General features: G+C 35.9%; 4 protein-coding genes and 1 pseudogene across 4 annotated transcripts; 4 read left to right on the forward strand and 1 right to left on the reverse strand.

The window, feature by feature from the left end:
• The first annotated feature begins 26,200 nt into the window (after nt 1–26,200).
• On the forward strand, nt 26,201–29,497 carry LOC143552624 (histone acetyltransferase of the MYST family 1-like). Its single transcript, XM_077042794.1, has 8 exons — nt 26,201–26,243; nt 26,443–26,531; nt 26,620–26,679; nt 26,763–26,972; nt 27,588–27,749; nt 27,828–27,921; nt 29,062–29,204; nt 29,294–29,497. Exons 1-8 carry the CDS (start codon nt 26,201–26,203, stop codon nt 29,495–29,497), a joined length of 1,005 nt encoding a protein of 334 aa, XP_076898909.1.
• Nucleotides 29,498–34,758: 5,261 nt separating this feature from the next.
• LOC143552633 (phosphatidylinositol-3-phosphatase SAC1-like) lies at nt 34,759–43,886 on the forward strand. The gene is made up of 13 exons (XM_077042802.1): nt 34,759–35,427; nt 35,806–35,882; nt 36,498–36,685; nt 36,817–36,914; nt 37,479–37,612; nt 37,684–37,818; nt 38,260–38,620; nt 38,699–38,820; nt 39,276–39,386; nt 39,501–39,701; nt 43,117–43,308; nt 43,440–43,551; nt 43,636–43,886. The coding sequence occupies exons 1-13, from the start codon at nt 34,759–34,761 to the stop codon at nt 43,870–43,872; spliced, it is 2,637 nt and encodes an 878-aa protein (XP_076898917.1). The 3' UTR covers nt 43,873–43,886.
• A 124-nt stretch (nt 43,887–44,010) lies between these two features.
• On the forward strand, nt 44,011–47,669 carry LOC143552630 (uncharacterized). The gene is made up of 4 exons (XM_077042799.1): nt 44,011–44,148; nt 45,896–45,955; nt 47,237–47,283; nt 47,419–47,669. The coding sequence occupies exons 1-4, from the start codon at nt 44,047–44,049 to the stop codon at nt 47,504–47,506; spliced, it is 297 nt and encodes a 98-aa protein (XP_076898914.1). The 5' UTR covers nt 44,011–44,046; the 3' UTR covers nt 47,507–47,669.
• A 159-nt stretch (nt 47,670–47,828) lies between these two features.
• Nucleotides 47,829–49,465, reverse strand: LOC143552631 (transmembrane emp24 domain-containing protein p24delta3-like; annotated as a pseudogene).
• Nucleotides 49,466–51,755: 2,290 nt separating this feature from the next.
• Nucleotides 51,756–56,647, forward strand: LOC143552625 (kinesin-like protein KIN-10B). The gene is made up of 11 exons (XM_077042795.1): nt 51,756–51,934; nt 52,022–52,193; nt 54,672–55,047; nt 55,131–55,336; nt 55,419–55,659; nt 55,735–55,901; nt 55,984–56,030; nt 56,116–56,137; nt 56,217–56,279; nt 56,420–56,458; nt 56,540–56,647. The coding sequence occupies exons 1-11, from the start codon at nt 51,756–51,758 to the stop codon at nt 56,582–56,584; spliced, it is 1,557 nt and encodes a 518-aa protein (XP_076898910.1). The 3' UTR covers nt 56,585–56,647.
• The last annotated feature ends 87,532 nt before the right edge of the window (nt 56,648–144,179 follow it).

Genomic DNA, 144,179 nt, shown 5'->3' on the forward strand with positions numbered 1-144,179 from the left:
CGAAAGGATGAATTTCGGAAGAAATACCCCCACCTATTTCCTCAAAAGGAAGTAGTTGACGCATAAAATTTCGAGGACGAAATTTTTATAACGGGGGGAGAATGTAACGATTCCGGCAAATTCAGGTATACCCTAGCCGGAATATACTATTTACGTGTTATTTAATATTGATTATATGAGTTATAACACATTGATACGAATATATATGGTTCACAGTATGAATCATACTCAATTATATAGTGAATCGTATTGGGATTACAATTAATCATTAATCGGTTATTGAAACCCGAACGAATCGGGAATTACATTATAGACGATGTATATAATGTTTAGTGATATTTACGAAGTATTAATGCTTCGGGATAGGTGAATTATAGCACAGAAAAAGGATTTCGATTTAACGGTACGTCGGTACGCTAAACGAAACCTTTAACACCAAACCAAGCAAGAGACGAACAATCAAGTCGAAAAAGATGCGTAATTATTAATAATATAATGTTTTAATGTCATGGGTTAAGTTTTTAAAGTTTTAAATCAGTTGTATATAAATTTTATTTTAACCCGAAAAACAACCATTTTAGGCTCGTTTCAAGCCGAATTACGAGTTTAAACGAGAAACGAACTGAACCAGATTATCCACAACATTATCCGGATTGCGTAATCCGAATATGTGGCTTAGAATGGATTTGTGGGGGCCACCCCCATCCACCCTAATAGGACCGATCGGTCCATATTATTATTATTATCATTCCATTTTTTCTTTTTCTAACAACAAATTCTCTCAAACTCTCTCAAATCTTCCAACATCCATCCATCCCCTTGATCTTTAAACCAAGAATTGAAGGTATAAACATGGTTTTTTATGCTTAAATCTTGTTTTTAATTTCATAATTCTTGAGAAAAGGAGGTTTTCATGTGAAAAATGGGTGAAAACCCGAGATGAAACCGATTCTCGTGTGATCAAGGGATGTATACATGTTATACAAAGGATCTTGATCCAAGTAAGTAGTTAAAAGTGTTTAGAATGAATTTTTACGGTTGAAATCTTGTCAAATGAGTTTTCCATGTGAAAGACGGGTGAAAACCCGAGATGAAACCGAATCTTGCATGAACAAGAGATGTATACATGTTATACAAAGGATCTTGGTCCAAGAAATGAGTAAAAAGAGTCGAGAACGGATTTTTACGGTCAAAATCGTTGTTTTGAAGTTTTAACCGACACTAGGAAAGAAATGGCTTGATTGTGGGTATAACTTGCTTGGTGTGGTGTTGATGTGCTTGTAAGTGTTGTATCTAGCGGCTAGCAAAGGCTAGAAACCGAGATCCTTGCGATCTAAAGCTAGAAAACACAAAATAGTCGGTTTTCGTGTGTTATGAAAAAATGGACAGATTTATGTGTGCTTAGAGTCGGGTCACGAAATTTCACAGAGATGATCTACACATGAAAATATGAGATCTGTGAATTTTTGGTAATTTTTGGATAAAAGATGAATATTTGGTGAATTTAATGCTCGGTTTTGGCCAAAAATAGTGAAAAATAGCAAAACATGATGAAAAATTCCGGAAAATTTAAGATAAGCTTTTTATAACATATAAAAGTCACCCACAAAATTTGAGCTCAGTTGGAAAAGTCTAAGTAGGCTTTTCGGTGAAACGTGTTCTAGGGCTTCCTAGCTCGGTTTTGGGTGAAAATGGCTTGAAAAATAAGTTTTAAATTCTGGAAAAATTCCAGGGAGTTATGAGGATGATAAAGATCATCCCAGAAAAATTTGGGAATTTTCTAAAGTGTTTTGGTATTTTTGATATATTTAGTATTTTAATAAGATTTAAAAATAGATAAATAAATGTAAATATAAGAAAATAAATCTGGAAAATTTTTATAAAATTCCTTACTGTCAAATTAAGTTTTGTGCAAAATTTCAAGACCCGAGATTAATCGGGTAATTATTGGTGCTAAAAAGAACATAAAAACAAGTTTTTAAAGCTTAAAACGTGTAAACCGGCAAAGTTCGCATAAGCGAGCTGACTGGTACATGAAAACCCTAAAAATAGACTATTTCATAAATCTAAGTAAATTAAGTAAAAATAAATCATCCGAAAATAATTCGGATGATTTGGGTAATTTTACCCGATTTTACCGTTTCCGGCACCGAAATACCGGAAACGGGCCCCGCGGCCAAACGGGGTGTCAAACCGAGCTATAATTTCATCACCTTAACTAAATTGACTGTCAAACTCTAAGCAATGTCAATCTGAGTCCTTAGAAGTGTCACGGGGTTAACATTGTCCCCGAATCGAGTACAGTACTGGGTTAACAATGTTCCCAGATGTACCGATTGATATGTATTTAAGTTATGGGAATTATATAGTAACGACTAGATATTATATTACAGATCCAGGCACGTAGCTGTTCCTTATATTACTCACCAACTCACAACAAGGTGAGTTTTCACGAGCCCCTTTTAATGAATTGTTTTAATTATATTTTCCCGGGGCGGAAAACATGTCTTATTTAAAGTATTTAAGTACATACCGATCGTATGGAAATACTTGTACATTTATATATATATGGGCTGATGCATAGAATATATAAAATGTTTATAATGTGTTATTGTTCTGGGGTAACATAGTTCCCAGGGGTTATTATTGTTCTGGGGTAACATAGTTCCCAGGGGTTATTGTTGTTCTGGGGTAACATAGTTCCCAGGGGTTATTATTATTCTGGGGTAACATAGTTCCCAGGGGTTATTATTGTTCTGGGGTAACATAGTTCCCAGGGGTATTTATTGTTCTGGGGTAACATAGTTCCCAGGGGTTATTATTATTCTGGGGTAACATAGTTCCCAGGGGTTATTATTGTTCTGGGGTAACATAGTTCCCAGGGGTTATTGTTGTTCTGGGGTAACATAGTTCCCAGGGGTTATTATTATTCTGGGGTAACATAGTTCCCAGGGGTTGTTATTGTTCTGGGGTAACATAGTTCCCAGGGGTATTTATTGTTCTGGGGTAACATAGTTCCCAGAAAGTTATTGAAAATGTTCTGGGGTAACAAAGTTCCCAGCATGATTATATTGTTAATAAATGATTATTAAAATGATTTGTCAGTGTTTATTTAAATTAGTGAAACTCACCAACTATTCGTAGTTGACCCGTTTTCTTTACATGTTTTCTAGGTATGCCCAAGTTGGATTGATTGATGTTTGCTTAACTATCTGTGCTACCTGTTGGAAGCTTGCTGCTCTTTGTTTTGTAATGAATTTATTAATGTCTTATCGGTAAAATATGTGTGTAACACCTAGACAGTAATGAAACTCGCAACAATGTAATATGTTATAAATTAATGTAGTGGTATTTTCTTTATAAGCAATGCTGTTGATATCAGATGTGTCTGTTGCATCCCGTGTACGTTTCCGCTGCGGTTACGGGGTGTTACAATTATCGTCCCGTCCGGCTACATACGAGTAAGAGGTTTAGGGTTCAAGACGTACACACCTTAGGCCACAGCAAGCTCGTTAACTACTGGCTCAGTACGCCCACGGGAAGGAAAGAGGAAGTTACCCTTGGTTTGATTAAGGATGGGCGCCTGATACATCTCCAGAGGCATCCGGAACATTTTTCCAACAACCGTAGGAACAAGTACTTCAAAAATCGAGTTGCCCGCTGAAATGAAAACAAGTTTAGAAAATAATGCGTCTAATGAAAGAGGATAACATGATAAAAAAAATTGAAGAATTTACTGTCACCATCCCGGGAAAAATAGGGACGATCATTAGAGAAGGGCCAGAGGTGGCTCATCCCCACTTGCACCAAAGCAGACTTGGGAATCAAACCAACAGGGGTAGGAGTCTTCGTCAGCTTGGTATACCACTCCTCACCGTCCATGGGAGCAACCGGAAGGTTAAAGAACTTCTCAGTCAATGAATGACGGGTCATCTCCATCGGGATGACATCTGCGTTGATCCAAAAGAACTTGGTCTTCCACTCATGAGCACTCCACGGGGGCTCAGTCCCGATCAACTTCTTCTGGACTATAAAGCTGAACGAACTCACGCGGACTTGGATTTTATAGATAAAAAAAACCAATCTACAGTCGGCTCCACATCATGAGCTAGGCAACAGAACTCGAAGTGTCGGAGCCTCATGATACCGAACGGATGCATCTGGGATAGATGAACACCAGATAGATTGAAGAAATCGCCAAAAAATTTGGTGATCGGCAACCAGAAATTGCCTGTGGTGAAAGATTCACCATACAGCGCAATTTTTTCCGGTCGGCGGCTGGTCGGCCGTAGAGCCCGGAGAAGGAAGCTCCGGCTCCCATTCCGACGCCAACCCATAAAGGGTGAGGATATCCTAGAAATTGGAAGCTTTCCAGTTAACACAAATGTTCTCCACCAGCCCCTTTGATGAATCCTTCTTACTCTCACGACCCCTCTTCTTCTTACCACCGGCCATTTCGATTTGGAAATATGTATGAGAAAGAATGCAGAGAGAAAGAAGATGAAGATGAACAGACTCAAGAGAAAACTGTTGCAAGTAATCCGGAAAAGTAAAACATCCCTCCCTATATATATACATCGCAATTAATGCGAAGAGAGAGGGATACAGTTCATTTCCAGCAGGTAACCAACCAGGTGGTGACACGTTAGGCGGGAACAGTCAAAGACAAAATGATTTTAAGCCAGCCGCCTAAAACTGTGTGCAAACACCTCGAGCACCATCCCCTAACATGATTCAGACTAAGGACGTCACGTCCAAACCAATGATCAGTGCCCCTAGTTCAAAACGCAACAGGAATCTCGTGAACCAATAAATGCAACCTGCAAACAGCGGCTCAGAGCAGAAGTCCATAATTCCATCTGCGACATCGCTTCGTGAAAGCAAAAATGGACTGGGGGGACTTATTGAGGTAGGGTAGTAAAGCTACCCGCGGATCTGTGATCCGACCCGCGGACTACTAATAAGGCATCCGTGCAAGGAGCCCGTGGGCTGGCAAAGCCATCCACATCCCAAGACATGCTTCGCGGATCTCTAGCTATATCCCGCGGATTACCAACGAGCATCTGGGGGAGGAACCTACAAACAACACAAGGGACTCATCACACGTATCATCCCCACGTGATATGGAAGAGCAGTTGTAACAAATTATTTCTAGAAGATTCCCCTAATACCTCCTGATAGCGACATCGACCAATGGAAAGATGACACCTGGATACGTAATGGCCATCCCACGATGGGCATAGATAATGGCTGCCCCATAAACGGGTCCAGGCTGACACATCCAGTAAAGGCTCGACACGTGTCCATTCAGGTAGAGGCGGAATAAATTGATAGTGATAACTCCACCAATCACCTTCCCCCACCTTCAGCTATAAATAATAAGATCATCTCTTCAAGGTATTCATTCACACTCTTAAGCCTTACGCAATATACCGGTAGTCGTATTATTTCCGATCAAAATATTGTACTGATTCTCACGCCAGAGGGTGGTTAAGGAAATACCCCCCACTCTGTCCTTCCCGTAGCGAGACTCAACGGTGTTCTGTTTTGCAGGCACTAGCTTTGATCTGTTCTCATAGCGCTTCATTATACTCACATCTGTGGGACATTAGATTGGACTATCCAGTTCGATTTAGTGTATCTTCACCAACTTAAACTGAATCAAACAATTATGATGGTTCAATTAACCGGAAATTCGATTACAGTTACATTTTGGCTAAACAAATTTAATATGCAAATTCAACATGTTTTTACCTTTGCATTTGTATTATCAGCAGTAGCTGCACTTTTTGGATGGGCATCATATGCAAACAATGTGAAAAAAACCGTAAACAATTTTCGGAAATTACTCCGCAATTACTGCAGTACTGTTGTCGGCTACACATGCCATCTTAATCGGTTAGAAAATAATAATGTGAAAATTGAAATCAAACTGTAAAAAGAAGGAATCTTAATTTACATGTTATGATATTCCTATCAGAGAAGCAAGGAAGTTTTTGTTTCTAGCCGATGATTCAACTTCAAAGGGGTCTTGTCTTGGTGTTGAGACCAGTAGCCATGCGTGATTAACACCCAGCTTAGCACCTAGCCACCTATAGTAAGAAAAAGTGAAAAACCTCAAGTTATAAACATAAAAGAATTTAGAAATAAAAATGAATGAACTTTCTACAGGTTAAAGCTTAAAAGCTCACAGTATCATGTGAAGACCTAATTATTTCAATTTGTAAATATGAATACAGATTGTTTTGATTCATTTTTATAATTATTTCAATTTGTAGATATTGTTTCTTTTGATTCATTTTTTATAATTATTTCAATTTGTAGTGTAAGGAGGCAGTGGCTTTATTGGTTAAGCTATATCATGATGGCTTCATAAGCCTAAAAAAGTGCACCAATTTCTTTGTACTTTATAAAGACTTCCTCATGTTCCAATAAGCTCACTCATAAAGATGCACAAAACTTAAAAAACTATAGTTTTTCTTAGCATGTTAAATAATCAAACTACCTAACAGTATTCTGTTCGGGATATGCTATGGAGGTTATTGTTGTTACCTGAACTAATGGTGTTTGCAAATACGAATCAGGATCTGTAGCCGTTGAATTACGGATGTGGAGAAGATTAACCATCAAAACCTGAAATCAATCATACAATTTTATGAACCAGTAAGGTTACGCTAAAATTCCCAAAAATAACTATGTTTCTGCTAGTTTCCAAACTTCTAAAAAAAATCGAAGACCAACCAACTAACAACTATAACAGTGGCAAACTGAAATCAAAATTGTAAATTGTTTGTTCCCTCATGCCACTGCAAAGTTGACAAATTGTTTTCTTTTTGTTTCGGTTTTTTTGGTTTTCTTTCCATTTTAATGATAGTTTTTCCAGTTTTAGGTTTCATTCGGTTCGATTTTTTAGTTGTTGGTTCCGTTTGAACTATACTTAATTTGGTTTAGTTCAGTTAGGTTTTGTTTTCACCCAAATAAAATTCCAAACCAAATTACCTAAACAACATACTAAACGCCCCCCCCCCCCCCCCCAAAGACCATTCGTGCTACCCATGAGTGAATAGTGAGAACCAAAACTAAACAGTTTTTAAAACTTAAAAATGAAAAATTTAGTTTCGGGTTCGGTACTTCGGTTTGAGAATAAAATGGTTATTAGTATTAGTATTTCATTGCAAAATATTGCAAAATAGGTTAATGAACTATATTAAATTGTGGATAATGAAATTTTTAAAAACATACCATTTCCTAAAGCAGCAACAACTCAACCAACTCCTCTTATGGTTCGGGTTTTGCTCGTTGCAGTTCGTCTATTGCCAGCACACTATGAAGTGGCAATTACAGTATACTTATGAAAACTTCCGTGTATAGACATTGAACTTATTGGAACATGAGTCGTAAATCCCATGTTCGGTTCTAAATCCTCAGATAATTTACGGCTTGTGTTGGTATTCCTGTATTAAAACTGTAACAATAAAACAGAAGTAATAAACGTTAACGATGAACCGGGCTTGTGTTTAACACAAGTCCCTTAAAAAGATTCGCTGTCTGTTCCCAGGGTACACCAATTCGAAACAGCCGTAGTGTGCTACCAGACTTGACGACTTGCATAAAACGAAATCAAGAATAATGCTGCTGTAGAAGAGAAGAGAGAGCTGTGTGTTTTTGGTGTGTCTAGAACTGCTGCATATGTCTTGGTTTTATAGTGATAAAACCATAACTGTATTCAACTCAATAATGACCGTTAAGGTACAATAATGGTCATTAGTGCAGTATATGTAACTGAAGATAATAATAATGATAATAATAATAATAATCAGTACCAGACTAATTATTAATGACCATTAACAATTAGTAATTACCATTGACCAGCAGTTTGCGATTTCAAAATATGAAAAACAAATGCAAAAAATCGCCTCACGCGGGCCCGAGTTTTCGGAGCTGCATTCGTGTCCGCGGGACGTGCGGGCATGCACGAGTTAGATAAATTTATTCCAGACACCCAAATTTGCACCCCCCCCCTGCGCGCAGGTAGGAGTTGTAGTAAAGCACATCACAAATTTTCAAATGTGTAGTAAGAATGGCACCTTATAAACCATTCTCAAATTTGTTCCCCAACTGATGTGGGACAAAGTTTCACCACTTCATTTTTCTTAGACATTCATTCACACACACTTTGCTTAATCTTCCAACAATCCCCCACATGAATGGATGTCGAAACAACATTATTTCAATTAGATTTCAATAGTTGAATCTTGCATAAAATAGGTAGATGTTACTCTTTGAACCTTTGCTCATGAAGCGCACTTAGCCCACTGACTCTGAGTAGATAGCAATGTCTTTGAACTCATTTGTCGTTTGTGTAGATGACAATACACTTCACACAAGACTCCCCCTGACAAATTCAAGTCCTCATAGTTATGTTCGTTATGGTCATGAACATGAGCCTGGTTCTGCGAGAGCCATTAAGTATTGTGCCCCAACAATACCCTTCGAAGTGACTCCACTTCTCTCTCACATAGGTGATTCACCATGTATGGTTACCTTTGTCGAATCATTAAAATCCATAGGCTTAGCCTCACACTTGTCACTTTTAGGAATGGACAAGGAAGTTTACCAACCATGCAGTAAACTAACTTTTAAATACGTATGGTTATTCCCCCCCACAGTGACCTCATTAATTCATACAATTAGGTTTTCCTGTTGAACTCAATTCTTGGAACCTCCAATCTATTGAGTTAGCTTTCCTTCGTATAAATCTTTAATTTTTCAAGGGCTTTAGTCCCATTCCTATGGAAAACTTCTTAACTAACTCTCTACTTAGGCCTTTTGTTAACGGATCCGCAATATTATCCTTTGACTTCACGTAGTCAACAGTGATAATTCCTGTAGAGATTAGTTGTTGTACCGTATTATGTCTATGTCTAATATGTCTGTTCTTACCATTATACATGGTGCTATGAGCTATACCAATTTCCGATTGGCTATCACAATGTATACAAATGGCCGATGCCGGCTCAGGCCATCTTGGTATATCCTCGACAAATTGACGTAACCATTCTGCCTTCCCGCCCGCTTTATCTAGGGCAACGAATTCTGATTCCATCGTGGATCTAGCTATAACCGTTTGTTTAGACGATTTACACGATATATCGGCACCTCCAAGTGTGAATACATGCCCACTTATTGCTCTGGAATCATTCGTGTCAGATATCCAATTTGCATCATAGTGTCCTTCGATAACTGCCGAATATCTGTTATAATGCAATCCGTATTCCCGAGTGTATCTTAGGTACCAAAGCAACCGAATCACGCAGTTCCAATGAATTGAACTTCGGTTGCTCGTGTATCTACTTAGCTTGCTCACAGCATATGCTAAGTCTGGTCTAGTACAACTCATAAGATACATTAAGCTGCCGATAATTCTTGAGTATTCCAACCGATTAACGGGTTCACCTTTATTCTTAGCTAGATGTTGACTCGTGTCAATGGGAGTTCTAGCTACATTAGAGTCATTAGCATTAAACTTCTCAATAATTTTGTTCACGTAATGGGCTTGACTTAAAACAAGTCCACTTTGGGTTCGTGTGATTTTAACTCCCAAAATCACATCCGCAAAACCCATGTCTTTCATGTCAAATCTTGCCTTTAACATGTTCTTTATGGACATTATGATTTTGTCATCACTTACAACAATGAGCGTATCATCTACGTATAGACACAGAATGGCATATCCATCTGATGTGTCCTTCACATATACACATTTGTCACATTCATTGATTTTGAACCCGGCATCAAGCATGACATGATCAAACTTTTGATGCCATAGTTTTGGAGCTTGTTTCAATCAATACAAGGATTTTACAAGTTTTCAAACTTCCTTTTCTTCCCAATGGCTATGAAACCTTCAGGTTGTTCCATGTAAATCTCTTCCTCCAGATTTCCATTCAAGAAAGCTGTTTTCACATCCATTTGGTGAACTTCCAGATTTCTAATGGCAGCAATGGCAGGCACTAACCTGATAGAGGTTATTCGCGTAACTGACGAATATGTATCAAAGTAATCTAAACCTTCTCGTTGTTTATATCCTTTGATCATCAGCCTTGCCTTGTACTTATCGATGGTGCCATCTGGTTTCATCTTCTTCTTGAAAATCCATCGATATCCTAGTGGTTTACATCCTTGAGGAAGATCCACTAGTTTCCAAGTATGATTTTGTAAGATAGAATCTATCTCACCTTTGATGGCCTCCCTCCACTAAGGTCCTTCTGAGGAACTCACCGCTTGTTGGTATGTTTGAGGTCCCTCATCGACCATGTAGGTAAGGAAGTCAGAGCCGAAGGATTTTTCAGTCCTTTGCCGTTTACTCTTTCTAATTTCAACTTCCTCTATCTCAGATTGTTCTCGAGGTTCATCTCTTGCACCCTCGTTTTCTAGACAAATTTCCTCAACCGATCTAGAACAACTCGGTTTTCCTTTATCCAAGCATGGGAACATATGTTCAAACCATGATGCATCCTTTGATTCTAGTATGGTGCCTTTGTTTATCCAGGTTTCTTGGAATCATGCACAAGAAAACGAAATGCGTCACCAAGACGAGTATATCCTATAAATATACAATCCACTGTTTTTGGTCCTATTAGTAGCCGTTTCGGTGGTGTTACTACTACCTTGGCTAGGCACCCCATATTCGCAAGTATTTATATGTTGGTTTATTTCCCATCCATAATTCGTATGGAGTTACATATTTCTTCTTATTGGGTATCATGTTTAAGACATAATTCGCTGATAAGATTGCTTCCCCCCACATGTATTGGCTTACACCAGAACTTATCATCATGGCATTCATCATTTCTTTCAAAGTGTGTTTCTTCCGTTCAGCCATGCCATTTGATTGAGGGGAGTAAGGAGGTGTGAGTTCATTTATGATTCCATCTCTTTCACACAAATCAACAAAAGGTGAAACATATTCACCTCCTCGGTCACTCCTTACTCTTTTGATTTTCCAATTTAGTTGATTCTCAACTTCAGCTTTGAACAAGATAAACTTATCAATAGCCTCATCCTTACTCTTAAGTAAGTACACATAGCAATACCTTGTAGTATCATCAATAAACGTGATGAAGTACTTACTCCCACCATGAGTAGGAATTGCTTTTAGATCACACATATCGGTGTGGATCATCTCGAGGGGTTTCAGTGAATCGTTCAATCCTTTTAAATGATGATCTTGTTTGTTTTGCTTTTACACAAGTTTCACATTTATTATTTGAGTCAATATCGAATGTTGGTATACAATTAAGTTTAATCATACGTCGAATGGAATTAAAGTTAACATGACCTAGTCTACCATGCCAAACATTAGAAGACTCAAGCAAGTAGGCAGATTTAGTAGTGTTCTCATTCATTCCATTAAACACGGTTACATTTAGTTTAAACATACCATTAAGGGCATAGCCCTTACCAACAAACACACCATTTTTGGTCAACAAGACCTTATCCGATTCAATAACCATTTTGAAACCAAACTTGTTCAACTGCCACCCTGACACAAGGTTCTTACGAATTTCAGGAACATACAACACATTGAACAAAGTAAGTTCCTTTCCCGAAGTCATCTTCAAGATCACATTCCCCTCGCCTTTGACTTCGGCCGTGGCGGAGTTTCCCATAAAAACATTCTCTCCATTTGTCACCTCTTTGCTAAAGAGGCTTTTATCAAAGCACACATGGCGGGTAGCCCCCGTATCAACCCACCAGTCCATGTTATTTTGCCCAACCAAGTTAACTTCGGTGACCATAATCGAGAGGTCCGTGACCATAGCAACAAGGTTTTCAACCTCACAAACCATATTCACTTGTCGATCATTTTCTTTCTTTGGAAGCTTACACTCATTGGCCCTTTGGCTTGCTTTCCACAATTATAACAAGTTCCTTGGAACTTCTTCTTCTTCCCAATTCTCCCCTTAGGACCAAGGTTGGAGCCTTTCCCATGAATTTTCTTTCCACCATTTTTATTACCCTTTGAACATTGACCATGTTCAACAACATTGGCCTTTGCCATTCCATGACCATCAAGCCTTTTTGGAGCAACTTAGTTATCTTCTTCAATACGAAGACGAACGACAAGATCTTCAATGGTCATCTCTTTTCGCTTATTCTTGAGATAGTTCTTGAAATCAACCCAACTTGGTGGTAGCTTTTCAATCATAGCCACAACTTGGAATGTCTTGCAAAGCGACATTCCTTCCGCATGAACATCATGAAGAATAACTTGCAACGGACTTGGCTCATGACAGTTTTTGAGTCTATCATTTAAAGTCCAAAAACTTAGCCACCATGAATTTCTTAGCACCGGCATCTTCGGTTTTGTATTTCCGGTCCAAAGACTCCCATAATTTTTTGGCAGTCTTGGCCTTGAAATACACATTGTAAAGTGCATCCACCATACATTCAAAATATAATTCCGACACAAGAAATCCAAATGATTTCAAGCCTGAACCATGCTCACCGAATGAGCATCCATTTCCCCTTCATCAACATGGGGAACGGTTTCAGTCAAGAACCTCGCAAGGTTCAACGTGGTCAAATAAAAGAACTTCGTTTGCTGCCACGGTTTGAAATTCACACCGGTGAATTTTTCCGGTTTCTCAGCATGAGACGCAACTGCATTAGGCAGTGGCGCAACCAAATTGGTTGTGACAGCAATAGTAGAAGTGACGATGGCTGAAACGGCAGTGCTCATGGGCTGGGACATTCTAAAACGAAAAATACAAGAAGAATTAGTAATCTGCATTCGTATATGTAACTGTATTCAACTCAATAATGACCATTAAGGTGCAATAATGGTCATTAGTGCAGTATATGTAACTGAAGATAATAATAATAATAATAATAATAATAATAATAATAATCAGTAACAGACTAATTATTAATGACCATTAATCTCAAAAACAAATGCAAAAAATCACCTCACTCGGGCCCGAGTTTTCGGAGCTGCATTCGTGTCAGCGGGACGTGCGGGCACACACGAGTTCGATAAATGTAACATCCGCATTTCTGTGAAAAATAAATAATAGAAAGTTTTTATTATTAACTGTGTTTCGTTAATTTAATTGTGTGTTAGTGTTTTGGATTATGATTAGGATTGGGCTTGAGAATGGGTTATGGGCCATAGGGCCCATGGACCCCATATAATAACCACAACCACTCCCAATCTCCCCATTTTCATTTCTTTCACAACACACACACACACTCAAGAACACACACTTTTTCTCTCAAGCACCCGGATCCAAATCGGAGCAAAAAAGGAAGGGTGAATCTCGTGTTCATCATCATCAAACAACAAGAAACACTTATAACCCGAGACCAAAAAGGTGAGCTTCGGCAAAAGGTTAAGTTTTAAGGTTGGATTCGACATGCAACCTGATATAACCACAGATCGGGCCGTAGGATGTAAGAAAAACATAAACTTGGTGAGTTATAACCTCACGGGTGTGTTATAGGACAAAGAGGTGATGTTCGGTCCTCATAAAACACGGGTATACAAAGTTGGTACAACCCAAAACCTATAAAAAGGGTAAAATCAGGTCCTAAGGAAGAGTCACGGAGGAAAATGGCTTTAAAATGGTAAAAAAACGAAGAAAAGGCATTCGGATCGCATGAAGGAGAATTCGCATCGCACAGCCATGCGAAGCGAATGGTTTTGCATGTGAATTCCACAAATCACATCGCAATGCCATGCGAAGCGAATTCTTTCATGCGAACGTGAATTCTTCCATGCGAAGCGAATGGTCCATGCGAAGCGAATGGCCATGCGAACGCGAATTCTTCCATGCGAAGCGAATGGTCCATGCGAAGCGAATGGTCCATGCGAAGCAAATGGCCATGTGAACGCGAATTCTTCCATGCGAATTCTTTCAACTGTAAAACACGACCCGATTCAATTTTCTGATGCATTTTTTATAAAGGACTATTAATGAAAATAAAATTTTTCCAAGCTAACCTGGTAGCTCGACCCAAGCCAAGGGCTCTGCCTCTTGGACCCTGCTAGGGGCTGCCACCCATAGACCCCGCTACCAAGGGCGCTGCCCCCGGACCCCCGTTAGTTGAGGGTTTCATTAACTTAGATGTAAGAAGTAGTAGTAATGGATAATTGATACTCGTAACTTGTTACACAGTTAGCCGAGCTCAGTTAAGGAAGGGAATTACGATAAACTCGGAGAGCAATCGTCTTCAGGTGAGTTCTAGCCCCATTTCTCTTTGAAATGTTTTCGGGGCTGTGTGCATACTTGTAAGACTAGAAGTATATATATATACATATATATGATGAAGATGAATACCTAAGGCAAGAATGAAAGAATGTGGTAAGAATTTGTATATGTTTTGTTTGATAACAAGATATGATTGTAAGAGTCAAATATATAATATAATGAAAGAGTCAGGGTGGTAGGCCCTCCTAATACCTGGGCCAGAATAGAGTGGCAGACTCTTATAATATTTGTGCAAGAGGTCGAGTTGCAGACCCTTATGATATCTATGCAAGAGGTTGGGTGGCAGACTCTTATAATATATGCGCAAGAATGTAAGAATAGTTGTATGCTAAGTGAGACAATGTAAGAATAATGTCAGAATAGTCCCAAATAATATTTGTACGTAAATAAAGGAACGTGTAAGAATAATCCTATAACTTGCTAAACTATGTCAGGACCATGAGTCGGGTGAAACCTTAGAAAAGGTTGACAAGAACACACCAACTCAATAACCCAAAGGCCATTGAATATCCCGGCGGAATCAGGATATCCAACAAGTAGGAACGAAGGAGTGAAAAATAACAAACACGAAACGATAAAAAGTAATCAATAAAAGCACATTCAAAGACAAAGATTCACTGTATTAAATGAGTCATTAATAAAACAGTGAAAGAAATGTCTAGGGTTTCTTGCGTGACGGCGGCGGCGGCAGTACGAAGAAACAAATAGAATATTCTTTTAAAATGTTTCTCATATTCTGTGCGTCCTTATCCGTGTCCGTCCCATGCCCTAAATGGAAACATAGGACCCTATTTATAAATCCTGACATTCCTTCTAGAAGTTCCTAATCTACATAATGAAATACAAAATAATACAAGTGTTGAGTCCTCGAGCAAGATAGTCGTCTTGCTCAAGCATACTCACTATGCTATGTATGCTCGATAATTGTCCTCGAGCATACTTTACTTAGAATATCTTCAGTGAAGATATTCTCATCCAGCAAGCTTCATTCTTCTTGACTAATTCATGCTTTGCTCGAACTATTTCATCGAGCAAGCTCGTTCTTCTTGATGTCTTCAGTCTTCTTATTCAATAATCTTTAGCATGCTCGGATGTAAATCTTACTCGGGGAACTGAACTGTACTCGAAGTCCTTGCTTTGATTACATTACATCTTCTTATTGCATCCATGCTTGTCCCCATGTGCTCGATCATCCTGTGCTCGTAACACTTGGTTAAAAATTGTATGATCAAGCTGTTTGCTCGATTGGCAATCCATGCTTGATAGAAGAACACTCTTGCTCGTGGAAGTGTAGTTTGCTCGAAGCCTTAACACTTTAGAAGAATTAACCATTTAAGGTTCTGAAGACCTTGCTCGAAGTAGTAAAACCATGCTCAATCGTCTAGGCTTGCTCGAAGTCCATACTTAGCCGTTTTCTGAGGAGGTTGAGAAGATTCCAATCTTCCTTATCAAAAATCCGACCCAACAAACTAGAACTCACTCAGCGTAGTTGACTTTTAGTAAGCACGCAGGTAAATAGATTGAAGGAGCTGGCTTGAGGATGGCACGTGGTAAGAACTGGAAGACTGGCATCTTGGGAAGAAATGTTATGAATTATTATGTTATGTTTTAAGACAAGATTCAACATTTTGTAATGTAATGCAAGAAGTTTTAATTATTCTGCAAAAGTTTTAATTAACTCTTATTTTAGAACTGTGTTTATGAGTAAATCCAACACCAATGTAGCGCTCCCGGGATAGGGGCCTTACAATAAATTTTAGTCCAGAAACCCAAATTTGAACCCCCACTGTTCGCGGGTAGGAGTTGTAGTATAAAATATCACAAATTTTCAAATGTGTAGTAAGAATAGCACCTTATAACCCATTCTCAAATTTATTCCCCAACCGATGTGGGACAAAGTTTCACCACTTCATTTTTTTTTTGAGACATTCATTCACACACAATTTGCTTAATTTTCCAACAGCTTGTACTCTACATTAAAAGCAAGTAGAGTTTCACGATAAGAAACGAATACACCAAAATGATGTTTACAACAATTTACAAAATATTATATGATCACTACACCTGAAAAACGTGACTCGACTTCTAAATTAGAATCATAATAAAAGCTACAATTTTTCTTCACATTTCCCTCGTTAATTAACTGCAAAAAGAACACAAACAATGAGAACATACACAAATTAATAAACAAAAGAGCGAGTTGTTTCTCATAATAATCGCCCTAGGCCTGTAAATGAACTAAACGATTAGTGAACAATTCGTGAACCGTCAGCAAGAAAATCATTTACGTTTGTTTAATTAATAAACAAAGTCCATCTAGTTAAAACAAACAAACAAACAAGAACACATGTCTCATCATGTTTGTGAATGTTCATTCGTTTTTCCACCGTCGGTCGGGGTGTTACATGATTTTTCATCATATAAACTATGTTCATCCTAGTGTAATTTTAAACACTTGGAACAATCGATTAACTCTTGTTTCAAATGTGTATGGTTTTTATTCTATTTACTCATGTAAAAAGTGTTTAAATCTAGAAAAAAATTAAAATAATTATTCAGTTTAAACTGAACGGAATTCTTATTCAGGTTTTGGTTTTCTTTGAACCATACTTAATTCAGTTCGGTTCAGTTTTTACTTTCACCCAAATAAAATTCCAAACTAAAATAACCCAAACAGAATACTAAATGGCCCCGAAGACCATTTGTGCTACCCACGAGTGAATAGTGAGAATTGAAACTAAACAATTTTTAAAACTCAAACAAAAAATTTGGTTTCGGGTTCAGTTTTTGAACCTCGCACTGAGCAACTGCAAATTGATTATTAAGAATAAAAAGTTATTAATTCTTAAAATGAATTAGTATGGGTAAATTTAGAGATTTACCTAATGCTTGAACCGCACAAGTCATTATTATTAAGATTAGGAACTGAATCAACTGATTTCTTCCTCAGCACCAAATGATTGCATTGATCAAACTCTTGTATTTGTTCTTTAATACCTCTCTGCTGAAAATCATGGTGCATGTTTTACATCATCATCTTCTGTGAGTCAAACCAACACAAGAGGTCATAGTCAAATTTAGGTGTGTTGTTATAATCACAATAATACTTAAGTTTTACCAAAATGCTTAACTAACATAAACACAATATGCCTTTGAGGTTGTCCTACTGAGATCATTGAATGTTCAGTTGACTATACCGAATAAGCATTGACCTGAAATTTCCCCAAAAAGCTTATGTTGAAGAAAGGCAAACAAACGCACATACACGAATTAAAAAAAATACTAAGAAAACAACAAATATAAATTAATGTAAATGAAGGCAGATAAACGAATTTTAATGAACCATCATTCACAAACACAAATGATCAAATGAGACATCAGTTCATAATTGTTCTTTTAACTAAAAGGAAAAACAATTGTTCATGTTCGTTCGTTTATTAAATAATGAATATACACCATCCCACATAACTGTTCACCAAATGTTTAGTTCAATCTATATGTATATAACCCGCATACAATCCGGATAAACCACGTGTTCGTCTTTGCATCACGAACATTTCTTCGGTATTGGGTCGTCCATACGACACCTCAAAACCCACATGCAACTACTTTTGAGAAACTATTTTCGTTCTAGAATCTGACCAGTAAACTACGAAGCTTATAACTTACTATCCAGACATTTGATCATCGATTACTTTTTGGGAGTCTAAGATCAATATGTTAGAAAGGTTGACCAAAAGTTTCAGCTCGATCCGACGGTCGGGTCTCCAAGAATCTTCATTTCTTTGTAGCTGCGTTTTCAAAATCTGCCCAGCGAACTGAACATGAAAATGGGTCTAGAAACCCAACCTAAACTACTCCTATCCTCATCTGCACCATTAAAAATGATTATTTATGGGTTATGAACGCTCTATATAAAAATCAAGATGATTGGATCGTTGGATCTTCCGTTATAGACCGATCTTTTTAGACATGCAAAACTAATACAATCTGTCCAGATTTTAAAACATGTTTTTAACGAACTTAAGCTCAAAATTATGACGATCGGAGCTTACCGTCGCATTTGTAACGTCAAAATTGGTTCCAAGTAGAAGACGGGCTTCGGCCGCCTCCGAGCCACCGCTCTGGACCACCATCGGCCGCCGTGCACCGTCACCGGACCACCGCCGGCCGCTACTCACCACCGTCAGACCACCGTCGGCCGCCACGCACCACCATCGGACCACCTCCAGCAACCACACACCACCACCGGAATTCTCTAGCCCCCCCCCTCTAAATTCTCAGCTGAATGAATATTATGAGAGAAAGTGAGGGTGGTTGGCCTTTTATATATACGGTTTTTAGTGCGTTTTGCGATCACGTTTCGGTCTTTCATTCCAACAAAAAGTGACGTTATATTTTTCAAATATATTTCGTCAAAATATATTTATTTTGTTCTCGACTTAAATTTGTCTCATTAACTTATTATTTCCACTAATAAATTTATTGTCAATCGTTACCCGATGTCGGTTCCATGTTACTCCAAACTTAATAAAATTAGTGTAGTTTTTTTCCCACAAAAACAACTCATCTAAACTTTTGGTGTCTATTCAATTTATTTATCCACATAATAAACCTCAAAATACGGTGACAGTATTAACTTTTGCAAACTTATCAGTACAGGTGATTTAACGACAGTGTTCGAAAATACAAATTTGCATTTTCCCGCTTCGTAATAACTCAGAATTGAGTCACGTTTTCGCCTTCGTTCTCATTTTTTAATCCTCTACAATATTAAACTAGATCCACCCATGGATATTTTCATGAATGTTGGGTTGAATATTCGCACGTTTAAAACGTTCGTTTCTTCTAACTTATCCCCAAAACCACATTACGGTCTAAAATATACATATTATTATATAAATATTTCCTATACTTTTAAGACTTTTGAGTCATGTTTTTATTGAATATTATTTTTAATTGGTTTATATGTGTGTTTTAAGAGACAATGAGCTAAAGTGAAGTATTTTAACCAATCTTGATGTCCGAATAATATTTGAATCGATTATATATATTGCAATTGCTATTATTATTGTTATTATAAATATATTATGTTTGTTCTAATTTTAGTAACAAGATCTTTTGTTTTAAATTCTAATCTACATTTATAATAAAGTAAAATAATTGTGGACAAATGTCACTTTGAGAATAGTTTCTAGCCAAAATTTCCCGCTCAAACTTTTCGTCTATTTTTAATGAGAACATATTTATGACAGTGGAATCAAAACATATCAATCAATTTTTTAATCAAATAACTAATTAAAAATATGCAAATATTTATGTCAATATATTCAAAATATTTATATATTTAATGAAATAAGATCTGTATTTTTTATTAAATCAATTTAAATACAGTTTTGAGTGTAAGAGATGAATGTTGTAAAAATTCAATAAATGATATTATAAGTTTAAGATAATAAAGACAAGAATAAATTATGAATGATGAATACAAAATTTATTCTAACGTATTCATTCAATCTCCATGATCCATGGGGTTGTCATCAATCTTTTTTGAAACTGTAATACAAAAAATATTTTATTCATGCTAATTTTTATTAATAGGGGTGTTCTTCGGGTTTGTTTTTCGGGTTTTCCAGGTCTGTTCTTCAGGTTTCAAAGTTTTAAATCTTTACCCAAAACTCGACCTAAATCTCTCATTGGTAAATTCGAGTTCAGGTTTTTCAGGTTGGGTTAATCAGGTTTCGAGTATCCTAGAAAACAAAAATTATTTTAAACACTGCGATGTTAAAATTGAAAACACATATTCTTCTTTGCTCATAACGCAAATGACCAAATAATAAAGCAATATAACTTGATAAAAAAATTCAAAAGAAGAGTAAAACAAACTCCAACCATAATCGTCTTCAGTCAATTGTGTTTTGGTTGTTCAATTACGATTACCATTAGTCATAAACGTAAATTATAAATTAATAATAAGCATTCGTTATATAATAGGTGGAATGACAATAGTCGATTAAGGCCAGATTTTGATAACTTTAGTGGCTAAGGCTTAGCCTATTATACCTAAAAATATTTTTAGCTTAAAATTTAAGTTTATTCGGGTTTTTAGGGTTGAGTGAAACCCATAAATCAGACCCAAGAAACAACCTAAATTACTTCGGTTGGGGTAGTCTTTTCTCGGGTTCGAGTTGGTTTGGGTTCGGTTACAGGTTTTCTCGGGCTGGGTTTCGGGTAAAACTGAGAACCCTAATTTTATATATGATGCTATTTTTTATGTCATTAATAATGAAATATTTTATCATTATTATTAGAATTCACTATGTCATTAAAAAAATATTGCAACTTATAAAATCACCATATGCATCTTTTTTGTTTTCATGATTATGAAGAAATTATGTAAGAATACACCACGTATTAATATGAATTGACCATTAGAAAATATAATTTCAACTTATAAAACCATTTAATTTGATAAATATAGGTTAAAAAAACAATTAGTCGTTTAATGTGTATATTTTAATTGTATTTCTTTTAAGCATCCCGTGAATTACACGGGTTCTAAAGCTAGTTAGATAATATATTAAAATAATGTGGTTTTCTTTGTTCCAGTTATGCATCAACATAATTTTATGGATTGTGAACTTAAGGCTTATACAAGAACTAGTATTTAGTACCCCCACGTTGCGCAGGTATGTGATAACGATAAAAATTCAGGTATGTGACAAACAGTAAAAATTCATGTAATCTGAGAACCTTGATCATTTTCACCTCATGAAACCAAATTTGAGAAAGCTTCGTGTTGTCCGTGAAACCAACTTTAAAACAAATTTTGTGAAGAAGATAGTGAGAGACGTACTTCACTGATCAACTATCCCACAATTGCCATAAGAAACACATAGCAAAAGAAACATATGCAAGATACAACTATTAACACTCACTGTAATAACATGATAAGCCATGAATAACATATAACCGGATTGAACTACATTTGTAACATTTTTCACTTTTAAAATGTGTTCTTAAGTTAAATGGAAGGGTCAGATCATTCATGGCTGCGGTTATTGTTGCTTGCTTCGAAGCACCAAATTTTGCCACGCCAAGAATCCGTCATCATCATCGCACCAAAAGGTGTAGCATAATCGTCCAAGCATTCCACGAAACACCTCATGTGCAATGAACCTAGGCTCAACAAACCATTACAGCCTTTCTAAAACCCAAACGGACAGAATGCATTTTATCAAACACCCTATGTGCACCGCATCTAAGGTCATAGTAGATGCAAGGCACCGCACATTGTAGGCCCGTCATCGCCATAGACAGCTAGAGCCGCCGGTAACGGCAGGGCAACACCTAGCTACAGCACTACAGACAGGCCGTCATTTCATCAAACACCTCATGTGCACCACATCTAACGTCACAATAAAGGCAAGACACTGCACTTTATAGGTCCGCACCACCATGGGCGGCCGGAGCCGCCGGCAATGGCGGAGCAACACCTCATTTTCCCTTGTTTCTCTCTAAAAAAACTAAAGAAATACATGCAAAGAACTTAGGTACAAAACCATCACGGTTTGAAATCAATTGCAAACAAAGAACTCAGGTACAAAACCATCACAGTTCAAAATCAATTGCAAACATATTCACCCAAAAGGGATATCATCAACGACCGGCCTCCAAACTGTGTGCTGCCAGTGATGGAAACCGACGCTCATGGTGAGGCAACGTGAGTCGCCGGAGGCCGGCGACGGTAAAAAATCTCAGAGAGAGAGAGAGAATGAAAGGTGAAATGAAAGAGATATGTTGCATATCTCATTGATATAATAAGGTGGGGTAAGAAGACAGTTCATCGATATAAGTGGTGGGGTGTGAACAGGACACGTGGATTAAATAATACGTGTGTTTCACTCATGCATGATGTTTAGAAGTACCATTATGAAAGCATATGGTATAATTTATTAAGCTTCAAATGCAATGAATAGTAAAAGTGTGAGTTAGATAAAAGTTCAAAAATAATATATATAATAATACTTGTGAAAATTTAATAAGGGCTACAAAAGCAAAGTAACGACCGCCAAATCTTGTAGCATAAACTTGGGCCAATTGTCATAATTAGAAGTGGGCCATCACCATAAAAGAAGATATAATGGGCTTTACATCGCCAAAGAAAAGTTAGGAAACTTCAAATAAAAGGGGAATCGGTCCCTGTTCAAAATTATTGGGAGAACCTTACGGCAGTCAGAGGGGGTCGCGCAAAAGGAGAAAACGAAAAAGAAAGAAGAAAAAAAGAGAAAGGAAGCATTGGTTCAAGTAGAGAGGGTTCGGGTTCAACACCTACTCATCCGAACATCATTAATATTCGGTTTGAATTTATTGTTTTCGTCATGAACTCATTATTTGAACCTATTTATTTTCTTTTGTTCTTGAGTATGGTTGTTGGCTAAACCCATAAACCACCTATGTTTATGATGAACTTTTGTTGAAAAAAAAATATAAACAAATAAATAAAATAAAAACTACTTAGACTCCTATGACTCAAATACAAAGACAAAATAGCACGTATATAACAAGCAAGTCTAATCAAAGTTAATGAACGCAATCGCCAAGAGTCCCCAGCAACGGCGTCAAAAACTTGATGTCCTAAAAGTAGTTATACAATTTATTAATAAAAATACACTAATTTAGACACTAAGTAATAATTCTAGACTCTTAACTTAACTAAAACTACTAACCGGCAAGTGAACCGGTCGACTCTAGTGCAGCTAAGTAAGTTCGGATATCGAACCCATAAGACTCTTTAAATTACGTAAACAAGCTAAATTAGACTTGATTACAAACATGACTATTTATTTATTATTATTGGGGATATTACTAAAAACTAATATTAAATTAATCACTAAGACTTAAAGACGACTTAAACCTAGACTTAATTCAAATGATAACAAGCAACCACCTAGGCTAGAATCCCTCATGTATCAATTATCAAATAGTTGAAAAATGCTTTTTTATGGAACCAGGATCATAAAATAGTCACTTAAAGAAAACCCGAACAGGACCCCTGACCCTTCTCAAGAAAACACCTATGGATTTCTATTAAGTTCTTAAAAACACCAGTTTAATTAAACTCGCTTACGATCGCTAATTATTTTATGATAAGTACCTCTATAAGAAATCCTACCTTACAGCGCGGAAATCAAATACAGTTTAATAAATTCATTCAACATTAATAGACAAAGTTGAAAAATCAAACCTAGAAGAACTCCTTATGAATAACTAAATCTAGCAATCTTAATCAACCAAGACCTATCAAATAACCTATCACCTTACAATTTTTTAGGTTAGCAGCATACTTAGATCTACTTGATTAATTATTATTCAAACAATATCTTATTAAAGAAAAGTTTAGATTACATCGAAACAGAAGGCAAGCAGGCAACAAGCTGCGCCGCTATCCCTTTATGAATCGACCATAAACTAATTATTATTGTTCCTATTGTTTTATTGCAAATCAACCATAAAATAATAAAAAACACACAGTAGATGACCTAACAAAATCCTATTATATGAAATAATCACCAAGGAAACTGTGAAACAATAAAATTTACCAAACAAACCTAAGCACACATATGCATCGAATGAAAAACAAGAACCTCTTACTTATCATAAACCATAACAAAAGCAAAGTCCAAAATAAAATCCAATATCAACAAAAGTTCATCATAAACTAGGTGGTTTAGGGGTTTAGCCAACAACCATACAAAAGAACAAACCAAATAAATAAGGTTCAAAACCGAATTCATAAATAAAACAATAAAATCAAACCGAATAATAATGATGTTTGGCTGAGTATGTGTTAAACCCAAATGCTCTATACTCGAACCAATGGTTTTCTCTCCTCTCCTTCTCTCCTTATGTTTGCCTCCTTCCAATAATTGTGTCAAACTCCTATTTTATAACCAAGCCCCTATCGTAAATTCTTATTTAATTTCCTGGGCTTAACCTTCGTCTTTATGGGCCTACGAAAACAAATGTGTGTATGTAAATAATCAAGAATTCAAGATAGTTTCCATAACATATTGATTTAAATCATACGATTGATTTATGATTTAGTTTACACTTATCGTTTTTTTCTCGTAACTCCAAAAGCTCTTTTAATAAGGAATAGTAAATTTGCATTACACATATGTAAACGTGAGTCGTCATCATCATCATCATCATTCCTTTGTTTGTTACAAGTTTAATATAAATGTTGTATATTAACTCATTATCTCCATAAATCTTAAAACCCACATATGAACCAATTAAGAATAATATTCAATAAAAACCTGGCTCAAAAGTATTTAAAAGTGTAGGAAATATTAAGATAATAATAGGTATATTTTAGAACATATAAGATATTTTCGCGAATGTTGGGTTGAATATTCGCACGTTTAAAACGTTCGTTTCTTCTAACTTATCCCCAAAATTTCTTTATTCGGTCTGACTTCTCGCGTGCTTTCCTTTATATATATATATATATATATATATATATATATATATATATATTACCTTTATTCTTAGAACAAAATAATATTTTTAACTTACAGTCTTAATTTATCACTTAACCCGGTCTAAACATGACTTAATCTCGATTATGAAATATAATAACACTTTTTATTTTATCGGGTGTCACAGTATGTATTTATGTACATATGTATGTATGTGTGAGAATAAGCCGTAACTCGTTTAAAATAGAACTCACTCAGCATAGTTGACTTTTAGTATGCATGCAGGCAAATAGAATGGGGCAACTAGCTTGAGGAGCACACCTAGCGTTGAAGAATTAAGACGGCATTGGAAGAAGGAAGATTCCGATTATGTTTTGAATTTAAGACAAGTTCTAATATTTGTCTGAAAGAGATTTGACCATTTTGTAATAATGAATGGATGAAGTTCTATTATTTCCCAAAAGATTTTAATTAACTCTGATTTTATAACTGTGTTTATGAGTAAATCCAACACCAAAGTGGGGCACCTGGGTCCGGGGCCTTACAGCTTGAAACTAAAAGCTTTAATTATCGATTTTTCCTCGAAAGTAGAAGATGTGGTACGTCAAAGAGGTGCTGCAGTCGTAGGAAGTCATTTGGCCAAATGATTGAACCGTCAGGAGTTAAACACGAGGATGTACTTGAGATGGTTCTTTGATGGAAAAGACCGTCTGGTTCGCTGGAAAAGATGATAGGAATGGGGTTGTCGGTAGGGCAGTGCTGTGTTGTTGTTGTTCTTATTATTATTATGAAGTAAATAATAAAAGAAATTATTATTATATAAATAATAGATGAAAATAAATAAGGTAAAAAGAAAAATTTACCATGAGTTAATGATTAAAATTAACGGAGTTAGCTATTGGACGTCATTGATAAGAAATAAGAAAGCTCAATGGTTCAAATGCACAAAAGAACTTTTTGGATGAAAGTCACATTTTATGCGACGAATTTGACACTTTACTCTTTGATTATTTATTAGAATAAGAGTTTTTATGTTTACGACTTTTATCCTTTTGAATTAGCTAAACGACGGAACGAGTCCTTTACGAAATGACTTTCATTCTTTAAACTTGTTTTTCAGTTTTTTGGTCTTGAAGGGCTATTTCTGTTAACATAATAAAAACTGTAACTTAAGTGAAAAAATGAGAAGGAGCATTCTTGCAATTTAATAAAAGAAATATATTGTTTGTTTGGGACTGAGAAACGAACCCTAGACATAGAATAAGATAAGCAATCCATAGATCGATCGATTGATTGATTGATTGATAGATACTCGTGTTCTGTGCCGTTGGAGGGACGGCAAGCATCATCCCGTCAAGGTCATTGAACGCCGCACTCATCCGATGAGGACGACTACGAGTACTATGTTCACTATACTGAATGTAAGATTACTATTATTATTCTATGTACGATGATTTAGGGCTTTCTGGCTTACCGATTGAACTTGGTCAATTGTTTAATACTTAATACCCAACTATTTCCTTTTTCTCTCATTTGGATTTTATTTTATCTCTTTTGTTATTATCATTATTGAGATGTAGTATGTATGCTGTTAATGTTTTGCAGCACTAGTGGTGTATTGCATGCCATGTCTTTTTCTGTTGTTGTACCTTTGGATACATCATTTGTTTCTTTTTGATGGCCAGTCAATAGGAGGCTTGATGAATGGGTTAGACTTGAACAACTTGACCTTGATTCTGTAGAAAATGATGTAGATGAAAAGGTCGAAGACAAGGTATTGATAATATCTGGTGTACTTTGTTATTCTTAATGCTATTATTTAGTATCTGATTTACTTCTCTTGGCTTATTGATGTGTTTTAGGTAACAGGTTTGAAAATGACACGTCATCAGAAACGCAAGATTGACGAAACTCATGTTGAGGTTTGTTTTTGTGTTACCATGCTATTTCTCGCCTCTGAAGTTATGGGAATTTTGTGTTTTTTTAAGTTGATTGGGCTTTATAGGGGCACGAAGAGCTTGATGCTGCGAGCTTACGTGAACATGAAGAGTTCACAAAAGTTAAAAATATTGCAACGATAGAACTTGGAAGGTATGAGATAGAGACGTGGTACTTTTCTCCCTTTCCACCAGAATACAACGACTGCCTCAATCTCTACTTTTGTGAGTTTTGTCTCACTTTTATGAAACGCAAGCAACAGCTTCAAAGACATATGGTACTCTCTTTCTTTTCATTTGTCAAGTTAGATTATAAATTGTTGTTTTTGTGACAAGAAAGAGCATTAAATAGCGACCGATCAACTTATGATGTCATTGTTTGAATGTTTGTTTTCTCTTGTTGAAGAAAAATGTGACCTCAAGCATCCTCCTGGTGATGAGATATATCGTAGCGGTACCTTGTCAATGTTTGAGGTATGTTTTTAACACTATGTTACCACTCGGTATGTATACAACATTGACTAGGACTGGCAAGCGGGTCGGGCCAGAACAGGCCACAGGTCAGAGCGGGTTAGGGTCGGAGCGGGTCAAATAGAAAACGGGTTGTTTTGGTACAGGTTGAACAGGTCCGGGTCTGAATGGGTTAGAACGGGTTTTGGGTCGAAATGGTTTGGTTTTTTTTCCTCATTATTAAAAACATGATTTCATCATTAATATTACTATTCAAAGGCTTAAACCTTGCTCGTCAAATCTATACATTTGGCAATATTATTCTCACAAGCACAGAAGACGCAACAACTTTATGGTGTACCGACGTCATAATACTACAAAGTACGATTAAAAAAATCATATGTAACAGTAACAAATTTCACATTGTGCGCTTGGACGGACAGGTTGACGGGAAAAAGAACAAGGTGTATGGGCAAAATCTTTGTTATCTGGCAAAACTGTTTCTTGATCACAAGACCCTCTACTATGACGTTGACTTGTTTTTATTTTATGTGCTCTGTGAGTGTGATGATCGCGGCTGCTACATGGTTGGCTATTTCTCCAAGGTAATTAAATCCTTTATTCTGTCAAGCGTTCCTGTTCCTCGTTGGATAATACTGAATCCTGATAATATAATATTGCAGGAGAAGCATTCAGAGGAGTCATATAATCTCGCTTGCATTCTAACCCTTCCTCCCTATCAGCGGAAAGGCTATGGAAAATTCCTAATTGCATTTTGTCAGATCTCCTCTTTCTATATTATATTTGTTACTGTAATGCTTTTTAACAAAAATTGGAAACTTACTTGATAAATTTGTATACTTGTCTGAACACTTGATAAGTATCTTTCTGTCATTTTAGCGAACCGAGCCGAGTCTGTGCCCATTTAGGATCGGGCTCGGCTTGTTTAAAAACTGTATTTCTAAATCTCAAGCTCGAGCTTGGCTCAGGCTCAACTCGTTTATTATAATTATTTTATTTATACATTTATAATTATTTACATATATATTTATCATTATAATTTTCGTATATTACTATAATATATTATATGTATTATTTGATTGTTGTCATATGTTTATACATAATAATAGTTATTATATAAATTTATTAAAAAATAAAAATTATATAAATAAAAAGCTCGTTTAGGGTCGCGAGCCGGCTTGAGCTCAACATGTGAGCTCAGGCTCGTTTATTAAATGAGCATTAATAAAAGCTCGAGCTCAAACTTTTAAGCTTGGCTCGATTCGAGATTTTAGCGAGCCGATTTCGACTAGCTCACAAGCAGCTCAACTCCTATCTTTTAACAGACAAGTTTATCCTAGTATTCTCAGTTGCCATGTAGATATGTAATCTGTGGATATGAACATAAGAACTATTCAAATGTGCTAACAAGTCACAGTGGTGTTTACCGAATGTTTAAAGTTCAGTTAATTTTTTAGGCCACTTTGCATTATCATGTTTTGTACTTTGATGTATGATAATTGTATGTATGACCAGTGTCATAAATATCTTTTTAAAATCCTAATTCTTTGGTATGGCTTGATTGGTCATTGACACGCAATTTGCAATTTGCAAACTATTTAAATTTATACGGTTTAGCTCACCGGTTATGGTTTGAGAAACCTTGATTAACGCTTTGGTACATTTTCTGTTTTCATTTAATGCAAACTAATGATTCTGTTTTATTAAACTGTTTTTGGCGGGCCCGACTGACTCAACCAACCCGGCTGGTTTTTTAAAGTTTTTCACAACAAAGTGAAGTTTTCTAAATTTTGACATATATATATGAATATAAATTTTGGTTTTATGTTTAATTTTTGACATATATCTGAATATATTTTGGTTTTATGTTAAACTTTTGGCATGCAAATGATGCAGCTTATGAACTTTCAAAGAAAGAAGGCAAAGTTGGGACACCTGAAAGACCTCTTTCTGACCTGGGATTGCTTGGCTACAGAGGATATTGGACTCGCGTTCTTTTAGACATTTTGAAAAAGCACAAAGGCAACATATCTATAAAGGTCAAACTGTTTTACAACTTTTCATTTATTATTATTTTTACTCCTTTAAGCCTTAAGAGATTGACTGCATTGGTGTTGCCAACGTGCAGGAGCTTAGTGACATGACGGCCATCAGGGCAGAAGATATATTGGCAACTTTACAGGCACTGGAACTGATACAATACAGAAAAGGGCAGCATGTGATTTGTGCAGATCCGAAGGTGTTGGATCGTCATCTAAAAGCTGCGGGTCGTGGGGGTCTTGAGGTCGATGTTAGCAAATTGATCTGGACTCCTTACAAAGAACAGGGTTAACTAATCGCAGTTGTGAGTTTAGGTTGCTTTGTATAAACCAGACAGATTTCGCTTTGATGCTTGCTTAAACTAAGTAGATGAGAATCGATGTTATTGTGTCTTCTGATGTTCTATTGTTAAAACATATGTACACAGTACACTAAAATAGATTTTATAACACTGTTAAAATGGGTCTCTGTTCTGAACAGAAAGTTACAAAACAGGCAATATATAAGAAGTTTTAATTCCCGTCTCTAATGCAATGGAACCGACTGCATTTCGTTAATAAAACCAAATGTTTATCCATTCACAAAGAAATGCATGATGAATAATAATAAATGCTTTGTTTTGTTTGCTTTTCTATCATTTTTGTTTACATCTTTTATATATTTTTATATGTGTAGGTTAGCTACCCGTGTAGAATACGGGTTAAAATAAATTTATCTAAATAATAACACAATGTGAAATATAAAAAATATGTTAAACATATATAACAATATAAGAATATAATATATGATTGAATAAATTACACATTACATAATATAGAGAAAATAAATATACAATGTGAAATATAAAAAATAAGTAATATAATATATTTATATAAAACAAAATAATATATTTATGTTTGTATTAATTTTTTAAATCAGAATATAATTATTAAAAAGAGAAAATAATAGGTTAAAAAGAAAAAAAGAATAAAATATAAAACTATTAAAAAGAAAAGGAAATATATATTAAATATGAGAGAGAAATAAGAAAATTTTGTAAGGATCATTTATGCGTGATGACATGTGACATTAAGACACTCATGTATAACACATTTGAATATGGTGGTGTTTATTTTTTAAGATAAAACTGTCTGCAATCTAAAAATATAATGTTGTTTGTTTTATAAAGTGGATATCGTTTGCATAAACTGATCCGTCCTCACCCATGCCCACCATTTCTTCCCCGATGAACCTCCACCGCCACCACCTTCACAGACCACTGCCATTACAACCACTACACACCACCACCCCCATGACCTATTCCACCACAACCCCGGCCCATTCCTACACATCGGCTTTCGTCGGAAAAACCTTCATCATTTTTTTCTCCGGCACCATCTTCGTCACCGGGCACCACGAGCACCAACAAATCCGTCACTGAGCACCTCGAGCACCACCATCACTATCGTAGACCACCAGCATTACCGCCACTACACACCACCAACCCATTACCTTTGCCACCACAACCCCTACCCATTCCCTACACATCGACTTTCGCTGGAAAACCCTCATCATTTTTATCATTGGCACAATCTTCGTCACCGAGCACTATGAGCATCACTAAATCTGTCACGGAGCACCACCAAATCCATCACTGAGCACCACCTCCTGCGCCTTCTTTATGTGGTTTAGGGTTTATGGGTTTGAGATTATGATTATTGATTGAAATTTGAAATGTGTATTGGAATTTTAGGATGTGGTGATTTGTACCAGGGGTGTGAAGTGGAAAGAAGATGGGTGAAGAAGTTAGATGTAAGCTTATTTTTTAAGACTATTAAAACATATTTCAGATCTTTTTTTTATATAAAAACAAACAGTCTTCAGAAATTTATGTTTGCGCGCCCGTAAGCATACGCCTCTTGTAGACCTTTTAATCAAAAACAAACATAACCTAAATAAATTTATTTAAATAAGACAAAATAGTAAAAGACTATAAACAATTATATTAAGAAACATATGCCTCTTGCAGACCTTTTAATCAGAAGTTTATGTTTGAACGTTTTTTCAATGGACATCCTTTAGCGACGGAAATGACAGAAAACATACGTGATGTTTCAAATCCCTTTCACGTTAAGTCCTTTAGCATTAATCCCGTTAACTTTTCTCATTAAATCCGATCATGTGCAAGACATATGAGGGTAGTTTTGTAATTTTTGCACCTATTTATTTATTTATTTATTAATTAAAACTAAAAGAAATATATATATATATATATATATATATATATGCCATTCTCTCTCTCTCTCTCTTCAAGGAACCACTACCCTCGTATTTTTCGGGTTAAGTCTTTTCTCGGGTTCGGAATTTTCGGGTTGGGTTAGTTCAGGTTCGGGTACGGGTTTTTTCGGGCTGGGTTTCGGGTAAAAGTGGCAGCCCTAAATCTTATAATGCATTTTTATGTTATTTGGGACATGTTTGGGATTGAGTTTGAAGAATACTTATTGGCTTATTGGTTTTTCAAAAAGCCATTTTGAAAAGTTAGGATTTGGGATTTTGAAAAACTGCTTTTTAACCCTTTAAAAAAGCCAAAACATAAAAGATTTTGTGATTGCCATACACATTTTAATTTATTGGCTTGTTGAAAACACCAATAAGCCAACAAGTATTTTTCAAACTCAATCCCAAACATGCTCTTGTTCTTCTACATTTCACATGACCTAATCAAACAAAAAAATCCTCCCAAAAACCTAACACCCTCACACACACACACCTACACACAACAAAAAAAAATGAATAAATAGAAATTAAAAAAAAAACTAACAGCCAAACTCGATAACCCAACCCTAATACTGTGTACTTGAGTCTCAATAATGGAGAGAAAGGAAAAGAAACAAAAGAGTTGGTGTGCTCCTTAGATTCTTTTAGGATAAAAAGGAAAAGAAAAATAAAAACGATGTGTTTCTAAGTTTTATTAAAAGAAAAAAAAAAGAAACAGAGAGAAATAAAGAAGAAAGTGAGGGAAAAATTTTCTTTTCAAAATAGAAAGAATTGGAAAGAAATAAAAAGGAAGAGAGAAAGGAGCTTTCATTTCCTTTATCTCGTTACACTCTAAATTTAAAATAAACCCTCTAAAGTTAACAGACATTTACTGGGGTTTTTTTCCTTATCAATGACAACTGAGGAAACATTTTATTTATTTTAGTTTTTTGATTTATATCATGAGTTATGATATTTTTTCGAGGAGTTTATATTTCAATAATCATTATGTATCAAATAACGACTAGATTTCTGGCTCTATTGTGTCTTTATAGTCTAAAACGAATATTAATCCATATATTTTAGATAATTGAATAAAGCATAAATAAATCTAATATAATCTACCTATTCTAATAAAGTAAAATAACTGGGACACATGTCACTTGAAGATTCATTCCTGGCCAAAATTTCCCGCTCGAAATATTTCTTATTTTTAATGAAAACCTATTTATGTCAATATAATCAAAACATATCAATCTATCATTTAATTCAATAATTAATTACCTAAATTATAGAGATTAAAGATATACGGGTATTTATGTCAGTATAATATAAATATCTATATTTTTAATAAAATCATATCTATCTTTTTTGTTAAATCAATTTATACACACTTTTCAGTGTAGAAGATGAATGTGATAGAAATTAATGTACGATATTTATAGATCTAAGAAGATAAAAACAAGAAAAAATTACGAATGAATAACAATTTTATTCTCACTTGTTCATTAAACCTCCATGGATCTATGGAGTTCTCATCGTCTCTTTCAAATCAGTAATACAAAAGCGTGTTTTAGTCATGCTAATTTTATATATGATGTTCTCTTTTAATGTCATTTAGAATTAAACATCTTATCATCTTTTGTTATAATTCACTATTCCATTAAAAATAATAAATACAACTTATAATCAATAGGTGCATCTTTTTCATGATTCTGAATTTAATAAATTGCGTGACAATGCACCACGTATTCATATGAATATTCCATTAGAAAATATAATTTGAACTTATTAAACTATTTAATTTGATAAAATATATGATTTTTTTTAATATAATTATTTAATATTTATAGTTTATCTGTATTTCTTTTGAGATTCCCGTTCATCACACATGTTCTAAAGCTAGTTATATTAATAAAAGAAAATAATGAGTATGATCTAACAATCTCACATTTATTTTTGGATTAATCTCTCGTTTTATTCATCATACCTATCCATGGGTTATGAGACAAAATCATTTTAACATATGAGTTATAATTTCCTTTATAATTCACTAATCTCTCATCTCATTCATCATGTCCATCCATGGGTCATGAGTCAAAATAATTTTTAACAAAATAGGTTATAATTTTTTTTTTCAAATTTATAAATTTAAGATTTGACTTATTATTATTTATACTATATATATATATATATATATATATATATATATATTTTTTTTTCAAAAAACAAACTTTACTTATTTTTATTATTTGACGGATCTGCGTGTTCAAAGGCTAGTTAAGAATAAAAACCTAAAATAAATAAATAAGTATTTAGTATAAAAATAGGTTAAAGATAAGAGCATTCTCATCCCACCCACTATCTTCAAACCAAAAATTACACTAAAACTCACTTTATTTTCTCTCTCAATTTCAATTAAATAATACTTTTTATACCTTTCATCGTTACATTTTCTCTTTCTTTTACTCACAACCACTTTCAAAATATATTAAAAAATTATAGGGGATGAACAGTAACTTTTCAAATATACAGAAAAATCACTACTTTTTCTAAAATATAAAAACTCTTCACTCACAACACCCTAAATCACTCTCTAAATTATAAAAACACCACTCACATATTATAATGGGTTGGATGAGAATGCTCTAAGAGCATTCTCATTCAGTTCCCTATCCCTATATATCATATAATTACACTAAAAAACATTACATTTATCTCTTCTGTTCAAAAGTAAAATGCACTAATTTTGACGTTATTTTACTAATCTCGTGAAAATAACGTTAAAAGTGATGGAAGGTTAATCAGGCATCATGTGGTGACGTTGATAGCCGAAAGACAAGGTACATGCGCATATAATGTATATATGTGTGAACCCTCGGGTGGGCAAAAGTGAAATTGCACTATTTTGACGTTATTTTACTAATCTCGTGAAAATAACGTTAAAAGTGACGGAAGGTTAATCAGGCATCATGTGGTGGCGTTGATAACCGAAAGACAAGGTACATGCACCAATTTATCAGTGTGCCGATGGTTGAGTGTTATGTCCAAGGCTTGATGCAAAACTACTTTCGAGCCGGGGGTCTCACTGGAAGCAGCCTCTCTATTCCTACGGGGTAGAGGTAAACGGGGTAGAGGTAAGGTTGTCTACGTCTTACCCTCCTCAGACCCTACCATAGCCTGCTATTGTTGGGATATATACTGAGTATGATGATGATGATACCTTTTTGGTTGGGAATGGTTTGGTTAAAGAAGGGTGAAAATGTGAAGAGCGAAAGACCTGACCGGAAGAGGGAACGCCCAACCCCCAAACCGGCGATGTCGACGACGGCTGATCCGGAAACCACCAGCTCTTACTCTTTAGAGAAATTCAAATTATACGAGACTCGTGCCCGGTACTACCTCATCGGCAGCGATCGTAAGAAGCAATTCTTCCGAGTCCTCAAAATCGACCGGATGGAGGCCTCCGATCTGAACATCAGCGAGGATCCGGTGGTGTACCCTCCCCAGGAGGTGAAGAGCCTGCTCAACCGCATTTCCGAAGGCAATCGAGCCACCGGTGGCTGCGGCTTCGTCACCAAGGTCCGTGGCATCGTCGGCTGCATTCGCTTCTTGGAGGCTTATTACTTGATACTCGTCACCAAGAGTAAGCAGATTGGCTCTATCTGTGGTCATGCCGTTTATTGCATTGAAGACAGTCACATGATTACCATTCCTCATATCTCTGTGCAATCGGATATTGCTCATTCCAAAACCGAGCAAAGGTATAGGAAGTTATTATCCAGTGTGGATTTGACTAAAGATTTCTACTATAGTTACACGTATCCTATCATGCGAAGCTTGCAAAAAAATGTTTTATCCAATGGTAATGAAGGAATGCCTTATGATGACATATTCGTGTGGAATGCTTTTCTAACACAACCAATTCGATCAAGATGCCGTAACACCATTTGGACGATTGCTCTCGTGCATGGAAATTTTAAACAGGTTTCTCACTTCTACACTTGCTTGTAGGGTTTCATTTTCTTCTGTTATGCGAAATTATTAATAATTCCTTTTCTTATAATTTTAATGCTACATACCCGAATAGAGGTTTTTAGGAGATAACCAAGTTTTTAAATCACATTGACATTTTTAACAAGAATACTGGCATATCCAATGGAAAAATAATTATCATTAATACATTATCAGGTAGAGGGTTTTGTCTTTTGATGTGATCAAATCCTAACACATTTAGGATTGAACAAAATATATTTCTTAGCATGAATCATCTGGTTCATTAAGAGTGTTCAAAGGTAAAAGTAGACTTATAGGTGTTATTTATTTAAAAAAGTCTCTTCACTATTGTTATATTTATAATTACAGGTAAGACTATCGGTTTTTGGAAGAGACTTTAGTATTGCACTCTTGTCTAAGAGATCACGTCACTTTGCTGGGACACGGTATGCTCTTCATGATGTTGGAATTACTTTAAGCTCATATTGTCTTCACATTTTGCTTTCACATAAGTTGCTATTTTGGATAAAAGTATATCTATGTTGTTAATGCGGAAAAATAGCAGGTATCGGTCAAGGACCGATATTTGAAATATCAGTTATCGCGGCGGGATAGCAGTACCTTTAATATCATGCGAAATCAAAAGTCAAAACCCAAAAGTATCAGTATTTTTAATTTGAAACATGATCTAATCGTAAGCCATGAAATCTTCCTTCGAGTCCACATCAACCAAGCCATCCAATTGTTCTTCAGATGCGATAGGGTTTAGGGTTAAATTTAATGGATATGGGCCCTGGGCCAAAAAAATTAACAGGTATGGACTTGGGGTAGTAAAACTGGTCATATATGGGCCAAAAACTTTTGAACCGATAAACTAGGCGATAAGACCGATATACGGGTAGTAAAATATCGGTAAATATCGCCGATATTAGCGGAACCAATATTTTCGACCAATATTTTGTTGGATGTCCGATAACCGCTATAGCACCGAAATTTATAGCATATTTATAAGATGAAATCCTTTGTCACGTATTCTTATTAGCTGTGTATTGGTTTCACAGTTACCTGAAAAGGGGAGTAAATGATAGGGGTAGGGTTGCAAATGATGTTGAGACGGAGCAAATTGTTCTTGATGAAGAAGCTGGATCATTCAAAGGGAAAATGAGTTCTGTTGTACAAATGAGGGGCTCAATTCCTCTCTTTTGGTCACAAGAAGCTTCACGGTTAAGTCCAAAGCCTGATATCATATGTAACAACAATCACCTTTATTCACATTATTATTATTATTATCATTATTATTATTACTACTACTATTATTATTATTCTTATTATTATTATTTGTTCTTGTTATCTTTGATGATTGTCTGATCCTGGTTGTAGTGCAAAGATATGATCCCACATATGAGGCAACCAAGCTTCATTTTGAAGATCTGGAAAAGAGATATGGCAATCCTCTTATTGTGCTTAATCTCATCAAGGTTTGTTTTTAGGCCTGTAAACGAACCGAACAAACATGAACAAGGGTATGTTCGTGTTCGTTCATTTAACTTTAAACGAACACGAACACTTAATCGAACAAATATTTGGTGTTCATGTTCGTTTTTTTTTAAAAAATGAGCATGTTCATGTTCGTGTTCGTTTATTTAAAATCTATACTAATAGTTCAAGGACATAAATGAACATAATTGAACAAAGATTAACAAACATGATTGAACACATATGAACATACCCAAACGAACACAAACAAATATAAATGAACACAAAGAAACATAAACGAACATATATGAACAAAGATAAACGAACATGAATAAACGAACGTATGCAAACGTTCACAGACATAAAAGAACGAATGAAACATGTGTTCATGTTCGATCATTTAATTAAGCGAACAGAAACTCTTTGTTCATGTTTGTTCGTTTATTAAATAAACGAACTTCCCCTGAACGGGTTCACTGAATGTTCGGTTTGCTTACAGGCCTATTTTTTCTCATATTAAATAGAAATTATTAGCAATTAATGTAATGTAATGGTTATTAATGCAGACCGTGGAGAAAAGGCCAAGAGAAATGATGTTACGGCGTGAGTTTGCGAATGCAGTGGGGTATCTAAACCAGATACTTCCAGAAGAAAGTCAGCTTAGGTTTATCCACTGGGATTTTCACAAGTTTGCAAAGAGGTAGTTTTATGTTGTCAAAAACAAATGATGAGCTGGCATTGACTTTGTGTTTTGTTTGTGATCTGTTGAAGCAAGTCGGCAAACATCTTGGGTGTTTTAGCTGGTGTTGCTGGTGAAGCATTGGATTTGACAGGCTTCTATTATAGTGGAAAGCCAGCTGTTGTTAAAAAGAAATCTATACCACTCAGTAGGACAAGTACTGCCAGGTATACTGCTCAATTCTTTTTTAAATCAGTACATTTCATTCTTGATTTTTTAACTCAAGTCACTTATTGCTGTAGTTATTACCATATTTTGAGAAATCCAGTGCTTTATATGTAAAATAGTTTAGTAGTAATCTTTTCTAAAGATATTACTCATTAAAAACTTCCTATATTGTATTTCTTGTATTTGTTATTTAAATTATATTATTTTTAAGCTTCTATATTATGCACTTTTTCCAAGATTATTTAGCATTCTATACACAACCAGCATTGCCTTCCTAATTCTGAGTATCATAACTGATTTCTATCAATAAATCATTCCTTGACTAACTTGCAATTATTAAGGATAATTGACTAACAAAAAACATATCGTGAATAACTTGTTTGCATGTTGACGATGTAAGATTCCCATAAAGTCTGTGTTTGTGGCTTTAATTGTCGCAGGGATTCTTCTCTTAAAGATCTGAGAAGTAGTTCAGGGGATCTGACTAATAATAACACGATGACGAAACAAGAGAGAGAGAGTGAAAAGAACACCATTAAGAAATACAATAACACCAACAATGGTCCACAGTTCCAAAGTGGAGTGTTAAGAACAAACTGCATCGATTGTCTAGACCGCACAAACGTTGCACAATATGCATACGGTTTGGCCGCCCTAGGCCGCCAACTCCATGCCATGGGATTAACAGATGATCCAAAACTGGATCAGGATAGTAGTATTGCTGCTGCTCTTATGGATATGTATTTAAGCATGGGTGATGCTCTTGCACACCAGTATGGTGGTTCTGCTGCTCACAACACTGTATGTCTAATTAATTAATATAATAACCTACTTAAGACCGTATGAGGGTGCTTAATTCAAGACCATAAATTGGTACAGGTATTCACAGAGAGGCAAGGAAAGTGGAAAGCTACAACACAATCTAGAGAGTTTTTGAAATCGATCAAACGCTACTACAGTAATGCTTATACAGATGGTGAAAAACAAGATGCTATTAATTTGTAATCTTCTGCGTTGCCTCATTTTTCTTTGCATTGGATTGAAAATTCGCGATGCACTCCAATGTGTTTTGATTCGAAAAACTGATGCATCATGCTTACGCGTCACTTATGCGAGGCGTTAGCTATTGAAAGAACACTTACAATTATTATTTATAGATAATATTTGTTAACTTTTAAACACTAAAAACAAATTTAAATAAAGCTATATACCACAAAAGATTTTTATGTATAAGTGTATAACCAGCATTCTACGTGTAAAAGTAGTCTGCATAGGGTAGAAGTAATCTATGCATAAACTCACTTTAATGCAGAAATGTGCGCATCATGCGATTTAGAGCGCACCGTCTTCGCATCAGGGATTCGCAGGGCATCATTCATTATGTGCATTTTAAAACCAAGCTTGTTGCTTATTTCATAATTCGATTTATACTCAATCTGTTTGTTTTTTTGAGCAGATTTTTGGGGTACTTCCAGCCACAGGATGGAAAACCAGCACTTTGGGAACTTGACTCTGATTATTATCTTCATGTATCTGGGATAGGTGATGACCTAGTTCCGGAGGGCTAGTAAGTTTCAATATCACTGAATGGTTAATATTAGGATTGAAATGTTTGTTATATTAGATTAACTGCACACATGATACAACAAACTAACTGTGAGTTTTACATTTTGGGCATCAGTTCGCTGAGTGATGCTGAACCGGTAGGCACAGGGGGGCGTCCTCTGACACCTGTTGCAGCATGCAAAGAGGACTTTTCAAAGATTAAATTGACATCATTTTCCAAACTGATAGAAAAAACGTGTGGTTCTATAAAGAATGTAAGGCTTTGTAGTGAACTAGGTCACAAGCCTGGAAATTCTGGAATGGCGCCTGATGCAGTGTAAGTATACTCTGTTGGACACACACACACACACACACACACACATACATAGGGTTAGGATAAAATAAAAACCCACTTGAGTTGAGAAAACTCTAGAAACCCATTCTCAACCACATGTTTTTAATTAAAGTTTGAATCTTGTGGTCCACAATTAAATGTTAAAAAAATGTAAAAGTAAAGTTACATTTTCTCTCTCCTGAAAAATATGTTTAAAAGTTAAAAAAAAAATATGAAACCAAAATTTTTTTCTCTCTCGATGTTTTGTATTAAATGTAACAACATATATTACATATGTAAAAAAACAACGATGTTACATAGGGTTTTCACGGGTTTTCTCAACTCAAATGGGTTTTCATTCTATATATTGCCTACATACATATATACATACTAGTAGGACTCCCGCGCGATGCAGCGGGATCAAAAAACGACAACACGTGTTATGCGGCAGGATCCGAAATAACTTGCTATATAAAAATGTGATTATAAGGACAACATATACATCCAATTACATATAAAATCTTTGGCATCGTATGAACTATGCATTTTAGTAATTACAAATTTAGATGATTTGCATCTCCAACTAATGGTCATACAACACCATGTTAGGAACAAAGGCCTTCATAACCCAACACACCATGTTGTCACCACTTGTACAATATAAAGAGAATCCAAGGCTTTTAATGAGGGGATAAGAGATTCTATATGCAAACACCGTGTAAAACATCATAAGTATATAGAATCTTTTTGGTCATATTAACTCTTCTTGAAATCTACAAGTTGGCCTGTGTTTATTAGCCATCAAATTCAGGGGACTACATAAAAGTTGGTAGTTTATTAAATCAAGAATCAATACTAATTTCGCTAAAACTTACCCTTTTTTTTTGTTCAATGCACACTCATTATAACACTTGCGCTAAAAAAATACAATAGATAAAAATAAATTAGTTTATCTAAAACAAATACAAGTTCAAATACAATAAGTCAACATTGGCCAGAAAAGTCAAAATAGTCCAACAAAAAGAATTGGCCCCAAAAAAGGCAAAATTACCAGCAGAACTTTTATTTCCATATTTCCAAAATACCCAAAATACGCCAGAGTGTATACTTCTTTTAGTTTCTCATTAAAAATCCCATTCACCTCCCATCCTCCCAAAGACTCAAGACAAAACGAAAGATTTTTTATAATTGAGGTTTTCCCACCAATAAAACAACAAAAGACCTGTATGACTTTTATAATTTTGCTCAACTCTCATGTGGTTTGATTTTTTTTTTAATTTCTAAAACCACTATTCTCAGTCCAACCCTATAATGCTTGGCTGATTGCTGATTTTGCATAAATTTGACTAATTTTCGTCTTTTTGATATGGGTATTGCAGATTTTTTTAAAATAAATTAGCAATCTTGCAACAATAATTTGTACTACCAACGTTATGAAGTACTACCGCTATTTTCAAAAAAGGTATAACTACGAACGTTATGAAGTACTACAAGTTCTATGAAGTGGGCCCATCAAAACAGGGTATTAGGGATGCAAATTGGTCTCTTTTGAGCTCAAAACCAGAAATTCTGTTTCTGAGTTTTTTGAAAACGTTGGGTTTAGGTGGGATCAGGTTGTGTTTCGGTCATCATCTGGGCTCAGAATTTTTGAGTCGTTAAAAACATATTGAACTAAAATAATAAACTTGGGCATAGAAAGCTTCAACCACAACAAGATTATGTATTAAGAAAAAGTAGACTAAACTAAACAATATAACAAAGCAGAAAAGAAAAGGGAAAAACCAGCAAGAGCGGGAATCCGTGACGCGTTAGATTATTTTATAGAAATGAGCTGAACTGGCCTCATTTTGTATCTAACAGTGAACAGGTCAAGTAGTTTAATCTAATATCTTTATGGTATTTGCCAATTCGCCAAATAATGAAGTGAACTGAAACATACCTGATTGATAGCTTGTTTAAGTTCGAACTTGAGCCCAAGCTCGCCCTGGTCCGGCTCAATTACCCACACAAACGTGTCTGCAGTTATTAATTAAACATACTAACACAAAAGATGTTAAGAGCAAGACAGACAGGGGCAATAGATATGCAAAAAGATTTATTGTTCATACTGCATTCTAGTTTGTTATCATAAATTATTAAAAAAACAAGATGCATATGAAAAAATGATTGTTATTATTCCATATGGTCCATGATATATTTCAACTGTTACCTCTTACTTGAAGTTCAGATCATAGGTCTTGTATTAAAAATTCAGATGCAGCAACATTCATGCCAATAACAACCTATAGAAATAACACAATAAGAACATTATTGTAGCAAAAAGTTGAAGCTTTTAAAAGATAGGTTTCAAGCAATTACCTTGTTTGTGTATCCAGCTTTAACCCAAGGCCGTCTTTCTTTACCTAAAGTTCAAAAAGACAGCCCACTCTTAAAAGACTAACAAAAGATAAACGGGTTGGGGTGTGCAAATAAACTGAAAACAAAACTATATCCATATTTGTAGAAAACTAAACTGAATAGTAAATTCATTTTTCGGTTCCAAAAATCTTGCTTATTCGGAAAACCGAACTGAATCAATCAAATAAACCGAATAAGAACTGATATAGCATTTTTAATCGAATGACTGAGCCGAACAAACCATATTTGAAATTCTGAAAGCATATTCAAATTGACCTCAATATTGTCATCAAACACATCTAAGGAGAAACGGGAACCTAATTTTAAATATCCTTTCACACAAAAACTACTTTCATATGTTATTTGCAAGTAAAACTCAAGCTATGATGCAAAATTCATTTCAAAACGTAGCAAAAACATACAATTTATGAACATTTATCTAGAGCAGGCCTGCGATTGATAACTCCTATGCTATCAAACCTCTATAAAAAAGTAACAGATGAAGACCTGAAAGCTGACAGGTGAACCTTTTCCGTCAACCCCATCCATCGGATTTTATCAATTTCAAAACATAGGCAAAACGAGCAGGTTTAGGCTCTCGCGAAGCCTTTTATCGCCACCGACAAACACAATGGCGAATCTCAATCTTCAGAATAGACATCTGACGGACGAATCGAATCGTCGCAGCTGTCACTTGTACACGCAAATCAACCGTAGCATCACCGGCGAGAGCCAATGCTACACTGATGAAAGTCGCCAGAGAGCGTCCATCACCATCAGCGTGCTCGGATCTGGGATGATTAGATCATCTTCGCTTAGGGTTTCTTGAGAGAGAGAGAGAGAGAGAGTATGCGAGGGTGATTTGGATTTCAAAATTTGAATCCTGTTTGTATGGATACGTACAGAATACTTATACTTATTGGAGTGGGTTTTGATTTTATGCTTTGGGATGCTGTACATTATGCCATTTTAATATTATATATATATATGTTTAGTGTGGTGACATAACTGAAATTTGCAGTGAAATACAACTGAGAAGCCCAAACTGGCTTTTTGGGCATAAGAAAATTGAAGAAAGTAGTTCTACAGTGAAAGTGGCATCCGATGAACTGGCCATGAGAGGGCGTGACGATGAGAAGAAATTTGATGACTTATGTGACCCCAATTGGATTTCTTCGGCTAATGACACTAATCAAGAGGATGTATTTCGAAGGTATTTCTCTTTCAATCTTTTGCATACAACATTTCTGATTTATCTTCTCTCCTATAGTGGACCTATTTGTATTTTAGATATCTTTAATCAAACAAATCATGTGGCGTGTTTGCTGTATGCAATTGTTGTAGATATCTTGCAATGACTTCAATAGATGAAGCGAGTGGATGGTACGGTGGTACACTGCTTGCTGAGCAAGATGAAACAAGTGAGGTTTATAGACACTATGCTCAGTTCTGTCAGGTAAAACATGATGTGTTTTATACCCTATGCATGCACGTAAGACGCTAATTAGTTATCGGATTTTTTTGCTTTTGCAACGAGCAGAGCCCTGCGATGGAACCATTCCAAAACGACAGCGAGAAAGAGAAGCATTATGAGGAGGTTCTTCATTCGGTGACAGTGATAGATGATGTGGAAAGTGAGATGGAAGCAGCAGTGATGGAATACGAGGTAATCGGGTCGGATCTTGGGATCTGCCCCAAGGCCTTCAATGCTTTGGCCATTGACCCAACCCACTTGACCAGGTGGATGATTGGTGAACACAGGCTTACCAAGGTCTAATATTTGGATTTGGATTATGTATGTACATGATGGATTTGTGTCGACTTTCATTGACCACATTTAGTAAGTAAGTTTCTAAGAATAAAATATGATAGTTTTGGATGGCTGATATGCTTTCAACCATGAGTTCGTTATCCACTTAAGCTTTAAAAGCTAGTGATTGCACATGCATTCATGGCTTCTCATATTCTCTCCAATCCCATTATTCTCAATCAAAGAGGAAGAAGCATTATCACAACTCAGGCTTCAAAATTCCCTGGGTTTTCACCTAAGTCGGTAAGTTTTCAATCTATTTTGACCAGCTAATATTAATGTAACTCTCTTATACTTTTGTAAATAGTGAAAAGATGCCGTTGCAAAGACAGTAAACATTATTATTATTATTATTATTAGTATTATTATAAAACCTTTTTCGAGATTCAACTAAAGCTTTAAGTTTAATGTATTTTTTTTTAGTTTGCTGGTTGTGTTTGGTGCTGATTTGACTCCTTTTCACCTGAAAATATAAAATAAAATGAAACAAAACAAATTAACTAGAAATAATAAATCATAGGTTGAGAGAAAGTCATGTCACGAGTTAACTTTTTGCGGCTTTTAAAATAAAGAACAACAATATTACATGTTTATTTTAATTCATTCGAGTTAAGTGTCATTTTAATACTTGTGGTTTATTCAATTACGCAACTTTAGTATCGTTTTTGAATTTATTACAAATGGCTACCTTACTTTTCTAAAACTTGCAATTTTAGTATTTTTTTCTAGTCTCGTCTATTTTGTCTGTTAAGTCAGTGGTAAATTAGTAATTTTGATTGTTTTATTTATTTTCTCTTTTGAGCTAGATGCCATTTTCATACATGTGGTGTGTTCAGTTATGCAACTTTAGTACATTTTTTATGAATTTATTGTATCTGGATACTTTGATTAGTTTTGGATAGATAGATAGACAAACAAAAATAGATGTTACATATTACAATTAAAATGCAACTAAAATACATGATAGAGATGAAAAACAACCATGAAATGTATAACATCTTTTAGCTTTTTGTTCTTGATTGCCAATTTACTTCTAGTAGCTCAAGATCCGAGTTCATCTTAGCCAATTTTCTTGCATTTTCTTTATGTGCATTGATTTTTTTTTCAAGCTCGGGTATGATAAACAGTAGCTCTTTAACAAATCGAGGATCAAGCCAAATAACAATCACACAACTTCACACTTCTTAGAATAAGTGCAACTTCGTACCTCTATATGACTATATCCAGAAACGGTTAAGAAATAGAGAAGTGCAATGTGTGCACTCTACTGTTAGGAAATGCAAAACGTTTAATACATTATTTGTGAAATTATTAAAAAAGATTATCCTGTACTTGTTATTGCATATATATGTTTACCGGTAAATAAAATGATATATTAAATAATTAGTTGTTCTTATTTGAGAGTGTGGCATATAATTAGTATAGGTTTGTTTGGATTTTAATAATTTTTTTTAAATGTTATTGGTTGATAATAATTTCAACCCAGTTTATTTTTACTGGTGGTTCTAAATTTAAAAAAGTTGGCCCCAATGGTCCCCCGTTAAAAATGACTTAACGATGTTACTTTTTTTCCCCGAATTTCAAACTAATATTTTAGGGTTTTTGATCGAAAAGAGGATACGAGTCGATTGATGCACAACTTAGTTTCGAAACGGTGCTCTAAAACGACAAAACAATGTTTCAATTTGGGTGTTTGAACTTCCAATTAACAAAAATCAAGCTGTTTGGGTTATCGTTTCGAGTTAAGTTATACACCAATCGACTTGTATCTTCCTTCCAATCAAAAACCCTAGAGCATTAGTTTGAAATTCAGAAAAAAATATAACGTTGTTAAATCCTTTTTAACGGGGGATCATTAAGGGCTAACTTTTTTAAATTTGGGACCCCTAGTGATGATAAACTGACTTAGAATTATTATCGGCAATACTATTAAATAAGGATTATTAAATTCAATAAACCTTATTATAATAAAATATAATTATACTTGCAGATTTTCAAGAAATGTGAAACTTGTGGAGGGTCAGGTGCCATCGACTGCGCTGGATGCAAGGTCTCGTTATTTCTTGCTAAATGTGATTATATTAGACCAAAATACTTATATTAATCATTATTTTTATCACCACCGTACACTTACTTAGGCTATGTGTATGTAGTAGAGGGCTACAAAATGGGCGGTGATTTTAGACACGTGACGTCATGTCAGCATAGGAGCGATTTTCATTTTAAAGACGTAGTGGCTTTGTAGCCCTATCACATCGTCACGTCATATTTTTAAAATTTTTTTATAATTAAATTAAACAAATAAAAACTCATAAAATTAAATAAATAAAAATTCATTACATTAAAATAAATAAGTAAACACATTAAAATAGAAAGAATACCCAAAAAAAAAAAGAAAACAGATAAAAAAAAGAAAGTACCAAATGTTTCCATCATCATCTTCCACCCATCAGCTTCAAACTTAAACCATGTTCACTTCTGCATTCTTCCACACCCACTTATTCAACCTCAACCTTCAAGAATCTCTTATCTCCTCACTCCCCACACAAAATCCAACTAAACCTACATTTATCCAAAACCCACGTTAAATTAATAAAATAATATTATTTTACAAACATCATCGGCGACAAATACATGTCGCCCGGACACCCCCTGTCGCTGGAGGGGGGGGGGGGGGGTTTCTCGCCAATTATCACCCCTTGTCGCCCATTATTGTCGCCCACTACACTTGGACTTAGCAGTTATTCGATTTTAATAATCCCAAGCTAAAGGCTATTAACCAATTATAATTCTAACTGAGTTTATCGTTATTGATGGCCTCAAGTTAAAAAAAAAGTGGCTCTCAGTGGTCCTCGTTAAATTTTTTTTTTTTTTTCTGAATTTCAAACTGATGTTTTAGGACTTTTGATAAGTAGGAGGATACGAGTTGATTGATGTAAAACTTAGTTCGAAAGGATGCTCCAAACGGCTTGATTAGTGGTTCAAATCGGGCGTTTGAACGTCCAATTAACAAAAACTAAGGCGTTTGTAGCATCATTTCGAGCTAAATTTTACATCAATCGGCTCGTATCATCATTTTAATCAAAAGTCCTAAAGAATCAGTTTGAAGTTCGAAAAAAAAATGCTTAGTTTTTTAACGGGTGACAATTGAGAGCCAACTTTTTAAAATTTGGAACCACCAGTGACGGTAAACTAAATTGAAATCATTATCGGCTAATAGCCTTTAGTTAGGATTATTAAAATCCAGTAAGCCTTACTTAGCTTAAACCATTTTGTAAATAACTAGCCGATTATTTAAGAGTTAATTAGTAAAAGCTGGTGTTTGATGCAGGGAACAGGAAAAAACAAGAAGAACGGGAATATATTCGAGCGTTGGAAGTGAGATCATTTCTCTAGCTCAACAATTTCTCTCGTCTTTATAAAATGAATGCCTTTTTTATATGCATGATATATAACACAATGAATTTTTTTATTTAACACATCTTATTCTTCTTCTCATAACTCATTATATAGATGCTACGATTGCCAAGGTTTCGGGTTAAGGAGTTGCCCAAGCTGTGGTAAGGGAGGTTTGACACCCGAACAAAGAGGAGAACGTTGATCATGGCTCATATCCAAAACTTTCCAATTTATATTTCACATATTATTATTATTATTATTATGATGATGTAATTTGTCACATTAATCTTACCCGTTTGACCTTTAGGAATAAAAACATATATAATCTTACATAAATTCATCCATAAATAAACCAATCAAATATATAGCTGATCTTTATTTGAAATCATTTCAGAGCAATTCTGTTATATGCATCATTTCTTTTATACCATTAACTTTACTTATACTCATTGGATATGAAAAATCAGAAAACAACTTAATTGTTTATTGTTTAATACAATCTAAAACCTAATACTGCATAATTTTTATATAAGTTTCATCTTACTAAAATATCTTCTCAAATACCACACCGGCAAAACCGAGGCTCCTATGCAGAGACCAAGAGAGATGATGCTAAATCGAGCCACCTTTGCATTCGTCTTTTCACTCACTACCCTTATCTCTGCTTCCCTATATGTATGTATGTAACAATTAAGTTAATGGCTTGCGCGTAGTATTACCATAATATGTCATTTAATTGTATATATACGATTCCTAAAAGAATCAATAATAATACTTTTAGAAGAAAAATAAAAACTTGCTCTTTAGAAGAATCAATAATAATCCTTTTAGAAGAAAAATAAAAACTTACTTGCTCTTTAGAAAAATATAATTTTCATGGAGTGCTTTCATAGCCTCTTCAAGTTTTCTCAATTCAAGTTCAACACCCTAAAGAGAAGGATCACATGCAAATTATTGATGGAAATATGAACCCTACTTATATATAAAAGAACATCTTTAGTAAGGTGCATGATATATACGTATTATCTATAAGGGAAACATGTCAGATAGATAGAAGGTTTATAAGTTAATTTAAATGCTTACAAACTCTTAAATCATTTTTATTTGAATGATTCGAATTATTATTTATTTAATATAAATATTATGTTGAGCATATTGAATAAATAATAATTTAAATGCACTTATGCCCTATTTAATATAAATAACTAATGTATTTATATTATGTTAATGTTTATTTTTAATTATCTTAATGTATATATATTTTTATTTAGTTTTATGCGGTTTGTTAATGTAATGTTTCTTTTAAATATATTTAATTTTAAGTAGGTTTAATTAATAATATGTTATTTAAATATACTAAATACTTAAAAAAGTTATTAGAAGTATCTTGATTTCTATTAAATAAATGTAAAAGTAGGTGATAATGTGAATGGTGAAGTGAAGGTATGGTGTTGTACGAAAAATGAAGATTTTTAAGTAAGGTTTAAAATATCATGTGGTATGCGGAGCTGGAGATTTATGGCGTTTAGCGTTGGAGACGTTTTAACATATTTAAATTGCATCAGAAAAAGAGAAAGATAGTAACCTGGATATTTTCTTTTCTCGCAACCGACTCCCAATCCTTTGTAGCAATACCAATTCGCCACTCGAGACTAACAGTTAGAGGATTATCAACAAAATCATTCCCTTGTACCCAAAAACATGCCGAGTAGTGGCCCGATTGGATAGTTGTAATTGTGCAAATTCACCATTAGTCATGTTCTTTTTGTATTTTAGAGTATCTCCCCACGGTGATGTTACCTTTAGAAATATAACATTTATCACAACATTAATGGTGCAATCATGATTAAAAGAACATGAAATATATTTCTGAAAGATAAATGATTCTTGAAAAAGCAATTCTAAACTTCAATTGAAACAACCAAGATTACCTTAACGGAAATTATGACACCGGATTTAAGATGGGCGTCCTCTTGAACATTGACGAGCACATAATCGAAAAGAACAAGAACGTTGCTATGAATCTCTTCAATGACACACTTCCTGATTTGGGTAAGTCTAAATAGATAGCTTTTGCTGTACCAGTGACGCACCACCAAATGAAAACCATAATTGCCATCACCCCCATTACTCTTATGGGATTTTGGGTGTGAAGAAGAAAAACAACTAGTAGCTACATGTCAAAAATATCACAACTATTGCACTCCCCTTTTTATCGGGACCATCTATTTGCTTTCTTATTAAAAAGCGGTAACATGCATTTCAAAAGGTAGGTGTTTTTAAATTAAACTTATATGTTTTTTTTTCCTTTTCTAGTTATATCCTCATAATCATTTTTTACCTTTTACTTTTCACCAACCTTTCTTTTTTCTAAAACTTAATCGTTAGAAGTTGTGATAAAGTTGTTACTAACAAAACCCTATCATCTACTCATCTCCGCGTCTTAAGAAAATACGGATTCGAATATTTGTTTTTTAAATGATAGCGGGTTCGTTCACTGAAAAGTTTGGGTTCATTCGTTAATACAACACTATAGGTTATATATAAAATCGAAAAAAGAACGGGTTCAGATGAACCTAGTCTCCTAGCTGTAGTGGCGGAGCCAGGTTTTATTTTTTATGGGTTCGGTGTTTTTCGGTCCCTGATTTGTTTAGGACTGCTGAGACTTCGGTGCCTCGAACGAGTACTAAAAATATAAGCCTTTATATATATATATATATATATATATATATATATATATTTTAATAAATCAACAAAAAGTTGTGATAACAATACATAAATACAAAGTTATTTTAGCAATAAACATATCAAGTTAAACAAGAAAGAAAACAAAGTTAACGAATAGTTAATGATGCCTATAGTCGAATGTTAACCGAACCGATTACTCTAAAAATAACAAAAAATCATCATATGAAACTTATCACAGTTATAGATTAACTAATAAAAAAAGATATAGCTTCATCGTAAAATTCTAAAAAATACCAGGAAACAATTTATAGAAAAAAAGGAATACTATAAAATTGCTATAAACTATTGAATTTAATTAGGTGTGTTGTCAATGTTCTCCAGGAGACCATAATCTTCTTCTAAACCTTTCTTTGTCTTTCTTTATTTAGAGCCAGAGTTAGTCCAATGACGTGAAAACTGAAAGACCTCTGACTATGTATCTTTAGTGTTCTCTTCCTTTCATTTTAAAATGATAATGGGTTCGATCACCGAAAAAGAATAGGTTCGGTTGTTAACACGATACTATACGTTCTATATAAAACCGAAATAGACCCGTAAAGGTAGCTCCACCACTGCCTAGCTGTACCTCCGCCACCGCATGCAGCCTCTCACATATCAGTCCAACGTTGATATATACGGCTGGTTTGTTCAACTAGTACACACATAACCATCCGGTTAAATTTTTGGAAGTGCTTGACCAGACCGGTCCGGGTTTGAAAACCTTTGTTTCGAAAGAAGTAAATTTAACACAACGAGTTGAGTTAGCTTTTAAAAAAGCAGCAGTTACTTTTTTATTATTATTACTAGGTTAAATACCCATGTCATACATGGGCTTGACAACTTAAATTCTGTAAGTGATAACTTTTGATAAATAAAGTTAAGTAATGCATTAATAAGTATGGAGTAAAATTACAACTACTATTCACAATCTTAAAAATAAATCACAAATCTCTAAATACTTCTTTCGATACAACAGTAGACGATACACTAAAAATATGGTAAAAACTAAAGTAAAATAGAATTATGAGAGCATAAACAGTACAATCGGAACAATATGAACCAGCCATCAGTAGAAGAAATCTTTCAGTCAGTCGAAATGTGTAGTAAAAGAAAATCAATAAGGTTTGGATTGACAATATATTGATAGAAATAAAGAGATTATGGTTTTAGGGGAAAAGAAGGCGGGCTGGGTTCAGTTAAAGACCCACACATTTTTAACAATAAACCCGCTAAGTAAGTTTTAGGAGTTAAAAATTTTCAAATGCATGTAAATGTTTTCTTACATATAAAAACGATATAATTTATATAAGACAAATTAAATAACGAAAATGTTCAGTTTATAAAAATGTTTTATAAGCAAACCTAACGTTTTTAAGAAATAAAATATGTTTTGTAAAAGCAATTAGAGAAATCATTAAACAAAAAATATATAAAAAGAACTTTAAAAATGTATAATTAATGTATAAATAACAGGAGAGAATGGTGAGAAAAAATAGTAAGAAACGCATAATGAAATGACATGTGGCATAAGAAAACTCTTATTTATTATAGATATAGATTATTATTATTATTGTTATATGAAAAAAGAAAAGTAAAAAATTTCATTTGAATACGGTTGTTAACGTTATCCTTTCCCCCCTCTTAAGATAGAAACAAGGGTTTTTCAAACATTTGAAACCCACCCCCCCAACCTAATAACTCAGTTTTCAATTCCTGCAATTCCAATGGCAACTGCTACTAATAATTCACATCTGTGCACTCCGACGCGTGATGGCTCGATCTCAATGGTCAGGGTAGTAGCCAGGGTTCGCCCCTTGTTGGCTGACACCATACCTTGTATTTCATCCCTCCATTCGCCTGCCGCCTCGGACGTTACGGTGCATCTCAAAGATCCATACTCCTGGTATGCAAATGCTTTTCTGTTCTGTCCTGTTTCCTTTAGAGTTAGGCAATCTAACAAAACGTACGTTGATTGATTTATTTATTGCAGTCGTAATGAAAATTACAAGCTAGATTCGTTTTACGGGCAAGACGATGATAAGAATGTGCGGGAGATCTTCGAAAAAGAGGTGATGCCTTTGATTCCTGCAGTTGTAAATGGATCCAATGCTACTGTCTTTGCTTATGGTGCTACTGGTACCGGTAAAACTTTTTTAATGCAGGTATCTCCACTTTGCCAATTACTCGCTCAACTGCTTTCTTTAAATTCAGATTTTTCAAACACAAAATAAAGATATTTGAGAAAAGATAAACAAGTAAATTAGCAACATTAGACATAGGGGTGTCAATCATGTCGGGCTGGCGGGTTGAAATGTGCAACCCGAACCCGACCCATATTATTATTCATGCAAAAGATTTCAATCCTAACCCGCACCCATAAAAATTCGGGACCATGCTTGACCCTACTATAAAAATTAAAAGATGTGTTTAAAATAAAATGGATATAACTTAAAGTCTGTAGAGAAAAATGAGTAATATGATCTTTTTTATTTTTAAAAGTAATTAAATCATGAAATTTTATAGTATATTGCAAGAGTATATTTGGAAAATAGGAAATGGAAAAAACAAAAGCAAAATTATAATTATAAAAGTGTAATTTTAATTACTTAAATGGGTTAAAGGGTCAACCCGTTTTTTTTATACGGGTGAACTCGAACCTGACCCTTTTTTTAAACGGGCTATGTTAGTCAACCCGACCCCAACCTGTTTTTTAAATGCGCTGTGTTAGTCAAGCCAAAACCTGCTTTTTTTCGTGTCGGCTTCGAGTCGTGTCAATAGTTGCCGTCCCTAATTAGATAGTCGATCGTTGATGTGGTTAAAGTAGTTTAATAATTATTAACTAAATTAACTAAAAATAAACACTAAGTAATACTCTAGACTCTCTAAAACTCGACTAAACTACTAACCGGCAAGTGAACCGGTCGACTCTAGTACAGCTAAGTAAGTCCGAATATTGAACCCATAGGACTCTTTAAATTACGTTAACTAGCTAAATTAAGACTTAACTACAGACACGACTATTTATTTATTAGTATTGGGGTGTTTTACTAAAAACTAATATTAAACTAATATTAAATTAATCACTAAGACTTAAAGACGACTTAAACCTAGACTTAATTCAAATGATGACAAGCAACCACCTAGGTTAGAATTCCTAATGTATCAGTTATCAAATAGTTGGAAAATGCTAAGTTATGGAACTGAGATATTAAATTATTCACTTAAAGAAAACCCAAACAGGACCCCTGACCCTTCTCAAGAAGACACCTATGGATTTCTATTAAGTTCTTAAAAAACACCAGTTTAATTAGACTCGCTTACGGTCGCTAATTTATTTTATGATAAGTACCTTTATAAGAAATCCTACTTTACAGCGCGGAAATCAAAGGTAGTTTAAAGTATTCACTCGACTAGATAAACAAGGCTGGAAAATCAAACCTAGATGGACTTCTTACAAAGAACTAAATCTAGCAATCTTAAACAACCAAGACTTATCATATAATCTATCACCTCTCAGTTATTTAGATTAGCAGCACACTTAGGTCTATTTGATTTATTAATATTGTTCCTATGACTTTATTGCAAATCAACCATAAACTAGTCAAAAACACACAGTAGATGACCTTACAGAATCCTATCATATGATAGACAATCACCAAGGAAACCATGAAACAATAAAACTTGTCAAACAATCCTAAGCACACATATGCATCGAATGAAAAACAAGAAACCTCCTACTTAAACATAAACCATAACAAAAGCAAAGTCCAAACTAAAATCCAACGTCAACAAAAGTTCATCATAAACCTAGGTGGTTTAGGGGTTTAGCCAACAACCATACTCAAGAACAAAACAAATAAATAAGGTTCAAATAATAAATTCATGACGAAAATAATAAATTCAAACCAAATAATAACGATGATTTGATGAATAGGTGTTGAACCCGGATGCTATCTGGTTGAACCAACGGCTTTTTCTCTTCTCCTTTTTGTGTTGCTAGAACTTTCGGCTGACCTTCTCTCTTTTCTTTTCTTTTTTTTTTTTACTTCTGTTCCGTCCCTTCCCGATTATTGTCAAAACTCTCTTTTTATGATGTCCCTTTTTCCACCGCCTTTGTTTCCTGAAACAAAGCCCAAGGCGAAAGAATTTTAATGTGGGCTTTATATTGTTATATAAACTTGATCATAATAACTAAATAAATATATTTGTCTTATCACCACACCTAAACACCTAAATGCAATTCAAGATTCTAACATATTATAGTTTTGTTGTTTTATGTAACATACATATAGTACTTGTTATTGTTATTATTATTAGATATTATTACATACGTTTTTTTTCTTTTTAAAATAACATTTAATAGTTAATAGTTAACTAGTAATATATAACATATGCTTGACCCTTCATTTGTCGGTCTCAAGTTTAGTAAAAGTATCAATTTTTAGCTCATTTTCTCTTAAAACCTTAAAACCCCATATTTGAACCAATTAATAATAACACTCAATAAAATCTGGCTCAAAAATACTTAAAAGTATAGGAAATATTATATTATAATATGTATATTTTGGACCACATCAATCTATTTTTCAATGGAACTATGGGATTTGAAATGATGAAGTGATTATTATGCTTGAATGCAGGGAAATGATGAGGTGGCAGGTCTTATGCTAATGGCTACATCAACTATTTTGTCTCTGTGTGAGAAGATGGGAGGGAAAACTGTAGAAATTTCATACTATGAGATTTACATGGAGAGATGTTATGATCTATTGGAAGTAAACGCCAAGGAAATCGCCATTTTGGATGATAAAGATGGGCGCCCTCATCCCATTGGACTTTCCAAAATCCCAATACATTCAATGCTTGATTTTCAAGAGACCTTCTCTTGTGGCTTGCAGAGGCGAAAAGTTGCACGCACGGGTCTTAATGATGTCTCTAGTCGAAGTCATGGGATTCTTGTCATTTCTGTTTCAAATGGTCACGTGTCCGGGAAACTAAACCTCATTGACTTAGCAGGTATTCTCTAACCTAAACTTGTTTCTCATCTATATATCTATTATGTATTGTTGTTTAGTGATATTAATATGCGTTCCCGCCAGGAAATGAAGACAATAAGAAGAGTGCTAATGATGGTGTTCGACTTCATGAGAGTACAAAGATTAATCAATCATTATTTGCACTATCACAAGTTATACACGCACTAAACAACAACACCTCTCGAATTCCGTACCGAGACAGCAAGTTGACCAGGATTCTGCAAGATTCTCTAGGAGGAACAAGTCATGCTGTCATGGTAGCTTGTCTGGTATGAACAACTATGTGACCTTTTGTCTGATTTTCTTTTGTTTATGTGATATATATGATTTTTGAGAATTGCCATTTGGCAGAATCCAGGAAAGTATGAACAGTCTGTTCGTACCGTTAGTTTGGCAGCAAGGTCAAGGCGTATCTCTAACTTTGTACAGTCGGCTTCAAAGCATAACAATAATACTCCAAATACTCAAGTTGACATGGAAGCAAGGCTTCGCACATGGCTTGAATCTAAAGGTAAGACAAAAAGACCGGATCCATCAACTCCTTGTTCTGTAAACAAGCTCAAAAAACCAATGAAAATTCACACATTGTCAGGTATTATTTCAATTTTTTTTTTTGAAATTCATAGAATATTAAAATTTTCAAATCTTAACATTGAGACTATATCAGAAAAACGGGTAAGGAAAGCTGAGATAGAGAGCACACCAATGTGCCTGAGGAAAGTTTTATATCCCATCAACGCCAATGTGAATGTTCATCCAATTTCTCCCTTGGTTGCAGCAGATGATAATGACACTCCGCTTAACAAATTGAAAACAATGAGTTGTACTCTAAAGGTACAATATTATATGATCTCAGTTTTAGTTTTTATATTCATGTTTTCCGTGTGAACCTACTTAAGATAGAATCATTATGCAGAGCACTCTTGCCCAAGGATATATCAACTTCTTGAACACAGCCGGCAAGTAAGTTGAATTTTGCATATGTGTGTGTGTTTGTATGTGTCATGTGCGCCGTGCTAAAGTGATATGTTTCTAATTTTCAAACCAGGGTGGAGCTGCTGGAACTGAAGGTAATTTCCATAGCAAACTATACAAGTAAGTTTGTTCATTTCTGTTTCAAGTAACTACTGATACTTTTTGTTGTTAAAGGGTATTGGAGAAAAGATGGCTGACTACATACTTGAGCTTAGAGATGAGAGCCCCTTGAAATCAGTAAGTCAAAATGGGTTTTGTCTATGATTATAACTTATATACATTTTTGAGAAAAAAGGAAAACTGTTTTTGACCATGCTAAAATGACTTGTGACTTGTGAGTAGCTAGTTATTAACAATAATTTGGTGTACTTGTGCAGCTTAATGATTTGGAGAAGATAGGCCTTTCATCCAAGCAGGTAAATGTAGTTTGATTTTTAATTCATCTTTTGGTTGGCATTATTAATTGAGAGCATGTATGAATACTAATTGTTGTACAGGTTGCTAACATGTTTGGAAGAACGGCCAAAGGGCTGTTTGACTGAGATGCTAAGGTGATTTGTGTTGTATTATAAATTTTAGTAACTTCAGGATTGTAACATGCTGTCTGCAGTATGTATGTTTCTCACCATAACTACAACTTTGAGTATCTGTTATCAATCTCAAATGCGCACCTTAGTTAATTATTCTTTTAATTGCTTTGTTAAGTTAACCTGAGTCGGTTAGTGAATGTTGATTGCATTTTTATTGCTCGATGGACAACTTATGCTTTCACATTGTTTCTACATTTTTCAAGAACATCGATTGCTTTCAAGTAAGATGAGGCTTGGACCTTTCTTTGACTAAAATGATCTAATTTCCATATGTATTACATAGCAGGTGAGCCTGCTCTTCCCGCTGGGTATGCTTTTTAAGCTAATATACTAATAAATTGATGTACAAGTTTACAATAACAACTTGCAATGAAAATTAGCTACAAAGTTCTTCGTAAATAAAAATTAAATGTAACAGGTCGGCTTAGAAGCAAAAAAAAAAATGGAAAAAAGGTGATTCACCATTACGATGTGTGTTATATTCATCAAATTAGTATTAGTGTAGCTGTCTACTGTTTAGGAGCTCTTCTAGTACAAAGAAACATTACTAAACTTAAAACTTTTATAGAAGATTGGATTTGAAGTCCAAATAAATAAGAAGCCAGAAATAATAGAAAGAATTACAGAAATTGTCCTTTATCTTTCATCCAAATTTCACTTGTGGTCTCTTATCTACAAAATTGATCTTTTTTGTTCTTTACGTTTCAAAATCCAACAGCGTTTATTCTTTTCGCCTAACCCAGTTAATTTTTCTAGTTAAGTCAAGTCATGTGCCTTGCACATGAGGCCAAATTTGTCATTTACCTATTAAATTAAAATAATATTTTAATAAATAAACAAAAACAATAAAAAAATTTAATATATAATTATACTCTCTCTCTCTCTCTCTTCTCCCTCTTCTTCTTCCTCCATAGCCAAGCTTTCAGGCAACCACCAAGCTCTCCGGCGGCCACCGCCGCCATCTTCTCCGACAAAATTGCCTCATCACCTCTCCGTCACCATCATCGTGTCTTCCGCCGGCCACCATCAGTTTTAATTGTTTATTTGTTTTAGATCTTACCAATTTTATTTCATGATTCTGTGGTGTATTTGAACTGTCACTTTTACTACCTACACCGATCATTCTGATCAATATCACGGTTCAATTTAACTTGTAATTTCATATATGAGGGCTTAGAAAACCCCCAAACTGAATCACAATCCAACACTTACCGATTTGGTCCAATTCGACAACGAGTGGCTGCACACCGAGTTTATTAAACAAGGATTTCACCTCAGCAGAATACCTGAAAATGAAACAATTCATTAATTAATTATTATTTTTTAAATTCATTAATCCCAAACCATGCTGCTAAAAACGAAGAAGCTTTGGGTCTTACGGGGCTACTTAATTACTTACGAACACCATGTTTTGGAGTAAACAACAACTGGGTTATCAGTGATTGTTTTCTTCACGGTGTCTTGTAAACGAGATTCGAAGGAAGCGGACATGGCGTGGATGTTATGTTTTCTGATGGTTAAGCCTTTGACGTCGGTGATGCGGACATAACCAACGGGTTCCTGTAGCCTCACCCTTGGCTTGGTACATGGTGGCCGTGGAGGTGGAGCCCTTGGGAGACGGGCTGATGGTGGCCGGCGGGAGACACAATGACAGTGACGGAGAGGCGATGAAGCAGTTTTGTTGGAGAAGACGGCGACGGTGGCCGCTTGAGAGATTGGTGGTGGCCGGAAAGCTTGGCTACGGAGGAAGAAGAAGAAGGAGAAGAGAGAGAAAGAGAGTATAATTATATATTAAATTTTTTATTGTTTTTGTTTATTTATTAAAATATTATTTTAATTTAATAGGTAAAATGACCAATCTGCCCTCATGTGTAAGGCACATGATCTGACTTAACTAGAAAAATTAACCGGGTTAGGCGAAAAGGACAAACGCTGTTGGATTTTGAAACGTAGAGGACAAAAAAGATTAATTTTGAAGATGAGAAACCACGAGTGAAATTTGGGTGAAAGATAAAAGGACAATTTATGTAATTCTGTCGAAATAATACTTGCAAACAAAGTCAACCATGACCAAAATTCCAATTTTGACCCGTATAAACTTAATTCTTATTGATTTACCATACGATTTATCTTTACTCCTCTAGTCCACATCAATATGGACTTTGGTTAAAAAGTCAAAACACTTCTGAATTTGCACAGCAACATCCTATGTTCCATCACATTTTTGCAAATTACTCTAATGCCCCTAGCACAATCAATCTGATTCAGCAAAATAAACTCACCGATTCCCAGATTACCTTTAATGAGCACTTCAAGAGGATTAGACCCTGATTTGGAATAGTGGATGTAAGACTATTTCTATAACCTTTTTTTTTTAAACAAATTCATACTACCATCTTACTACTACAAACCATACAAACAGGTATCATTTAAGAACCAATAACTAGTTTTATACCGGTCGGGTTGTTTAATGTCATAATCATTGTTTTAAAAACCGGTTCAAACCGACCGGTTGAACCGGTTAAACCGGATTTCGCACAACATTCCGGTATTTTGAGTCCGGTATTTTTGGCTGGTTTGCTAGAATATCGTACCGGCTGTTTTTTCTAAAATACCGGTTTTTACCGGCAAACCGGTTTTATGTCCAAGAAATTAATGATATTGCGGCCCATATATTATCAAAATTACTTTTAACCCAACAATTAATATTTAAACGTGTAAACTTCAGGACTCTTTTTTCTAAAATTGAGTGCTTTTGTATTATTTTTTAATAGGGATTAACTTATAGATTATTTTTTTTTTGTGAAATCGTTTAATTTTGGGTTATTTTCGGAGTTAAAGTTATATTTATAGAATTTTATAAGGTAAACTATTCAACCGGTTGAACCTCTCGGTATAACCCGGTTCAACCGGTTGTACCATTTTGTAGCCTAATCCGGTGGGAGTAAAAAACCGGTTTTTAAAACATTGGTCATAATGACAAAACAATCATTTTTTGCATTCTAAACGGAAATAGTCAACGTTTAAGATAAAAGTTTAACTCTTTTAACTTATGAGTTAAAAAACTGACATCGAGTTTATTAACTGATAAACTTTACGTAATTGTATTTTTAATGCATAAAACTCTTGCATACCAAGATTGATAATCCCCACTTTATTATCATCCATCATTTTAATTCACAAAATCAACAGCAAATGTAAGCAATAAGTTTAATTTCTTTCCAGCAATCCATCATTAAACATAGAAAAGGTACATGGACAAGTTCAGCAAGATGCTGCCATACAACCATTTACATACTTTCTTTAACATATAAGACGCCTAGGCCATGGTAATTGACCCAAAACAACTAAATACAGTAGAGATCAATTGCTTTCACAGCCCTGCAGCGGGCCTTCTTCGTTAACGGGCCAGAACTTGGGGTTTCTCTTTGTGGGGATAATAGTACCAACTTTCCTTATCTTCAATGTATTCCAGCTTGCTCCTAGTTTCTCCAACCTTTGAATATGTTTATTGCATTTTACATGATATTCCATTTTGCCCTTTGTCATTTTGTTGATGAACTAATTTCTTGGGGTTGATTTCTTAGATTCACTACATCCTAAGCACTCTTCCTAATTTTGCATATCATCATACCTTTGACTCTTCTATCCACCTTTTTGACATGCTGCTGATGTAACCTCTTTGTTCTCTCAATTTTCTCATTTTTTTTTATCCAGGGTGTTCTTTTTGATCCGCTTTATAGAACATGTCCCTGCAAATGTTTTACCATCCCCATGAAAAGAAACTCACACCACACAAAGGCAAAAGAACACGAAAGGAAGTGTTCTACCACAAAACAATTGAAGACACCCACAGCCACAATAAATTCCCTTAGTGATCCAAAACTCATGCACACACTCCCACCCCAGACTGTGGTACGATAGATGGCAAAACACACTCACACCAAATTACCTTCAAAATACAAAGACAAAAAAAATAAGTGAACAAACCTTCAAATGCAAAGCGCAAAATAAATAAAAAGAAAGAAAACGATAATCATCCAACCTTCAATGCATACCATCATTGATCATCTCCTTTATAATCATCCAACATGCTAATGCACAAAACTAACCACAAATAGAGGCAATAATTGGTGAAATTCATCTGGATTACCATTTCAAATGAAGGTTAGACATAATTATATGAAATATCAAACTCCACATCAAGTGTCAAAATCGTAATGAGGTTCACCTCCTAATTCGAAATCGCATCTCAATTTCAAGTAGAGCCTTCACATTTTCTTTCAACTAGTTGGATCAAGTAACATGATTGTAATATGATGGAGCACATACTCGAACAAATCAAACAACAAATACATATTTTTCTTTCAAATATGAATCTGAGAAGCTGATTGGCGTAACCTAAATGCAATATAAAGGGCGAGACAACAGTGATTTCTTAACTTAAAGATATGGCACAATCGTAATCGAGCAGAAACAGAATCAATAGTGTGTATGATTATTGAGCTATAGAACAGAGAGGAGGGTATCAAATAGAAAAGAGGTTTTTAGGGTGTTGAACAGATCATTTATGATGGCTTTCAATAGCTGCCACTTTATAAATCTCTTTTTCTGCAGCGGTTACCAGCTCCAGAGAGAACCAAACCGCTCTGAACTGCCCCTTCTAGAAGCTTTCAAAGGAGTTTATACGGCTAAGATTGAATGCTGAAGACTTTAAACGACTGTGATTTTTCCAAATGTTGGTTACAATTAGAGGGAACAATATAATACATAATAATAATATATCAATGACTCATTACAAGGTTATCAGGAATTTTGTATATGATCATTCTATAATCCATAATACCAATTACATATATGCTAAATATATCAAAATATGCTCACTTAGTGAAAGGAAGTACATAATGCTTAATGCTGGATTTTGAATATTATCATCTTTAATTCTACCCTCAAACCAACTATTGACGATGCCACAATATGGCCTTTCGGTCATCGTGCTTAGGGGCGGACCTACATAGTAGGTTTCGGGTTCACGAGAACCCACTAAGTTTCGAAATTTAAGTAGAACTCCTGTATAAAAAATAGGAGTGAACCCATAAATAATTTTAGAGTGAACCCATAAACAAATTGAACAATGGCTCTAATGGTTAATTCCTCGCTTTGTAACAGATGGTGCGCGGGTTCAATACTGGTTCCTTGCATTGTTTAAAACTTTTTCACAGGTTTCACTTTTATATCACACAAGTCACAAACCATTGCCCTGTTCCTGTCCTCCTAACTTCATAGCTTCCTGAGGAAGCCTGTTTTAGGATCTAGATCGATGATGACGACGTGATGTTCATGTTGTGAATACGATCAGGACGAAGTAGGTTACTGTGTGTTTGTGTGTGTAATTTGAAAGCAAATTGGCAGAGTAACAGTGCACTAGACAAATCTCAAAACTTCGTTACATTAATGATAATAAACAGAGTATATATAGACGATGACTTATTCGTTAAGTTATCCCTTAACGAATGGAGTCATTGGTTATACATTTACTAAACGAAAGGCCCCCACATTTGTATGTCACATTCGTTAATATAGGTTAACGAATGTGGCTTACATTATGACGAATGTGACTCATTCGTTATGGGTAACGAATGGTCTTACAATGAAGCGAATGGGTTATTTACCAAAATACCGCTTACATTAATAAAACATATAATAATATAATAAAGATCGAGACGCTTAAGTCATGTATCAACAAACTCCCCCTCGTCTCGATCTCTTTATTCTTCACTTCTGGAACATCTTTGTCTTCCAGTCAGTGCAACTGTGAATCTTGAATGCATAACAAACGCGGACAACACATTGAAATTGCATAGCAAAATCGTAGTCGCTTACGTTAGCAAATCGGATCTGATTGTGAAATAACACATCGTTATCAGACTCTGATAAGTTAACGAGCCACATCGGATCAATAACACGTATGAACCTCATGTTTGACCCGGTACCCAATACTATAACCGCTTCACCCGTCAAATTATCATAATACCATCTGTTGAACGTGGTGAATAGACTCTGAGGGAAAATCTTCATCGGTGCCCTCTTCATCATCTTTGGCGGTTTGACTTACAAGATCATCTTCCTCCAGCCGGTGCGAGTATCAATATCGTCGATATACTTGTGTATCGGCACCTGCGGCTTGAAGAACTTGAAACCATAACGGGTTTCATGCAGGAGATGATCATAGAACCATGAAGCCCATTGGTCTTTGCCCTGATTAACAAACGGTCGGTTGGCTAAGGTTCTCACATCCCATCTTGGCATAGTCAATATATCATGAATACGCTTAAAGTAATAAATATCGTGCTCCCACTTGACAATATATACTTTAAGCTCAGCATTGTATTGCCACGCGACCAAGTCACCTTTCACGTCTTTCAAACTCTTGTACTTCTTCATTTGGAATGCCGATGCTCGGACCTTCGCTTGTCTGACTTCCTCCTGTTCGTTGTATCGGAAGGTCTCGATCATCTTGTTCATGCGCTTGACGTCGTGCCCAAACATACCATCCAAAGCACGTTTTCTCTTCTTCTCTTTGGCTGACAGGTGGCTTGTCTCAGCTTCTTTATTCCACCTATCCCTCTCTTCTCGTAGACGCTGTTCTGATGCTTCAAAATGTTCAGTTGTGAATACCCGAGTCTGAATTTGTCAACGTGTACATATCGGGATACTCCTCAGCAGTCACATCTTCAAGTTTTACCTCCTTTTACTCAGGCACATTCCACGTGGAATGCCTGGATTATTACTTTCCTCAAACTCAATCTCCACCTCAACAGTCTTCCCTAATTCCTCCACCTTGTCCTCGTTTAGATCCAGAAGTAGGGCAATTTGTTCTTTAGTAAGTGAATGATCAACAAATTCACCCTTTTCAATCTCATCCGCATTAAACATGCTATACACAATCTCGTTCATCCCCACAAACAAAATCATATTAGCCGGAATCACATCCCAATCGGCTTTGCTCTCGTGTAGTCTTTGTAAGCAATGATCTGCAGATTATTTTCCTCACCACTTCCACCAGCACTTGACCCAGCTTGATTTCCCGCCGACGGTGTATTACTACCGCCCGGTTGCTGGTCACCTACACCACCCATATCCGGATCATCATCATCATTCTTCAACTTCTTCAATTCGTCTTCTTTTCACGTAAGTTGAAGAATGATCTCGTCTTGTTTATCCAATCTCTCCCCCCTGAGCAGCAAACAGGGCCTTCAGTTCCCTGTTCTTTTTCTGAATAAATTGAATATGTCTGTACATATTCCGCTGCATCTGTTCTTGAGAGACCGGATCTGCTTGCATCTGAGTTTGATGTAAATGTAGCCAGTTCAGCAAATGAAACATCTGTGCATTCGGAGACATGCTGTAGAAGTTAGGATGAACTAGTTGCATAGGACCCTAAGGACGATTGAATGACATGAATGAATGCTCAGGTCTTGGCAACACAGTTGGACTTGCAGGTGTAGTCGGAGTAGGAGGACGAGGACTTGGCATACGAGCAAGTACTGTCTGTAGAACATCTCCAAAGTATGGATCCGACATTGCTATCGTCACTAATGTTATCATAGGAGGCACCGGAGATACTGGCATTTGTACTGGTGTTGGAGATCTTGTAACAACTAGAGATCTTGAAATATCTGGAGGAGTAGGAGAAACAGGAATAGAAGCAGGTGCAGACGGTCTCGTAGATACAAACGGTTGGCTTGGAATCTCAATTCCCGAACCCCGTCTCACCATTTGTTTCTTCGATTTTTTTTCTTTCTCTATCATCGACTCCTTACCCTTCCTCTTATGCTTCTGAGCATAAGCTAATTCTGCACTCGGACCCTGACCACCATCATCACCACCTGTACCACTATCACCACCCTCACGCTCTAAATCTGAATCGTCATGAGCCCAACGATCGTGATATGGTGCCTCGTAGTCTATATTGGCAATATAGCCAATCAGACGCTTGTACCGCGGCCGATCTTGAACACTTTGGTTCCTGTATGTACGTAAACGCCTCATAGTCTCGGCGTTCATGTGTTCCAATTTCATCAGATCAGTTGGATCTTCAAATAATGTAGGTTGGAGATCATTAATGATAAGCTGAAGGAATCTTGGATACATCAAGAACTTGTGTCGACTTGTGAGATTCTCATTCAAATGATAGAAAACCAGTTCAAAGAAATTGAACGGTTTGTTGAGCACCAAAGCAACAAATGCCGATTGCAGCATAACACGGCATTCGTCATAGCCACCCTTTCTACCACCAAGGCAATGGATTAACATATGCATTAGATACTTGTACTGCTCGCACAAGTTTGCCTTATTATACATCGACCTATCCAAATCCCCCTTGCACTGAATCCTCCTAAACAAACAACGGATCAACCCCTTATCAAACTCATACCGATCATCTATCGAATCCCGAAATCCCAACACATATCTAATCACTCCCACATCTATGACCACCTGCTTATCTTGAATTGTCGCTTTGATTTGATTCTCTTTCTCGTTGAAGCAAGCGGTATCCCAAAAGGCACGAATGATACTTTGGTAAACCAAAGTCTGTGTGGAGATCGCCTTGTAAATTCTAGATTGGAATAGAAAACTGATGATTCCTCTAAAAATTGGTGTATCTTCGAAGCTATCGTGTAAAAACGCACAAATGTTGTGCTTTTTATCCCACGATAATAAGACAGGAGCTTCTTCGGGTGCAGCTTCTTGATCTTGAGCTTGAACCTCGGGTTGTTGTTCGGGAACAACCTCTGGTTGTTGTTCGGGAACCGGATTATGAATGATCTCGTCAGCCATACTGTTAAAAGAATAAGATATTAGTAAAATATTAAAAAAAATATCTTTCTGTCTAATGAATGACTTAGACATTTGCTATTATAAACTTGAACGAATGAACTCATTCGTATGAGTTTATGTTTAATGAATCATTCATATTCCTTAAGATTAACGAATAAGCCTATTCGTTAACATATTCGTTACATTAATTTTCACATTCGTTACTAATAACGAATCAGCAACCCATTCGTTAAAATGAACGAAAGAGATCTTATTCGTTGTGAAATGAATAACTACATTCGCTATCGTAGCTAATGACTTAGTTATTCGTTATACCTATAGCGAATTTGATATACTTAATGCAATTTTGACTAACACGTGTCAAACTCCAAAGATCCTTAACTATCAATAAGTCAAAGATCGTCTCCGAATTGGTTGATTCATGTTAATGTCTTTGACTAAACCTAATAAACTATATCGGAAACAAGTTTAATACGTTAAACAATGAACAGATAAACCTAATTTTATCAAAACATTTAGTATTTGATTAGTTATTAGGTCCGTTCATATCGGTTTACTAATCGAATAATTAATCCCTAAAACACAGATGATATAATATAATTCTTGTATCATCTTGATCACCATTACCTGTATAATCACAAAATGTTTGTCAATTGATCTGAAATGAAGGTATGGATTTTAAACAAACTTGTTTTTCCCGATGAGGATAAATGAACTCGATATTGATCTACGAAACCGAAACGCACGGTGAATGTTTCGGTACGTTTTGGTACTAATTGGTGAACGAAAACAGCCGAGCACGTAGAAGAGATGTAAATAATAACACGTTGAAGTTCATTAGAAATTTCGGCAGAGTTTTGTTTAGAAATCGATAGAATAGTGTTTGGGACGAATGAAGAGTCAATCGCTTTGGGATTATAAACCCTTCAATAATTTCACGTGAATCGAGGAGATTCGTTAAATTTGAAATAACGAATTTCCTCATTCGTTAACTTAAAAACCTTATTCGTTAAAGATTTAATGAATCAGCTTTACATTCGTTGAAATCTTAGCGAATGTTGCTTTAAATCTTTCATTCGTTAGAATAGTATACGAATGGCTTCCATTCGTTAGATCAGCAGAAGCGAATGTGTCTTCCATAACGAATGTGATCATTCGTTATGAATAAACAACGAATGACATGTCATTCGTTAATACCATATTAACGAATCACCAATTACTTTAATGAATGAGATAAATCTCATTAATGATTAAATAATCATTTAAAAACCAATTAGGGTTTTAAAAACGAATTAAATAAACAATTAAAAACCAATTAGGGTTTTAATTGAATACTTTAAAACCCGATCAATCAAAGATCGGTAATGTTTAACTTAAGCGGATATTTATGTTAAAAAAAATACATTAAGCACGAATTAACTTAAATTTTGGGTAAAAATTTTCATTTTAGTATAATTCGCCAGCTCGTTAAATCAAAAATAAAGCAGACAAATGAAAATCTTTTTGAATTTTTAACTTTTTCAAACACAAGTAAAATGCAGTAAATGTAAAGTAGTAAAAAATTTACAACTAAAAAAGCAGTACATATTTTTGAGAGTCGAGCAAGGAATCACATTGATCAGGATTTCACAGTTTTATTTTCTATTTTTATTATGATCGATGTTAAGTCGATTATTGGTATTGTTGTCCACCTAAATCGTCAAACAAATATTTTAGAACTTTCGGTGATATGGTTAATTTGTTCAATTAGGCACAAATATCAGAAGCTATTGGTTCTAATCTTGATTCAAGCGTAATTTGATTTTCTCCAAATCATCCCAACTTGACTTAAACCTTAAAACCAATTTGATTAAAAATGTATTCTTTAAAGCAATCTAGCACGTAATCCCCACAAGATATACCCCCGTTATCAAGCAATACCCTAAGGTCCGTTCCCATGGATGAGTATGCATGATTTTATCTGGCGGTTTACATAAATTGTGTCCCTTGTGGACCGTTTCTTAATGGTAATAAGACGCGAGCAAGGGGAAAATATATGACTCACAGCGTGGTTTGATCAAGTCTGTAATTCATTTTGTACACAAAGTACATTAAGCGATAAAGTTTAGAGATTTAAGCAGATACATCGCGGGTTTGCTTTTTCAAGCATTGTTTAATATTCATCGAAATGAATACCAGATGTAAAACCGTATAAAGACCTAATGGTGTCGGGAGCCTTAAAGCATCCCATCAATATAGGATTTAAGGCCACAAGACCATACATCGTTGAAGCGTTAACCACCAACTAGAAGCTTTTTATTTAAAATTGTTTTCAAATTGATTGGAATGCTTGAGTATGACCAGATTATTACATTTCTGCCATCATTATCAAGACTTTCTCTAGAAACCAACATTTCTATTATTCAGCAATCTTTATATTTATATCACTTACTAGTCCTTACTTATTTGTTTAAAGGCCTACCAATACATCGATACAGTTAAGCACACAGTCTTTTATTACTTACTTTTTACTGGACTTGGGATCAATTGACCAATGTACTATCATTTTCCCTTTTTGCTTCAAGACTTAATTTTGAGGAGCAGTTTTCAATGTTTTTTTAATTTTTAATATTTGAATGTTTTTGGAGGTTTTTTTTTTAAATTTATCTTTAAAAACAAAAAGCACAATTTTTTTGTATTTTTCTATTTCCCCCCTAAAAACTACAAATAGAAACTAAAACATGAAAAATGAAAATAAAATGATCTGATCGAGCTTTTGAATTTCATTTAAAGTTTTTAAACCATTTATACCAAGTAAATATTGAAAATGTGTTTTATCGAAAGCCTTGGTATAAAGGTCAGCCTTTTGAAAATCCGTGTGAATTTTTTCTATATCGATTAATTTCTTTTCAAAACAATCACGTACGAAGTGATAACGGATTTCAATATGTTTAGTTTTGGAATGTTGAACCGGATTTTTGGTTATTGAAATAGCGGTCGAATTGTCAATAAAAATGGGAGTAGTAAGAAACTTCAAACCGTAATCCCGCAGATGCTGCTGGATCCAGAGTACTTGTGAACAGCAACTCGAGGCCAGATGAGTCACTCGGGGACTTGATTGATACCTGGCACATAAAAAAACAGCAAACATTATATCAGGACGAGATGCAGTCAAATAGATAAGTGAACCGATCCTGGCTCGATGCAGGGTCGGATCAACGGTATCCTCCAATTCATCTGGTGACAAATTGCGACCCACGGGAAGAGGTGTCGAAGGGATTGTTTCAGCAGATATCTTGAATCGGATCAAGATATCGTTCACATATTTCTTTTGATGGATAAAGATCCTGGTTTCAGACTGGTGAACTTGCAGTCCCAAAAATAAGCTCATTTTCCCCATCGAACTCATCTCGAATTTTGTCTGCATCGTTGTCTCAAACTCTTTGCACAAGCTGTCGTTCGTTGAACCAAAAATGATATCATCAACGTAAATCTGGACGAGCAGCAGATCGTCACCAACATTCTTGTAAAATAGTGTACAATCAACAGTCCCTCGTTTGAAGCCACTATCGATCAAATGGTCAGCCAACGTGCTGTAGCAGGCTCTCGGGGCCTGGTGTGATGTAACATCCAACTTTTGTTAAACATTTAATAACAGAAAGTTTTGTTAATAGTTGTGTGTCATTAAAATTAATCGTGTGTTACGTATTTGAGAGTTGGAAGTGGGAGTGAGTGGTGGGTCCCATGAAACCCCTATATATAGACCAACCACTTCTTTTCTTTCTTCCCTTTTCTCTCAAAACACACAAACACCCACACACTCGAGAACACACACACACACACTTTCTCTCTACATTCCGGATCCAAATCCGTGTAAAAAGGAGGAAGAATCTCATGTGTAGACATCATCAAACAACAAGAATCACGTCCAGATCTACGTATTTTCCGGATCTGAACTCGAACCCGAAGCCAAAGGTAGGTTTCGGTTTAAATGGTTAAGTTTTATGGTTGGAATCGACATACAAACCGATAGAAGGATAGATCGGGGTTTAAGATGGAAGAAAAACATGAACTTGATAAGTTACAACCCCACGAGAAAGTTATATGGTAAAAATGTGATGTTCGGGCCCGATAAAACGCAAGTATACAAAGTTGGTGCAACCCAAAACCCTTAAAAAGGGTAAAATCGGGTCCTGAGGAAGAGCCACAAAGAAAAACGGCTTTAAAATGGTAAAAACGAAGAAAGGAAGGCATTTCGCTTTGCTCAGCCTTGAGAAGCGAAACAGGCATTTCGCTTCGCTTAGCCATGCGAAGCGAAACGTCTCCATGCGAAAAGAAACGCCCCCATGCGAAGCGAAAAGTTTCCATGCGAAGCGAAACGCCCCCATGCGAAGCGAAACGTTTCCATGCGAAGCGAAACGCCCCCATGCGAAGCGAAAGAGTTTCATGCGAAGCGAAACAGTTGCATGCGAAGCGAAATTCTTCCATGCGAAATTTTATAAAATTCATTTTCTAATGCATTTTTGTTAAAGGACTATGAATGAAAATAAAATTTTTCCGAGCTGACCTGGTAGCTCAACCCCAGCCAAGGGCGCTGCCCCTTGGACCCTGCTAGGGGCTGCCGCCCCTAGACACCGCTGTAACACCCCGTAACCGCAGCGGAAACGTAAACGGGGTGCGACAGACTCGTCTGATATCAACCACATTGTTTATAAAGAAAACTGAATGCATTAATATACTTCAAATTACATTATCTTGTATTCCATTACCGTCTAGGAAATACACACATCATACAGTACGATACATAATTCTATTTATTATAATGTATCCTAACATCCCGCACGCAAATCTTACACACATCAAGCACTTAGCACATAAGCAATCACTTCATCTTAGTTGTACCTGAAAAGCATGTGAGAAAACGGGTCAACTACGAATAGTTGGTGAGTTTCACAATTCGAGTAAACCATGATAAATCATTATCAAAGTATAATATTATCGATGTAATTATGCTGAGCCCACAAGTGAAACCTCTGACTATCACACACAACCCCCGTGGCATGTCCCCCGCCCACAGACCCGTGGCATATCCCCCGCCCACGGACTTGCCCCAAACCGCTATGTCTAACATTACATAGCAAAATATATATAACACCCAAAATAGACATGTGCAACTGGCTGGGAAACATCAGCAAATCCATGCCGGACCAGTTGGGTTTGTCAGACCAATAGTACTATCCACACTCTACCGGCTTTCAGTTAATCACTCGTGTTCCGGGGCCTTAGAATGTTAGCAACTCAGACAATTACCATCATAGTACATTTCCGTACGATTCCCGTACAATAAAAAATATATAAATACATGCAAATCCATGCGTTCAGTATGTACTTAAACATTTTAGTAACAACATGGTTTCCGCCCCGAGAAAATATTCGAAAACAGTTCAGAAAAAGGGGCTCGTGAAACTCACCTTAGCACATGCAAGCAGGTAACAACAATCATTATCAATTAACACGTCCAATCTGTAATATGATCCCTACGATCGTTATTATACAATTATTGTTTATATAACCTTTTAACCGTATCAACCGGTACATCTGGGGACACTGTTAACCCAGCACTGTACCCGTTCTGGGGGCAAGGTTAACCCAGAAACACTTCTCCGGACTCAGATTGTGATATCGTTTAGAGTTCCATGGTCATAATTACTATTAGTTGTTTTTCTCGTTTTGCGTGCCTAGCACGGTTATCCGTTTTTACGTTTCAAAAATGAGTTTGGTCACACATGACCCGAAAGTAGTGGTTGACTGATAATTTAATTAAAGTTGTGAAATTTGAGCTCGGTTTAGACGCCCCGATTGGCCGCGGGACCCGTTTCCGTCTTTGGCGTACCGGAAACTGTTAAATCGGTTAAAATACCCAAATCATCCGAATTATTTTCGGATGATTCATTTTTACTTGTTTAACTCAATTATATGAAAATAGTTCATTTTTAGGGTTTTTATACACCAGTCAGCTCGCTTAAGCGAACTTCACCGGTTTACGCGTTTTAACTTTAAAAGTTTGATAATTAGCACAAATAATTATCCGTTTAACCTCGGATCTTGAAATTTTGCAAAAATCACTTTTTGACAGTGGGGAATTTTATAAAAATATTTCCAGAATTAATTTTTATATTTAAAATTTATTTATCTATTTTTAAACACCATTTAAACACTAAATATGTCGTAAATACCAAACTATCTTAGAAAAATCCCAAACTTATCCTGGATGTCCCCTGCCATCCACATAGTCCCCTGTAATTTTTCCAGAACCAAAATCTTCTTTTACATGCCATTTTCACTAAAACCGAGCTAGAAAACCCTAGAACTCGTTTAACCGAAAAGCCTACTTAGACTTCTCCAACTGACCTCCAACTTTGTGTGTGACTTATAAATGTTATAAAAAGCTTATCTGAAATTTTCCTGAATTTTTCATGATATGTAACTATTTTTCACCATTTTTGGCCAAAACCGAGCATTAAATTCACCAAATATTCATCCTTTATCCAAAACTTAACAAAAGTTCACAGAACTCTTATTTTCATGTGTAGAACATTCCTGTAAAATTTCATGACCTAACTCTAAACCATCAACAATCTGTCCCAAAACACATACACCGAACATAAACCGAATATACCTTTCGTTTTCCGCCACTACAAGCTACCAACTCGTCTTTCCGCCTTATCTACCACTAAATACAGAACCTACAACCAACATACCACAATACCAAGCAAGTTACACTCACGATCAAGCCATTTCTTTCATGGTTTCGGTTATGATTCCAAAAACAAATATTTAACCGTAAAAATTCGTTTTTGATTCGTTTAACTCCTTTCTTGGACCAAGATCCCTTGTATAACCCGTATACATCAGTTGATCATGCAAGAATCGGTTTTCATCATTGAAACCTCATTTTCTTGCAATTAAACTCAAGAAACGAAGATGGAAACGTGATTAACTCGATTCTTTACCTTGTTTTCTTGCTACAAACTCTCGGTTTTGGATCATGATCTTGAGATGATTGAAGGATGTTGATATGTTGGTGTAAAAAAAAAGAAAATGAAATGGGGTAAACCCATGGAGACCTATCGGACTTGATAGGGGGGTGGGGTGGGACCCACCTCTCCATTCTTATCCACACATTTGGATTCTCGTAATCCGGATAATGTTTTGGATAATCTGGTTCAGTTCGTTTTTCGGTTAAATGTTTAATTCGGCTTAAAACGAGGCTAAAACGTTCGTTTTTCGGCTTAAAAATGAAATTTATATAAAACCGATTTAAAAACTTTAAAAACTTAAACCCTGACATTTATTAACTTAAAACATCATATTATTAATTATTGCGCATCTTTTTCAGCTTGATCGATCGTCTCTTGCTCGGTTTGGTATTAAAGGTTTCGTTTAATGTACCGACGTACCATTAAATCGAAATTCTTTTTCTGTGCTTTAATTCACTTATCCCGAAGCTTTAATACTTCGTATACATCACTAAATATTATAGATATCGTCTATAATTGAACCCTCGATTCGTTCGGGTTTCAATAACTATCGATCAATTAATCGCATATTCAATACGATGAATTATATATTCACGTACAATCAATACAGTGAACCCTGTATTCTCGTATAATTACTATGGTAATTCATGTATCCGACATTAAATATGACGTAACTATTGTCTACCGGTTAGGGTATACCGGGTTTCGTCGGAATCGTTACATTCTCCCCCCGTTAAGAAATTTCGTCCTCGAAATTTTACACGCCCACTATCCCCTTTCGAGAGAAAGGTGGGGGATTTTTCCTTTAGAATTCACCCTCGCGTTACCAGGTATAATCTGGTCCTCGCTGTGAATTCCACTTAATCTTAATCAATAAAGCTTGGTATGTCCAAACTGTTTAGTTTTCCCGTCTACTATCTCTACGGAATTGGTTATGATATCAAGCATGTTTTCTATGAGTACCTCTATTACTAGTACTTTCGTTGCCTCATCGCTTAGGCACTTTTCAATCCGTATACATGGCAAAACATTATGTATAGTACTTAGCCCCTGGAGCACTTTAATCGATAAACTAAATGACCAATCATGGAGATAGTCTCATGAGGTCCAATATATTAAGGAGCTATTTTCGGTTTTGCCAAACCTCATATCACCTTTCTAAGGTGATGCCTTAAAATACCTTGTCACCTCTTTCCAGCGACAATGGTTTCCTTTGAATGTTGGCATAAATCCTTTGCCAATCTCGCGCTGCTTTCAACATATCTTAATGATTATAAATCCTATTGGTTGTTTCTCGAATCAATTCAAATCTTATGGCTTGAGTGACGCCCATTTTCAATTTAACAAATTGGTAATAATTACTTCGCCCATAGAAAGCTTCAAGCTCTCGATGCTTCCTTCCCCGCCTTCCAATATTGGAAGTAGGATGACTATTTCGATCTGAGATAATTTAAAATGGTACTCCACGACGAGATACCATTTCAACATCATGAATTTGGGCGAGAATTCATTGTGGTAATCGACATGGATTGGGATGAAATGCGAGGATTGGTTAATCGATCCGCGATTACCCAATTTACCTCATGCCTTTGATATATCTTGGAAATTTTGCGTCCCGAAACCCATTGTAATTTATTCCCACTATCATTGGCGAATTTTCTGTCGTTGTGGCGTTCCCAAGGGTTTTCGGTATGCAGCCTTATCTCTTGCATAACTTATATTTTTACCAACATACGTAACCATATCTTTCTCCACACTCGGTCATTAACAAAATCCTTTCAAATATTCGTATCATCGATAGTCTAATCCGATCCCGGATGTATGGAATATTTCGATCTATGCGCTCCGTCCATGATTAATTCACGAAGGTCATGGAGGGTCGGGATCCAAACCCAATTTTCGAAGTAGAGAATTTCGTCCACGCGTTGTTCGAAATTCTTCTCATTGCCGTAAAGTTCCTCCTTTTCCAATTGTTCCTCTTTCAACGCCTCACGTTGAGCGACTCGAATCAGGTTCGAAAGGTTCGACTGGACTATCATCCCCAGCACTCGCACTCGCAATGGCTTAACCCGATCTTTCCTACTCAAGGCATCGACTACGACGTTAGCCTTGCCGGGGTGATAACGGATGTCACAGTCATAATCGCTTAACAACTCGACCCATCTTCGTTGCCTCATATTCAGTTCTTTCTGATCGAATATGTGCTGCAAACTTTTATGATCGGTGAAGATGGTGCACTTCGTACCGTAGAGATAATGTCTCCAGATTTTAAGTGCGAAGATAACCGCTCCCAGTTCTAAGTCGTGAGTAGTGTAATTTTTTTTTCTCGTGTACTTTTAACTGTCGGGAAGCATATGCTATAACCTTATTATACTGCGTCAACACGCATCCTAACCCTTTACGCGATGCGTCACAATACGCGACAAAACCATCGTCTCCATCGGGGAGACTTAAAATCGGCGCTTGGCACAATTTTAATGGTTTCTATCTTATTTGGATCTTTGTGAAATCCTTGTTGCTTTACAACATGACCAAGGGATTATGCCTTCTTTATTCAAAATCACATTTCGAAAACTTCGCGTATAGCTTCTCTTGCTTTAACACTTCCACAATTTTCCTTAACCGTCGTTCGTGCTCTTCTTTACGTTGTGAATATATCAAAATATCATCAATGAATGTTATGACAAATTTGTCTAAATAAAGTTTACAGACTTGGTTCATGAGTTCCATGAATGCTGCAGGCGCATTTGTTAGCCCGAAAGGCATAACTAAGAATTCATAATGGCCGTAGCGAATCCGAAACGCTGTTGTTGCAACGTCCTCCTCTTGGATTTTTCATTTGGTGATAACTATATCTAAGACCAATTTTCTAAAAATAAATCGCCCTTTGCAGTTGGTTAAACAGATCATTTACTTCGAAAAAGTGAATACCTATTCTTGTTCGTCACTTTATTCAATTCTCCCTAATCAATACATATCCTAACACTTCCGTCCTTCATTTCCCAAATAACACTGGTGCACCCCATGGTGACTAACTAGGTCGTATAAAACCTTTATCCAATAATTCTTGCATTTCAGTTGGCGCAAGTCAGTAAGATGCTTTAGCGACAGGGCCAGCTTGAGGTATTAAATCGATTCTGAATTCGACCTGTCGGGTTGGCAGTAATCCAGGAAGTTCTTCTGGGAAAACTTCTGGATATTTAAGTATCACCGAAACATCTTCTATATGTTTTCTTTTAAATACTTTGGCAATCGCGTTTGTTAAATACACCACGTCTTCTTGTCGTAAATATTATAATATCTCAAGATGAGATTAGAGTGGTAACATAATACCGTACACTTTTCTCTGTATCTAATCGTTTCATCGTCCGAAGGAGAGCTTCTAATCATCTTCTTTTCATATTTGATTTCAGCTTCATGCTGAGTTAGCCAATCCATGTTAACTATTTCGTCAAAACTTCTTAACTTTACTGGTCGTAGGTCAATAAGGAAATGTTAATCGTTCAGAATAATAGGACAATTCCGAACAATTTACTTAACCATTAGGGATTTACCGTTAGTGATTCTACAGTATAGGGTTCTATAGTTTCACTAATCGGTATCTTTCCAAATGATAGGAGGTTAGTAGGAACTAACTTCTATCGGCGACCGTAAAAATATCACTGAAGCCTATTGATTTAAAACTACAACATACTCAATACCACCTTTGGATCATGACGTGCTTCATTCGAATTACTCACGAAAGCACGGCTCCTTGCTTGACCAGAGGTTGATGCTTGTCATGAGGTTCATCTTCCAACGACACCTTGGTTCAACTTTGGGCAATTCTCTTGAAACGTTCTGTACTGCCACATTCATAGCAAGTACAACTGTTTGGCATAATTTGATTTATTTGGATGGATTGTTATTGAGGTTGTTGGGTTCGGAGTGGTTGTACACGAATGGGTTGGGGTTGCCGGTTCACATGGCTTCAATTGGTTCTACAAATGGGGCATTACGTCCATCTTTACCACACCTGTGGCCTACTATCACTCGACATTCTTCTTCCTGCCGATGACCATATTATCCACATTTAGGGAAGGACCCTTCATGCGGTTCATGTTTTCACACCAGAACTAGTCTTGGTATAATTCTGGGTTGTAGGACATACCTACTTATTCAAAAGTCTATCTTGCACTATACCTTTGTCATTTCTCTTCTTTAATACTCGACGTCTCACCTAACGTCCTTCCAGTCCGCTTCCCATAGAGTCAAATATATCAATGCTGGCTTGTGACACAACCCTTCCAAAGGTTGTATATCTTACAGGATTGACTATACTCCTTATCGATGGAGTTAGTCCCCAATATAGCGCTCACTTCGCTTAGTTTCAGGAGTAATTAGCCATGTTACCAGACATGACAATTCCTTTAAACGATTAGCGCGTTCTAAGTGATCAGCACACAACATTTATATCTTCCATAGCTCAGTTTCCAGTCTCTGAACTTAATTATTCGAATAATAGTGCTCTAGCACAAGAATTTTAAATCCTGACCATATCATCTGAGCAAAAATTTTCTAACTATAATTTTGTACCATCGTGTTCCATCACGATACAACATAATCTACCAACATATCTGTAGCATATTTCACTACACAATGTTCTAGACTCTTACCAACATCCTTAACCATTTCGATCTTTTCTATCCACTCGCTAATTTATTCCTCCATTTACCATCAGTACACTATTAATAATTTCCTTACCACAAACAACAAACATATCCTTCATACCGGATCTAATTCATTACGACTACTATTCATGTTTAGTTTATAACTAATACTTGTAGTCACAATAGTATTCGGTGGGACAATATCACTCTTAGTAATAACACTAAGAAATGAAATATTCATAATCGTGTGATTGCTCGATATATAATTCTGCGATCACATTTGCATCAACACTAGGATTGACCTGTGATACTACATTCGGTATCATCATCTGCTATTTTTGAGCAATCAACTGAATCATATCAATCTCCATCATTGGAGTTACTCTTTTTATGTCCTTCTGCCGTACTCATCCTGTACGCAGTAATCAATACTACTCTCACCTTATAACTCGTTACCAGCTCAATCATAACAGCAGGTACACATACACACCAAATATTATCATACATATTACACATACCAGTATCTAGTATATATGGCCGACAAATATAATAACATATGGACTTAACCTGACGTTGGTTAACGTTTAAATATATTTCATAACCCTTGTCACCAACTGACATATAGATCTTTCTCAACAAAGATTAATGTTTAATATACTTGATTTCAATATCCTTCTGCATGTCAGCATAACCGATACATGCTCACCGTGAGCACCAAACGATTACGTACCACAGAGTTATAATATCCGTGTCTATTCGTATATCCGGCATACACGGTATACAACCTACGAACGAATAACCAACTATGCTATAATGATTCCAACACCTCTTTGTGTACGGGTAATCATTCTATTCGAGTATACATGGGTATAGGCAACTAACGGATGTAAGGATAACATAGGGAGTTGCAAGGTTCAAGGTAATCGCACAACATGGGTTGCCTTCAAATATTATTAATTACTATTATGGGAAACTCTATCGCTTGCTCAGTCAATGTCCTCCGGCGTTCTAGGTTCGCTAAAATTGGTAATTCCCGATCTGGAGGTGGTATGGCTCATATGTTTGAGAGGGAGAAATACATTTATATGTTTCTATATATTATTTCTATCTGCTAATTTATTATCAATTTTTTTTAACGGAATAAGAATGGGTTCACGTACAGGTTCGTCCGTACGTGAGGGTCGGCGGTTCTGGTGATCATAGGGGGTTATTAGAATATACGATACTGGTGTTGATAGGGTAAGGGATTTGTCAATTTTGGTTGGGAGTGACGGTTACTAGATATTTCTGGTTAATATCAAACGGGAGATCTAACTTGGTACTATCATAACTATGGCCCGATAAGTCAGACTTATCATCAACCGATGCTCTAGAAATTTTCAGCATCTTCAGTACTTTTATTATTTCATCCCCCGGTTCCTTATCCGGGTCCTATTTCTCAATACATGTACCCACAAGATATGTACATATATATACACATTAGCACGTATAAATAATATTATATATTTTACACATATGTTGCCATTTTTACCTATTAATGTACCCCGTGACTTCCCCTGAATTCCCTCATGCGGACAAGTCTGTTATTATGTTTCGGACCATAATAACTCACTTGTCCATCCAAGTTCATCCAGATCTCGTCACTATAAATTATTAGTTAATATTTAGATCCTATAATACTTGAGCTACTGGTTATATTTTAGGTATCTTTTAAAGACATCCTAATTCTTTTATAACCAATGGCTCTGATACCATGTTCTGTAACACCCCGTAACCGCAGCGGAAACGTAAACGGGGTGCGACAGACTCGTCTGATATCAACCACATTGTTTATAAAGAAAACTGAATGCATTAATATACTTCAAATTACATTATCTTGTATTCCATTACCGTCTAGGTGATACACACATCATACAGTACGATACATAATTCTATTTATTATAATGTATCCTAACATCCCGCACGCAAATCTTACACACATCAAGCACTTAGCACATAAGCAATCACTTCATCTTAGTTGTACCTGAAAAGCATGTGAGAAAACGGGTCAACTACGAATAGTTGGTGAGTTTCACAATTCGAGTAAACCATGATAAATCATTATCAAAGTATAATATTATTGATGTAATTATGCTGAGCCCACAAGTGAAACCTCTGACTATCACACACAACCCCCGTGGCATGTCCCCCGCCCACGGACCCGTGGCATATCCCCCGCCCACGGACTTGCCCCAAACCGCTATGTCTAACATTACATAGCAAAATATATATAACACCCAAAATAGACATGTGCAACTGGTTGGGAAACATCAGCAAATCCATGCCGGACCAGTTGGGTTTGTCAGACCAATAGTACTATCCACACTCTACCGGCTTTCAGTTAATCACTCGTGTTCCGGGGCCTTAGAATGTTAGCAACTCAGACAATTACCATCATAGTACATTTCCGTACGATTTCCGTACAATAAAAAATATATAAATACATGCAAATCTATGCGTTCAGTATGTACTTAAACATTTTAGTAACAACATGCTTTCCGCCCCGAGAAAATATTCGAAAACAGTTCAGAAAAAGGGGCTCGTGAAACTCACCTTAGCACATGCAAGCAGGTAACAACAATCATTATCAATTAACACGTCCAATCTGTAATATGATCCCTACGATCGTTATTATACAATTATTGTTTATATAACCTTTTAACCGTATCAACCGGTACATCTGGGGACACTGTTAACCCAGCACTGTACCCGTTCTGGGGGCAAGGTTAACCCAGAAACACTTCTCCGGACTCAGATTGTGATATCGTTTAGAGTTCCATGGTCATAATTACTATTAGTTGTTTTTCTCGTTTTGCGTGCCTAGCACGGTTATCCGTTTTTACGTTTCAAAAATGAGTTTGGTCACACATGACCCGAAATTAGTGGTTGACTGATAATTTAATTAAAGTTGTGAAATTTGAGCTCGGTTTAGACGCCCCGATTGGCCGCAGGACCCGTTTCCGTCTTTGGCGTACCGGTAACTGTTAAATCGGTTAAAAATACCCAAATCATCTGAATTATTTCGGATGATTCATTTTTACTTGTTTAACTCAATTATATGAAAATAGTTCATTTTTAGGGTTTTTATACACCAGTCAGCTCGCTTAAGCGAACTTCACCGGTTTACGCGTTTTAACTTTAAAATTTGATAATTAGCACAAATAATTATCCGTTTAACCTCGGATCTTGAAATTTTGCAAAAATCACTTTTTGACAGTGGGTAATTTTATAAAAATATTTCCAGAATTAATTTTTATATTTAAAATTTATTTATCTATTTTTAAACACCATTTAAACACTAAATATGTCGTAAATACCAAACTATCTTAGAAAAATCCCAAACTTATCCTGGATGTCCCCTGCCATCCACATAGTCCCCTGTAATTTTTCCAGAACCAAAATCTTCTTTTACATGCCATTTTCACTAAAACCGAGCTAGAAAATCCTAGAACTCGTTTAACCGAAAAGCCTACTTAGACTTCTCCAACTGACCTAAAATTTTGTGTGTGACTTATACATGTTATAAAAAGCTTATCTGAAATTTTCCAAAATTTTTCATGATATTTAACTATTTTTCACCATTTTTGACCAAAACCGAGCATTAAATTCACCAAATATTCATCCTTTATCCAAAAATTAGCTAAAGTTCACAGAACTCTTATTTTCATGTGTAGAACATCCCTGTAAAATTTCATGACCTAACTCTAAACCATCAACAATCTGTCCCAAAACACATACACCGAACATAAACCGAATATACCTTTCGTTTTCCGCCACTACAAGCTACAAACTCGTCTTTCCGCCTTATCTACCACTAAATACAGAACCTACAACCAACATACCACAATACCAAGCAAGTTACACTCACGATCAAGCCATTTCTTTCATGGTTTCGGTTATGATTCCAAAAACAAATATTTAACCGTAAAAATTCGTTTTTGATTCGTTTAACTCCTTTCTTGGACCAAGATCCCTTGTATAACCCGTATACATCACTTGATCATGCAAGAATCGGTTTTCATCATTGAAACCTCATTTTCTTGCAATTAAACTCAAGAAACGAAGATGGAAACGTGATTAACTCGATTCTTTACCTTGTTTTCTTGCTACAAACTCTCGGTTTTGGATCATGATCTTGAGAGGATTGAAGGATGTTGATATGTTGGTGTAAAAAAAAAAGAAAATGAAATGGGGTAAACCCATGGAGACCTATCGGACTTGATAGGGGGGTGGGGTGGGACCCACCTCTCCATTCTTATCCACACATTTGGATTCTCGTAATCCGGATAATGTTTTGGATAATCTGGTTCAGTTCGTTTTTCGGTTAAATGTTTAATTCGGCTTAAAACGAGGCTAAAACAGTCGTTTTTCGGCTTAAAAATGAAATTTATATAAAACCGATTTAAAAACTTTAAAAACTTAAACCCTGACATTTATTAACTTAAAACATCATATTATTAATTATTGCGCATCTTTTTCAGCTTGATCGATCGTCTCTTGCTCGGTTTGGTATTAAAGGTTTCGTTTAATGTACCGACGTACCATTAAATCTAAATTCTTTTTCTGTGCTTTAATTCACTTATCCCGAAGCTTTAATACTTCGTATACATCACTAAATATTATAGATATCGTCTGTAATTGAACCCTCGATTCGTTCGGGTTTCAATAACTATCGATCGATTAATCGCATATTCAATACGATGAATTATATATTCACGTACAATCAATACAGTGAACCCTGTATTCTCGTATAATTACTATGGTAATTCATGTATCCGACATTAAATATGACGTAACTATTGTCTACCGGTTAGGGTATACCGGGTTTCGTCGGAATCATTACACCCGCTACCAGGGGCGCTGCCCCCGGACCCCCGTTAGTTGAGGGTGTCATTGACTTAGATATAAGAAGTAGTAGTAATGGATATTTGACACTCTTAATGCGTTATACGGTTAGCCGTGCACAGCTAAAGAAGAGCATTACTATTAACGGCAAGAGAAACCGACTTCAGGTGAGTTTCTAGCCCCTTTATCCGTTATGTTTTTGGGGCTGTGTGCATACTCCTTTGTGATAGTTGTTAATACACTTAACTTAGGTGGTAAGTGTATGATATGTGTATGTTATATGTATGACTAAGTATTGAATGTTATTATGGAATGTTTATACGAATGAATATGTACATATACGTATATACATGACCAGAAGATATGTAAAGTATTGAATGAAAATGAATGTATGATCGAGTGACGTGACATGTATGGTTATTGGGACATAGGGACCAGACCCTAATAATATCTGAGACAGAAGGGACCAGACCCTGATAATATTTGAGACAGAAGGGACCAGACCCTGATAATATCTGAGACAGAAGGGACTAGACCCTAATAATATCTGAGACAGAAGGGACCGGACCCAATAATATCTGTGATAGTAGAGATAGAATAGCCTATGGTAAACCATAAGGCCTTATGAAAGAAAGTATGTAAGCGCGTGTGCATGTATATAAAGTTTGTATGAAAGAAGTAAGAGTAAGTAAGGTATGAATACGTATCTTCGGATGCGTATGAGTAAGGATATGAATGTATTGTATGTTAATTGATTAACTAGAACTCACTCAGCGTAGCTGACTTTTAGTATGCACACAGGCAAATAGGTTGAGGCAGCTGGCTTAAGGAGGGACACAGGGCATGGACTGAAGAGACTGGCATCCATGATGAAGTGTTATGACTGTTTTAATTAATTACTTATGAAAAGACAATTGTATGTTAAGACAAGAATGAATGTTTTGTAATGTGATGTTTGAAGTTTTTAATTATTCCGCGAAGTTTTAATTTACTCTGATTTTAGAACTGTATTTGTGAGTAAATCCAACACCAAAGTAGGGTTACCGGGAATGGGGCCCTACATGTGAACCATATAGAGCTTTGTTTAAATAGTAGACACACTCGGAATAGTCAGGATCTTCAAAACCGGGAGGCTGCTTCATGTAAACTTTCTTCGTGAATTTCCCCGTTCAAGAATGCCGATTTAACATCCATCTGATAAACCTTGAAGTTTTTGTAGGCTGCATAGGTGAAAAATATGTGTATCGCTTCCAGTTGTGCTACTGGAGCGTACACTTCCATGTAGTCAATGCCTTATTGTTGATTATACCCCAATACGACCAAAGGTGCTTTGTTTCGTACAATTACCCCACGATCGTCTTTCTTGCACTTATAAACCCACTTGGTCGGTATCGCCTTGTTTACTCTGTCGGGTTTCTTAATAAAATCCCATACACCCAGTCGTACAAACTGCTACAGCTCCTCCTTCATAGCCTCAACCCAAGACGGTTCCTTGAGTGTCATTGTGACACCTGTCGGTTCGATCTGAGATAAGAAGCAAGTGTATTGTGCAATATTCAGAATCCCCGTTGAACGCAAATCCGCATATGCACACAAAAACGGATCATTTGTAGGAGATACGTTACAATCAACATTGTCATCGCATACTTTAGCCAACTGGTGTCTAGTTCGAACACCGTCATTAACATCACCAATAATCTATTCCTGCAGATGGTTCGTGTGAATCCTTAGAGAAGGATTCGCAGGTACAGATACATTATCACCAAGATTGGTGATATTTTCCTTGGTTGTGTCTAAGGAGACAGTCAACGATACATCTTCAATTTGAATCGGCTCGTTTGTTTCTTGAGCTTCATCAAAAGGAGTCAAAGAAGAGTCGACGAAATCAGCTTCATCGGAAGAGTCAGATCCATCATTTGATGTTTCTGATATGTTAGGAGTTTCATTCATATCGAAAATAGAAGAACTTGGCATCGAAAGACATTGTTCTTCCAAATAAATAAGGCAGCGTTGACAATCCGCATAAAACCATTCCTCTACACACCCCGAGAAATGTTGGAGATACGCTTCTTGGGAGAATTATATCCAAGAAAATAACCTTCAAATGCATTTTCATCAAATTTCCCGGCATCTCTCTTCAATACCGTGCATGGACACCCGAATGGTTCCAAATACTTTAGGTTCGGCTTTTGGTTATTCAGAAGTTCATAACTCATTTTCTTGAACTTCTTAACCGTTAGGACTCGATTCAATGTGTAACAAGCAGTATTCACAGCCTCGTTCCAGAATTGAACGGGAAGCTTAGAATCTGCTAGCATCGTCCTAGCCGCTTCTATTAATGTCCTATTCTTCCGTTCAGACACGCCGTTTTGTTGAGGAACATACGGTGCGCTGAATTCCCGATGTATTCCATGTTGAATACAAAAGAAATCTATGACATTTGAGCCAAAACAAGGTACACCTCAGTACGTATTTACCGATTAAGCAAATAAACGCCTTTTGCGTAACAAACGAACGATTAACCGAACTGGTCGGGTTATGACCCAGATATCTCAGGGGGCCATTTATAAGTGATACGATCTATACAAGCTAAAATATTAGAAATATGGTCTTAGTTTGATAGCAAACAAGTTAAACGAAAACATGCTCGTTTAACAACCTGCTATAGATTTAAACGCGAAAGATAGTTACAAACCAAGCATTGTATCATCCGTTAAGACGAAAAAGACTTACCAAACACTTATTTGAAATTTTTTAAGCGATCCGTGAAAATATTTTTGATTTTTACAAACATATAGCATGTTTTTATAATTTTACACAAAACTAGCAGAAAAACACTCGTTTTCGCGCCAAAAACCGAACCCGAACTAAATTTGGACCGAGCTTTTCGTATTTGGGCTTGAGAAATCAGAAACTTGGGCCAAAATGGGCCCAAAATGAGCCCATGAAGCTCTGCCCGCAGCCGCCACCCCCCCTTTGTTATTCTTTCACATTTAAACTAGATCCAAGACATATCCAACATTATTTCTTGAAAACTCTGGATACAAACTCTGCTCCAGCCAGAAAAACTTCAAACCCTAAGGTAAGAGCTTAAATAAGTAGCTTTTGAACTTGTTTAAACTTGTTTAATACCATAAAAACATGTCTTGGTTACTAAAAATCATTCCTAACCGTGTAAAAATCCTAAAAATGATCCATAAACATGTTTTGATCATACACATGGTAAGGAACCTGTTTTGATAGTCTTTTTGGCCATAAACACGGATTAAAGGGTTGAAATGACGTTTCTACGGTTCAAAAGTTCGTTTTTGTGCACTAGCCGAAACCCTAACTTAAGGGCTGTTATGTTGATGAAATATTGCTTGGTTTGTGATATAGGACTTGTACCTAGCTTTCTTAGAAGCACAAGAACCTGAAAACTTGATAAAAAGGTCAGAAACGAGCCAAACCCGCTAAGGTAATGCTGAAACACTCGCTTACAGGCTATTTAGGTTAAGGTTGTGATGTGCATATTGTTTGGACTTGAAATTTTTCAGGGACATCAGGGACCATGTCAATGAGTCCCTGTTCAAATTTGGTAATTTTTCGACCATCCGAGAATATTTGGCGAATTTATTACCGAATTGGGACGTTTATTTGGGAAAAATAGCTAAAATACTTCAAAAATTATGAAATTTTTCTGGGAACTCATTTTTGATGTATTTTGATCACATATGAATTTTGGGATAATTTGGATAAGTTTAAAGGTGTTTTGTTTATTTGCGTTCGTGTGAATTTTTACAGCCGAATTTGGGCCGAAAAGAATATCGCATGAGCTTTTTACATTCTGGAATTGATACAGGTTGTTTTGGGACATATTTGAGTATTCAGGAATTTTTGTGGAATTTTTGGAAATTGTTTGGGGTAAACGGACGATTTTCAGACGAAATATGGCTAATAAAATGAATTTTATAAATTAATAAATCAGTAAATAAATTCCAGAAATATTTTTATAAAAATCTAAATATTTTAATTGATAAGTGGTTAAATTTTCATAATTTAATGATTAACGGTTAATTAATTATGCTAATCTGAATATTAAACAAATTCAATTTTTAAAAAACCGGCAAGTTCGCGACTAGTGAATCTGCGGGAATATCAAAACACCAAGAGTGATCAAAAATCATATTTTTGGACTAATTAAGTAAAAATGAACTTTTCTATGAGAAACCTGGACAATCCGGGTGGATTGTGCGCGTTTCTTCTCAAATCAAACTGTATATACGGAAACGGGCCCCGTGGCTAATCCGTGACCCCAGTATGTGATCCTTCTTTATAACTTAATCATTTTATTAACCAATACATTTACCCAAGCTTATTTTCCCATAACTGTTTTCTGAACGCGTAAACGAACAACTCGGCCCTGCTGGGAAAGCGGGAACCTGAGCCAAGTTCAGTTTTAAGTATTAGACATTGAACAACATCACAACCTGAGCCTATTGCCACTTTCTGGGCGTTCCAACTACACCCAGATTAGTTATACAGCCCAGTTTAGTATTGAGATTAAAATAATATTAAAATATTAATATAATTATAATATTGATTATATGAACTACTGATAGCGGACCGAACAAACCACGAGCCGATACAGTTCTGATTATTTACTAAACCGTGAGTTTCATGACCCCACTTCTAAACTGTTTTACGAACTTTTGGGGTGAAAAGCATGTTTGCTTATATCTATATACTTATCTGAAACTTGTGATGATGTGAATTATCTAAGTGTTAACACATGAAAGTCCCCACTAACGCAGTGATTAACTTCGAGCCGGTGGCTTGTGAATAGTACTATTGGTTTGACAAACCCAAGCGGGGCCAGCACGGTTGCTGAGACATTATCCCGTTTGCACATGTCCATATTTTTACAAACCAGTTATGTAGTGTTAGACATAGCTACCGGGGCATGTTGTGAGCGGAAAGGGGCCACAATGGTTAATTGAGCGTGGGAAATGGAGGCACGCAGCACGAACAGTCCAGGCTTCACTGTAGCTTAGCATAATTACATCACATACATCATTTACATACATACATACTTATTTCATGATTACAAGTGTTGACTTGTGAATACTCATTACTGATTTCTTGAAATTCGTGAAACTCACCAACTCTAGTAGTTGACCCGTTTTAAACTGCTTTTCAGGTGTACCTAAATCAGAATGATTGGGTGATCTGTCACTTGCCTGAAGTGTGTGGTTGATGCTATGTGAATAGAAGCAAAGACGTTAGTAGTAAGAACGTTTAGTTAACGAACTAGTTTTGTTTGTACCACCTAGACTGTAAAACAATGATAGAACGAAGAAATTTAATATAATGTAAATTAGTTTGTAATGTTTCTTTATAAACAATGTGTTGATACCAGAGGTGTCTGTTACATTCCCGTTTTACGCTTCCGCATTGTGCTAGTCGGGGTGTGACAAAATCCAACACATTGTTTTTAAATTCAGAACCGTTATCACTTTGAATTCGTCTCACTTTCAATTTTAAAGTGATTCGATCTTAGTGATAAGATTCTGAATTAATACAGGTGTCTGATCTTTAGAACCCATAAATAATACCCACGAGTACCGAGAAAAGTCATCGGTCACCACTAAACAGTATAAATCATCTGAAATACTGGCACGGTTCAAATCCATGTGAAGTCGTTTCGGTGGCGTTATAATCGAGTTAATCGATTTGCTCGGGTGTGACTTCTTCTTCTGTTTCCCCTTCTTGCAAGCAACGCAGTGATCAATCAGCTTGAAATTCTTGAGGGACACCCCTTCCACAAAATCATTCGTTATTAAATGATTCATTTTGCGAATGTGGATGTGTCCCATGCGTCAATGCCATAGAATCGAGTTTTTCTCCGTTTCCTTGGAGACAAAACACGTTTCAGAGGGTGAAACATTTAAATTAGTACTAATGTCGAGGATATAAATATCATGTGATCAAGGATCGCATGACAACAATATCTACGGGAATCGTGTCTCCCGGTTGAAGGATAACACATTCCTTGTCTGTGAAAATGGTAGTGTATTTCTTGTCACATATCTATGAAACACTCAACAGATTGTGGTCTACCTTTTCACAATAATTAACCTGCTCAAATGTAATTCTACCGTTTGAGATCTCTCCCTCTTTCGTAATCATTCCACCATTGTTACCCACAAACGCAACATACCCTCCTTGAATATCCTTGACATTGTTGAGAAGATTGAGGTTGCTGGTAATATGCCGAGAACACCCGCTGTCTAACATCCACTTATCTTCTGATATAGACTTGGATGAACTCTGCACAAAAAGTAAAAATGATTAGTTCAAAAAGGCAGCCCAAGCCTCTGTCTTGGGCTCTCCTTTTGAGAATTTTGGAGATAAATTTAATTTAACACTTGAATTCGGCATTTGAGAATACGTGACGGGTTTCTTGTTTTTCTTCTTTAAGTACCCATCACGAATTACTCCCGAATCAGTGTTCTTACACATAGGTTGAACAAGGTCAACAAATTTGTTAGATACTTTAAGAGCATCAACCCGAACAACTTTCCTCGGGTTGATGTTTGAATACATTATAAACGAATAATCAACTTGGTTTTCTTAGATTGACGTGCCATATTAACAACCGAAGTGTTCATTTTAGTTGCTGAATTGTTATTGTCAACTTTAGCTTTACATTTCTTGGCTACATGACCGGTTTCACCGCACTTAAAACATAAACGATTGTCTAAAATTTTATGTGGTGGAGCACAAGTCTTGTTTTCAGGCTTCGGTTGATGAACATCAATCTTTGGTTTCTCAACAGTTACCGAATTTGAAACCTTTTCTGTTAAACCCTTTTTATGTTTATAAAATACAAGATTGGTAGTATTTGATGAACTTTCCAATCCCAGTGATTTTGCAAATTTTATTAGTTTAAAATCAGTTACAATAGGTTTCACTTGAACATTAGTTGATTTAGATTTCAGAAATTCTTGTTCAAGTTTGGTAACTTTAGATGTGTCATCATTAAAAACGCTTTCGATCATTTCAGGCTTAAGAAGATTCAAGGGAACTTCTTTATCCGAAAACACTTTCGATAAGCCTTTTAATTTAAAAACCTTACCTTTGGTTGATTCACTTTGAGGATTAATGAATCTCATCAAATCCTCATCAAACACTTTAGGTTTGTCTGATTTCTTTACTTTAAATGATACCATAGGTTTGTTTGAGGAATTATCCGAGGATTTCGAACCGTAAACGGGCTGCTTGAATTCCTCAGGTTCACACAGAATATGGTTTGTCAGAAGGAATATTATCGTTTTTCACAATCACTTCCGGTTCGATTAATTCCTCAATAGAACCATCAATCTCGTTTTCAGTAAAGACTGAATTGCTTTTGATATGAACACGTTTCTTGAACTTTCGGTTTTGTTGTTTCAACACATTCAACAATAACGGGATTTTCCGAAGTCGTAGATTTCTTAACAACCTCAGGAATGCTCGTGTAGCCTCCTTTGAAAGGAGGAGGAATGTAAGGCCCCGATCCCGGTAACCCTACTTTGGTGTTGGATTTATTCATAAACACAGTTCTAAAATCAGAGTAAATTAAAAACTTTGCGGAATAATTAAAAACTTCAAACATCACATTACAAAACATTCATTCTTGTCTTAACATACAAATTGTCTTTTCATAAATAATTAATTAAAACAGTCATAACACTTCATCATGGATGCCAGTCTCTTCAGTCCATGCCTGTGTCCCTCCTTAAGCCAGCTGCCTTAACCTATTTGCATGCGTGCATACTAAAAGTCAGCTACGCTGAGTGAGTTCTAGTTAATCAATTAACATACAATACATTCATACCCTTACTCGTACGCGTCCGAAGATACGTATTCATACCTTAGTTTTCTATTAATCCATTCATATATACCTATATACATGCATACGTACTTACATACTTTCTTTCATAAAACCCTATGGTATACCATAAGCTATTCTACATTAAACATCACATATATTGTAAGGGTCTGGTCCCTATCATCACAGATATTATAAGGGTCTGGTCCCTATCATCACATATATTATAAGGGTCTGGTCCCTAACATCACAGATATTATAAGGGTCTGGTCCCTACTGCCTCGAATAACCATACATTTATCATACGTGCATATTTTACCCGTCTCATGTATATAATAGTATATATATATACATTCACATTCATACTATCATTATATAGTAATAACATCCAATACATAGTCATACACGTATCATACACTTATCAATTAAGTAAATGTATTAACTATCACATAGGAGTATGCACACAGCACCGAAAACATTTCAAAGAGAAATGGGGCTAGAACTCACCTGGAGTCGATTTCTCTCGCCGTTAATGGTAATTCCCTTCTTTAGTTGTGCACGGTTAACTGTACAATACATTACGCGTGTCAATTATCTATTACCACAACTTCCTACATCTAAATTTATGAAACCCTTAACTAACGGGGGTTCGGGGGCAGCGCCCCTGGTAGCGGGGTCTAGGGGCGGCAGCCCCTAGCAGGGTCCAAGGGCAGCGCCCCTGGCAGGGGTTGAGCTGCCAGGTCAGGTCGGAAAAAATTTATTTTCATTAACAGTCCTTTACCAAAAACGCATCAGAAAATTAATTTCATCAAATTTCGCATGGGAATTTCGTTTCGCATGCTTTTTCTCTTTTCATGGAACTTTTTCGCCTCGCATGGAACTTTTTCGCTTCACATGGTCATGCGATGCGAAGTAACCTTTTTCGCTTCGCATGGCTGTGCAATGCGAAACAACCTTTTTTGCTTCGCATGGCTGTGCGATGCGAAATTACCTTTTTCGCTTTGCATGGTCATGCGATGCGAAATAACCTTTTTCGCTTCGCATTGCTGTGCGAAAAATTTCATTTTCTTTGTTTTTACCATTTTAAAGCCATTTTTCTCCTTAGTTCCTCTTTAGGACCCGGTTTTACCCTTTTTATGGGTTTTGGGTCATACCAACTTTGTATACCCGTGTTTTATGAGGTCCGAACATCACCTTTTTGTCCTATTTCCTACTCGTGAGGCTAAGACTCACCAAGTTTATGTTTTTCTTACATCCTACAACCCGATCTACTAAGATATCGATTTGCATGTCGAACTCAACCACAAAACTTAACCTTTTTGGCTAAAACTCACCTTTGGCTTCGGGTTTGGTTCGGATCTCGACAACTCGAGGTTCTGGACGTGATTCTTGTTGTTTGAAGACACTTGATCACCAAGATCTTCCTTACTTTAGCCCGGAATCAGATTCGGGTCTTGAGAGAGAGTATGTGTGTGTTTCTAGAGTGTGTGTGTGTTTGGATGAGAAAAGAAAAGAAAAGAAGAAGTGGTTGGGTTTATATAGAGGGGGGGTTTCATGGGTCCCACCACCCATTCCCAATTCCTACTCTAAATATTATCCAAATACTTAACTGTAACATCCTAAAATTTTATTTATAAATAAAGAAAGTGATGTTTAGTGATTTCACGTTGTTAATTGTTTAATGTCGAGTAAAGAGGGAGATGGGCTTAGATTGCGTAAGATGGGTTAAATGAGAATGGGCCTCGGGTCCGTGGGCTTAGAGGGATATATATACCCCATCCCAAACCCAATCTTTCATTTCCACCTTCTTTCTTCACACACTCAAAACACACACATTCTAACCGATCAAGATTCGAAGCCGAGACCCGAGATTTTGTTGATAGATCTGAGTTGGTAAGGTAAGAACAAATCCACCAAAGCTAATATTACTGAAAATGGTTAGGATTGGGTGGGTTAACCGGACCCGAAACCCAAACTGCCCAAATCGGACCCCTAAAACGTCGATTTTAGGCCGATTTGATGGTTGGGATTTGTAGGCGCCGATCATACGATTCCGTGGGTACCAAAATCGAGTTATTTGGCTAAGAAACGAAGGATTTATGGGCAAACAGATCTGCAGCGCGATAACTTCGCCTGCAAGATTAAGTTCGCCTGATGAACTTCGCCTTCAAGCGTAACTTCGCCTTCAAGCGTAACTTCGCCTAAGGATAACTTCGCCTGAAGCCAAGTTCGCCTAAGGTTTAACTTCGCCTGAAGCCAAGTTCGCCTAAGGTTTAACTTCTCCTGAAGCCAAGTTCGCCTAAGGTTTAACTTCGCCTGAAGCCAAGTTCGCCTAAGGTTTAACTTCGCCTGAAGCCAAGTTCGCCTAAGGTTTAACTTCGCCTGAAGCCAAGTTCGCCTAAGGATTAACTTCGCCTGAAGCCAAGTTCGCCTAAGGTTTAACTTCGCCTGAAGCCAAGTTCGCCTAAGGATTAACTTCGCCTGAAGCCAAGTTCGCCTAAGGTTTAACTTCGCCTGAAGCCAAGTTCGCCCGAGGTTTAACTTCGCCTGAAGTGAAGTTCGTTTAGAAAATAAATTAAAAACCTAATGGAAAATGTGTTAAGGCAGTTAGAATTGATAAAGGATTACGACTGTGAGATTAAGTATTACCCCGGTAAAGCTAACGTGGTCGCTGATGCGCTAAGTCGTAAAAATGAGGAAGTCCTAGCAACCGTAAAGTCATACCAGCTGATTGTGAACTCAAGTCTTTTTGAAGAAATCATCAAGGTGCAGTCAGAGGTGTTAGTAGATGAAGGGTTAGTAAAGAAAGAAAGGGTGTTCGGCCAGCAGAATGAGTTAGTGGAAAACACTCATGGAGTTAAGACTAGATTTGACCGCATGTGGATCCCACGCCATGGTGATCTTAGAAGTCGAATCTTAGATGAAGCTCATAAGTCAAGGTACTCAATCCATCCTGGAGCTACAAAGATGTACCAAGACTTGAAAAGGGATTACTGGTGGCCTGGAATGAAGAATGATGTAGTAGATTATGTCGGTAAGTGCTTAACTTGCTTACAAGTCAAAGCCGAACATCAGAAGCCTTATGGGAAGATGCAACCGCTAGAGATACCTGAGTGGAAATGGGAACACATCACTATGGATTTCATAACTAAGCTACCTCGTACAGCTAAGCATCATGATACCATCTGGGTGATTGTGGACCGTTTGACCAAGAGTGTTCACTTTCTACCCATACGAGAGGCCATCTCGTCAGAAACGTTAGCAAACTTGTTCATTAAAGAAATTGTAACCAAGCATGGAGTACCGTTATCGATCGTGTCTGATAGAGATACACTGTTTACTTCAAGATTCTGGAAGAAATTCCATGAAGCTATGGGGACGAGGTTGAACATCAGTACGGCGTACCATCCTCAAACCGATGGACAGTCCGAAAGGACGATCCAAACCCTTGAGGATATGCTACGTGCTTGTGTTTTAGATTTTGGTGGAAGCTGGGATGATCATCTGCATCTGGCAGAGTTCTCCTATAACAACAGTTACCATTCGAGCATTGGTATGCCACCGTTAGAGATGCTTTACGGTCGACGATGTAGAACCCCGGTGTGTTGGGGTGAGATTGGTCAAAAGGAAATGGGAAGCCTAGAAGTGGTTCAAGAAACGTCTTCAAAATTCGATCAGATCAAAGCAAGAATGAAAGCCGCTCAAGACAGACAAAAGTCTTATGCAGATAAGCGGCGACGACCAATTGAGTTTAACGTTGGCGACTATGTGATGCTTAAGGTCTCGCCTTGGAAAGGAATTATCCGTTTTAGAAAGAGAGGGAAGCTAAGTCCGAGGTACATTGGACCATTTAAAATTTTGTATCGTGTGGGGGAAGTAGCTTATAAGCTGGATTTACCCGATGAGTTAGAAGGAATTCATTCAACCTTCCATGTTTCTCATCTGAGGAAGTGTCTAGCTGATGACACGTCTCACGTGCCATTAATGGACATTGAGGTTGATGAACAATTGAACTACATCGAGCAACCGATAAAGATCGTTGATCGCAAGGAGAAGCAGCTTCGTCACAAGATTATACCCTTGGTAAAAGTGATATGGAAACACCGCAAGGGATCAGATGCTACTTGGGAAGTCGAAGATGAGATGCGTAAGTTTTACCCTAGTTTGTTTATGTAATAGTTAGGTTTCGGGGACGAAACCTCTTTAAGGGGGGAAGACTTGTAACATCCTAAAATTTTATTTATAAATAAAGAAAGTGATGTTTAGTGATTTCACGTTGTTAATTGTTTAATGTCGAGTAAGGAGGGAGTTGGGCTTAGATTGCGTAAGATGGGTTAAATGAGAATGGGCCTCGGGTCCGTGGGCTTAGAGGGATATAAATATCCCATCCCAAACCCAATCTTTCATTTCCACCTTCTTTCTTCACACACTCAAAACACACACATTCTAACCGATCAAGATTCGAAGCCGAGACCCGAGATTTTGTTGATAGATCTGAGTTGGTAAGGTAAGAACAAATCCACCAAAGCTAATATTACTGAAAATGGTTAGGATTGGGTGGGTTAACCGGACCCGAAACCCAAACTGCCCAAATCGGACCCCTAAAACGTCGATTTTAGGCCGATTTGATGGTTGGGATTTGTAGGCGCCGATCATACGATTCCGTGGGTACCAAAATCGAGTTATTTGGCTAAGAAACGAAGGATTTATGGGCAAACAGATCTGCAGCGCGATAACTTCGCCTGCAAGATTAAGTTCGCCTGATGAACTTCGCCTTCAAGCGTAACTTCGCCATCAAGCGTAACTTCGCCTAAGGATAACTTCGCCTGAAGCCAAGTTCGCCTAAGGTTTAACTTCGCCTGAAGCCAAGTTCGCCTAAGGTTTAACTTCGCCTGAAGCCAAGTTCGCCTAAGGTTTAACTTCGCCTGAAGCCAAGTTCGCCCGAGGTTTAACTTCGCCTGAAGTGAAGTTCGTTTAGAAAATAAATTAAAAACCTAATGGAAAATGTGTTAAGGCAGTTATCGAAAATAAAATTTTTCCAAGCTGACCTGGCAGCTTAACCCCAGCCAGGGGCTCTGCCCCTTGGACCCCGCTAGGGGCTGCCGCCCCTAGAACCCCGCTGCCAGGGGCGCTGCCCCCGGACCCCCGTTCGTTGTGGGTCATATATAGACAGAAATACAAAACGAGTAGTAGTAGTTAATTGATATGTGTAAATATTATACAGTTAGCCGAGCCCAGTTAAAGAAAAGAATTACGATCAACGGCGAGCGTAACAGGATCCAGGTGAGTTTCTAGCCCCATTCCTTGTTATGTTTTCGGGGCTGTGTGCATACTTGATGTGTTGTTAATACATTTATCCTAAGTGATAAGTGTATGCCATATGTGATATATGTGATATGTATGAATGATTGCTTGATGGTACGTGAATGATCTTCGGATATTGCACGTACTGTCAGGTTGTAACGTTATAAATATGGTAAGTATGATATGTATGTTTATGTGTATGAACGTAATAAAGTTAATAAAGGAAGGAAAGGACGGTTGTATGGTTGTTTGGTTACGAAAAGGGTACCGAGCCCTAATAATACTCGAGGTATGATGTATGGTTGTATGGTAACGAAGAGGGAATCGAACCCTACTAATATTCGAAAACAAGGGACCAGACCCTTATAATATCTGTGATGTTAGGGACCAGACCCTTATAATATCTGTGATGTTAGGGACCAGACCCTTACAATATCTGTGAGGATAGGGACCAGACCCTCATAATATCTGTGATGTTAGGGACCAGACCCTTATAATATCTGTGATGTTAGGGACCAGACCCTTATAATATCTGTGAGGTTATAGGGCGAAAGGCTCTTTAAAACGTATGATTATGAATGTAAAGAAAGTATGTAAGTAAGAAAGAAAGTATGTAAGTAAGAATGAAGGTATGAGTACTCATGTGTGTATGAAAGAAAGTTATGAGGTTAAGTACGTATGTATGTAATAAGGTATTGTATGGTATTGTATGATTAACTAGAACTCACTCAGCGTAGCTGACTTTTAGTATGCACGCAGGTGAGTAGGATGAGACAGCTGGCTTGAGTGGAGGACACATGGCAGAAGACTAAAGCCTGGCATCTGAAGATCTGATATGCTTTTATAAGTTATGTTTTGATTTTGAAGGACAAGAGGAATGTTTTAAGACATGATTATGAATTGATATGTAATGTTTTATGAAAGTTTTATATTCCGCGTAAAGTTTTTAATTAACTCTGATATTTAGAACTGTGTTTATGAGTAAATCCAACACGAAAGTAGGGTTACCGGTGACGGGGCCTTACATTAACACACGACTAACTTAACGACACATAGTTAATAACAAACTTTCTATTATGTATTATTTAACAAAAGTTGGATGTTACAAGGAATCTCCACATATCCCAAACCAGCTTTACCATTCTATTTATGTGAACTTTTAACGTCAATTATTTCATTTAAGAGAAATGAAGAATCTCTAAATTTTCCAAGTTTATTTTTCAATTCTAAAATTTTATTCTCTAATTTAGTAATATTGGTTCGTAGTTTAAGAATCTCCTAAAAGTGTTGCTCAACAATCACAAGTTTACAGTTAACTTCTGCTTTCAGATCATGATTGCTTTCAGATAAATTCTTGATTTTAAGAGTAGATTGATCCAACAATTTGGATTTTTGTGTAAAGCAATCCTTCACCATGGAAAGCTCGTTCATGAGTAGAGTATTATGTTGTAAAGCGGACTCAAGTTTACACTTGAGTTCACCACAACTCTCACACTTAGTAACGAATTTGGTAGTTACTATCTCATGTGATTAATTCATGGATAATTTAAATGAAGAGTTAGTACAAACCTCTTTAATCTTTGCCATGCAGGTAAAAGAATCAACTTGTTCAACAGATGAGTTATCAGAATCTGTCTCCGATTCTGAACAGCCATTTCCCTCTGTTAAGTTATCGCCACTTGCATCCTCAAAATGATCCACCGGTTCTACCACAGCGAGATTAGCTTGGTTCCAACAATCGTTGTGACCAATCTAGACCCTCATTCACAACTAGGGCTTGTGAGTTAGCCGCCTTAACTTGATCCCCCTCTGATGGTTTCTTCTTCTCGGGTACATTCGAACTTTTTCCAAAAGATCTATCAGTGTTGCGAGGACCCAAATATTCTTTCTTCGGCTTATCATACTCTTTGGCGAAATGGCCAAAAACACCACAGTTGTAACACTTAACCTTTAATTTATCAAACCCAACCCTCTTGTTTAAAGTAAGTGGATCCTTTCCGGTTCGTTGCATAAACCGTTATACCTTATGTACGATCATTGCCATGTTCCATTTCAAGTCCATTAGATATAGGTCATCAGGGTCAATTTGGTCACAATCTTCATCTGTTAGCTCGCTTGAAGCAATCTTACTCCCAACCAATTGTTCGTAAGATGTTATGAAAGCACATAAGAACGCGAACTGCTGCTCCACTTCCTTCAAATTTACATTAGGCGGAGAGCTTGATTGACTTGACCTTGAGCCTGTGTTGGCACCTGATGCCATGAAGCATACATTAGGTATGGCATTACAGTTAGCAGACCCTTCTTGATAATTCTGAGGGTAGAATGCAGTGATCGGAATAGAACACGACGTGTTGCTTGCTGGTAAAGAACCCCCATAGAGAGTAGGATTTTGATTATCCTTAATAGAATTTTGACATTTCATATCGTACCTCTCTCTTCCAACTTGTTAATGAACTCCTCGGAAGCAAAGTTATCATTTCGAAAATAACCATTCTCTTTAAGCACAAGCAAGAATGTATAATATGATGGAGGCAATGCATTCTTCAACGTATCAATCTTGTCCATTTCTGTCGGTTCCAATTTAACAGTTGACATCTCAGCAACATGATGACAAAACCGGTTAATCATTTCTTCCACTGTCTCATTCTTAAGAAGTGTAAAATTGCTAAACTGAAATTTAACTAATGTCTTCTTGCTCTCAAGTGTATTCCCTAAACTTCTGGTTTTTAGAGAAGCAAACAATGAAACACATGTCTTGATATGGCTGAATTGATGGAATATACTCTCAGGTAGAGCCATAGCCAAAGTCGAATAGGCTTTTGTCTCGTTCTCAGCCTCTTTGATCTCATTTGCTTCATACATATTATATGTTTTTTCTGTGAAGCCACGTGACTCACTTCCCACAAGTGGTTTCTTATAAACAACATCAGAAGATGAGCTTGGAATCTCGGTTCCCAACGTGCGAGTTCCGACAATTTAAGCAGTTTGGGACACTTGTTGTGAGATCCAATCTCGTTGTCCATCGTTAGCATTTGCTGCATCAAGACGTTCTGAGAGGCGAGTGCGTAGTACGAGGCTTGATTCGATGAAGCCATGATTGATAAAATCAGAAAGTTAAAGGACTTAATTTGTCAAAATGTGAAACTTAGAATATACGAATATGTACTGTTCACGAATGAAGACTGTTTCAACGAATGAGATAATGATTACGAATGAGAAGTAGCGAATGTGATTTGGTTAACAATGAGTAATGCGTTCTGGTTAACGAATGAGGAACAGATGGTGTGGTATTTAACGTATGTCAATCGTGTTTTAACGAATGATGGTTTTAGCGAATTAGGCTATGACGAATGAACCAAAATAACGAATGATCAGTTAATTTTCTAACGAATCAGTCTTCAAAACTTAACGAATCAATCTTCAAAGGTTCAACAATGTTTGAAATTCAAACTAAGTCTAAATCAGTCCGAAATACCCTAAAACCTATCTTAACATACTCGGAAATCAATTTCGAACCAATCCGAACTCAATTCCAACTCAAACCAGACCTTAAACGAACTTTTCAAACTATCACATTAACTGCCATAAACATGAAATCCAAATCAATCACTCAAATCAGTCCAATATACTACCAAAACTCACTTAATCCTCTTTTTCCAGTTCAATTACCTTAACTCTAACTCGAATCACAATTAAGCTGGTTCAATCACATTTAACCAGATAGACTCTGTTTCACCGGAAATTGTGTTAACCGATGAATTAGTCAATTAATGTTGCAATTGATCAATACGGTGATGAAACGATACAATTTCGATAATGAACAAACACGAAGATCCGATTCTCAGGCTCTGATACCACTTGTGGAAGCTTGTTTCAGGATCTAGATCGATGATGACGACGTGATGTTCATGTTGTGAATACGATTAGGATGAAGTATGTTACTGTGTGTTTGTGTGTGTAATCTGAAAGCAAATTGGCAGAGTAACAGTGCACCAAACAAATCTCAAAACTTCGTTACATTAATGATAATAAACAGAGTATATATAGACGATGACCCATTCATTAAGTTATCCCTTAATGAATGGAGTCATTCGTTACATTAACCTTAACGAATGAACAGACTCATTCGTTATACATTTACTAAACGAAAGGGCCCCACATTCGTATGTTACATACGTTAATCTAGGTTAACGAATGTGGCTTACATTATGACGAATGTGACTCATTCGTTACGGGGTAACGAATGGTCTTACAATGGAGCGAATGGGTTATTTACGAAAATACCCCTAATATTAATAAAATATATAATAATAATAATATAATAAAGACCGAGACGCTCAAGTCGTGTATCAACACATCTACCTGCTCTTGTTTTATTTTTTGTTCTTTTATGTATGATGGATTTTGATGTGGTCTAAAATATACATATTATTATATAAATATTTTTTACACTTTTAGGGGCTTTTGAGCTAAGTTTTTATTGAATATTATTATTATTTGGTTCATATGTGAGTTTTAATGGTTTGGAGAGACAATGAGATAAAATGAAACACTTTTACTAATCTTGAGACTGACGAATGAAGGGTCGAGCATATGCTATATATTACTAATTATTACTATAGGGTATTAACTATTATATATGATATTTAAATTAAAATGTTAATAAAAAGAAAAAAAAACGAATTACGTAAAAGAAAAAAAAGAAGTTAGTTTGTTTGTATTGTAAGTTAGCGAACATAATATTATTAATATTATTATTATTATTAGTATTATTAACAAATTTTCATATCCAGTACATATTTGAAGGCCCACAAGATTTTGGAAGGCAGCCCATGTTATTTGCTTTGGAAGGGTTAGGTCGGTGGGGAACAAAAATATTTCAAGCCGCCATATTTTATTAATATAGAAAGGAAAGAGTTGACATAAAAGATGGATTGGTTGGGAGAAGACAGACAGATTCTTTGGAAGGGGGCTGCCGTGAGATTAGACACAGGGGCCGACTCCATTGAGATTTCAGAAAGTTCGATCAACAAGAAAAAGAGAGACTAAACAATTGGTCAAGCAAATAGTGTCCGGGTTCACCACCTATTCATCCAAACATCGTTATTAGTCGGTTTGAATTTATTATTTTCGTCATCAATTTATTATTTGAACATATTTATTTTCTTTTGTTCTTGAGTATGGTTGTCGGCTAAACCCTTAGACTACTTAGGCTTATGATGAACCTACTTTGATGTTTTGATTTGACTTTGGGATTGTTTATCGTTATAGTTTTTATGGTTTAGTAAAAGATTTATTTATATTAAATGGATGTGTATGAATGCTTAGGATTGTTAGATGAGTTTTATTCCATAGTTTTCTTTGATTATTGTTTGTCATATGATAGGATTGCTATTAGGTCAATTACTTCGTGTTTTTGATTATTTTATGATTGATGTCATGAGAAGGTCATAGGAATAATATTGCCAAATAAATCTAAGTGTGTTGCTAACCTAAAATCTGTAAAGTGCTAGGTTATTGATAAGTCTTTACTATTTAATCTTGCTAGATTTAGTTCTTCGTAAGGAGTCCGTCTAGATTTGATTATTTATTATTATTTATCAAATCAATTAAATATAGTAAATTGGCTTTGATTTCCGCGCTGTAAGGTAGGATTTCGTATAAAGGAACTAAATTATAAATAATTAGGTGACCGTAAGGGAACTTGATTTTTAATACTGGTGTGCGTTAAAACTTGTTATAAATCCATAGGTGTCTCTTGAGAAGAGTCAGGGGTCCTGTTCGGGTTTCCTTTTATGTGTCTATTTTACGATCCCAGTCCATAACTAAATATTTTCCCGGGGTAATTCATAACTGAAATTTAGGGGATTTTAGCCTAGGTAGTTTTCTTATCATCATCTTATTTTAACTAGTTTTTTAATAACAGTATTAAAATAGTATTTTAAATAAACCCCCCAAACAAATATAAATTAATAAGTCGTGTTTTTAGTCGGGTCTGATTAGCTAATAAACGTAATTTAGAGAGTCTCGTGGGTTTGATATCCGAACCTTTGATGTTAGGCCCCGCGGAAAGTTTTCCGAAACCGAACTGAATGGAATTGTTACTTTGCTTTACTAGAGTCGATCGGTTCACTTGCCGGTTAGTAGTTTAATCGAGTTTTAGAGAGTCTAGAGTATTTCTTTGTGTTTATTTTTAGTTAATAATTATTAAACTACTTCGAGCACATCAAGTTTTTGGCGCCGTTTCCGGGGACTCTTGGCGATTACGTTATTAGATTTGATTTGACTTGCTTGCTATATACATGCTATTTTCTTTATTTATTGCTTTGAGTCGTAGGTGTCTAATTTTAAGTGCTAGTTATTTTATTCTATTTTTAGCTTTTTATTTTTGAGTCTTTTATTAGAGTCTACCAAGTTTGTTTTGTGTGTTTTTCAGGTGCATGCCACATCTTCGTTCGCACGGACCGCTGTTGGATTGCTTTGGACCTACTTCGTTGAAGTCCGAGGCAAGTTCATCATCGTCAGAAAAGCAACCGATCATCATAGATACGTCACCAAAATCATCACCCACAAATTTACCAGCACCGAGTCCTAGAACCATCCCAATTAACCGAATGGCCGAGAATAACCGCACCGTGTACCAACAAGCTTTTGAATGGTTCCATGGAGATCACTCACCCATTATCACTTCTGAGATTGATAACCCTAACTCATGGCAGATTCCATCCTACGTCATGACCAACATCACCCAACACCACCAATTCCATGGCCGTGAAGATGAAGATGCACCGGCACACATCAACCGTCTGACTCGTGTGTTCAAAACGTTCAATTTGCAAGGTGCTAATGAGGATGCGATCATCCTTTACTTGTTCCCGTTCACACTTTCAGGTCGTGCCGCCACTTGGCTCGACTCGCAACCTGCTGGAGCATTCACTACTTGGGAGGCGCTTCGCAATGCATTCATCAAGAAGTACTTTCCCCCTGCCAAGGCCTCTCGCCTCCGTGATCAGGTCCACTCCTTTCACATGGAGCCGGATGAGCCATACTACCAAGCTTGGGAGCGCTTTCAGAATTTGCTTTCCCGTTGTACACAACATGGGATTACACCTTGGCCCTTGTTGAGAAGTTTTACAATGGGCTTACTTATGTAGCTCAAGCGAGGTTTGACAAAATTGTTGGTGGTAATTTGATGGACAAGAAAAATGTGACCGAGTGTAACGAGATGTTTGAATAATGGTACGTTGGAGATGTGTGGGGGTGGTCATGATACGTTGGAGTGTCCGTTGATGAACAATCAAGATGTTGATTTTCTGGCTGGTCAAAACAGGTTCCCTAATGCTTACAACAATAATCAGAACTGGGACAACTACAAGAATCAGAACCAGAATCAAGGGCAAAGTAAATCGAATTGGCGTCCAGCCGGTGGGCCACCTGGTTTCCAAGCTCCCTATAACCGAAATCAGGGACAGTATAACAATGAAGGTTCTAATGGTCAAAGTTCGAATAATAGGCCAGATTTGAGTAAGAAGTTAGACGAGATGATGCAGAAAATCGTTACTAGAGATCAGGTTACTCAAAAGACTCTTGCCGATCATGACCTGCTTTTTAAAAATCAACAATCGGCTCTACTTGACATGCAAAGGTTCATTGGCGATATTGTTCGAAGATTGGATGAGACACCCCAGGACAGATTTCAAGTTCTACTCAGCAGAATCCGGCCGCTCAACTAAAGGCGATTACTACTCGTAGCGGTAGGGTTTTGGGTCCTGAGGTAAGAAAGGATGAGGTTGAAGCGGAAGATGAGGAGGTGATGGATGTAGAGATAGAGATGGAAGTACCGGGCAAAGTGCATAACACCGCCAGTTGCACCGCCGTTAGGGAAGAAGCCGGTTGAACTCCGGACATCACCTATGATTGACCACTCTCGTATCCCGTATCCCGCTCGTGTAAAACATCAGAAATACACACGGGAGTAAGGGCACTTTCTCGACATGTTCTGACAGTTAAAGATTAATCTCCCGTTCATTGAAGCCCTCCAACAAATGCCGAAATACACGAAGTGTTTGAAGGACTTGTTGAAGAGGAAGGAAAGGTTGGGGGAGGTTTTATCGATTCCCCTTATGGGAGACTGCTCGGAGGTGGTGTTGAACCGCATACCCGAGAAGTTATCGGATCCTTGAGTACTTACGATTCCTTGCTTGTTTGGTAGTGATGCGATGAGCCATGCATTGGCGGATTTGGGGGAGAGATTAATTTGATGCCGTATTCTTTGTACGAGAAGTTGGAGTTGGGCGAGCTTACACCGACTCGCATGTTGTTATCATTAGCTGATCGTTCGGTTAAGTATCCGCGGGGTATTATCGAGAATTTGCTAGTGAAGGTTGATAAGTTCGTGTTCCCGTGGATTTTGTAGTACTCAACATGGAGGCCGAGTAGAGGGTTCCCATTGTCCTAGGTCGCCCGTTCTTACGTACCTCAAAGGCGCTTATTGATGTGTATGATGGGAAGATCACGCTTCGGTTTGGTGATGAGAATGTTACTTATGATGTCGCGGGTCGATGAGGCATCCAAATGATCAAGATGATTTCAGTGGTCCATGCCACTTGGTTTATTCATTAACTCTTTTATTGCATGTGTGGATAGCTGTTTCGATTATATTTGTTGTGCGGATCTTGTGGGAAGTAATGGTTTGGTTGATTGTGATGATTTGGGTGAGGATGAGCTGTGTGAGAACGATTTGGTTTGTGATGAGTTGGTTGAGATTTCGGGTTTGCCCGAGATTATAGAGGTGAATGAGATCAATTGTGAGAGTGAGGCAGGTTCCAAGGAGAAACCCGCTCCGTTGGAGTTGAAAGTACTCCCGTCATACTTGGAGTATGTGTATCTCGATGAGGGCTCGAACTTGTCCGTCATTGTGTCATCCAAGTTAACGGAAAAAGAGAAGTCAAAGTTGATAGACTTGTTGAAGGTACATAAGGGGGCGAATGCAAGTAGACTTTCCAATATTCAAGGTATTAGTCCCGCTTATTACACACACCGGATCCTAATGGAGGATGTGTACAAACCGGTGGTGCAACCACAAAGGTGTCTCAATCCGAATATGCAAGAAGTTGTGAAGAAAGAGGTATTAAAGTTGATGGATGCCGGGATGATTTACCCGATTTCCAATTCTTCATGGGTGAGCCAGACCCAAGTTGTTCCAAAGAAGGGAGGTATGACTGTTGTGATAAATGAGAAGACTGAGGTTATCCCTTCGTGTTTGGTTACCGGTGGGCGAGTATGTATTGATTATCGGAGGTTGAATGATGCCACCCGGAAGGACCACTTCCCGTTGCCGTTTATTGATCAGATTTTGGAGCGTTTGGTAAGTCAGCAGTTTTATTGTTTTCTTGATGGTTTTTCGGGTGATTTTCAAATCCCCATTGCACCGGAAGACCAAGAGAAGACGACTTTTACATGTCCCTATGGCACGTTTGCGTACCGTCGCATGCTGTTTACACTATGTAATGCTCCGGCTACCTTTCAGTGTTGTATGGTAACCATATTTCAGGATTTGATAGAGACGTCCATGGAGGTGTTTATGGACGATTTTTCGGTTTACGGAAATTATTTTGATCATTGTTTGGCTAATCTTGAGAAGATGTTGAAGAGGTGTATTGAAACAAAGTTGATGCTGAGTTGGGGAAAAATGCCATTTTATGGTGACGGAAGGGATCGTGTTGGGTCATAAGATCTCGAGAGATGGTATTGAGGTACATCTGGTAAAGATTGATACTATAAGTAGACTTCCTCCACCGACGAATGTGAAGGCGATTCTGAGTTTCTTGGGTCATGCGGGATTCTATCGGCGGTTTATCAAAGACTTTTCAAAAATTACTCGCCCGATGAACCGAATCCTCGAGAAAGATGTGCCGTTTGTATTTGATGATAAGTGTTCGAAGGCGTTCACGTATTTGAAAGAGAAGCTCGTAAGTGCTCTCATTCTTTGTTCTCCCGATTGGAGCTTGCCGTTTGAGCTCATGTGTGATGCTAGCGATTATACGGTTGGAGTAGTTTTGGGGTAAAGACGAGATAAACATTTTCACCCCATCTATTATGCTAGCAAGACGTTGAACGATGCTCAAGAGAACTACACCACTACCGAGAAGGAACTTTTAGCTGTTGTGTTTGCATTTGATAAGTTCCGCTTGTATCTCGTACTTTCGAAGAACACAGTTTTTACCGATCATGCGGCTTGCGTTTCCTCTTTCAGAAGAAAGACGCGAAGCCTTGTCTTATACGGTGGATTCTCCTACTTTCCGAGTTTGATATCGAGATAAAAAATAAGTGGGGTGCAAAAAACGTAGCGGCCAATCATCTATCCCGTTTAGAAGATTCGAAGAGAGAAGAGTTGCGTGAGGAGGAGACTGAAGATACATTTCCTCACGAGTCAATCGATTTTTTTGTGGCTGAGAAGCAAGGTATGCCATGGTTCACTGATTTTGCTAATTATTTGGCTAATGGCTTTGTGTTAGAGGGTATGACTACACAACAAAAGAGGAAGTTCTTCCGGGATGTTAATCGGTATGTGTGGGATGACCCGTTTTTGTTTAAGATTGGTGGTGATCGGATTCTTAGGAGATGTGTGACGAAAGAGGAACGTTGGGACATTCTCAAGCATGTTCTTGAAGGGTTGACTGGAGGTCATCATGGTGCGCATGCTACCGCGCAGAAAGTGTTTGATAGTGGGTTCTATTGGCTGACGGTTGTTAAAGATGCTAAAGAGTTTATGAAGCTTTGTGATGTGTGCCAAAGAACAGGTAATATTTCATCCAAGAATGAGATGCCTCAAAACCCCATACAAATTCTTGAAATCTTTGATGTTTGGGGCATCGACTTTATGGGACCGTTTCCCACATGGAACGGTAATAAGTATATCTTAATGACGATTGATTATTTGTCGAAGTGGGTGGAAGCCCAAGCGTTGGCCACGGACGATGCACGAGTTGTTGTAAGGTTTCTTAAGAAGTTGTTTACTCGTTTCGGTACGCCAAGAGCTATTATTTGTGGTTGGGGAACCCATTTTTGTAATACCGTCATGGAGAAAGCATTGGCTCGTTATGGGGTTACTCATCGTACCTCTACGGCCTATCACCCTCAAACTAATGGTCAAGTTGAGAATGCAAATCGAGGGGTGAAGAGGATTTTGGAGAAGACGGTTGGGGCAAGTCAGAAAGATTGGTCGGAGAAATTAGACGACGCATTGTGGGTATTCCGGACCGCGTACAAGACTCCATTGGGTAGTACACCATTTATGCTTGTTTACGGTATGTCTTGTCATCTCCCGGTTGAGTTGGAGTATCGTGCTTATTAGGCATTGAAGACGGTGAATGTCGATCTTACCGCGGCTGCGAGGAAAAGGTACTTTCAGATTCATGAGTTGGAGGAGCTTTGGGGTGCAGCGTATTCTCAATCGTTGAACATCAAAGAAAAGAAGAAAGCTCTACATGATAGACGGTTGAAAGGCGACAAGGAGTTCAAGAAAGGCGATAAGGTATTATTATTTAACTCTCGTTTGAAGTTGTTTGCAGGAAAGTTAAGATCAAAGTGAACTGGACCGTACTTGGTGAAAGAAGTTTTCCCGTATGGAGTGATGGAGTTGGAGAATCCGGATAATGGAACATCTTGGAAGGTGAAAAGTCATGGCTTAAAGAACTATCTTGGAGGACTGGAGGAATCAATCGAGATGGAGGAAACTCCTCTTGATCCATCGCAATGAATTGTCACACGTGATTCTTGAGTGAAAACTCAAGTGTGGAGTTTGTACATTCTTTCCTATTTTTATTTTTATTTTATTTTTATTTTTTCTTCAGTCACTAACGTAGTTTTTATAGTTTTTATTTGTTATGAAGATAGTGTGAGATAGAAGATCCCCATAAGAAGAGTAGAATAAAAAATTTAAGTGTGGGGATGGAGCAGCAGGAGCCGTATACTTTTATACTTATTTATTTGCTGTTTTTATTCATGTTTATTGAATGGGTTGGTTGGTTTGGTTACATACTTTGAATAATTAATATCTATCAAGTTGATAAGATGAATTTTTAGATATTGTTTGTATTGTTGCCGATTCCGTTCGTGTATGAGAGAAAGGAGATACTGGTTGTTGAGCACGATCGGAGATGGAGGGCATTTATGGAAGAAGACTTTAGCATTATACTTCAAGCGCATACTACCAGCTAAGTCTTTTCCTTTTTACTTTGTTTTTATATTTTTAGTTTTTAATTCTTAGCTTTGTTTTGCATTTATTTATTTTTGTATTTTTTAAGGTTTTGTTTTGTTTTAAGTTTTTGAGTCGTGTTTCCGTCTCTACATTGAGGACAATGCAAATTTTAAGTGTGGGGATGGGAATACATATGTTTTTTCGTTTTAGTTGTTTCGTTAAAAAAAAGTAAAAAAAAATTAAAATGAAAAAGTTTTTTTTTTTTGAAAAATGTCCCTTGATTTTGTTTCTTTTTGTGTATAAATGGGAGATGAGGATACTTTTCGGGAATCGGTTTTTCAAACTACTAATAATAAGATATATATTAAAGAACACGTACTTAACTTGGGATGTGTCGGTAGGCTCAGCTTTAAGAATGAAAGGGCAGTTTGATAGTTGGTTTTAAACGAAAAATATGATTTTTAGTGGGAAACATGTTGAGTTTGTATAAAATACGAGATGAAAGGTCTGCTATACTTAAGCCTTATTTTTAGTTTGATTGTAGAAAATTATAAATTTTATAGAAATCTGAATACGTTATCATACGATGCTTGGGTAGATTTAAACGTTAAAGTATACCGTGTAGCCGGTGATATAAACTTAAAATTGCACTTCTAGTTTTAGTGTTTAAATCCTGTATTGATGGGATGCCTCGGGTTCGGAGACCACGGGTCGTTTTACGGTTGTTCATCTAGGTATCTTCGGATATTTAAAAATAATAAAAGCTTTTAAGCATAAACCCGCAGTTTACTGCAATGATTACACTCACTTACATAAATTACAGTGAAGTAAAATCTTGATGATACAGTGATCATCCCGCTGTTAGTCATACGTGGTCCTCTTACTTGCGTCCCATACCATTAAGAACAGAATCAACTAGAGACACGATGTATGTAAACCTGATGGACACTTGTAAAATCACGGGTGGTAATGGATCCGAGGTATTGCTTGATAAAGGGGGTATGCCATGTAGTGGGGAACACTAGCTAGTTAGTTGAATAATTGAACCTTAATCGTATCTAATGGCTGCTTGGTAGACTTTGATGTTTAAATTTAGGTGGATAAACAATATCCTTGATCGTCTTAGCTATTCATGAAAAATGTGCAACAGTGTTTTAATCTGCCATTTATGAGGTTTAAGTCAAGTTGGGGTGGTTTGATCCGGTAAAATCTAAAATAAAACGGATCTTGACTGTGGGTACCACTAGATTATATACAAAATAATAATAATAATAGTTGGATCTTACTTGTCCCAATAAAGAAAAAGGCATGAGTTTAAGTGGACAACAATATCGGTGATCGCAGTTTTTTGCGTTGTTCTAAAATTAATTAAGATAACTTATATGTTTTTAAGACTGTATTTCTCCGATTCTAATCCCATTGCAATAAGGCTTTTTCAGGGACGAAAAAAAGAATAAGTGTGGGGATATTTGATGTGTTCTAAAATATACATATTATTATATAAATATTTCTTATACTTTTAAGTGCTTTTGAGCTAAGTTTTTATTGAATATTATTATTATTTGGTTCATATGTGAGTTTTAATGGTTTGGAGAGACAATAAGATAAAATGAAACACTTTTACTAAACTTGAGACCGGCGAATGAATGCTTAAGCATATGCTATATATTACTAATTATTACTACAAGGTATTAACTATTATATATGATATTTAAATAATAAAGTTAATAAAAGAAAAAAAAAAGAAGTTAGTTTGTTTGTCTTGTAAGTTAGCGAACATATTATTATTATTATTATTATTAACAAATTTTCATATCCAGTACATATTTGAAGGCCCACAAGGTTTAGGAAGGCAGCCTATGTTATTTTCTTTGGAAGGGTTAGGTCGGTGGAGAACAAAAATATTTCAAGCCGCCATATTCTATTAATACAAAAAGGGAAAGAGTTGACATAATAGATGGATTGGTTGGGAGACGAGAGACAGATTGTTTGGAAGGGGGCTGCCGTGAGATTAGACACAGGGGCCGGCTCCATTGAGATTTTAGAAAGTTCGATTGTCACTCCCCGACTAGCACAATGCGGAAGCGTAAAACGGGAATATAACAGACACCTCTGATATTAACACATTGTTTATAAAGAAACATTACAACTAATTTACAATATATTACATTTCTTTGTTCTATCGTTGTTTTCCAGTCTAGGTGATATAAACAAAACTAGTTCGTTAACTAAACGTTCTTACTACTAACACCCTTGCTTTTATTCACATAGCATCAACCACACACTTCAGGCAAGTAACAGATCACAAAATTACTCCGATTTAGGTACACCTGAAAAGCAGTTTAAAACGGGTCAACTACTAGAGTTGGTGAGTTTCACGAGTTTCAAGAAATCAGTAATGAGTATTCACAAGTCAACACTTGTAATCATGAAATAAGTATGTATGTATGTAAATGATGTATGTGATGTAATTATGCTAAGCTACAGTGAAGCCTAGACTGTTCGTGCTGCGTGCCTCCATTTCCCACGCTCAATCAACCACTGTGGCCCCTTTCCGCCTACAACATGCCCTCTAGCTATGTCTAACACTACATAGCCTGTTTGTATAAATATGGTCATGTGCAAACGGCGCTATGTGACACGGCAAGCAGGCCGATTCCGTTTGGGTTTGTCAAACCAATAGTACTATTCACAAGCCACCGGCTCGAAGTTAATCACTGTGATCGTGGGGACTTTCGTGTGTTAGCACTTAGATAATTCACATCAGTACATGTTTCAGGTATGTATATGAAATCAAACATGCTTTTCACCCCAAAAGTTCGTAAAACAGTTTAAAGGTGGGGTCATGAAACTCACGGTTTAGTCGATAATCGGTACTGTATCAGCTCGTGTTTTGTTCGGTCTGCTATCAGTAGTTCCTATAATCAATATTATAATAATATTAATATTTTAATATTATTATAATCTCAATACTAAACTGGGCTGTATAACTAATCTGGGTGTAGCTGGAACGCCCAGAAAGTGGCAATAGGCTTAGGTTGTGATGTTGTTCAATGTCTAATACTTAAAATCGAACTTGGCTCAGACTCCCGTTTTCCCAGCTGGGCCAAGTTGCTCGTTTACGCGTTCAGAAAACAGTTATGGGAAAATAAGCTTGGGTAAATGTATTGGTTAACAAAATAATTAAGTTATAAAGAAAGATCATATATTGGGGTCCCGGATTAGCCACGGGGCCCGTTTCCGTTTATTCAGTTTGATTTAAGAAGAAACGCGCACAATCCATCCGGATTGTTCAGGTTTTTCATAGAAAAGTTCGTTTTTTACTTAATTAGTCCAAAAATATGATTTTTGATCACTCTTGGTGTTTTGATTTTCCCGCAGGTTCACTAGTCGCGAACTTGCCTGTTGTTATAAAAACTGAATTTGTTTAATATTCAGATAAGCATAATTAATTAACTGTTAATCATTAAATTATGAAAATTTAACCACTTATCAATTAAAATATGTAGACTTTTATAAAAAAATTTCTGAAATTTATTTACTGATTTATTAATTTATAAAAATTCATTTTATCAGTTATATTTCGCCTAAAAATAACCGTTTATCCCAAACAATTTACAAAAATTCCATAAAAATTCCTGAATGCTCAAATCATGTCCCAAATCAACCTGTATCAATTCCAGAATGTAAAAAGTTCGTGCGATATTCTTTTCGACCCAAATTCGGCTATAAAAATTCACATGAACGCAAATAAACAAAACACCTTTAAACTTCTCCAAATGATCCCAAAATTCATATGTGATCAAAATACATAAAATCTGAGTTCCCAGAAAAATTTCATAATTTTTGAAGTAGTTTAGCTATTTTTCCCAAATAAACATCCCAATTCGGTAATAAATTCGCCAAATATTCTCGGATGGTCGAAAAATTACCAAATTTGAACAGAGGCTCATTGACATGGTCCCTGATGTGCCTGAAAAATTTCAAGTCCTAAAAACATGCACATCACAACCTTAACCTAAATAGCCCGTAAGCGAGTGTTTCGGCATTACCTTAGCGGGTTTGGCTCGTTTCCAACCTTTTAATCAAGTTTTCAGGTTCTTGTGCTTCTAAGAAAGCTAGGTACAAGTCCTATATCACAAACCAAGCAATATTTCATCAACATAACAGCCCTTAAGTTAGGGTTTCGGCTAGTGTACAAAAACGAACTTTTGAACCGTAAAAACGTCGTTTCAACCCTTTAATCCGTGTTTATGGCCAAAAAAAACTATCAAAACATGTTCCTTACCATGTGTATGATCAAAACATGTTTATGGGCCATTTTTAGGATTTTTACACGGTTAGGAATGATTTTTAGTAACCAAGACATGTTTTTATGGTATTAAACAAGTTTAAACAAGTTCAAAAGCTACTTATTTAAGCTCTTACCTTAGGGTTTTGGAAGTTTTCTGGCTGAAGTAAAGTTTATGTCCAGAATTTTCAAGAGTTGGTGTTGGAAATGGCTTGAATCTATTTTAAATGTGAAAGAAAAACAAGGGGGGGGGGGTGGCGGCTGCGATCGGACCATCATGGGCCCACTTTGGGCCCATATTGGCCCAAGTTTCTGATTTCTCAAGCCCAAATACGAAAAGCCCGGTCCAAATTTAGTTCGGGTTCGGTTTTTGGCGTGAAAACTTATCGGGTGCGTTAAACAACTCGAAAACAAGTGTTTTTTGGCTAGTTTTGTGTAAAATTATAAAAACATACTATATGTTTGTAAAAATCAAAAATATTTTCACGGATCGCTTAAAACATTTCAAATAAGTGTTTGGTAAGTCTTTTTCGGCTTAACGGATGATACAATGCTTGGTTTGTAACTATCTTTCGCGTTTAAATCTATAGCGGGTGGTTAAACGAGCATGTTTTCGTTTAACTTGTTTGCTATCAAACTAAGACCATATTTCCAATATTTTAGCTTGTATAGATCGTATATCACTTATAAATGCCCCCCCCCGAGATATCTGGGTCATAACCCGACCCGTTCGGTTAATCGTTCGTTTGTTACGCAAAAGGCGTTTATTTGCTTAATCGGTAAATACGTACTGAGGTGTACCTTGTTTTGGCTCAAATGTCACATCGATCAACAAGAAAAAGAGAGACTAAACAATTGGTCAAGAAAATAGTGCCCGGGTTCAACACCTATTCATCCAAGCATCCTTATTAGTCTGTTTGAATTTATTATTTTCGTCATGAATTTATTATTTGAACCTATTTATTTTCTTTTGTTCTTGAGTATAGTTGTCGGCTAAACTCTTAAACTACTTAGGCTTATGATGAACCTACTTTGATGTTTTGATTTGACTTTAGGATTGTTTATCGTTATGGTGTTAATGGTTTAGTAAAAGATTTATTTATATTAAATTGATGCCTATGAATGCTTAGGATTGTTTGATGAGTTTTATTTCATAGTTTTCCTTGATTATTGTTTGTCATATGATATGACTGCTATTAGGTCAATTACTTCATGTTTTTGATTATTTTATGATTGATGTCATGATAAGGTCATAGGAATAATATTGTCAAATAAACCTAAGTGTGCTGCTAACCTAAAATCTGTAAAGTGCTAGGTTATTGATAAGTCTTTACTATTTAATCTTGCTAGATTTAGTTCTTTGTAAGGAGTCCGTCTAGCTTTGATTATTTATTATTGTTTATCAAATCAATTAAATATAGTAAATTGCCTTTGATTTCCGTGCTATAAGGTAGGATTTCGTATAAACGAACTAAATAATAAATAATTAGGTGACCGTAAGGGAACTTGATTTTTAATACTGGTGTGCGTTAAAACTTGTTAGAAATCCATTGGTGTCTCTTGAGAAGGGTCAGGGGTCCTATTCGGGTTTTCTTTTAAGTGTTTATTTTAGGATCACAGTCCATAACCAAATATTTTCCCGGGTTAATTCATAACTGAAATTTAGGGGATTCTAGCCTAGGTAGTTTTCTTATCATCATCTTATTTTAATTAGTTTTTTTAATAATAGTATTAAATTAGTATTTTAAATAAAACCCCCAAAACAAATATAAATTAATAAGTCGTGTTTGTAGTTTAGTCTAATTAGCTAATAAACGTAATTTAGAGAATCTCGTGGGTTCGATATCCAGACTTACTTGGCTTTACTAGAGTCGATCGGTTCACTTGCCGGTTAGTAGTTTAGTCGAATTTTAGAGAGTTTAGAGTATTATTTAGTGTTTATTTTTAGTTAATTTAGTCAATAATTATTAAACTACTTCAAGCACATCAGATTTATAATGTAAAACTTCAACCAACATATCATATTGATTAAGAAAAAAGGGAACAAACTGAATTATTTTACTTGTATGAAAATGCATAAGAACAATATTTCATCTTGATTAAATATGTCTGTTAATTTGTTGAAATTAGAATGGTTAATTGATTGTGCTTGTTGAAAGTGAATTAGACAATTAGTGATGTTAAATTGTTGAAACTTGAATTAAAAGTTAGTTTGATTTAAATGTTAATTTGTTGACACTCGAATTTGATCTGTATTATAGTTCCATTCGGGTTTAAAACTTCTGTTAATTGTCTTAGGCACCTAATAGGTCTTGAGTTTATCAAAGAAAATGAGGGACTTTGAATTAGTGATCATTGCTAACGTATGCAATCAATGTAGTCAAAGCGTGGATTGTGCAATCCTTGATGATTTTAGGATCTTTAATACATACGTTATTGACAATTTTTTCTAATTGTTTTCAATTTTTGATGATGTGGTTCTTTTTTTTAATTATTGTATAATGGTTTTTTATGTGATGAACTTATTCGACTCAAACCTGTCAAATCGGCACAAAAAATTTTATATCCGTCCATCTGAAATCGGAGCATCTAAATGCAGTGAACCCATAGGAAAAATTTTTTGGATCCGCCACTGATCATGCTGTTTCTGAAAACTGAAACAAGAGGCAGGCAGAAGTATACACATATTCCTCATCAACCCTACGGAAAATATGGCAAAATATGAGTGATAGTTTCGGTCCATCTTCATCACCCTGGTCACATGAAATCAGCTCTTTTGCGGTTTCAAATAATTGCATAATCGCTTCTACGACATAAGCTCATTAGTTCCAATAATAACATCAAAGCCCTTGTTGTTACTTAGTTTCTTGACAGATCTGTCACCCCGGTTGTAACATTTGTTAAATTTCAGATTATAAAACCCGACCCATTTTAAAATTTTTATTTATTATTCGGTCTATTGTTATTTTTTTTATCAATCATTTATGTTATTTCATGACCAACTTAGTTTTTCTTAATATTTTATATATATATAAAATATTCTAACTATCAAGAATATGCCAAATTAACCCTCTAACTTCTAAACCATTGTGCATCTAACCCTATAGACCAGGGACCAAATTGCAATTATTATTCAAAAAACTTGATCTTTCTTCTTCCACCCTGCATATTCACGCCGACACCCCCTCCCCTTCTATGGAAACTCATGTTTTTCGCCCCAAATCACGGAATTGACCTAACCAAATTGATTCTCCACTTTATTACGACCAAACCGACAGTTCAATTGGAGGAAACGATCTTAAATTGATAGCTAATTCGTTGCAACAAATCCGCAGCTAAAGTAACCTTAAAACACTATATAAATGCGTCTAAAATACAATTAAACCCGCACACACAATCCCTACAGCATCACGATCCTAAACCATAACCTAATTGCAACTTTCATAGCCGTCAAGAACTAATTTGACTTCAAGATCAGGCCGTGACCAATCCTTGTTCATTGACCCTTGATTTGCGATAATAAGCGGTAATTATTATATGCTTTTAAATCGTTTTTAAACAACGAACAAAACCCCCAAATCAATTGCAACAATCATGAACATATCAGTGGATTTGAAAGTCTAGGGTTTATGATTGAATTTAGGATGAAATGATGTCTGGTTATATATATTTTGTTCTGATATCTTTCACAATTGTAAACACCAGTTGGGTGGCTGGTGGGTAAGTGTTAAAACACCTAGAACCGGGTTCGAACCCTTGGACCCGGCTTTTAGTTTTATTTTTTTTATTAATTGTATTTTAATTATATTATTAATTTATTACAATTAGATATCACTAAATAACGCTACCTTGTTAAACCAAACACCGAGATACTTTCCGGACTTTTAAATCTTCCTTGATGCCTATACATTATATACATATACACAAAAATATGCTTTATATACACATTTATATATAAATTGAATTTCTAATAAACATTTATATTCTTGTTATATTAAAATAAACTGAACTAATAATGTCTTGAGCAAATTACGTTTAACTCTCCCATTAGCGCGCGCACACACACACACATATATATATTATAATACTTAACAATATTATTATATAATAATTGTGTTTTATCAATAATTAGCATAGTATAAATATCAAAAATAATAATATCAAATACAAAATAATTATAGTAAAGGTGCATTTAGTTCTCCTATCTTTAATATATTTAATGTGTAAATCTAATAATAATAATAATAATAATAATAATAATAATAATAATAAACCGAGCTAGTTTGTAGGTTCAAATAATTTATCCCGCTAAAAATATACATGTGTATACCATTTTTTTTCAAGCATATTGTATATAATTTTTATGGTTAATTAATAGAAATTACTTATAATATTTTTATTTTATTTATAAATACATGCATATAGGTAATATTAATACTAAGTGATAACATTAATACTAACGATAATAATAATAATACAAAATTTAAATAATAAATAATCATTAACATATAATAATCTCCAAATTTATTTTAACAATTAAACTAATAGATCATGAATCTCAAAACAAGATCAAATTATAAATCCGTTATAAGCCTTGTTAATTTTTCGTTTATTAATTAATTTTATCGTTAACAATTAAGGCGTTTTTTATTGACGTGTCTCAAGAAGCGCAACCATTGCCACCTTAAATTTTTATCATCGTATCAACACTCTTTCCAACCGTAAGCTAAGTAATTCACAATTGTAAACACCAGTTGGGTGGCTGGTGGGTAAGTGTTAAAACACCTAGAACCGGGTTCGAACCCTTGGACCCGGCTTTTAGTTTTATTTTTTTTATTAATTGTATTTTAATTATATTATTAATTTATTACAATTAGATATCACTAAATAACGCTACCTTGTTAAACCAAACACCGAGATACTTTCCGGACTTTTAAATCTTCCTTGATGCCTATACATTATATACATATACACAAAAATATGCTTTATATACACATTTATATATAAATTGAATTTCTAATAAACATTTATATTCTTGTTATATTAAAATAAACTGAACTAATAATGTCTTGAGCAAATTACGTTTAACTCTCCCATTAGCGCGCGCACACACCCACCCACATATATATATTATAATACTTAACAATATTATTATATAATAATTGCGTTTTATCAATAATTAGCATAGTATAAATATCAAAAATAATAATATCAAATACAAAATAATTATAGTAAAGGTGCATTTAGTTCTCCTATCTTTAATATATTTAATGTGTAAATCTAATAATAATAATAATAATAATAATAATAATAATAATAATAATAATAATAATAATAATAAACCGAGCTAGGTTGTAGGTTCAAATAATTTATCCCGCTAAAAATATACATGTGTATACCATTTTTTTTCAAGCATATTGTATATAATTTTTATGGTTAATTAATAGAAATTACTTATAATATTTTTATTTTATTTATAAATACATGCATATAGGTAATATTAATACTAAGTGATAACATTAATACTAACGATAATAATAATAATACAAAATTTAAATAATAAATAATCATTAACATATAATAATCTCCAAATTTATTTTAACAATTAAACTAATAGATCATGAATCTCAAAACAAGATCAAATTATAAATCCGTTATAAGCCTTGTTAATTTTTCGTTTATTAATTAATTTTATCGTTAACAATTAAGGCGTTTTTTATTGACGTGTCTCAAGAAGCGCAACCATTGCCACCTTAAATTTTTATCATCGTATCAACACTCTTTCCAACCGTAAGCTAAGTAATTCACATCCCCCCTTTTTTCCGTTTTATAATTTTAGGGCGTTATGTGTTCACAACCCAATCATTTTATTTCACTACAATTCCATTATTTGCGTTATATGATGTTGCTCAATTAGTTATACGTGCAATGTGATTATGTGTTTATTTTATGTTTTGGTGGTTGGTATCTCATCCTCATCCTCATTAGTATGATCATACGCCGTCGGAGTAGCTCGTTATCTATGTGATTCGAGTCAAAAGACAATTTTTATATTTATTGTTTTGCTAGTTGTAGTAGTTCATATTTATCGCAAGGAATTGTTATTTTCAATATTATATGTATTCTAAAACCGTGATTACTTGCTCAACTTTATGTTGATATATATTTTCACATATGGCGCAGGTAGCTATATTGGATGAAGAAACAAGAGATTAAAGAGTAGATTGGATCATAGGATGCATGATGAATAATGATGAACTTTATTTCACTTATTTTTAGTTGTAATGTTTATTCCTTTTGAGACAATGTTTATGTTTTGCGTATTTGGATTATATGCAATAAATAATTTAGATATTGATACGTGTATTCACTTAGTGTCTTTTGAGCTATGATACAATTATGTCGCGCCCCGACATATTCCGCCTTAGGTTGGGGTGTGATAAATTGGTATCAGAGATGAAGGCTATAAAATAGGTGGTTAGACGTAACAGCCTAGTAGCATGCTTAGGATCCCTATACGTATTCCTATACGTGCACCCTACTTGTTTAAATTTTTGTCATAGCTTAATTTATTTAAATTGTTTATCATACACAATTGTACACGAAAGCACACACTTATTCCGAGGCTATGCCTCAAAATCATTTTTCAAAACATTAGAATGATTTTTAATCGGGAATTTCCTTAAGAAATCCCACCTTTTACCTCCCCTCTCCTTAAGGATGATTCGTGTAACGGATACGTAGTAACTGTAAGGGGGACACACCTGTACACCGATCCCTTGACACCAAGGGTTGCGAGCCTCAGGAAGTGCAATGCGCATAAATCTCAATCAGCCGTGAGACCTGGTTGCCTTCCTGGATGGTGAGGTGTGAGTGTGAAACTTGTTAAGCCAAAGCGTATCACACCAAACTTTCTCGAATCTACTACCCTCATTGTATCAATCGTGGTCATGTGACGATTACATCCTTAATTTATAACCGAATTCACGGTGATACGTTGCTAAAATCGGTTTTTCGCATTGTGTTTTAGTTGAATGGGTGGACGAAGTACACAAATATGGGGGGGTTCCCGAAGTACTTCAACCATCTATCTCAACACCCCTCACAACTCAATTTTCATCGATTTTGTTGAGTTAAAACATGAATATTTCAACAACTTTTATTTAGTTTTCGATACTTTCATTTTGTTGGAAGGAACCATGGTGATTCATGAAATCCTAACCAACAAATGAAGCCTTATATTTCAATTTTAAGTTATTTTAATATATTTCAACAACTGTTATTTGGTTTTCGATATTTTCATTTTGTTGGAAGGAACCATGGTGATTCATGAAATCCTAACCAACAAATGAAACCTTATATTTCAATTTTAAGTTATGTTATTATTTTATTTATTTTCCTCATAATGTTATCGATAATAGTGATGCACTTCTCAACCTCAACCAAAATCCCAATCTCAAATTGTTAAACAAAATTCACAAGTGTCAATTTACACAAACCCGCATATTTACAATATTTACCCAAGTCTCATAAATTTTACACAATTTTCCCCGAAGCATGTCGGCAACTCTGGCCGTAGCATGTCGTCTCGCATTACGAAGGGAATCTTGGAAGCCCTCCCAATAATCATCACCCAAGTCCAAACCGTGAATGCCGCTAATGTTCCTGTGAACACTAATGTTTGCTCTTTCAAACAATTCACCAATTGTAATCCGACAGATTACTTTGGGACTAAGGGTGCTACAACCCTTCTTCAATGGTTCGAGCACATGGAAAGTGTGTTCCTCCATTGTGCATGTCCGGATGGAAAAAATACCATTTATGCCTCACGCGTTTTCAAATTGAGTGCCCTTACTTGGTGGAACAGCAAAAGAAAGACCTTGGGGCTGAGGTTGCCATGGCCTTGTCATGGGATGACCTCAAGAAGCTTATGCTAGACAAGTTCTGCCCGAAATATGAACTCCGGAAGTTAGAAGATGAGTTCTGGAATTTAAAACAAGAGGGAGGTGATAATACCACTTACAACGATCGGTTTCATGAATTGAGACTCCTCATCCCGCATATGGTCACTCCCTTGGAGCGTGCCATTGACAAGTACATCACGGGTTTGCCGATGCAAATCCAAGATTCGGTCCTTAGTCGTGACCCGAAGGAACTTCATGATGCCATTACCCTCACTAAAAACCACGTTAAGGTTGGGACCTTGACGCGAAAAAGTTCCAAAAAGCCCAATGATAAGCCCGCATTTGAGCCCGCTAAAGAGTCCAAGCCTGAATCCCCAAAGCCCAAATCCTCCAAACACAACCACAGCTCATCTCAGTACTGCAATAACAAAAGAAAGCCCAATTCACAAAGCTATGTCTTAGCCCAATCACCAGCCCAACAAGCCCCTCCAACTAAGAAACCATACATAGACCCACACCCATATTGCAACACTTGCCAACGTCACCATCCGGCCCAATCAACTTGCCGAATGTGTACCAATTGCCACCGATTCGGCCACCTCACCCAATATTTTCGAGAGCCTATGCAAGAGCAACTCAACTCCCCCATTCCCCAACCCGTTATTCAACTATATCACCAATAATATGTCTCACCTTATGCACCCACTATACGAGCTTGCTATCATTGCGGTAACCCATACCATCTTCGCAACACATGCCCAAAACTCATTTATCAAATTCAAACCTACCAAGCCAGCCAACCAAATATATCAAGCCCAAACTTTCCAACCCAAGCCGATCAAGCCGACTAAGCCCAACTAATGCAAGCCCAACCCATCAAAGCTATTCTACCTCAACCAAACCAAGCCGAGCAAACCCAAACGAATCAAGCCAATCAGGGCATGCAAGGACGTGTGTACTACATCAACGCCAATGAATTGCAACTTAGGAATCATCGCACCACTTCACACTAGTCCTTATGTCCAAAGACCCACCTACCCCGAGAAGACAAATGCTGCAAGGAACATCTTTTTTATACGATCGCATTTATTACTTTAGTTTTTCTTCTTCTCTTTTGAATAATGTCTCCTTGTACTCAAATTTTCAATATTATTAATGAAATCGTGTTTACGTTTGATATATCCATCTTTAGTTACTCTCCTAACGAAGCACGACATGCATTGCTTATATTTATCTTAAAAATTATAATTGTTTGCTCATGATCAACTCAATTTAACGGCCTATGACTGGTGACCTCAAACGTAATCGTTAATGGAAATTGGGACCATGTGTATGGCTATGTACTTGGTTATCTAATAGGAACCGTAATCTGGGTTGCCTACGACTGGTCACTTTCGAACCGGGGCTGTGTACTTGGTTAAGGCATAGTTATCTAATAGGAGCCCTATGCATGCATTTCATTTTATTGATTTTATATTCTCATTTACGATTTATCATTTTCTCAATATGAGTGCCACAAACTTACACCCTCCTCGTAACGGCTAAACTTCCTCGGGAATATCACAACTAACAACTTTGCGTCATTATTTCTCTAATTTTGTTAGTTTCTTGTGGTCATCATATGTTTACGCAATTTTTAGCCTCTCATTACCCCAAATGATTCGCATATTCGACTTCAGTATTGTGATGATTATTTTCATTTACTATAAAAAAGAGTTTTTATTTTTGGTTTTTAATACCCGACAACTTGTTACGTCTTTCAAACGTTCTATCTCAATATACATTGACTCTAAGAATTTTAGTGTTGCACTAGTTATCTTGATATTTGACTGCAAGGGTTTTCTTTATTTTTCAATGGTCGTTAACTTTTGTTTCGCCTTTATTCTGAATTTAATCTTGATTTAAAAAAAGGATTTTTTTCTTAAATGTGTATGTATGATTTTTAACCCACCCAACGGAACGAACCATGTGGACCATGCGACGAATAAGTAATTATGAGTGCACACATAATTACCGAAACCCTCGCATGGAAGTCATGGTGGGTACGTTGGTGTGCGAACAACTCAAAACCGAGGGACTATACGACAACGGTACAAATGATATGTAATATGGCATGTTCATGGTGGATACGCCGCTGGTACATCCTATATATATGGCATGTTCTTGATTTAAAAAAAGGATTTTTTTCTTAAATGTGTATGTATGATTTTTAACCCACCCAACGGAACGAACCATGTGGACCATGCGACGAATAAGTAATTATGAGTGCACACATAATTACCGAAACCCTCGCATGGAAGTCATGGTGGGTACGTTGGTGTGCGAACAACTCAAAACCGAGGGACTATACGACAACGGTACAAATGATATGTAATATGGCATGTTCATGGTGGATACGCCGCTGGTACATCCTATATATAAGTGGACTTGTCATATTACCCATTTGTAGCGTTTTCGGGTCACTAGAACATCTGTGTTGTTTCGTTTATTACGGAAATGATTTATTAATTTGGGTTTATCCTTATTTTTCTTTTTCTTGTATTCTAATTTCGTGACGAAATTTTTAAAAACTTGTGAATGCTGTAACATTTGTTAAATTTCGGATCATAAAACCCGACCCATTTTAAAATTTTTATTTATTATTCGGTCTATTGTTATTTTTTTAATCGATCATTTATGTTATTTCACGACTGACTTAGTTTCGGTTATTATGTTTTTATATATAAAATATTCTAACTATCAAATATGACAAATTAACCCTCTAACTAACTTCTAAACTATTGTGCATCCAACCCTATAGACTAGGGACCAAATTGCAATTATTATTCAAAAAGCTTGATCTTTCTTCTTCCTCCCTGCATATTCACGCTGACACCCCCTCCCCTTCTATGGCAACTTGTGTTTTTCGCCCCAAATAACGAAATTGACCTAACCAAATTGATTCTCCACTTTATTATGACCAAATCGACTGTTCAATTGAAGAAAACGATCTTAAATTGACAGCTAATTCGTTGCAAACAAACCCGCGGCTAAAGTAACCTTAAAACACTATATAAATGCGTCTAAAATACAATTAAACCCGCACACACAATCCCTACAACATCACGATCCTAAACCCTAACCTAATTGTAACTTTCATAGCCGTTAAGAACTGATTTGACTTCAAGATCAGGCCGTGACCAATCCTTGTTCATTGACCCTCGATTTGAGACAATAAGCGGTAATTATTATATGCTTTTCAATCGTTTTTAACCCATGAACAAAACTCCCAAATCAATTGCAACAATCAATGAACATATCAGTGAGTTTGAAAGTCTAGGGTTTATGATTGAATTTAGGATAAAATGATGTCTGGTTATATATATTTTGTTCTGATATCTTTCACAATTTTAAACACTAGCCGGGTGGCTGGTGGGTAAGTGTTAAAACACCTGGAACTGATCCAGGCGTGGGTTCGAACCCCCTGGACCCTGTTTTAGTTTTCTTTTTTTTATTAATTGTATTTTAATGGGATGCTTTAAGGTTCCTGGATCCATCGGGTCTTTATGCGGTTTATCATCTGGGTATTCATTTCGATGAATATTTAAAAATGCTTTAAAAAAGTGAACCTGCAGTCTAAGCTGCTTTATAAGTCATTAAACTGGATCGCATAAGTACTTATGTACTAAACTCATTACTAACTTGATGAAATCCGATGTTAGACATACATTGTCCCCTTGCTCTCGTCTTATTACCATTAAGAAACGAACCACAAGAGAAACAGTGTATGCAAGCCGACAGATGAAATCGCACTACTCATCCATGGGAAAGGACCTTAGAGTATTGTTTAATAACAAGGGTATGTCTTGTAGTGGGGATTATTTGCCGATATGCTTAAAAATGAAAATCTTTTAATCTTCTGGTTCTAAGGTTTAAGTCAAGTAATATTAGATATAATTGAATATAATATTTATTACAATAGAATTTAATATCCTTAACAGGTAGTACGTACACATATCCATACGCCTTGTTCCTGATAAACACGTGTGCACGTTATGTATATATATATGTGAATATATATATATATATATATATATATATGTATATCTATGTATATATATACACTTATCACTATCTTTTATACACATATGCTGCCATTTTTACCTATTGGTATGTTCCGTGACTTCTTCCCGAATTCTCTTAAACAAGCCAGTCTTTTATTATGTTTCGAACCATAATAACTCACTTTCCCTACGAGTTCATCTCGGTATCCATCAGTATATAATATTAATTTATTTTCCTAGAGATAATCGAGCCTATGGTTATATTTTAGGTATCCTAAGGGATAACCTAATCCTTTATAACCAATGGCTCTGATACCAACTTCTGTCACACCCCGACAAGCAAATGCAGAAGCGTAAAACGGGAACATAACAGACACCTCTGGTATCAACCACATTGTTTATAAAGAAGCATTACAAACTAATTTACAATATATTACATTGTTCTATCTTCGTTTACAATCTAGGTGATACAAAACAAGTCAGTTCATTAACTGTCCCACTCCTTACTAGTATACTTTTATCTATTCACATAGCATCGATCACATTCCAGAACAGGTAAGCACATCATCATTCAAAATCCAACTTTGGTACACCTAAAAAGCATGTTAAAAAAGGTCAACTACAAATAGTTGGTGAGTTTCACGAGTTTCAACAAATTAGTTTGCGTACAACAATCATAGATTGTATATACGCATGTATGTATGTAAGAATGTTTATTTATTCATGTATGTATGCATGTTACGTAATTATGCTAAGCTACAGTGAAGCCTGGATTGTTCGTTTGTGCTGCATGCCCCCACTTCCCACGCATAATCAACCACTGTGGCCCCCTTTCCGCCCACAGCATGCCCCAAGTAGCCATGTCTAACGCTACATAGCATGTTTGAATGATTATGGACATGTGCAAATGATTTAAAGTTTGTCACGGCATCCATGCTGATTTCGTTTGGGTTTGTCAAACCAATAGTACTATTCACAAGCCACCGGCTCGAAGTTATCACTGTGTTAGTGTGGACTTTTGTGTGTTAGCACTTAGATAATTCGAATCATCACATGGAATTAGGTATACAAGTCTAAGCAATGTGCTTTTCACCCTAAAAGTTCGTAAAAAAGTTTAGAAAAAGGGGTCATGAAACTCACGGTATAGTAGGTACTCAGTATGATATCAGCTCATGGTTCGTTTCACTTGCTATCACTTAGTCCTTATAATCAATATTATAATAATATTAATATTTTAATATTATTATAATCGCCATGCTAAACTAGGCTGCATATCTAGTTCGGGTTTAGTTGTCACGCCCTGAACATGTCAATAAGCTTAGATTGTGACGTTGTTCAATGTCTAATGTTTAAAACCGAACTTGGCTCAGTTTCACCGTTTCACCTTCTTGTCCAAGTTGAGTGTTTACGCGTTTAAAAGACATGTATGGCCACATAAACTCGAGTAAACGTGTTGGTTGATAAAATGATTAAATTTATAAAGGAAAAATAATAGATTAGATGTCTGGATTCGCTACAGGGCTCATTTCCGTTTATTTAGTCTGGTTTGGAGAAAAACGCGCACAATTCATCCAAATTGTCCGGATTTCTCACAAAATGTTCAGTTTTATTGAATTAAACCAAAAATATAATTTTTGGCCACTCTTGACATTCTGATATACTAGCAGGTTTGTTAATTACAAAAGTGCCAGTTTTTATCAGAATTGAATCTGTTTAACCTTCAAATTATCATAATTAATTATCCGTTTATTATTAAATTACGATAGTTAGGATTCTCCAATTGATACCAAATTTTATATGTGATAATATTATGAAATACCTGAACACTCCACAAAATTTCATAATTTTTTAAGCAGTTTAAGTATTTTTCCCAAATAAACGTCCCCAAACTGTAATAAATTCTCCAAATATTCTCGGATTGTCAAAAAATTACCCAATTTGGACAGGGACTCATTTATATGGTCCCTAATGTCCCTGAAAAGTTTCACAAGCTAACAACAAGCACGTCACAATCTAATCCTAAACAGCCCCTAAACGAGCGTTTCAGTAATACCTTTACGGTTTTCGATCGTTTCAACCCTTTTTGTCACTTGTCCAGGTTCTTGGCCTTCTAGTTAAGGTAACTACAGGTCCTATATCACAATACCAATCATATATCATCACTAATCCAGCCTTGAAACATAGGGTTTCGGTTAGCGTTTCAAACCGAACTTTTAAACCGTAAAAATGCGATTTAAACCGCATAATCCGTGTTTATGGAAAAAAAGAGTTTGATTCTGATTCCTAACCAGGTATAGCATCAAAATATGTTTATGAAAAATTTTTAGGGTTTTTTCATGGTTTGGATTGACTTTTGGTAATCAAAGATCAATAATTATGTAAAATCATGTTTAAAACAAGTTAGAAAAGATTGGTGTTTACCTTTGGTTTTGGTGTGTGTTGAAAGGTCCAAAAGTTTTTCTCCAGATTTGAAGTGAAAATGATGTTAAAATATCTTAGGAGGTTGCTTAAGTATAAAGAAAAGAAAAGAGGGGGGGGGGGGGGGGGGTTATTCAATAGTTGGGCCGGAATTTGTTGGGCCCCCTTGGGCACCACTTTGGCCCATTTGCCTCGTTTTGCATGTCCGAACGTTAAACCCCACTTCCAAATTTATTTCGGTTTCGGTTTTTGGCAAGAAAAATATATCGGGTATGACAAATAGTGCGAAAATGAGTGTTTTTCAGCCACATTTTTGTAAATTTAAAAAAACAAACTATTTATTTGTAAACATCCAAAATATTTTCACGAATTTCTTAAAACATCTCAAATAAATGTTTTGTAAGTCTTTTTCGGCTTAACGGATGATACAATGTTTATTTTGGAACTAACTTTCACATTTAAAGTCATAGCCGGTAGTTAAACGAGCATCTTTTCATTTAACTGGTTTGCTGTTGTACTAAGAAAATAATATCAATATGTTAGCTTATAATATACGTATATCACTTATAGATGCCCTCCGGGATATTCGGGTCATAACCAGACTCATTTGGTTATTCGTTTGTTCGATACGCAATAAACGGTTAACAGTTTATTCGATAAATATATACCAAGGTGTACCTGATTTTGTCTTAAATAGCACAGAAATGATCGACAGGTATGTAACTACTATTCTCAGAGTTTCCTACAAAGTTCGTCTGGCATCTAAGTCCCTGTGGATGACAAAGAAGAAAATCGGGCTTTTATATTGGTAGAATACACGCAATATCTCCTGCTCTTGGAGAAGCATATTTTTAAAGGTACTTATAAACAGAGTGAAAGGTCCAAGGAGTTTTGAAGAAATGCGTACCATTAACGGTCAGATACACGATACTTTCAGGGATGCATGTTATGTCCTTGGATTACTTGATGATGACACAGAATATATCGAAGGAATTGAAGATGCAAGCTTTTCAGGCTCAGGTGACTCTTAAGATCATTGTTTGTTACAATGCTGACTACTGATAGTCTCTCAAGACCCGGACATTTATGGAACAGTACATGGAAACTCCTCTTAGAAGACATAATCCATAAGCAACGCAAACTTTTAAAATGTCTAGGTATGTCTTTCTTTAGTATTATTGTTAAATAAACATTTAGTAAAATATAAAAGATTATAATTGCTAAAATATTTTATAGATTTAAACCTGACTGAAGATCAAATAAAGAATTTTACTTTGATTGAAATCCAGAAAATTCTACGACAAAAAAAAATAACAGTTTAAGTAGATATGAAACGATGTCTTTTTCTGATGAAGAAAACACATTTATTGTCAGTAACAGATTAATTCTGGATGAGCAGCCTTGCAATCAAGAAATTGAAAGAAATGAATTTCCGGAAGCTTTTTGGAACAATTACCTCTGAACAAAAAGAGATTTTTAACATAATAACAAAAGTTGTTTACAATGGTTTGGGCGTAGTGTTTTTTGTTTATGGCTATGGTGGAATAGGAAAGATATTTGTGGAAGACATTAACTTCAGCAATACGATCACAAGGTAATATTGTTTTGAATGTTGCATCAAACAGAATTGCATCTTTACTGTTATCAGGTGGAAGAACAGCACACTCAAGATTTCATATTCCGATTAACCTGAATGAGTACTCCTCTTGCATTATAGAACGTGGTTCCAATGAAGTGGAGCTATTACAAAAAAAAAATCATAATAATCTGTGATGAGGCTCCAATGACACACAAGCATGCTTTTCAAGCTCTAGAGCGATCCTGAAAAGATGTGTTACAATCTAATTTATTATTTAGAGAAAAAGTCGTACTTGGAGGCGATTTTAGACAAATCCTACCAGCCGTTCAAAAAGGAAGTAGGCAACAAATAGTAAAAGAATCTATATGTTCTTCATATTTCTGGCATCAATGTCGTATTTGTAAATTAACAAGAAACCTGAGATTGACAATTGGTCAACCATCTACTGATATCGAGGAAACAAAATATTTGCACAGTGGTTACTAGATATCGGAGAAGGAAAAGTCGGTGGTCCTAATGATGACATAACAAAAATAAAGATTCCAGATGATTTACTTATCAAAAAATGTGATGCCCTTATTTCAAGCCTAATTCAATTTGAAATAAGCCTAATTCAATTTGTGTATCCAGACATTTTGAACAACATTGAAGACAGTGGTTACTTCTAATAGAGGGCGTTACTTGCACCAACAAATGAGATCGTTAATGAATTAAACGATCGTTTAATTGAAAGCTTTCAAGAAGAAACTGTTGAATACTTGAGCTTAGATTCTGTATCAAAGTCTGATTATATAGATGGTAATGTATATCAAACTTTATACTCCACTGAGCTACTAAATGGATTAAAAATACCAAGACTACAAACCATCAGCTTAAACTAAAAGTGGGAGTGCCAGTTATGCTTTTAAGAAATATCAATCAAAAGAAAGGATTATGTAATGGAACTAGGCTTCAGGTTGTTTTATTAGGTGCCCGTATAATAGAAGTCAAAATTCTTTCAAGAGCTAATAATGGTGAAAGAATATCTATTCCTAGAATCGCTTTAACACCTTCCGACTAGAACAGAGCATTCAAATTTACAAGACGACGATATCCTTTATCAGTTTCCTTTGCTATGACTATAAATAAAAGCCAATGACAGTCATTAAGTTGAGTTGGTTTATATCTAAAAGAATGATGTTTTCTCTCACGAACAACTATATGTTGCGCTATCAACAGTTACAAGTAAAGAAGGTTTGAAAATTCTTATTTTAGAAAAAAACATGGTAAACAAAATAATAAGACAACTAATGTTGTATTTAAAGAGATATTTTCTTACCTAAACTGAATGTGAATTGGTTATATTATTATTTATTTGTTCTTCTTCGTGATATATAACATGTAAGTCCGCAATCTCACTCAGCTATATATGTTTGATTATCGATCTTGACAGTATATAAAATCAACTTTGCATAATATAAAAGTAAGCCGCGTAACACGCGGGCTAAAAACTAATACACACACAATAGTAGAAACCCGTACGATACTGCGGGGATGCAACGGAATTTATTGCCATCGGTTTGGCTTGTTTATCATGTTGCACAACTTAATTAGTCCACTTTGCAAGGCTTAGATCTTGTGTGAAAAGAATGTGAAGATAATTATAATGTTCTTTTATTAAAAAAAATAAGGCATAAGTACAATTTTTGCAAACACTAGAAATCATCCAATTTCGAAACGTTGCATGATGCCACAACTCAGAGTTCACTTGTTTGATGGCCCTGATTTGATCCTTTGTTCATCTCAATAAATCATAGCCACCTTCAAAGAATTAAAAATAGCCTACAATGAAATTACTTCAATAGAAAGAAAAAACCATAATCATAAAACCATATAACATCGTATGTGAACACAAGAGTTCTTTGACAAAAATAAACCTTCAGAAACACCTAGTTACACGCATAACCAAATAAAATTCCGATTTTGTTACGATTTCGGTTTAATCGACGGAACCGATAATCCATAAACTGTTACGAAAACGTCCTGAAATTCATTGCGAACATAAATTCACTGAAAACAGACTGAAAATTAAGTTTCTTGATAATAAATAGAGTATAAGTTATTAAAGCAAACAAAAATACTATGTGTAAGAACCTAACGTAGGTCATGAATATAATATAAAAAAATTTAAGAAATCTTGAAAGGTATAAAGAAATTTATGCATCAGAGTAAAACTTTGTTTTTATATATTGGATTCATTAAACATTCAACGAGGATATACTTGTATACCTTTCTCATGGAAAAGTTGTGGTAGCATCAGAAGATCATTATGTCTTTGCACATCTTAATTTGCCTGCACAAAGAAGATATAACTAATCATAAGATTTCCCAATATGATTCTACATCTTACACAAAAAATCAGAAGAAAAAAATACCTAAGATTTCCCACTATGATTCCACCAGTTGGAAAGTATTCCAGCAATAGGTGTTATTCTTTACATCTAAAAGCAATAGGTGTTATTCTTTACATCTAAAAAAGGTGGCGCACTTCAAGTTTTGGAGATTGAGCATGAAGAGAAACCCTATAGCGAGAGCTAAATGGCCAGTTTCGAGAATTAACAACCTGCAAAGACCATAGAAAAAACAATAAAATTCACGCATCATTTCTAAAATGCAAAATTAAAAAGAATTTACAATTAGTGAAGTTACCGCTGCAATGGAGTGCAGATCAGCAGGCAGACCGTGAGACACATCCATTCCAAACATGATTGTTGGTTATTTGGATACAATTGGAATCCCCAAGTCCTATACACCTTAATTGATCATATTAACGCGCTTATTGGTCGTTAAGGTTGAGTTTTGATGATAACAGTTTGCTGACAGATTCGTATACGTTTATTGTAGGGTCTGTTACACGATGATAATCCATTGATTTTGATCGATTCTCGTTTCCATGATATTCTACTTTGAGTCTAGTTTCCAGAAAGATATAATATGTAATTTTTGGACGAGATTTGAATGGTTTTTATGAATTTATAAGATCGAGCGTCAAAGCTGATGCGGTATGACGGATTCTGGTCTGTCTTCCCGACATCATAACTCTTTTTCAACAAGTCCAAATTAGTTGGTTCCACTTCTGGAACATAATATTTTGAGTTAAGGATCAAACCCAATTGGAATCGTTTAATTTGGTTCATTAATGAATTTTATAAAAATAAAACAATATTGTTGCGCACTGAAATAGCTGCACGTACCTTGCTGTGTTGGAGGAATTTTTATAATTTTTTTGTCCACTAGAAAAATATAATAAAAATATTTTTATAAATCTAAGACATTTATTAAAGTCTGGTAAAAATTTAATAATTTATTTCAAAGGTTATCCTATGTAATTAAATGAATCTTCGCATGCTAAAATCTGCATGTTTTACTTGTTATTGATCGATAGATTCGTTTTAGGCTTAACCGGTGGATGTTCAATTGTGTTATTGTCGAGGCTGTTTGAAGTGAGTTTTTGCACCACAATCTTCCTAGGTATGTCCCGTATATCATACCTAAAAATCATGTTCATTGGTGTTCGTTAGATTGGTCAACTAGTTGTAGCTTGATTGTTAGTGTTCGGTTGACTAGAATTGTAGTTTGTTGCGTTTAACGCGAGGGTGGAAGTGATTAACGACCAATTCAGCTCGGGGGAACTTGGTTTGATGTACGGACTGTTGAAAAATCATTTTTATAAGTTATGGGGCTGAATTGGTGGTCGGTTACTCCAACGGGTCGGTACAACGCGCAATTGCGTTTATTGAGTAGTTGGTGCGTTGTACTTGCGAGTTACTGACCCATTTGACTCGTGTAGCGTCGTGTGGACTTGTTGGCTGTGATTTTATCATAATGGGTCCACATGGGGCTGAGTTGGATGTTAACGGCCTAAACGACTCTTAAACGCGCGTATTGGTATCACCTAGTGCTTCCGGGGGTAATTTGGGAATTCTTTATTCCCGGGAGTATCTAAGGGTCGTATTGGTGAATGTGAAGCCTCGGGGGTTGTCGTGATTTAGTTTGATGAGGTCGAGGCTTTAGGTGACCCGAACCCCGTTAGAACGTCTCATAGGATAAACAAGTCATCTTCATGTCATTAGTATTGATTGAATGTAAACCGGCAGGTGTTTGAGTCTTGGGATTACTTAGGGATTCTCTAGCTCGTGGTGAATTCGTGTCTTGTGTCAAGTGAGTTCATGATGCCCCTTTTAACTCTTTTTAAGTTTTGAGCTAGCATGCACACCTAAACGATTTTGCTTGATGAAACATTTAAACTATTTTATATAGGCTTGCTCGTATTTGGTAGGCCTTGGGATGTTATAGTATGTATGTATATATTATTGTATGGCCAATATTTGGCGATGTTAGTAGTCGTTATCGACTACGGATGTTACGTATGCCTACTTTGTGTTTGCATATGTTGATGAGATGTTACGTGTTTGGGTTGTACGTTTGCTCGACCCTGATGTTACGTGTTTGGGTTGTACGTTTGCTTGACCCTGATGTTATTACTAGGATGTTATATATATATATATATATGTATATATATATATATATATATATATATATATATATATATATATATATAGGGATGCACTTATAAAGATGTTTACATGTAAGGTTTGTATATGTATATATACATAAGGATGATTATTTATCGAAGCTAATGGCCTAACTGATGTATCTCTTTTATAGTTTAAAACCTTAAGGAATGACTATTATGATTATTAATATTGATGTTATTTATCAAAACTTGAACTCACTCAGCTCAAGCTGACTTTGTGTGCATGTTAGTGTGAGTTTCAGGTTAGGAGGTAGATGCATTGCCGCTTGGACGTGCACGAAGCTACTTGGACGGTGGAGAGCATACTTAGTCGGATGTTTCAATAATAATAATTGTTTTCTTTTTAACATTTATTTAAATACACTTTTAAATTGGTTTTAGGAACTTATTTTATTATTTATGTTTTCCGCTGAAATGGTTATTTTAATGAAATGAATTATTTTTAAGTTTAAATATTTTTATAAATATTTTGTATGAATACTCACTGTAGAGTTCCTGGAGTTCGGGGCCTTACAAATAAACATTTAATTATAATACATATACTATGTATGTAGTGATTTGAAATAAATCATGAATCTATATTATTGATAGGTGATTAATAAAGTTTATATATTATATATATGCACACACCTCTATATTTATCACAAGAACTGAATTCAATCGGTTTGAAAGTTATTATAATTTTAATATGATTACTTCAATAGTAAATAAAGAGAGAAGATAAGAATGTATGGAATCAAATTATTCCATTTTTGACACGTTGCATTTGAGAAAGGCACCTATCATTTATATTTCTTATCCTTATGACATCTGTTAAAGCTATTAACATCCATATTATTTCATAATATATGCATGGGATATTTATCCTTTAAAAAAAGAGAAACATATTAGTTGGTGTATATATATACATATGTGATTTAAGCAAACTTCTCCGGGATAAAAAGAAGAATACCCACAACTCTTTATTAGTGTAAGATATCTTAGCATAATACAAGAGGAGTTTATTGAGATAGACAAAAGGGAATTGGCGGCAATCAAATCTGGTTCTAGTGATTGGAATGTTAGTGATGATAGACAGGGGCATATATGGTTGATTAGTGGTTAACTAAAGCGACAATATAATATATAATTGAGTAGTTAACACAAGCCTTGTGCAATCAAGTTCACGGTAGCTAGAGGTAAAAATATTCCATGAACATATATTTAGATTATGATTCATTTTCAAGTATTGATAAGATATAAATGCGTTTTAAGTTTATAGTTATTGGTTATTAAGTTTAATATATAATTTGGTTATAGGAAATAAGATGAAGTTGATAAGGAGTTCACCGGAAAGATTCTCTAAACGTCCAGGTGAGTTCATACGGCTCTCCATATAAATTATATAACTTAGTCATAAGATTATTTTGGTGATAGAATTGCGTAAATATGATTTTATTTGCATGAGTAATAATAAATGATCATATCATAGTAAATTGGAGAATATAATTATTGCCATAGGTGTAATGTGGTTGGGGTTAAATCACAATTATGTGATAAATATGCCATGGGTGTAACATGGTGGGAGTTAAATCACCATAGTGTGATAATTATTGCCACATGTGTAACGTGGTGGGGGAATAAATCACTATTATGTGATAAAAGTAAATTTAATTCTTAAATAATAAATTGCCATGAGGAGAATATGGTGGTTGATTGGTGGTTAAAATTGTGATGTGAAAAACATTACTATATTTCGATAAATGAACTCACTTAGCTTTGCTAATATTATCGTAAATAATGTTTTTCAGGTAAATCACCGGTGCATGAATAGAAAAGTTTGGTCAAGCCTCAGTACGTTGAAAGATCGAACATTATGCGTATAACCCATGTTTAAATGTATAAATTATGGGTTTGTTAAATAAGTTTGATGATTTAACTTACTCAACATATCGGATTTATATATAATGTGAATTTTGAATATAGTTGTTTTGTCACATTATTTTAGTAAAACATTTTCGTTGTTTGAAAAGAAGCTGGGACCGATTAGGAATATATTATTAAATAATAATAAAAGAAAGACGTTATATATATATATATATATATATATATATATATATATATATATATATATATATATATATATATATATATATATATAGGTGTTACAAGTTGGTATCAGAGCAATGATTTAAGTGAACTAAGTATTTAATAAGAATACTTGGACTTAAACTGTGTGCTCTTGATATGTTAAGTAAGCAATGTTCGATCCGAGGCTCAGGGTGGGGATAGGAATTAAACTTTGATGAAATTCCCTAAACTACATGCATGTAAAAAGATGCATGATAAGTTGAGTACTTACATGAGTGGTTGTTATTTGAACGTTAAGTTGTTAATTAGCATAATTATATGCTAAAATGATTATTTGAACCGAAATTTGTGATTTGTGGCATAATATGGTAACGACAAAATTATATTCTGTTTGTGGCATAATATGGTAACGACAAAATTATATTCGTATAGTGTATGGACAATCACACCTAGCTAGTGATGATTGTAAATACATGGTACTAATGTGATCTTCGAGTAGTCATATGGCTGCCAAAATGAACAAAGAGAAGGTAAGGTATATAAAATATATATGTGATAAGAAAGTTTTATTTATGTTGTAGTGGGGTTAATAGGATATAAATGTTATCCTAAATTTTTGTTGTCATTTCAGTAAAAAGAAATGACAAGTTCACGTCATGAGAAAGGAGTAAACGATGGTGATGGAAGTCGTCGTCAACATCAGCATTCTAGTGCAAGCAATACTGAGAGACCAATAGGAAATAATTCCCTTCATTCGCATGTGACCATACCGGGGGTTCAAGATGATGACTTTCGGAAATATATTTATGAAGAGATAGCAAAAGCAATGCAAAATACTCTTCCTTTCATCATTGCTGAAGTAAGCTCTAATATCCGATCCGTTGTGAAAGACGAGTTGGAAGCTGAAAAGAAATCAAATGAGGATGATCCTAAAGATCAATCTACGGGTGAAGGGCGTACTGCTCAGATTCTAGATCATAAATCGAAAAAAGTCAAATGTTCGTACGAGGATTTTTCAGCATGCAATCCTAATCCGTTTCTAGGAACAACAAATCCAATTGTAAGTCAAAGGTGGATTACAGAAATGGAAGGTGTGTTTGACACGAGTCATTGTGCTCAGAAAGATAAAGTGATATATGTGTCAAATTCTTTACGTGGCTGAGCAAGGGACTGGTGGGAAGTATTAAAGAAGGAAAGAGGGCATGCAGGTATCATGAAAATGACATGGGAAGAGTTTAAAGTCATATTCCTAAAACATTTATGCCCACAAGCATCAGTTGAAAGGATTGCTGATGATTTTCTCCACATGACTCAAACTTATCAAACTGTAGAAGAAATTACTGGAGATTTTTTTGATAAACTCCAGTTCTGTCCTTTTATGGCAGATGAAAAGATGAGGATCAATCGATATCATCGAATGTTGAAAACAGATATTCGTGAATTCATAAATCCGTCGAAATGTGAAACTTTAGAAGAAGTTATAAACTGGGCACAAGAAAGAGAAACCGAATTAAATCGGCAAAAAGCTAGTGGTGAAAAGAGAAAGAGACTTTTGGTACTCCAAAAAAATTAAAGACTAGTTTTTCAAAGAAAATAAAGTCACAGATGGGAATTCATCATGGCAACACTTGTGGGAAGAACCATCAAGGTAAATGTCGTCTAAAGCAGAGCATCTGCTATAAATGTGGAAAGTTAGGTCACATGAGTCCGCAATGTTCAAGCCCGATAAATGTGTGTTATAATTGTAATATGCCGGGGCACGTCAAAAGTGAATGTCCAAAATTACGCGGGGGTGAATGGAAGAGTGTGGATACCAGGCAGATAAGGGAAATGGGTGGTGACAAGAAAGGTGAAACTTCTTAAGTGCGTGGAAGAGCTTTTCAAATTACGGCAGAGGAAGCTAAAGTCACACCAGATGTGGTGACATGTATTTTCTTAATCAACTCTATTCCCGCACATGTGCTATTTGATTCCGGAGCTAGCTATTCGTTTGTCTCTATGAAGTTTAGCAAATCTTTTACTCACCCTACTACTAAACTAATAAATCCTTTGGAGATAGAAATAGCTGATAGCAAAAGCTTTCTAGTGTTAGATGTACATCCAAATTACCGTCTTGAGGTTGAAGGATAAGTTTATTCTATTGACCTTATTCCTATGGTTCTTGGAGAATTCGATGTTGTAATAGGCATGGATTGTTTATCTCGCCATCATGCTAAAATCATGTCATCAAAAGATTATCCATCTTTCTGCCCCTAGTGGTAGACAAATCTCAATTTATGGTGAAAAGAAGGGGAACCTCTCTATTTGTTCAATAATGAAAGCAAAGAAATATTTAAATCATGGGTGTAAGGCGTTCTTAGCCTATGTGGTTGATACAAGTCAAGTAGAGATGAAGATTGAAAATGTTCCTGTAGTAAATGAATTTCCCGATGTATTTCCAGGCGTTCTTAGCCGATGTATTCCCGATGAAGATTGAAAATGTTCTAGATTTAAATCATGGGTGTAAGGCGTTCTCTTGCTTCAGTTTCATGTTCTGTTGGTTCAGTGACAATTGGTTCTTCATTCACAGTTGCAGGCTCTTCATCAACTATTTCTTCAATGATCAGTTCCTTGACATAGGTATCTTCATTCTCCTCAGTAACTTCATGTATGATGGGTTTAGTTATTTAAACCACTTCTTCTACTCTTGGTTCAGATTGCACACCACTGCTTAGGTTGATAAAATCTTTTTGAGCCTTTCTTGCAGCAGATACAATCTCAAGATGATGACCTTCTGGTTTGTTCAAGATATCTGTAAGATCTTTCATTATAACCAACTTCACCATTGAGCTTGCAGATATCTCAATTGTTTCATCTTCATAGGCTACTGGACCTAAACCGAGCTCTTGTTCTTTTGGTGTTTCAACTTCTGGATTTTCATGCTCAGGTTCAGTTTGTACAGGCTCAGATATTACAGGCTCAGATTGTATGGGCTCTTGTTCATCATCTTTTTGTGCAATTGGAGTTTGTTCATCAAATTGTGTTGCTTTCAATGCCTCCAATGTAGCCCTAATAGCATCATCTGCTTCCTTCCTCATTCTTTATTCTTCCTCCTCCTTCCTCCTCATTTCCATAAGTGCCTCAAGTACTTCTTGATCAATTCCATCATCCTCTTTTTCAACCAATACCCTGTCTTTTTCTTGATTTATCAATTCTATTACTTTTTGAACTGATTGAACTGCTATATCTGCATCCACTACATTATCCTTCTCCAGAATTTCATCACCAGATATTTCTTTATGAGTTGCTATTGGATGAAGATCATCATCAGTTAGAGCCACCCCTTTGCCTTTTAATTGTCTTTTGGTAATTTGATCAGGGGTCTCGACTTCATTTTTAGTCTCTTTCTCTCCTGACTCCCCCTCAACTCTATCATCTCTCTTACGCTCTTCATTTTCTTTGGAGCATATGAGGTTTCAGCATCTTCAGCTTTTTCTTCATTAGAACTGGCATAAAGGTCTTCAATGAGTTTCAATCCTCCTGTGTTCTCAATATTATCCCCCTGTTTTGTTGCATTTGAGGTCTTCTCAACCTTAGAGTGCTCCAGGGTTTGAATCTTCATCAAAGCCTGTTGCAAAGCTGTTTCTAGAGCCTTGTTTCTTGTTTAAAGAAATGCATTCTTCTCCTTCAACATGATGTTCTCAAACTCCAAGGCAGCATTTTCTGAAATCAAGTCATAGACATTTGGGCTGGATGGTGGTGTTTCTTGAGTTGGTTTAGGTGCTGATTCTGATGATGGTTCAGATGCAGAGGTTTCTGGTGAGGGTATTTTGTATGGTTCAGGTTCTGTGGTAATGGGTTGGGAAGGTTGAGTGGTGACAATAGGTAGTGGTTGTTGTGGAGGTGAGGTTGGTGGGGTTAGAATAGATGTATCCTGCGTAGTTTGGGCTGGTGGGAAAACAGGTGGTGAGGAAATGATTGGTTCTTGTATTTGGGATGGAGGTGGTCATGGAATATGTGTATCATGAATTTGTTCAGTGTCAGACAATGCAGGTTCAGTAGTGGTAGGAGAGGAATGGATATTGTCATCAGCATCTTCAGCCTCAAAGGAGTCAGTATCACCATGATGTTCTTCAAGTGGTGGTGACTCCGGTGGAGTGATCTTTTGGATAGTTTTAGCAACATTTGATATTACAGAGGCTATGAAGTCATCATCGTCTATCTACTCAGTTTCCATGTTGCTAGGACCCATAACCGGTTCATCAGTCTGTTCATTCACTTCATCATTGCCACCCAAATTCTCCACCACTTCCACCTCATGAGCAATTTGTTCAATAACAGGCTTATCACCAGCAGCACCACCTTGATTATCATCATCATTATCAACTCCCTCATTCCCACCATCCACATCATCATCATCATCATCTTCACTATTATCATCTTCATCATCACTGTTTCCTGGAGTTCGAGGTACATCAATGGCACCCAATGCAGGAACAAGCAGCCATGGGAGAACATCCCAATCATTATTTTCAGTGAATTTGCTCTTGGCATCCTTCATTCGTTGACATATGTTTGGATCTTGTAGTTCCAGTGCTTTTCCTGTCTGCTGTAGGTTCTGCAAAGACCTATTTATAAGAATCTGTAGAAATCTCGGGTACATTAGGAATTGTTGGTTTACAGCCTTCTCAGCGTTGGAAACTAAACCATTGAAAATTAGTCTTGAAACATTAAAAGTTGCTGATACAGAATAGCTACTGTCAAGGTTGCAAGTTTCCTGCTCAGTAAAGTCCAAGTCCCTATCCTTAGAGATAGAGACTGGATGACATGATGAATAAGGAATCTGTAAATCAACGGAAAGCTCCCTCTCTGGAACTGTCACACCCCCTTGATAACCCATTGTTTCTTGAAATACTCTCAGCAGTCTTGGAACAAAGTATAGTGGTTGATCTTTATGATTGTCGTTTAAGTGTAGTGCTGCTCGGATTGAAGCTTCATTAACTTCAATATCTTGATTAACATAGAGGCCTCAATCCTCTTTCCATTCACATCATCCGCATATGTAGTTGAGCCCCAAAAGTCAGTAATATGATTCCTATAGATCGCTGGGCTCTCACTCAAAGTTACCCTCAAGTTGGAATTAGTTAGGAAATTTAGCATAAGCTCGAGTTCCCTGTTGTTATTATCAACCTCCAACTGGGCACACATATTGTGTCTCTTTTCAAATTTCATCGCCATCATTTCTGCAAAATAAACGAATAGTGAGTACAAGTAGATGCAGAAATAATAATCGAGGATAGTTAGAGAAGAGTAACGTCTTCAGTAACCTATTCCGTAGTAATATACGTACTTGCACAAACAAGTAAACGATTAGTAAGATAATCAATTAGAAACCCTAATTCCAAAATCGGTGATACGATAATCGAGTATCGATATCTTACCAAAGTCGAAACAGAGCTAATGGCTATTTTTTCGAAGTATAATCGAGCAGTGATTGAGTATTCGAGTAAGCAGGGGATACGGGAGCAAGAGGGTTTTGCAATTAGGTTTTAAGGGGGAAATGAAATGTGTGAAAAGTTTCTAAGTTTCCCCTTTAAACCTAACGTTTGGGTAGTACAGTACCTTTTTGTCGTCTAGTGCAGACAGTTGTCATTTAATTCAAATTTAATGTACCTCCCTTGCTCGAGCATACAGCCAAAAGAATAGCTGTCTCCCACTGTACTCGAAACCATAGCACTATCCATGCTCGACATACTTATATGTCCATGATGCTCGAGATAGGTTGCTTGAATACACTTGTGCTTGATGCCTTAGCCAAAATGTAAATTGAAGTGATTGCATTTGCTCGAGTATAGGATCATGCTCGACATGAAGTGTACTAGACAGTACTTAGTAAATTCAGAGTTATGTATACTCGAGACACACTCATTGCTGAACCTTACTCGACTATGCATTATGCTCGACATTACTTAGAACTTTATTATGACAAACATATGCTCGTGATGTAGCTCCTCTTAGCAGTGTTGTAAACTATGCTCGAATGACTTAGATTACTACACCCTGTTGTGCTCGAAATACATTCATGCTCAAAAGCCTTAGCAAATTTTATCCTTCCTATGTCTCTACTCGAACACTCAAACCTAAGAGTCTAGCACACAAGTTTGCTCAAACTATTTAATAAATATATCCATCAAGTTCCTAAGCTCGAACTCACAGACCTAGGTATCCAGCACACAAGTTTGCTCGAAATACTTAACATCTCGTATCTTCTAATTCCTTGTGCTCGAATACTTAGGTCTAAGTATCCAACATGCAATCATGCTCGAAACACATAACATTGAATATCATATCATAGCAGGTGCTTGAAAAGAAGATGCATGCTCGAATACTTAACAAAATTTCAGTTCATACAAGATCCTCGAAAGTGACATGCATGCTTGAAATACATAGATGAATCTAACAGTTCACATAGCATACTCGAAGCAATGTAATCACACAAACAAGCACAGTTTCTTTACTCGAAACACTTAAATGCTTTTTAATTCAGACTGTGAAACCAACACATCATATGGCAATTAGTCTAGTCATTTTCACACACAACTTTTGCTTGCTTTACAATTTTTTGCACAAAAGATAATCATTTAGAACATTGAGCTGACCTAAGCAGCTGGTTTAAGGTGAAACAAGAGATCAAATTTCAGTTGAATATTTCTTTAAAAACATTTTATAGAAAGATCTCAACATGGGATCAGATTGTTTAAGGCAATTTCACACCACTTCATGGTCAGTGTTATTATGACTTAAGCCAGGTTGACAGCAGGTATACTTAGCATAATTTTCATTGCTTTTCTGTGATATATCTTAATGTTCAATTAAGGCATAAGTTAGGAATGGTAATCACTATATTTTCAGGTTGCCTCTAATCTCTTCTCAAGGCTTATTTAGCTTTCTCCAAGTCACCCCAATTTGACTTAAACCTAATAAAGTATGGTCAATACATTCTCAATTCTAAGTAAACATAAAATTTGTGAAACTTTCAAAGTAATAACAATAATTTTTTTAATACTAAGCTCTTTATTTGACTTTGAGCTTTATTTGTCTATTTATTCAAATTGTGTGAATTATTCTTAATTATAAATACATAAGTTCCTAATGACCAATACTTCAAGGGGCTTGTGTATGACTAGATAATTACCTTTCTGCCTATCATTCGGGAAGATATGCTAGAAAACATACCTTATCTTCTAATGGTTCACCACATCAGACTTAGCATAATTTAGGTTTATATCACATATAGTAGCTACAGATTATGGAAAGCTACCATACAATGCCAATGACTGTACTTCAAGCCTTTTAGACTTATAATCCATGGGTTAGTCATCTTAAACAATTTTCTATCATTTCCCAAAGGTTGGATACGATTTCTATCCACAAACCTTAAGCTTCCACGAAGCTTGTAACTGAATAATCTTATCATGTCTCTTATGAGATCACCAAAAACAGTGTTGTTTAGTCATAAACATTTCAGTTTCAAAACCATTTCTTTTGAAAGTTCATTTTAAACATTTATTCTGAAAACAGTGTTGTCATTTAAGCACATTTGACAAGCACACATTTCAACAATATCAAGCACATTCATTCAGGCAGCATTAATTCATTCAGATAAGCACATAAGTCTGTCGAGCATGCTCAGAAATCCATCGAGCATACTCGGAAGTCTATCGAGAAACCTTAAGATCTATCACTACAGAGTCTGTGCTCGAAAGACTTCATGAAAGTCCATGACTGCTAAACATTATTTTTCTGCTCGAAATACTTAGTTCTCAAGTATGGGTTCTTTGTGCTCGAGGAGCAACAAAACACACCATCAAACACATAATCATGCTCAAAACACTTGGAAAGTTTTCAGAGCACTTTTCTATGCTCGAGCAGCTGAGTCATGCTATCTGTGCTGGAAGTACTTAGAAAAGTCTTCAAGTAGCACTGTGTGCTCGAAGATTAACAAACACAGTATCAAGCACATATTCATGCTCGAAATACTTAGATCACAAAGATGTATCATATATGCACAGATCTAAGTACGGAAAACAATAATATCAATTTCATGATAATTTATCATACAAAACAGTCACAAACATGATTCATGCAATCAGAATAATCAGTCAAGCGTAGCAACAAATCATGTAAACATTCATAGTGAGTAACAAGGATAATCAGTTATCACCTTACTTAAAAGCACATCATCAATCAGATTTCATCAGCATTTATCATACCTAGGCATTTTAATAGAAAATGAAACCTGGTTTTATCTAAAGTTTTGGTGAATAAATCAGCCAGATTATCAGATGTATCTACCCTTTTCATTTCTATTAGGCCTTTTTCACTACAGTCTCTAATAAAGTGATGTCTAATCTCAATGTTCTTAGTCTTAGAATGTTGGACTGGGTTTTTAACAATGAACATGGCAGCAATATTATAAATTAAAGTTGGAGTGAGTAAGAAATTCAGACCATAATCCAGCAGCTGATTCTGAATTCATAGAACCTGTGCACAGCAAGCAGATGGAGCAATGTATTCAGCCTCAGCAGTTGAGATGGACACTGTAGTCTGCTTCTTGCATTGCCAAGACACCAACCTGTTCCCTAGAAACTGGCAGCCTCCTGAAGTTGATTTCCTACTCATGTTGCAACCATCATAATCACTGTCTGTGTAGGCCATCAAGTCAAAAGAAGAGTTCTTTGAATACCAAATCCCCAAATCTGGTTTCCCTTTTAGATATCTGAAAATTCTTTTTACTACTAGCATTTGTGAGACTTTGGGGTTAGCTTGGAATCTTGCACAGACACACACAGCAAACATAATATCTGGCCTAGATGTTATCAGATACATAAGTGATCCTATCTTGGCCCTATATTCATGATGGTCCACCGGCTCCCCTTTCTCATCAAGCACCATCTTCTCATGTGTGTCCATTGGTGTAGACACTGTCTTGAAATCCTGGCACTTGAACTTGTTAAGAATCTTTTGGACATACTTTGACTGATTGATAAAGATTCCTTCAGCCTTCTGTTGCACTTGAAGTCCAAGGAAGAAATTAATTTCTCCCATTGAACTCATCTTGTATTTAGACTTCATTACTTGCTCAAACTCTTTGCACATTTGTTCATTTGTGGAGCCAAATATGATGTCAACAACATAGACTTGTAATAGCAGCAGATCCTTCTTCCATCTTCTGTAGAACAGTGTCTTGTCAATAGCTCCTCTGCAGAAGCCATTTTCTAACAAGTGATTTGACAGCTCATCATACCAGGCTCTAGAAGCTTGATGTAGTCCATACAAAGCCTTGCTGAGTTTGTACACCTTGTTAGGATGGACTGGATCTTTAAATCCAGGAGGTTGAGTCACATACACCTCCTCATCAATCTTTCCATTTAGAAATGCAGATTTCACATCCAATTGATAGACTTTTATGTTCATGGATGCTGCATATACTAGAAAGATCCTGATGGCCTCTAGTCTTGTAACTAGAGCAAATACTTCTTTAAAGTCCACTCCTTCTTCTTGTAAGCACCCTAGAGCCACCAGCCTTGTCTTGTTCTTGATGAAAATGCCTCTTTCATCTTTCTTGTTTCTGAACACCTATTTGGTTCCAATTGCATACTTGCCTCTGGGTTTGTCAACTAAATACCAAACATGTAAGTCCCTGAACTAAGCTAACTCTTCCTGCATAGATTCTACCCAGCTATTGTCCTTCAAAGCTTGAGTAATGTTCTTTGGTTTAACTTGGTATAGAAAGCAGGCATACAAACAGATGTTTGCTCTTTCAGAGGAACTTCTAGTCACTCTCTCATGCAAGTCCCCAATGATGTTTTCCGAAGGATTGTTTCTTTCGACAGAGGTAGTCTGCACAACTTGTTGTGCTGCCACTTCTGT

The sequence above is a fragment of the Bidens hawaiensis genome, unplaced genomic scaffold (assembly GCF_021521415.1).
Source record: "Bidens hawaiensis isolate Kalapana, Puna unplaced genomic scaffold, B.hawaiensis_p1.1 tig00016959_1, whole genome shotgun sequence".
Lineage (NCBI taxonomy): Eukaryota > Viridiplantae > Streptophyta > Magnoliopsida > Asterales > Asteraceae > Bidens > Bidens hawaiensis.

Bases quoted from the DNA above. Each gene is read 5' to 3' on its own strand.
- LOC143552624 (XM_077042794.1), top strand. From the start codon at position 26,201: ATGTACGATGATTTAGGGCTTTCTGGCTTACCGATTGAACTTG. The intron at 26,973-27,587 runs GTACTCTCTTTC...TTGGACGGACAG, and splicing joins AACAGCTTCAAAGACATATG to GTTGACGGGAAAAAGAACAA. The intron at 29,205-29,293 runs GTCAAACTGTTT...GCCAACGTGCAG, and splicing joins AAGGCAACATATCTATAAAG to GAGCTTAGTGACATGACGGC.
- LOC143552633 (XM_077042802.1), top strand. From the start codon at position 34,759: ATGTCGACGACGGCTGATCCGGAAACCACCAGCTCTTACTCTTTAGAG. The intron at 35,428-35,805 runs GTTTCTCACTTC...TTATAATTACAG, and splicing joins TGCATGGAAATTTTAAACAG to GTAAGACTATCGGTTTTTGG. The intron at 37,819-38,259 runs GTATACTGCTCA...TAATTGTCGCAG, and splicing joins AGTAGGACAAGTACTGCCAG to GGATTCTTCTCTTAAAGATC.
- LOC143552630 (XM_077042799.1), top strand. From the start codon at position 44,047: ATGGCTTCTCATATTCTCTCCAATCCCATTATTCTCAATCAAAGAGGA. The intron at 44,149-45,895 runs GTAAGTTTTCAA...TTATACTTGCAG, and splicing joins CTGGGTTTTCACCTAAGTCG to ATTTTCAAGAAATGTGAAAC. The intron at 45,956-47,236 runs GTCTCGTTATTT...TGTTTGATGCAG, and splicing joins TCGACTGCGCTGGATGCAAG to GGAACAGGAAAAAACAAGAA.
- LOC143552625 (XM_077042795.1), top strand. From the start codon at position 51,756: ATGGCAACTGCTACTAATAATTCACATCTGTGCACTCCGACGCGTGAT. The intron at 51,935-52,021 runs GTATGCAAATGC...TATTTATTGCAG, and splicing joins CTCAAAGATCCATACTCCTG to TCGTAATGAAAATTACAAGC. The intron at 56,138-56,216 runs GTAATTTCCATA...TTGTTGTTAAAG, and splicing joins TGGAGCTGCTGGAACTGAAG to GGTATTGGAGAAAAGATGGC.